Raw genomic sequence first — 140,515 nt, forward strand, 5'->3', positions numbered from 1 at the left:
TACAACGTGGTCCTGACAGAGTTCAGTCCATTGAAGCCTAGTTAAACTGTAAAATAGTATTTTCAGTCTAATGATGTTACACAATAAATCAGCCACAGGGGGACAGAAACAGGACTTTCACTTTTAATACTTTAAGTACATGGAGCTCATAATACTAAAGAAGGATTTCAATGAAAGGCTCAACCTGTATCGGAGGATCCAGAGTCCTTCAACCTCTGAGCACACGCACAGGCCTCCATTAAAGCCGACATTCTTGATAAATGTTTTGCTGTGAACATTGTAACATGACCTCATGTTGAACAAGAGTCACACTGTGTGCATTATTTTGCAGGGATCGTTTGATTGGCCCTTTTTAGACGCAGGCCCATTTCCTGTATCCTGTTTGTGCCAGGTCCCACCTCTTCTACCTGGAAACACCCCAGTGTGTGCGCGTGTTTCATATTCTCCGTGAGCTCTTTTACCCTCTCGATTTGTAAACAAGCTCTCATTGTATGATGTGAAACTTGTTGCAGGGCACACCAGCGCCCAGGCTCGGACTTTCTGCCGCTGCGAAACAAGCGCAGCTTTATTCCGACGGCTCCACCCAGAGTTTCCCCTTGAATGGCATCACACAGTCACAGCTGTTTCAGCTTCCACTCACCTGCCCGTCATAACGCATACGTCAGACTTGAGCTGTTCATTGACTTCTCGGCATCGCCGCAGTATGAACAGGGTGAGGCCAAATTTCCCTGCGCGCTGCTGAGTCTATGAAAGTCTGTGCAACATATGGGAAGCAGCATTTCTGTTTATCCCTTCCACATTTCTTTGTTTAGTTTTAACACCAGCGGTCCAAATTCTGAGCTGGCTTGTAAATCTCTTTGTGTGTGTCTTCTGCAAAGTGTGTGCGTTTCTGGACTGTGTGGCTTTGGCAGTGTGCTCCAAACACTACTGGCACATAATATTATGAAATCATTTCCAGCATTTCTTTTATCTGGCATTAAATAACGTAAATTGGAACAGGATCCAAAGACAGTTTTTTCTCTTTTTTTTAGCTTCTTCATGCACTGAAGTGAACTTTACCAACACTATGAGCCTGCTAAATCCTGATTGCAAACACTGCATGACCCACATCTAGTCACGTATTCCCTCTCAGCACACGTTTCTGAATGCTACATGTGTAAGGAAAAGTGTGTAAAGCATAATTGTGTGTTGGAGAGTTTAAGGGGAAATGCAGGTTTAGTTGCAGGACTGTCTGTTTGTTTTAGAGCCGCCTATATCCGCTCCAGTATGTTCACAGCCATGTTAAAGAACAAACACGTTTAATTGGTCGCCTTGTTTCCTGTGTTACACTTTTGTGCCTCTTTTTTAAGCCTCTCAATGAAAGATTGTTTTGTTTTAGTTTCATCTGGTTTAGGATGCTTTTAAATGAGTGTTTTTACCTTTTGGTTCTTGTGAAAATAGGATTCATTCTGAGCCGTCACAGTCTTGAGACTTCAGTCGTTAGATAAAACAAATGTTAGTCTGAACAAACCTAATTTGGTGGCCACATGTGGAGCCAGAGGTCGCAGCACACTTCACACCTCAGCCAAGAAGTTCAGTGTGTTTGCTGTTGCCAGACTCGGGGCAGTGTGTACACATCTGGAGACGGCTAACACGCGCACACACACACACACACACACACACACACACACACACACACACACACACACACACACACACACACACACACACACACACACGTCTGCACAAGAATAGCCCGCTTCCTTCTTGAGGTTTTCAATTTTTGTACCGTGATTGTTCCAGCTTTCTCTTTTGTTCCTGATGAATCCTCCTACGTCAGTATGCTCAGGGTTTCTGCAGTTGTCTGCACACATCTATCATATTCAGTTTACTGTTTCCAAACAATTTGGAAAAAGTCTATTCTGTATTATTTGTATTACTTTGTCACAAACATTCAATGTTCACATTTGTGAATGATTTAGATTTCTTTGATTTGCTAAACTAAATCATTTGTATTCTTTTTACAAACCCTTTTACAATTTGTCAGACTTCAAAAAATGACACATTAAACTGTGATGCCATATTGAAATCACAATATGCGCCATTTTTATAAGTCAAATTTCGCACAGTGTTAACAAAGCGGCAGTGAAGGGGCTAAATGGTTAAACTTTCTCCTTACATAAGATCCCTCCTCAAGATTACTTGAAAAAACTGGATGGAGACCAGAACTGGAGATCAGATCTGATACGATCAGAACTCCATTTAAATTCAAGTGTGTTTGGAGAACATACACAAATATATGTATAGTTAAACAGACAGATGGTTATAGTAGTGTAGCAAGTTTTGAAGTATATTTCAGCTTTTCTGATCCAACCTGTTTACTGTTGATTTATCTTTATGTGGAGTTGAAAGAAGTATTCTGATCTACTACTTATATAAAATGTGCAATGAAAAAATATTTTGCAAGTTCCTGCATTCAAAATCTAATTGTAGTAAAAAGTACAGAAAAATTGGGTTCAAGATATAATATCATCATAGTATCAAACATAGTATTAATAGTAATACTCTGTCACAGGGCAGAGGGTCGGAGTCGAGCCCAGGGGCTGCTGCGTTCAGGACTTTGTGTCTGTACATGTTCTTATTGCAGAATCATGTCTATTAGATTAGCTGAATAAAATGAGCAATGCAGTGATGTGTACATCACTGAAATGTTGCAGCAGGTAAAGGCGAGGGTTACTGCAAGTAGTTTATATAATACTGAGGTGGTTTAATGCTCCAATACTAAATCATAATTTATTAGTTTGTTTATATGAATTTATTTATATGAATCATCTGCTTTAATCTGAAAGCATTGAAGCATGAAGTGCAAGTATAAGTACTTCAAAATTGTAAATGTAACAAGTAAATGTACTTGTTAGTTTCCATCACAGGTTTACAGGCACAGGAATCTGGTATAATATCATGTGTGTACCAATGTGTGATAAGTCAATGTTTTAATATTTTTTATTATTGTAGCAAAACTACAAACATGTCTGCAGTTTTAAAATCCTTTATAATGCCAAAGTTAGTTTCTTTTAAGGATACATTACTTACCTTTCTTTTAAGGTATAGATTGTGTAAAGTAATTTTGGTTTGATGCTGATCATTGGCCACACATTACTGAGTACCAACAGAGCGCAGTGTCCCTCTGTAAACAGAATGAGGCTGCCCCCTTGTGTTGAGTGCTGGTGTCATGTTCAGAGGAGAGTCAGCCAGTTTCTTCCCTCATTCATCCAAATGTTCTGACTTCATCAGCAGCTCCTTAATGGGTGAAGTTACTGCTGAATAAGAACCATTAACTAATAGTGTTAGAGTGCAGTATGTTTGGGCTAACAGTATGAGACAGGGCAGGACTTCTTGGCTCTCTCCTGAATGACCATAAAAATAATTGATGAAGAGAATTCCTTTGTTCAGCGTTAAAACAAAAGCAGCTGCTCAGAGTTCCCTCAAATGTATACTATTAATATTTGAGGCTCTTTGATGTACTCTCCTGTGGAAACTATTAATTCAAGCGCTTCCTTTCATCTCTTAGCGCACTAACCAGGCCAAATGTGTCCGCGCTTAAAGTTTAAGAGGAGCCCCAGTGCTCCGGTCTCTGTTTCCTTAGAAACATCTGCAGAAAAACTCACACTCCCTCTTACACTCAAACTAGTGTGCTGGGTTTACGGTCCCATGAGCAGTTTGTGGTGCAGCTGGGATGTACTACAATGTAATTCAGTGACCACTGTCGGCTGGAGTCAATGAGGCAGTCACCACCGCTCGTGAATGGGAGAATAACTGGGAGTATTTCAGGCACAGATTGTGGGAGGATGGAGGAGAATGTCTGGCAGAGGTTGTTATCTAGTGTGGAGTCATTTTAAATAAACATCAATCACATGATGCAACATCAAACGCAGCAGGGAGCTCTGCCTTACATCCACTCTTGGCAGCTTTTGATTCTTATTCAACCAGAGAGAGAGTTAAATCAGGACATTTGAGGAAGGACTGACACAGCACCTCAAACTGTGAAACTATTGTGGGCAGCGGTGTAACGGTTCTTTTGGATTGAAGGCTATTCTGTACCCCACCCACCCTTTCATTATCCTCAGACTGCCTGTTGCCTGTGTGATGCAGAGATGGTGCAGATGCGCCATGTCAACGTATTACCTGGCTGTGGTGATTACTCAATTCTGATTGGCTAATTACAGCATTGTAGGGTCTTCTTTTTCTCTATAGCAGGCTGTGAAGAACACACTGTTGCTGGGGACACAGATCTGATCACAGACTCTGGAGGACAAACTCTATTCATGTCAGACCGCGGAAAGACGTCAGCTTAATTTGGCATCGGTCCGTTGACTATAGGGGAAGAAAGAGACTCGGTTATAAGACACAAAGAGCTGTAGGCTACAACAGAGGAATCTACGAAACTGAAGAAAGCATGAATTAAACACTAAAAGGAACATGGTATGGGATGCAAGACTGATTAAAGAGTGCTGAATAGAAAAGAAAATGTCATCAGGCTCTGACAGTGGTGAGACAGAAAACCTTGCTGCCGCTGTGATTCAGCAAGGTGACCCGTTCACCTCATCATACTTCACCATCAGTGTAAATGTTTGATGTAATGTGAGTAATAGTAGCTAGTAGACTGATCTTAACGACTTTACAGTTGCCATGAAAGCAGTTCCAACTGTCTTAGGAGCTAACTTTTTAGCGTAAGGAATGAAATCCTTTTTAAACCAATTATATTTATTCCAAGTGTCAAATGACCAGAATCAGTTCTATTGGCCAAGTATGTGGGCACATAGGGTGTGTCCGAAACCGCATACTATCATACTTATCATACTAACCGTGACGTCAAATCGAGTATGTCATGCGTTCCCATTTCATAGTATGCAATTTTGTGTATGCAAGAAATGCCCGGATGTATACTAGATCGGCCCGGATGTTTGAGTATGAGACGGGAGCTCACTGGTTGTACTCAACCGCCCCAAAATGCATTGCGGCTATTCAGCTTCTTCTATGGCGGAGATGGGCCGGAGATCAGACCGGACAAACGTAAACGATTAAGTCACGTGACACGGAGAAGACGGCTCTGAGTATGATGCGAACGGCATCCTAATAGGCAGGTTAGTAGGCAGTACATACTGTTTGAGTATGTAGTAGGCAGTATGTTAGTATGCGGTTTCAGACACAGCCATACCCTGTTTTTTTCTTTACTCACAATATGCAGACTCACAAATTGACATACTGCACTTAAAACAAGGACAGGTTGGACAAGATAACACAGACGCTTAGGCACTAAAAACTAAAGCTACTATATAAAGGCCTATGGATACATATATATATATATATATATAATTAAAAAAACAACAACACTTATAGACAGTAGACAATAGTGCAATGAACAGTGCAAAGGTGCAGAAGTAAATATTGATAAATTATTGATTTCTTTAGTAAGCAGTAGTGTAACAAGCAGGATGAAGTGCAGTCAGTGGGGTTGTTGTAGTGGAATGGAACATAAACAGGGTGATGCAAAACTCTGAGGTGAACTAAGGGGGTCTTTTCTCACCCTCTCATCCCAATGGACTAATCCTTTCCCTCTTTCATTCTGTTATCCGCTCGCCAGCAATATCTAATGCTTTATCTGTTATACTTATCACCATTTCTTTGAACTTTTAAAAGGGATATATTGACTCGAGTCTGAGGCAGGTTGTACAATAGCATACTGTCTATCTGTGAGAACATGTCTGCAGCTTTATTTGTGTGAGAATCAGACCAGACTCCATCAGAGGGCCGTACTCTGTTTGTGTGATCTGCATTTTAACTTGGATTGCTTAAACCTTTGTGTTTCTGTTGTGTGACTTTAACAGCATTTAATATCTTCGATTCTCAATGAAAACATTGGAAAACTTCTTTTACCTTTTACCTACACAGGCATTAATCCTGTACTCAGAAAGTATGCAGATATCATGGGATAAACATCTGTGTCTGTTCTGTCAGTGCACCACCTTCTGTCACTGACCAGGTGCCACACAGAACCTATTTCTGGTTTCATGTGCTGCCTTCATCTCACTAATCAGCTTTCATCATCACACTCTCACCTGCCAGAATCTGTCTCAGGAGGACTGTTGTGTTTCGTGTGCAGAGACAAATCACTTTTCTTCTGCTGGTTCCAGTTTGAGAATTCGAGCAGCTGCAGAGTCGGACTTCTTCTACGTTTCCTCCAGATTTCAGCTGTTTCAAACCTCGGCAGCCTGATGTAAAAGTGTGAGGTATTTATGAATATAACATGAGAACCACAACATTTACTTCAGTCCGGAAGCTTCAGGGCCGATATCTCAGCTGCTCCCTGAAGCTTTAGTAAGATTTGTAGCAGTGGAAAAACAAAATTCAGTGTGCCCTCCTTTTTTAAGGAATTTTAATATATTTATGTTTGCCTCATTTGTGCTGGGAGATCATATCCCACATGGACAGCTGCCTCCTGCTGATGATTGGAGGATTTAGACAGCATGGGTTATATAATTAATATATATAAAACTCCTTAACCACACTCTATGTGCTGTACTGCTTAGGTTGGACAAATAGCAGTTTAAAATATAATTTAAATAGAGGTTACACTAAAAAGTAAAAGCTGGTAATATTAATTCATATCAGATTAGAGGGAGAAACTTTGATCCCCTTTTTTAACCAACATTTTGTTCTCATCTTTTTCTGCAGTGATTAAAGTGTGTAAAGTTTTTGCTCTTTGTTTCCCTGTATTTAACAGTGTTTTTAATTAATTTCTTTACTTCTATTTCTTTAATTTCCCCTTTTGTTTCGCTGTAGTGGAATACATGAAAATGTTTAATCACAAGGAAAGAAAGTAAACCAGAGAAAGTTACAACATTTGGACAAAGTGCTGTTATACAGGATATCAGCACAGCTGTGATTCAGCGATAGTCTCGAGGTGCAGGACAAGTGCTGAAGATAATCAAAGCTGTGGTGATATTCTGTACAACTGCAGGACCTCGAGTGAGATATTGCTTTTATACAACATTCATACAAGCAGCATGTAAAAGTTAAAAGTAATCCTCAACAACAGATGATTTTTTTTTGTCTGTTAAATCTTTCATTTGGCTCTGCTCACACAACTAGTTCAGAAACAACAACATTTCCCTGCTACTTTGTGTACATGTTACCTCAGACCGGCTTTGTTTGTACATGCATCTGAATGTTTCCATTTATCATGCAACCAAGTGTGTGTCAACAGTTGCTTTAGTGGCCTGTGTGATTCAGAGGCGCCTGACATTTGCATTAACATTCAAAAACAGTATTAAGAACACCTGAGGCAGGGTGATACATATAGTTAACGAAGTCCCTGTGCTGTTATACTTTATATCAGCACCTTTGGAATACCTCTTGTCCCATCAGATTACTTGGTCAGAAGTAACTGTTTTATAAAATAAAATATTGCAAGTTGAATAGAACCATGGTTATGGTTGGCCCTGTGATTCTTATAAACCCTAAAAGGTCATTTAATCCGCTGCTATCCTTTACTGAAAAGCATGTTACCGTGGGCTGCTGGGAGCAGGCTCGGTGCTCTCTTATATCTGCTCTAACGATCCTGAAGCTCTTCTGGACAAAACCCCACATAGAGGGTCCATCACAGACAGGGCCCACTGCCCACAGGCGCGCACAGAGCTCCCTTTCTTTAGGAAAAGGCAAAGGGGAATTCCTTAACTTGGACGCTGCAGTGATGAGAAGCCTTTTCATCCGGCTGTTTTTCAGAGCCTTCACTAGCTGCGTTAATTACAGGGCCCGGGGCTGCACTTTGAGCTCGCTGCGCTCATGCAAGCTCTTGAGAAAAAGCCGCGCGTCTGATTCTCACGACACATAAAATAACCCACACACTCAAATACACAGCGCGCGCGCGCGCGCGCAAACTGCTCGCTCCCGCCTGAACCAGCTCAACCAGTCAGCCCGCTGCTGCTCGGGGACATTCCTGTCTTGTCTTCTGCAACTTCAGCCTGCAGACAGACAGCAGCTGTGAATGACACCGTTGGAAAACGTGGGCTGTTTTGTTTAAAGGAATTCTCCCCAACAAGACTTGAGAGGATGTGGAGCGCCGTTCCTGCTGCCAGACCTCACTGAAACTTTTGACGGTAAACACACCGCGGAGAGGTGGAAGCAGGACCCGCAGCCTGTGTGGCGGTCACCGGAGATGATGGGAGACTTTCACTAGATTCAAATCGGAACGGAAACATCATGGCTGTGGACGGTAGGACGCTTTTTGTTGGCTTTACTTCGAAGAAATGCTCATTGAACTAGCCTACATTCAGTGGAAACTTGAACCATGAATGGGGTTATTCGTCGTTTGTTTAAGACGCTACTTGCGAGACTGGTTTGCCAGGTATGTTGGTGGTCTTGTAACGAAACGCCTGCTGCACTCTCACTGTAGTACGAGGTGAAACAGTACATTAGCAGCTATAATATACGGAATAACACAGGGCATGGTAGATTACTTTAAAGTTAGTGCTGCTTGTAGAGACATTACGGCGATTTTACGACACGAAGGAGTCCAGGGTGGCTTTATGAAGGACAATGACCTGGTGCTGAAATGGACAGCGCACCAGAAGCGACCAGCGTCACCAGTATGGTGTGAGCATTGCTGTGGTGACTGGTTTCAAAGACTCACTTTTCTTTTAATTAGACAGCTTCACTTGAAAGCCCATGGGATTAGCATTTTAAATTTTTCAGAATTTATTAGTCTTAAAAAAACTCGACTAGCATATGTTTTTCTGTCAGTGCCAGAGTCAAATCCTTTAAAAAGCTTTAGTCATCAGTGAAATCTTCATGCAAAATACCACATCAAAGATACTACAAGCAGGCGAGACACTTAAGTGTGGTTAGTAAGATTCTGTTCATGAAAGTGTTTTCCCATCCGGTGCTGGCAGCTTATAAGTGTGTTAGTTAATGAGGACTTTTTCCTCTCATAAACAGGCAAAGCTAGGGGAAGAAAAAACTGACAAGTGGTCTTAATTATCCGTATTTAATCCAGGGAAAGGGGCATATTTGTGTTTACAGCTGCAGCCTTCGGGGGAGTAGTTCCACTGTGAAGGAGAGTTCATACACAGTCTTGGAGTTATACCTCAAAGACACGAAAAATGGCATCCAGAGTTTTATTCATAATATTCTGATGCTGCTGGTTTGCCTTGATGATTGCAGGACTCGTCTTTGCCGCGCTCTCAGCAGGGGAGACGCTGAATGACAGAAAAGGGAGGCACAAAGCTAGAAAACCAAAAAGGCGCTCTTTCATCTCCTCAAACTCCTCGACTCCCCTGATGGCTTCTCTCGTTCTGTCCTCTTTTCAAATTCTCTTAGTCAATTTAAGATATTGAAAACGAACTTCAGCGCACACACAAACAAACACAGCTGCACACATGGCTTCAAACACAGTAAGGGAAGTCTTCCAATCTGGCACATGAATCAGTAATGACCTGTGGCTTTCTGCCAGGATCTGTGTGCCAGAAACAGCGTGTTTACTGTAGTTCCACACTTTCTTTAATTACTGGATGTTGGGCAGCCACCTGCTGTTGACTGGGTTTGGATGTCTGCCTGCAGGCCACCTCGTAATGATGAGAAAGTGGATCGTCTCACAGCTTTGACATTCCCCTACAAGCTCCGCACAATGTGTCAGTTGTACCTGAACTGTGACTAACTGAAATTACAGAGTAGATGGTCCAGTCTCAGATAACTTGTTTCTTCAGTAAGAGAAGAGCAGGTATGAGCAGGCACTACGTGATGAGATCATCCCTGAATGACAGGGTGTCCAGGTGAGTTCAACACAGCCTTTGTTTTCAACTCACGTAGAGTGAAGGAGTTTTTTGCTGAGCGAGGCTCCTGCTGCTTTTAAATCATCAGTGGTTGCATGAAGATCCGGCTGTCTAAACGTTACACCTCCCTGCTTTTATCTCTGCAGCGGCTTCCAGTTTCAGTTTCTGCAGGCCGGCTGTGGAGTACAGAGCGCTGCCTGAAGACTTCAAGCACCAGCTGAGTCGACGGACAGGTGGGAATCTAACCTGGCATGACGGGCGTGGGCAGAAGACGGCAGGAGGCAGGAGAGTGAAGCTGCTGCAGCAGCCGGGCACCGAAGCCCTGCAGGTACTGAACACCTCCATGACCTCAACATGTCAAACAGAACACCTGAGTCATGAGCTGATTTTGTATGACACCCCCAGGTTTTTTTAATTCTCCAAGGTCAGGGAAGTATGTGCCTTTGTTTTGACTTGTGTACTTATATGGTAAAAAAAACAACAACCTTCGGACGTCATTTGATCTGTGAAATATCTATTGTCCGAAAATAATTGCAATAGCCCTATAACTTGAATTCAACAGCCACATTGGCAGTAAAAAAGCTGGGCAGCTAACATTGTTGCTTGCTCTTACTAGAATCTGTTATTTGGATGACTCCCAACGTTATATAAGCAGTACCACACAGGAGGAGTGCAGTTGTACTGAATATCAGCACCGCTGTGATTCAGTCATTGGTACAAGGCTTCAAGCAGAGTGCAGAAGATAATTACAGCCGTGCTGATTGGCTTATTTTAACAGATTATTACTTTGTGTTTATTTAATCATTTATTAGGAAGTGGACTGTATGTCCACACGTTGCAATTCATAATTAGAAAGTTATGTGGCAAAATATTTTAGTAAAAAGTTTGTTACAATTTATTGCTGTACACTAATATTGTATAATAGTAAATTGATAACACCTAAAGCGGAGGGATACATGCAGTTAAAGGCCCCAGTGCTGTTATACTTTATATCAGCACAGGAATCCTCTTGTCCAATCAGATGACTTGGTTGGATCTCGCTGTTGTTTAGTCTGTTTTGTAAGTCACATCAGTGCTGTAACGTACAAAGTTATCTAACAGAATCCGCTAACAATAGCGACTGACTCAGTGGGTTTTAAAATAACGTAAATGAATAGTTCCTTCTATAAGAAGGCTCGCTGGTTCCACTTTAAGAGTAGCATCCAAACTTAAGAGCACAACAGATATCTCAGATCACTCATGTCATATAACATGCTGTGTGGGCTTGTTGAAGAGCAGAAAAACACTTCAATCAATGCTTGTGGAATATACAAGGTTATGATGTGCTGCAGTCTGTAGGACGCAGAGGAAAGAGTCCCAGCCCTGTTTCTATGAATATACAAGCGCAGGGTTTCATTCTTCTTTTGAAAAATAAACACAGCAGCTGCTTTATCATTAATTAGATTACATTCAATCATTTCCTCACACAGAAGGTGTTCTGTTTGACTTTAAGTGGTAGAAGTAATACAAATTTATTCTTCATTTTTGTTTGAAAATCCTTATTGTGGTTCATATTAACTGTAGTGGCAGCATCATATGGAAGAAGAGGTAATTGTAGCCCCATGACAAGGAAGATGTAGCGATGTGTTATTCCCCACTACAGCTTATGCAGACACAAAGCAAATCGAATCTTTAAAAAAAAAATACTTGCTGTGTTTTCTTACCAACTTGTGTATTCATTGAAATGTTCCTCTGGTATTCAGAACCGTCTGATTTCTATGCAGAAAAGTCTGAAAAGAAAAATTCATAGTCTGGCAAATGTGGCCGGTCACCATCCATTGTTGCAAATGGGCACTTTGTTAGCAGAGAATGGAAGTTGCTCTCTCCCCAGCGGGTCTGTGGGCTCTAACAGCCTTTTAGCATGGCTTTAAATAGCACAGGTCCTCCACTACTGCTGCTGTGGAGCAGCACTACTGTGTCTGTTGATTGAGAGCAGAAAGAAACAGACTTGAGTTCCATGTTTGATGTATATGCAGTGTGTAGTTGTTGTTGCAGGGTAATAAACAGTAAGCAACGCCTTTTTTATAGATCTCTTAGTTTGAAATGTCCGGCAGCCTCTCTGTTACAGTTCATATTGATTTTTTTATGTGATATTCATTTTGTTATCTGATACAGCACAGTCGACAGAGACGATCCATTTGCTTTGTAAACTGGCCTCATTTAAAGCCCTCGGTTACCAGTGAGAAAGCGCCTGCCTTTGTCTTCACCCCATTGGAAGTCTCTCTTAAAAGACGGTAATGAGCTGGAGCCAAAGCTGCAAACATAGAACTGGGGCCCGGCTGATAACAGAGTTGTACACAGAGCATTGTCTGTTTGTTTCAATCCTCTTAGATGCACATAATGTAGCGGTTGGTTTATTTTGGTCCTGAGGAGCATAAACTTAATCAGGGTTGTGTGTTTGGAAGTGTTTCTGCACTGGAACATGTGAAGTGTGTTTTCACTTCTTTCACAGTCCAGCTTCTCATCCTTCAGTTGGTTTGATTTCCTCTGTATGTAGTGCTCTTATCCGCTCTCCAACCACCGACATCTCACAAGTGCGCTGAACATGTTAGTTCACTGAAAGGGAGAAAAAACAGTAAACACTCATTATAGTCTCTCTGTCAGAGCAGCACAATGCATTCAGTTATTCATAAAAGAAAATGTGGCAACTATTTTGATTATTAATTTATTGACATTTTTCAAGCAAGAGTGTTTAATTTTTTTATTCCAGTTTCTAATTAATGACGACTTTTATTGCTCTTATATGATTGAAAAACAAATTATACAACAGTTAAGACCAAGTAATCTGATTGGACAAGAGGCATTCCATGAGTGCTGATATAGAGAACAACATCACTGGGACTTTTCACTCTGTGTATCACTCCGCCTCAGCCAGGTGTTCTAAACCCTGTTAATTAACATCACAGCAGAGCGTGTATATCTACATTAATCAAGCTGGTGCCTCTTAATCACACGGCAGACTCTTCTTACACTGGTTGAATTAAAACATACAGATAAATGTACATGATAAAAAAAACAGCTGATCTGTGCTAACATGTAGAGACAGAGAGCAGGAGAATGTTTGGGTTGCTTGGCAACAGAAGTCCAGTTTCAGTTAAGCTGTGGAACTAGTCTAGCAAAAAGGAGCTACCTATTGTTGATTGTTACTTTTAACAACTATTTGCTGCTTGTGTAACGGTTGTATAAAAGCAATATCACACAGCTGTCATGATACTCAGTACAACATCACTCCCTCTTGTGTGATATTGCTTTTATTTCTTTTGGACAGATGGTTAGGAAAAGAGAAGATTAGTTTTACTAGCTTTTGCTTTTAGAAATTGTTCTGGACGTTATCATCTTTCTGACATGTTATTGGCCAAACAAATAGTTGGGAGTCACAGTAGTTACTAATGAAAATCATTACTTGCAGCCCTAGTAAACACGGCTAGATGGGATTTAATAAAATATTCAATCAGCTGAGGAAAATGTTTGCTTTCTACACTTATTTACCGAATGTATTTACTGCTACACGCTGTGAGATGAACCAGTCCTTTGTGTGATCATTTATAATACATGCATTCATAGAAAAGCCCAATTCGGAGTTTAAAATATTCACACACTGACCCACTAGCAGCAGTGAAGGATTTTAGGCAGCACCAATTTCCCGACAAGATAGCGCTGCTGTGCTGAGGTGAAAAGTGCAACTACAATTTAAAAAAGGAAACTGGTGCTCTTCAAGTGAAGAGTAGGCAGAATGAAGATAAAAGTGGATCATTGTGTAACGGAAAGTCAGTCAGGAGGCAGAAGCATGCTCGTTTCACACTTGCTACTCTGCATGTGTCTGTATGGGCAGTGAGGCTGCTTTCTTCTCTAACACTTGTAACCTATTTAAACCATTTCCTGCTGTGTCTGACCTTATTAAGGTGCTTCTTGACAGCAGGAACTTTCCCATTGAACTAGGAACCTTTTGAGGAACTGTGTGCGTTTCGATAGCAGGAACCAGAGTCTAACTGATTTACCCCCTGACAATAAGACTAATGCTTGACACTAGGGATGCACGATATTGGTTTTTTTGGCGATATCCGATATGCCGATATTTTACAACTCATTTAGCCGATTACCGATACCGATATTTTTTTCCCGCACACCTAATTGCAGAGATCATCAACTCTCTTCTGTATTGGAATTAGCGTACAGTATAATGGTGATACTTTTATCACATTTGTTACAACGGTCGGGGTGACGGGTCTTGAGATGGTTAATCAAGTTTGTAGTGTTTAAAGACTTTGCCTTGGCTCCTCCTCGATCACCGAAGCTGAGCAGTCATTGCAAATAGCAGTTTTGCTCTCTATTTCGGACACTTTGAAAAACTTCCACACCACGGACATTTTGGCTTCTAACTCTCTCATGCTGCAGGTAAACACATGTGACGTCATCACGCTGCACCGCGCAGGTCTTCTTTGCGCCGGGGACATTGCGCCGAGGTCGGGCATTTAAACAAGTATGCAGCAGCCCATTATTTTATCAGTTAATTATATCGGCGGATATCAGCGTGTTGGCCGATATCCAATAGTTCATTTTTAAGCCAATATCGGCCGATACCGATAACGTGCCGATAATATCGTGCATCCCTCCTTGACACACACTTTGATTAAATTGATAATTGTCCATGGGGAGTTTGTGTAACTTGTTCATTGATAGGTTTCTGTATTGAAGAGTGACTCATAATGTTAGCTTCATCAGCCATGTAAAGCTGTAGTATTAAGAGAAAAGTTTTGGGTTCTGAGTGTTTCATCAGATCGTGTAACAAGTTGTAGGTATAAAGATACAATTTACACTAAAGCAACTTATGATGTAAAATGCACAATACTGGAAGCCTCAGTGGATGAGTACTGTTATCTCTTTCAGCAGGAACTCCATATATTCTGTATTTTACATGTTGCTCTTTATCAGATGGACCCTCCAGCACAGATTATGCCCCACTGAGTCTTAGATGTGAGCCAGCTTTCCTTTTTTCTTTTTTTTGAAGAACTTCTCCTGCATCTGAGAAAAATCTTAGAGGCGCTGAACCTGCTGAATTTTTAAAAGCGAACGACGGATCAAAGGCCCAGTTTGGCTCGTCCTCCATAACTTTACATCCTGTACATCCTTAAGATTAAAGAGCCGGATCTCGTGATCACACTTGCCTGCGTGCTCCTCTCAATGTGTTGTGGCTGCTGATCTTTCAGACAACTTCACATCCATGCAGAGGGTTTTTGATCTGCTCGCACATATGGTCATGATCGTCCCCTGGGTGCTTGAATGAGATTGAAACCTGTTCTTGCTTTTACAGAGAGGGCCGATCATGTCAGCTCCTCATGTACAGACCAGCCATGTGCATCTGTGCCTCACATGTTTGTCTGTTTGATGCTGAACTTGTAAGGTTCACAGCTGGTTGTTTTAGCTGCATGGCGGGTCATGGATGTGGGATGTTCAGGATCAGGTTTGGGGTCAGACTGCAGATTGTGGAGTACTGGGAGGTCAGGAAGCAGCTGTAAAGGAATAGTTTGATAATAATCTGCTTTTGAACAGGCCCTGTATAACGTTTAAATCCATATCTAAATGAATAAATTAAGTTGCTATTTATTTATTTATTTGATATTTATTTATATAGGGACAGGTATGAAGCTTGTAAAACGGTACCACACACTATAGCATTTATAGCTTAAGCTAGTTTGCGATGTCTGCCTTTAGATGGGCCTTTAAAATATGTAAAAATCAACAACAACAACACAAATCAAAATGCAAGAGAAAGCATTGTTGCAGTAATCCACCGCAGAGAAGCTAATGGGCTCCTTGTTTACATTAGCCCATGTGTTAGAATGTTAGTGTTAGTTAGTGAAATGCTAATGCAAAGTAAACAAGTGTAACTATTCCTTTATACTGTGCTGAGCTTGAGCCGACAGCCACAAGCAAATTATATGATCCAGATATCCAGACAGGAAAGCACAGAATCCATCGTTCCTCCATCCAACACAACACAACACACAATCAAGAGGTTGATTAATTAAGTGACCTGTTCCTGTTGATGGCCCGATAAGAAGGTTTAATACCACTCTCATGTCTGCAACACTAGAAAGAGGTAGAAACAGATAGCCTGGTCTGTCTGCAGGTAACAAACCCCCATCAGTAGATAATCCAGGAAGTCAGTGAGCCGCTCTACAAAATAGGTCCTGTGCACAACTCCGAGTGAAACCACAATTTGTTGTTTGGTTTTTGTTTTTCATTCAACAAACAAGACATGATGTGTTGATTGGGGAGCTTTGGTGGTGCTGGTTGGAAGATGCTAATACTCTTGGACAGAGCCAGGCTAGCAGTATCCCCTTGATTACAGCATTTATGCTATGCTAAGCGAACCGTCTGAACAGCATACTTATCATACAAACTGAGGATGGGTTTAATCTTTTCATCTATCTAATTACAAATTGTTGGAATATGCTTTTGATACATGTTCTCTGTATTAATTTGAATGTCTGTCTGTTTGTTTGTCTTCAGTACCGCTCCAGTGACAATTATGGGATATATCACACAAGCCCGACGCAGCCCAGCCTGATCCGTCCCGTCGTGCTGTGGTCACAACAAGATGTTTGTAAATGGCTGAAGAAGCACTGTCCGCACAACTACCTAACCTACGTGGAGGCATTTTCACACCACGCCATCACAGGTGACACTTCCAAGAGCATCAGCAGAGATATCAATGGACGGTCAATTAATGGATTAAAAAATAAAACCCTGTACTTGACCTTGCAGGCCGTGCGTTGTTGCGTCTGAACGGGGAGAAGCTGGAGAGGATGGGACTTGTGCAAGAAACGCTGCGGCAGGAGTTGCTTCAGCAGGTGTTGCAGCTTCAGGTGCAGGAGGAGGGGCGCAACCTGCAGCTGCTCAGCAGAGGTGACGGTGTGTGTTTACCTCTCTATTCCCAAACTCTGAGTTTAAAGGGAAATATATACGTATTCCCTTTCTGGCAGGGAGTTAAGTGTGAAGCTTTAGCCAGCATTCTGTTAGCTTATCTTAGCATAAGGACTAGAAACAAGATAAAAAACAGTTTACCAGCACCTCTTAAGATGATGAATTAACATAATACACCTTTGTTTAATGACAAATATTATCTTATACTAAGCTAAGATAACTGGCTGGTGTTAGTAGCTATATATAAAATGTATAGACATCAGAGCATCAATCTTCTCATACTCTCAAAAAGAATATTGACCAAAATGCCAAACGTTTGCTTGCTGTGTTATCTGAAATGTATTCATCTTTCTGTCTTTCACAGGTTCCTTTGGAAAGATATCATAGCGACGTTGTTGGAACATGTGGACGTCGTGGAATTATGGGATATTTACTCAGATGAACTCAAATGTGAATCAGATCTGTGGGATAAATGTATCCAGCGAGCAGCGATATCCAGAATTACGTCTTCATGTGGAAGTCGGCAGCTTTTCATTCCTCATCAGCACGATGAACAGACATAATCTTTACGGACTGACTATGAACTGTGATGAAGAAGCTCCGTGACAATCTGTTTTGTTTTATTGTTATCACTCCATTCTGTGTTTAATTATTAAAACCTCTCTTTTTTCGTCTCTACCTCTGTCTCTCTCTGTGAAACTTTTTTAATGTCAGAAAACAAATAAAGAAAAATATCAAAATATCTTTTTTTTTATTGCAAATGAGTTCTTATAAGGTCAGGATGGTATGCATTACCCTTCTTGACAGAGCAGCCACGAGGAAGCACGTGATGATAAACTACATTACCCACAATTCCGCAGCACGGTTAAGAAGGAATCCATCCATGGCTTTAACCAGCCGATGCCGGCTCCGAGGTCGCAAGATCCCCATGGAGACGGAGTGCGGGAAAATAATGTCGTCCCGCTCGGACAGGTACATGATGTTATCAGTATTTTTCACCTGTGTTTGAATGATTAATGTGATATTTGATTTAATCTGCGGCTTTGTGCCGAATCATGTAACGTAACGCTAACCACACTGACTTCCCTTATCATCCTCCCCCAAACATGAAAAATATCAGACATGTTTCGTCTCTTATATCGACATTTTTAATAATAAACCCTCTCTGTAAGTATGTTGGTAATTAACGTTAAATATAGTGACAGATCAGGGCTGTAGGTTTATTAAATGCGTTAGACAAAACGGAGCTCGTCAGAAGTAGGTGAGCTGCATGTTGACACAGTTGTGCGTCACAGACTGCATAACGAGAAATCAGCAAGAAAATCTATAAATACCTTTAATAAAAAAGATTTAAATATGTATAGGTTTCAGCCTGTGGCACTATGTTCAGGTGAGTTTGACCTGTGGCGATAGTCGATATTATTCTGCCTTGTTTTTTTTGTTTTGTTTTGTTTTGACAGTTCTTTTAAAGAGATTAACCTTCAAGAATTAAATTTAAGAACTGTATTTTAAAAAACATAATTAATAATGATAAAACATACACATTAATTCACCCTTTTATCCCTTTGCTAAGGCTTATCGTGACCATAGAGTATGTTGCCTTGAATAGGAAGTATGTGGCATAACAACACAAGTACACTAACTTAGGTAAGAGTATAAAAACTACCCTATAAAAATATATGACGAGTAGAATTTTATTTAAGTGAGAGTACATGAGTTTATGCCACACAATTAATTAAAAGTATTTAAAAATATATATATATTAAAAGTTCTCATTTTGTAGCATAATGCCCCTCAGTGTAATATTATCATGTTACTGGATCATTAATATTAATGTATGCAACACATTGATATAGCATTTGTTCGTGGAGCTTATTTAAGTTTTGTAAGGGCTGCAGAATATGGGGGGGAGGGGGGAGAATCGTAGTGCTCTAATTTTTAGAAAGATATCGGGATTATGATATGATTCATTTCATTTTTGCATCACAGTTTTTATTTTTATTTTTACAGAAAATAACATTTGAAATCATGATAATGTAACATTTGTAGGAAAATATTGATGCTATTTGGATTCATTGAGCTTAACTGTTGGCTAGTTCAATCTTAAAGCTCCTGTGAGGAACTTTCGGTTTGTGTTGATTTTTGGCGCCCCCCGTGGACAAAGCCGTACCTCTTATCTCTTGGCTGATTTTGTCCTTTACATGCTTAAAGTGGTGGTTTTAATAAAAAATCTCATCCTGCTTTCTTTAACAGTCATATGTATCACTCACTTAAAATGTTTGCCCTGGAAAATGTGAACAAAGGCAGCGTGCGGTTAATCGCTTCGTCTGACACCCCCCCCCCCCCCCCCCCCCCCCCCCAGCAGTTTCAGCCATTAAAAATAACCATATAGAAAAAATCAATCTTGTTGCTGATTGTCTGGCTTGTTTTGTAGGTCATATAGAGTCATCAGAATTAATTTCAGTCTGTTTCATAACCAGTGAAAAACTCCTCACTGGAGCTTTAATGCACCTAATTCTGCAAGATGGTAATAACAAAGTAGACGTGTTGTACTATTTTTACACTGTAACACTAAGAGACAGACTTAAGTTTGGTTGTTGTTTTATTTTTTCTGTAACTCTGAGGATCAGATCAGTGAACTCAGAGGAAGGATCAGCAGAAGAAGTCCATCCTGTCCTGCATTTGCATGCAGGTACCTCTATTAATACCAGCCAAGCAGCTCTTTGCTGCCAGTGTTGCAGTGATCCTCTTAGTGTCTGTCACACTCTCACACACATTTAGAGCGAGGTGGACAGAGAGAAGGAGCACACATGGACAGTACCATGCAGAGATGAGAAGCAGACACATTTTATGCATGTGTGAATAGACGGAGTGAAAGAAACAAAGCTGTAATTTACGCAGGACTTCGGTCAGTGTTGTTGTTTTGGGTGGTTGACACAGAGGCAGGCGAGCTGGAGGGCAGCAGGCTGTCGGTTGAAGCAGACATGACTCTGCTGGACTGTGCAGGAGCCAGAATCTCAGGCTGCTGGTCTCTGAGGTCTGACCGCAGGTAAGATCTGGCTGTTGTTTTCTCTTTGTTTTCCCCCCCCTTTCACAAAGCTCTCAAACGCACGTCCAGGGTGTTTTTGAGAGCTATAAATAATCTCTAAACAGGGGTTGTTGCGAGGTCAGAGGAAGTGCAGGATGTAGGTTAGTTTGGCTTTTGATGTGCGTTATCACCGCTCGGTCACGGAGGGTCGTCTGAAGTGTGTCATTACTGAAAAAGCATTTGAAGCTTTCGCTGAAGTCTGAAAAACATTCATTAGCGCTCTCTTGGAATTAGGGTTTGTGTGCAGAGATGAAGTTGTGCATTATGTAAGAAACCAGAAAAGTTCTTCATTTGACTTCTAATTGCTGCCGGTGGGAACGCAGAGTCTCTAAATGTAGAATCAAAGTGTGACGTAGAAGCTAAGCTGACTTTTCTTTGGTCTGTAGTAAACGTAGGGTGTCAGATCTTAATGTAATTACAGTGATGTAAGCTGTGATGTGTCCGTTATCAAACAATACATTTAATACAATCCAGGCTGTGGTGGAAGAAGTATTCAGAACCTTTAGATAGTACAATAATACACTGCTGAAGTACTTTATCACCAGTAAAAGTACTGCATGTAGAGGCCTTGTGGGTGTTTGAAGTATTCATCTAATGATACTTTATCTGTACTGTTATATATTATTCTATTAGATTACTTATGTGTGATGTAAAAGCTTTACTCTGGTAGCTGGTTGTGATGGAGCAACTGTTTTTACTTATAAAGCTGCAGCTTGATTATTACTAATACTAATAATGGATTAAAGTGCTGATGGCTTCATGGTCAACCCAGTTCTTGTTTGGTTTGTAAAACAGGCGAGGAAAGCTACAAACTGTCACTTAATTAGAAGCTGACGCCATAAAAAAGGTTGATTACAAAATGGCTTTAATGATGAATCACTTGGATGGTTCAGTGCATCATATTTAAAAAGCTTTTCATCTGCAAAAACCTTCACTTGAGAACTAACTATAGCTGTCACATAAATGCAGTGACGTTAAACTTCAGATGTTTTCTTCTGAAATGTGGATTTGAAGAACAAAGTGTCATGAAATAACAACTATCCTGAATTTGTATTGAAGCTCACAGCAGGTGGATTTGACCTCACAGCCGTCTTACACAACGACACACTACAAAATGTGAAGATGTTTTCTTCTTGCACCGCAGGTTTTTTAGAATGTTTGAAATTGCATCTTAAAACTAGTTCAGTTCTTCACTGCAGAGCTGTTTGACATGTAAACTGTTTACATAAGAGATAGAATGTTTGTTCTTGTGTACTTCTTTCATAAGCAAACATGGCTCCTATTGTAGGGATGCACGATATTGGATTTTTTGCCGATATCCGATATGCCGATATTTTACAACTCATTTAGCCGATTACCGATACCAATATCTTTTTCCCGCACACCTAATTGCAGAGATCATCAACTCTCTTCTGTATTGGAATTAGCGTACAGTATAACGGTGATACTCTTATCACATTTGTTACAACGGTCGGGGTGACGGGTCTTGAGATGGTTAATCAAGTTTGTAGTGTTGAAAGACTTTGCCTTGGCTCCTCCTCGATCACCGAAGCTGAGCAGTCATTGCAAATAGAAATTTTGCTTTCTATTTCGGACACTTTGAAAAACTTCCACACCACGGACATTTTGGCTTCTAACTCTCTCATGCTGCAGGTAGACACACGTGACGTCATCACGCTGCGCCACGCAGGTCTTCTTCGCGCCGGGGACATTGCGCCGAGGTCGGGCATTTAATCAAGTATGCAGCAGCCCATTATTCTATCGGTTAATTATATCGGCGGATATTGGCGTGTTTGCCAATATCCGATAGTTCATTTTTAAGCCAATATTGACCGATACCAATAATGTGCCGATAATATCGTGCATCCCTATCCTATTGTGCAGATTTTATACAACACACCAAGTTCGATGCATCACTCTTGTCAGGTGGATATCCCACCTGCTCTGTTCACCTGTCATCATGCTCTTTTTATGAAGACTAAAAGATCTTTTACACGTGAAAAATTATGTGTAAAATCACTCTTTCCTGCTTAGGGGGCCCCTTTCTGTGTTTTTAACTTGTATGTATTCACATTGTGACTTTTTGTTTTGTTCTGAGACTGCAACTAACATTTATTTTCATAAACAAGTTATCTTTAATGTAATTGGCCTGTATGTAAAAGTAGTGAATAAAGCAGAATACTTGTGTCAGACGAACCATCCAAAACTTAAAGATAGAAAGTCTAAAGTTCAAACAAACTTAATAATCTTCAGCCCTGTCCTGTCTAAAGTTTTTAACCACATCTCACAACCTTCATCTTTGTTGGAATTGGCTCAGCATACTACACTGAGAAACTAGCAAAGCGAGTGACTTCCAGACCTGGTTAAAAGCAGCCTTGTGTAAGGATTACTTTGTGTAACTGTTCCCAAGGTCTGGTGCCTGACATGTTGCGTAACACCTGGATTTTATGTATAATATATAAAAAGATATGATATGATAATGTCATTATTACATCTAATATTGAAGTTGTTTTCTTGAGGTGGAATAGGGCAGCCCTTTGATGCAGGCAGACTGCTTAAGAGAAGACGTAATGCACCTGACTGTGTGTTCAGGCTGTAACCTGCCCTGCTGTTTGTGTTCTCTTTGCAGCGGGAGCGGGGAGGACTCGTTGGACCGGCTCCTGCCCCCCGCCGGGGCCCCTCGCAGGAAGAGCACTACCTCACTGAGCAAAACGGAGCCCCCTCTGCTCCGCACGGGCACTCGCACCATCTACACCGCCGGCCGACCTCCGTGGTATGACGAGCACGGAGCGCAGTCAAAGGAAGCCTTCGTCATCGGTATGACAGTCACTGATGATGTGTTTCCTCCTCCTCACTGTTTGCTTCCTTCGCCTCTTCAAACCAAATTGTACCCTAAAGCAGCAGAACCTGTTCTTCTGTCCTATTATAGCCATAAACACTGTAATGCAATCGCACATGCATACCTCCAGAGAACATTAGACACACTCTGAAAAACACACATAATGGGTCTCTGCTGTGTGCATGTGCAGGTTTGTGTGGGGGCAGCGCCTCAGGGAAGACCACCGTGGCCAATAAGATCATCGAGGCGCTGGATGTGCCGTGGGTGGTGCTGCTGTCTATGGATTCTTTCTACAAGGTGAGAGAGTCATGCCTTTTAGTGTTTCTGTGTCTGTTTGTGGACAAAGACATGATCTCCTTTTGTTTAAGTTCTCCATTATCATGCACCTAAAACGATCATTACACTGCTGACGGAGGTTTGAGTTAATCGCCTGTTGTTACATCGCTTTAGATTACAGCCGGCAAATTACAGTGCAGATATTTTGTACATAAATAAAAACATGCTACATTGACTGCACTGCCGGAATCAGCATTTCACAATGCATCCGACCCCTATGCCTGTGGGGCCAAGGTAGCGGCTCCATGTTTCTTCATCAGGCTGAGCCCATGGCTGAGAGCCCGACACCCAGATGCTCGCCGTAGGCTAGCCCCGGTCTCCTTAATCCGGGCGAGGTCGCTCTACACCGTTCTAGCCGGTTCATAGGAGTTTGTGAACCTGAAGGCAAAGCTTTCCATTTACCAGTCGATCTACGCTCCAACCCTCACCTATAGTCATGAGCTTTTGGTAGTGACCAAAAGATTGAGGTATCAGCGTTTGCTGCGTGAAGGGTGTCTGGGCTCAGCCTTAGCGATTGGGTTAGGAGCTTGAGGATATCCGGAGGAGGCTTGGAGTATAACCGCTACTCCTTCGCATCAATAGGAGCCAGTTGAGGTGGTTCGGGCATCTGATTAGGATGCCTCCTGTGCGCCTCCCTCTGGAGGTTTTCTGGGCTTGTCCACCTGGGAGTAGACCCGGGGCAGACCCAGAGCTCGCTGAAGGGATAATTATATCACGTCTGGCCTGGGAAGGCCTCGGGAACGCCTCGGGATCCCCCAGGAGGAGCTGGAAAACAATGCTGGGGAAAGGGATGTCTGGGTAACCTTGCTTAGGCTTCTGCGTCCGTACATACCTACAGATACGTCTAAGGAGTAACAGATCTGTATATAGGAATGGGACACTTTATCTCCTTTCACAAAGCTTCAGAACTTTAGTTCAACATTTAAGGAAATAAGCTTATTTGCTTCTTTCTGAGTGATGATTGATAGCTGTCCAGACAACCAGTGGAAGAAGCAGCTGCAGCACACAACTCTTGCAACCACAACTTTTTGTTTTTACATTTTGGTTCTTATGAAATGTGTTTTTTTTCTGACATAGCAGTGCTAGCTGTTTCCCCCTGTTTCCAGTCTTTATGCTAAGCTAAGCTACGTCCTAGTTTAAGCTCAATTTTTAGTTTACAGTCATGAGTATGAACTTGATATTCTTCTCTAACTTGAAAAAAAAAAGTCTTTTAATCTTTACACATGTATATCAGCCACATCGTGTTAAACATGTGATTATTAATGTGCTGTGTGTTACAGGATCTATCCCCTGAGGAGCAGGCTTTGGCGGCAAATAACGACTACAACTTCGACCATCCGGGGGCTTTCGACTTTGAGCTGCTGGTGTCCACTCTGAGGAAGCTGAAGCAGGGCAAGAGCGTGAAGATCCCTGTGTACGATTTCACCACACACAGACGGCAGAAGGACTGGGTGAGTCGTGTTTCTATGCTGGCAAGTTGTCTCTTGTTCTTCTTAAAGACTTTTAACTGTTTAAAGATTAAATATGCGTCAAGTAATTTTGAACAGAAGAAACAAGTCAAATGTATTCTAGACATGAATAAAATATTGCCATTCTGCAGCTTCAGTCTTATGAAGCTCGACTGACTGTTCATGAAGGCGCTTCCTGCTTTGAAGACTCTGTTTTCCTCTTCATGCAGAAAAACGTGTACGGTGCCAGCGTCATCATATTTGAAGGGATTATGTCTTTTGCAGACAAAGAGCTTCTCCAGGTGAGGCCATATGTTTTCTGTTCCTCCTCTCTTTAAGAAGAACTCTTGAGTGAAGGAAAGTAATCATCACCAGGTAGAGCTGTTTGAGCAGCTGCTCAGCTGAAGTGAATATTCTGGTGTTTGCTCTTCCCACCTGCAGCTCCTGGATATGAAAATCTTTGTGGACACAGATTCAGACATTCGGCTGGTCCGCCGGCTCCGCAGGGACATCACAGAGCGGGGACGGGACATCGAAGGCGTCATCAAGCAGTACAATAAGTTTGTGAAGCCGGCCTTTGAGCAGTACATCGAGCCGACCATGAGGCTGGCTGATATCGTCGTGCCGAGAGGTGAGGCGGTCGGACTTCTTCACTGCTTAACTTAAACTAGAAGATCTTCTCATATTGTTGACTGCAGAGAAAATTCCAACATCATCTCTAATCACACGTCTGTCTTCATGTTTTTCTCTCCCAAGGTGGTGGGAACATGGTGGCCATTGATCTGATAGTTCAGCATGTTCACAGCCAACTAGAGGAGGTAAAACACTGATTGTACACAAGAGAGTGGCGCCACCATGTGTCCAAAAGATGTAACATCTATACAGATAGATAGAGAGGCTCCCAGCTGTTTGCACGCTGTGCTTCAAGATAAAATAAACCATAACATAACAATGACAAACTTTCAGAATTGATCGCTCTCACTTTGAAGAGACAAGTCTGAGTTCTTCTTATTGTCAACAAATCCCACTGAATGACGTCTCTGTGCCACAGATCTCCATCTGTGCAAAGCTATAACAAACACATGTCCTGTATAAGGATGGTGTTTAAAGGGCCAGTTTGCAGATTTTCAACCTCAGTCCGATCATGCTATTATGGAGAGCTAATGCCGTCATGGTGGGGAAAATAATGCAATCCCGCTCTGTGACGCTATCCGCTTCTCCAACGGGCCCTGGAAAACCTCCGCCAGACTACGTAAAATCATCTGGCGGAGGCCCGGGAGCTTACTAAACTACACTTCCTCAATCTAGGACGCCCGCCTCCGATGTCGTGTCTCATTCAAAATCGTCAGGTTTGAATTGTAGACTGCAGACCTGAAGATTTTTTTCACGGTCCACCAGTATATATATACATATATAGCGTCGTATTTCAGATTCTGTACCGCCCTGAGCCATTGCCTGCAGCGATCAATGTCCTTGACTGGAAAGTGGTAGTATTTCACTCCAGCGTCTCTCGCTGGGCCGTTCCTTTCAGAGGGAGGGGCGCAATGCACGCTAGGTGTTGTAGGAATGTAGAATGGGCGAAACCACAAGCTGTTTGTACAACTTTCTCCACGGCTATGGCGCCAGTTTCAAATATTACTGCTTCTATCGATTACAGAGAACACGAGCTTTGACTGACCGTTTCCTTTAATATCATTTTTTCAAATCCAAACCATTTCAGATCTCTTACCTCGTCTTTTAAAGTTGTTTTCTTGGTCGTGACTGAAGACGTGTCAGTTATTTGCATCAGTATAATTTGCTCCTCGCTGCAGCTGTGTGGCTGAGTTAGCACATGTTTAAATACTTCACCAGTTTTTTAATGAATGCAGATTCCTGTAGTCAGAAAGAGGCAAACTGTCTAACAGAGATTTAGAGGAACAAATGACATTCACAATTTACTAAAACTAAAAGTGCCCTGCCGTTTAAAGTAATAGTTAGGCCTGTTTTAAAAATATAAAAATATGATTGTTTTTAAATATTTGCATCTCCAGCAGGGTCGTCTCACTAACTGTATGTTTTACTACATTTACATCTTCCTTCTCTCCTCATGCAGCGTGAGCTCAGTGTCAGGTATGCTGATCTTGACCGCCTCTGGTCTGACTATTGTTGTTGTAAAGTTTGTGTCGGTGCTGTGGACAGGGTTTCTATGTTTAGAGACTTGGTCTGACTGATAAATCTCTGACTCGTCCACGCCTCCTCAGCGTAGTACATTGAAACATGATAACTTGTGATTTAACAACCTCTCCCTGCTCTCAGGGCGCTCCTGGCCTCGGCTCAGCAGAACCAGCCGCTGCCTCAGACGCTCAGCGTGCTGGAGAGCACGCCGCAGGTCAGAGGCCTGCACACCATCATCAGGTACCGACCTGTGCTCCAGAAGGACTTGAAGTCCTTGTAACAGTCCATAAAATACAAACATAATATACTGTATATAAAACTTTTCCTCTTTCTCATGCAGGAATAAAGAAACCAGCCGAGATGAATTTATCTTCTACTCTAAGAGATTAATGCGGCTCCTCATAGAGCACGCGCTAACCTTTCTACCATCTCAGGTGGGTGGATTTTAACGCCTTAGTGAATATTCATGCTGCTATATTTAATATTTTAACATAAATAATGGATCACTTTTATGTGAAAGGGGTTGCTCCTAGTAAGAGTGAATCACCCGACCCTATAGCTCCCCTCAGGTGTTTTCGTTTTACAGCCAACTCTACTTTTACTATTTGTTTTGCTCTCTCCACTTTCATCACATCAGTCTCATATACAGCAGTCTAAAAAAATCCACTGCTGACGACTTTCTCACCAGCAAACAGCAGACAAAGTTAAAGACCAGCTGGTGAACAGAGTGGAGCGCTTAGCAGCTAAAAAGCTAGATATGTCCCTCAGGAGGGAATCACAAAAAGGGGTCAAAGAAAGTGAATGTTGGACTTGCATTAATCAGGTAGTAAGAAACACAACTCCACTTGAATAATAAGAAAGAAAAGATCGATGACTACAGATACAACTTCAAAAATACGTGAAAATCCAAATAAAAAGAAACAAACTCGACGCTCAGATGAAGGCAAACAGTCTATAAAGGAAAGCGACCGACAGCGAGGAAAATCAAGAGTTACAACCGGAGCCAACCGTGGATAAATGTGTATAAATATAATCTATGCTTTATCTTTACATCATCTCATTTTCATGCCTAATATATCTTGCATAACAAACTACTTCCAGGCAGCTTTTAACTCCAGTTTTTGCAAATTTACTTTGAAAATCAACTCGCAGAGACATGAAACCGGCTTGAGATAATTATAATAATCACACGATAATAACCACACGTTGACTGTTAAGGTAATTATGGTTTTGTCACAGTTATTGTCGCCTGGGAACAAAGGCTGAAAACAGGGACTTTTTGGAAAATGTCATTTTGGTGCTTTCAAGTGTCAAACAACTTCACAACATCTTTGTGCCTATAAATCCAAGATTGTTTATTGCAAGTGTTCTTAAAAAGAAAGCTTTTAAGGAGCCATCTCTTGAATATTACTTGTCATAGTTTAAATAAAAACCAACAAGAAAGAGTTTTTAAAACCGTTCTTAACGATGTTCCTGACAGGAAATAAAGGTGACTTAAAGCTCACATGGCTGTGGTGTCTTAGGCAAAGTTCAAGTCTCTGCAAGTCTGTTCCCATACCTTACTTTCCTCTATTAAAAATGTCTGATTGCTGGAGGGCTTCATACAGAAACTACTTTGGAAAGTTGTTTGTGTTGAAGTTAAGTTTATACCAATAGTGATGAATGTGCTAAAGGAAACAAACTGCCCTTTTTTATGTATATTCTTTTGCACTCACTGAGTGCATTTACGCTGCAAAAGGGGGTAAAAACAATAAATACAAAGATACATTTCTACTTTTCTTGTGCATCTATGGGAGAATTTTGTTCTTTTAATAAAATGATCTCTTTTTTAAAACCAGCTCTTTTCTGCTTCTTACAGTCGTGTGTAGTTCAGACTCCGCAGGGCAATGAGTACGAGGGCCGCAGTTACAACGGGAAAGGGGTGAGTGACGCTGTTTTACTCGTTGACTTAAACTCGAGAGCGTGTTCAGGGTTTCCTCCATCACTCTCGCTCCCCTGCCTCGTCTCCACAGATCACCGGTGTGTCGGTCTTACGGGCGGGAGAGACCATGGAGCCCGCCCTGAGGGCCGTGTGCAAAGACGTCCGCATCGGGAAGATCCTCATCCAGACCAACCTCGACTCAGGAGAACCAGAGGTCCTTAACATGACACGTTTAGTATAAAAAATGTCTTTCCCATCACATTAAAGATAAAAATGTTTTGACTGGCTTTTTTTTTCTTTCTTCCACATGATGTGTGTCTCCCTGGTAACTACCCTTCCTGCTTTTGTAACCATGGTAACCTGTCTCCTCCTCTCCGGCCTCGCCAGCTGCATTACCTGCGTCTGCCCAAAGACATCAGCGAAGATCATGTCATCCTAATGGACAGCACAGTCTCCACCGGCGCTGCTGCCATGATGGCAGTGCGAGTCCTATTGGTGGGTGCAGATTAACATCATTACTCCTCCGTTAGACGACAATAGGAACCTTTTCTTCTTGGTCTGTCACGTGTGTTTTATTAGTCCTCCGTGTGGTTATCGCAAGGAGGTTTTTTTATGGTCCTGATGAGGTCAAATTAGCTTTAATTCTGCACATAGAAATACCACACATTTTCTTCCCTTTCCGCTCACTGATCATGTTTTGATGACGATGAGGAAGGCATTGATTGTTGTTCCTGTCGTGTGTGTGGCTGAGCAGGATCACGAGGTGCAGGAGGACAGGATCGTGTTGGTGTCGCTGTTGATGGCGGAGCTCGGCGTGCACTCTGTGGCCTACGCCTTCCCGAAGGTCAAAATCATCACAACTGCTGTGGACAAGAGTCTGGACGATTTCTTACATGTAATCCCTGGTATCGGTAAGCCTCCACATGCACAATCTGTCTGTAACGGCGCTGTTAAATCAGAAACAAAGGGTCTATATCATAATGACAAGACGTTTTCAGCGTATAAACATGTCCTCAGTCTGCAGGATAAAATAAAAGTGTCCAAAGTCTCTGCAGGAGATAAAAAAATAGAAACATTTCTGTTTCAAGTTGACAGGTTTTCATTTCATGTCCCAACGGAGTCTAATTTTATGCTCATGTCACTTCCAATCTGAAGCAAGATCACCACTGTAACTAAACTACACAGCCCGCACCAGATGGACCAGTCTGTTGTCTGTAAATAATTACATACAATTACATAATTAAAGCTTACTTACAAACGTTAAGATTAATATAAGTGGTTAGTTACACCAATTTATGAGCATGTCTGATAATCATGTTACAAAACCCTCACGGAGCTCTTATTTCCAAGACTTCTAACCCACTCATGCACGTCAGATCTGAGTCCACTGTTCTGTGTTTCAGGGGACTTTGGGGACCGGTACTTTGGGACGGACGGCTCAGACGGCTGGAGCGATGAGGACCAGGACCAGCCGTCGTTCTGACACACACGTCTTGTGAGCCTGTGAAAGAAAAATACAAACACTACTTGAAACCTCCTGTTAATGTGCGTCCTCCTATTCAGGCATAGACCAGCAAAAACTGTAATATTACTTTTTTGTGTACGATACATGAAGTTTTTGTACTCTTATACATCAGAGAAGTTTCAGTCAGGGGGGATGTTTTGTTGCGTTTACGGCTGAGAGTTCATTTTGAGTATTTTCGTACAGAAGGGTCGCAGAGGGGAAACGGTGCCATTACCTTTGAGGTACAAATATGACAAATGAATATTATTATAAGGCCTACGATGTGTTTATACACGACTGCACCAGCTGTTCTCGAATCTTTCATGATTACTAAAGTAGGTTGCGCCTTAAAAATGTAACTCATGTCCTCACTAAGATGAACTCTTAATGTTTGAATCTGTTGCTAGTTATGCAAACATGAGGTCAATGCAGCAAGCTAACATCACAGCAGCTCTGTGAGGCTCTTTAAGCACTTAGAGCTATATGCTAATATTAACATGCTCACAATGACAATGCACACTGATATTTACCAGGTATTAAAGTAATAATCTCCAAAATTTTCATGTAAATAAATGTCTGTTAAGATTGAGCCTATGGCCCACTGATGAAAGCCTTTGCATTTGCAGTATTACAGACTGGGTGTCACAAGTGGTGCCCTGTTAGTGACGCGTTTTCCATCAGCCAGCAGTGGTTGGTCTGCCAGAGAGGGTAGGCGGAGCTAAGCGGCTGCTTTTCCGCTCTTTGCGAGTGTTGCGAGTAAACAGTAATCTACTATGGCTGAACAAACAAAGAAAAGATGGATGACTACAGAAACATCGCTACAGGTGCCGCCACAGAGTATCAAACTGAGATCTTCGAGATTACAACTTTAATCTATGTTTAGCATGTTTGCAAGCTAACATCTGCTAATTAAAACTGTACACAAGATGCAGCGAAGGATGATGGGAATGCCGTTAGTTTTGCAGATATTTAGCAGGTTTATAGTTATACCTTAAAGTATTCAAGACATTAGAGTTGGACCAAATGGTGGTGGAAAAAATGAAAGGATTAACAAAGCTGCTAAAATTCCTCCTCAGGGGGCAAAAAAAGACTTTACAAAACTTCTTCACAATCTATCTAATGTTTGTTATTTCCCTTAAAAAACACCGATCTCGGGGCTCAGTTGGTAGAGCAGGCGCCCCATGTACAGAGGCTACAGTCCTCATCGCACTGATCGCAGGTTCGACTCCCGGTCTGCCGATCATTTGGTGCATGTCATCCCCCACTCTCTACTCCCAACATGTCCTGTCTATCTTCAGCTGTCCTATAAATAAAGCCAAAGGTCAAAAAAATTATCTTTAAAAAAAAAGGCCGACCTCTTGATGGCACTAGAGAGGTGAGATTATTCCCAAATAAATATATCCTCTGTGCATCACAGATATCTGTTGCAGCCATTAGTTGAGATTTGGAGCAAATTCAGATATAATTCTGGATTAATTAAAAAGCTACACAACTTAAGAAACAAGATAAAAAAACTATTATTGTGCAACAATCTGAGTTTCTTTATCTTATTTTATCCCGACGGTTTAAAGAGTGTTTGAAGTTTGTGTAAAATACCTTCAGAGGGGAAAATTCTGACTCACAGCTGCGTGCACGAATGTAATGTTAATACATGAGAGGCACAAAAACTGCTGCTAATTATAGCTAACTTTGAACAGCTTTAGGAATAGCTGGTGCAACCAGCACAGGAATATGTACTGATGTGAATCCATTATTTTAATTCTCCATACTCTAAGCTGCTCTATAAAGACATTTTTATATGATATAATGTGATAATCTCGCATAGAAGTCGAGTGTTTGAAAGACATTTTGTATTAAACATGTAACACAAGGGGAATCTTAAAGGTGTACATGTTTATGATAGGAGTGAAATACCTGTGAGTGTTTGATTCATCTTTAATTCAGGGTATAAAATCCGTCTTCAGTTCTCACTGCCTCTCTCCTTCTGGAAGACATGACATGTTTTGATAAATGTGAGTGCTGATCCTCCAGGTGAGGATGTTGGGTGTGAGGTCACGGCCGGTCACAGTCTCACCTCTGAGTATTTTTTCTTCCACGCTCCTGTGACTCTCAGGGTTCAGACACAGGCCGTCTGACTCCCCTGTGATGCACTTTAAGGCCTGCAGGGGTCAGTATAGCTCACATTTAGCTTCCCTCTTAGTGTGATTTATAGTGTGTCCCTGTGAGAAATCACAGAACAGAAGAATGCACACAGACTCACCTGATCACTCCCATCGTATGAGTTAAACAGAATTACACTTGGTGTCATGAACGGCAGATTTGCAGCGATGAAAACAGGGGTTGTTCCTGATTGTGTTCTGTTGCAGGATGTCGTGTGTTAAAGCTCAGTTCTAAACATGTAAGATCATGATTTTTATGTGATTTCAGGTTTACAAAATGAGCAATAAAAAAACCTCGAGCCTCCTGCTTCTCCCTCCCTGTTGCGTTCACGGTGTTGACTCCAAAAGCAGACGCACCTCGCCCTCCTGGTTGGTAAAAATAACACGATTCCCACAGCCAGTTTGTGACCGTATGCTTATTTTATCCCTCCTCTGTGTCTCATTTATGCGTTTCATCACCGCCATGTGAATCTGGCGCTCTCATTCATGTGTTTATTCACTCATTCATGCCCCTCGCAGTGAGATTAATACATCACAGGAGCTGTGAACGTGGTATCATCTTCACACCTACAGCATCTCCGGCTCGCCGTTTGTTTTGTTTCCCTCCTTCGCCGAGCGACTGACACTGTGATCGCGGATGTCACACGACGCACGCTGTATCCTCCAAGACAGCAGAAGACTCGCTTCGCCCATGTGACTACTGCCTCAAGGTTAACCTGTTACCATGGAGACAAGCCGGCCAATGAAAATTCAGCAGACGGTTGCGATGTTGACTGCAAGCTTTTTGTTTTAAGGGGTGACCTATTTTTTTTTTTCCTTTCTCCCCCCTTTTCCTCCTCCTCTTCCTCTTCCCCTCCACAGCTACTCAGACCCCGCTACTCCGGTGCACGTGCACATTCACACGGATAAAAAGAAACATGGGAAGGCCACTCACGCACACACTCTCCATGTAATATACACAAAAGAAGCATGGTACAATTGGATTCAGATTATGTAAAAATAATATATTTCTCTTAATTTTGACCCTTTGATTATAAGTGCACAGGTTCGTTTAGATTTGATCTTTGTTAGGAGTGAAGAATCTACAGGCAGCGTTTAATATCATAAGAAAGTCTTGTATAGATGTAACGTGAACTCCTCCTGCAGTTTTAATAACTGACACTATGAGATAAAGCACATGTGTTTTTTTAAAGTGCCACTTTATTACAAAAGTATAAACTTGACTGACATTTCATGAATAGTAATCTTGATATAAAACATTACAATCTTTTGCACTTAGCACTTAATTACACGCTTCTGAGTACAAGACCCTGTAAGTCTGAATAGCAAACACACAACATTAGCTGCCACATTAAACTTAGCTGGGCTTTCCAAGAACACACCGTAGCTTCATGGCTTCAAAAAACAACAAACAGAATACACGGAAACTTTTTTTTTTTTTTTACATTGCAGCTGTTTTGCAGTTTGTGTCACAAGAGAAGTCATTCCAAAACACAATTAAACGTAATAGAAAAAGATAGATTTCTTGACACTGATGATATATTTATTATTCTTTCTCTTTTGTAATGTACATACACATTGCATCAACATACAGTATAATCACATTGTTTGCTGGGGATATTTGGTCAAATGAAAAATAGTCGTTACTGTCCGGGTTTGGGTGTAAGATTGAGTGTGTAATCCTCGAGGTGATGCTCTGCTGCTTAGCGAAACCACTTTGCTTCACATTTTTGTCATTTCTGCAATATTTTAAACACTGATAACAGAGAGAGAGAGAGGAGAGAGAGAGTGTTCATCGATGGAGTGATGATGAGACATGACGATTTGCTAATACACATCAGTTCTACCGAAGCTTTCCAAGCCGCACTATGGTGAAAACCCAAGCAGATTCATATGAGCACAAGGCAGGGACGATGTAGATGAACGCTCCACAGATATGAGTGAGGACTGAGCAGAGAGGTGTGTGTGTGAGGAGGAAGTGTGTGTGTGTGGTGGGGAGGGGGGGGTTGAGTGGTCTGTCTCCACCTTTAGGACTCGAGCAGTTCTCTTTAGTCTCGTTTCATCTGCTCTGTGTGTGGCAGGCAAACGGTGAGAGAAATTAACTCTCCTCTCTGCTGCACAGAGTCCCACCGAGCCAAAGACTTCCTCAATCTATCAGGCTTTGTGCTCTACAGAGAAATAAAGCAACACACTAAAAAAATAAATAAAAACAACCAACGACAATAAAATAAAAACATTCATATAGAGGTACCACATAACAGTGCTTGATTTTTTGTCTTTTTTTTTTCACTTTTTTAGCATGCAACTTGTAGCAGGCAAAGTGCAGAAACAGGATCAACAAAGTAAAACACTTCATTTACAGACGGCAGTGGAGACAGTGTTCAGTCCATGTCAGATGAAACAAAACGTGACGGAGGGAAGTATCCGGTCGCTTTTCAAACATGATTATGATCTAAATTAGTCGAAGCTTTTAGGAGGAATGCAAAATGTGTGCAATTTTCTTTATAATACTCTCATAATTGATTCTCTTGGTCCCTGAGCTTTCAAGTATTTTGATTAGTAATTCATTCCTTTTCTACCTTTAAATTCCGTCCTGAATCACATCTTGAACTACAGGGAAGGCCTGCTCACGACAGACTAAGTGCTACCAAAGATTTCACACAGATGCTGTGCCTTTTCCCCAAATAGGATTCCTGCCAGGACCAGGCAACAACTATTAGTACCCGCTAGAGATGAGGAAGAATTTAGGCCTTTACTTTATTGTGCTTTGCACATTTGTTTCAGTAAAATAGAAGTGCTACTGTTACCTACAGATTGCTCTGCTTGGTCTTGTGCTCATTAAATATTCACTACCTTTGGATTCCTTATAAGGTTGATAGATTGGACTTTGTATCAGCCCAGGTCATAACAGATCAACATTACAGCCCAGCATGTGGGAGGCCTGATGTTATGACTTGAATGTAAACAGTATGTATGGGGGAGCATGACAGGGGCTCAGCCGTCACTCCTCGCGGTGTTAGCTCAGCTCCTTGTGTTGGAAGGGTCAGGGGTCACAGTACAGCCGCCGCCTCAGAGCCCCGTCACGTACATCTCCATGCCGTCGTTGAAAGTAAAGATGGTGGTGGTGCTGGAGGTGGCGGAGCCCTGCTTCAGGTCGCCGATGCTCTCGTACAGGTTCTCCCCCGGCAGCAGCAGGGCTTTGGCGGGCAGGTGCTGTAACTTGGGGGTCTGCTGTGTCGGCGGCGGCGGAGGGGGCTGCTGCTGCTGCAAAGGCTGCTGGGCTTTCTTCCTCCTCGGCCGCAGGGTGGCACACGTGTTGGGGGGCCGCTCTCGCTTCCAGGCGCCTCCACCCTCCATGTTCTCATAGGACGGATCGCACTCCTCCGTCCCGATGGACTCGTAGCAGTGGTCATCCAGGGGCCCTCCGATTGCTTTGCCCTCCTGGAGGGCCCATGTCTGCGGTTTGACCACTACACTAAACCCCCCGTCCCGGTCTCGGTCCCGGTCGCCACGACCCAAGGTCCGGAAGCCAGGATTGGACGGGGGAGAGCCCGGCACGGCTCTCTTCTTCTTTCCAGGTTTACACACCTTTGAGTACATCTCAGCCACCTGCGGACAAACAACATTACTGATTTCATACACTGTTCATTTACTGTGATGTATGTAAGTTAAATATGAAGCTGGAGTCAGAAGCTAGTTAGCTTATCTTAGCATTAAGACTGGAAACGGGGAACAGATAGCTCAGCTCCATGCTAAGGCAAAGAAATCCACCTAGCAGTCACTGTGCCAAGAAATGCACTAAACAACCTACACTGTGTGTTGAAGAGGTGCTAATAGGCAGGTTTAGTTACCTTTGGGCGGGCTAGGTGTTTACGGTCTTTATGCTAAGCTATGCTAATTGGCTGCCGGCTCTAGCTTCATATTTAACCGACGGACATGCACTATTTAACTCAGCAGCAACATTTTGCAAGAATGAGTGTTTTTGTGATTTGGCACACGACAGCTTCAGAGTGGTGTTTGCTAACGATAAATTCAGTCTAACATTTGCTTTTTTTACGGCCTGTTGCTCACTCTGTTTTTTGCCCTATTCGCTCTCTTCAACTCAGCCATAATGTCACACTAATAATACTGTTTTTGCCTTCGGGGCTTTCTGCCCTACTTCCACAGAGAGGTTGTGCGCCAAAGTTACCAAGCTGTAGGGACACAGAGCGGGAACGAAGAGGCGCCATTCTCCCTCTTACAGGTAAGTTCAGTCAATGGTAACAGTTAGTTACATAATGTAGCTTTTAATTTAGCTTGTATGACAATTTATAAAATCAACATAGACCAGTGATGAATAATATAATGATGTTTTCATTGTGCAGCAGTCTCCTAGTATTCCAAAATAGCTTCAGGACAGTCGACATGTTAAGTGGCCTGACTGCTTTTTAAAAGATGGTGAGATATTTATTTATTTTAACAACGACACAGTACATGAGAGGCACAAACTGGTGCTGCATTAAACCATTTAAGGGAGATGTAACATGAATTAACTGCTGCAAACTGCTGCAGATTACAGAGACTATAAAACGATTTACCAAAAATAAACGTGTCTAATATTAAACCTACCTGCTGGTAGATTTAAATGTAACAAATAAACCTGAGGAGCGCTCTCTCACCACAGCAGCAGATGGTTGTATATTCTCCATCGTGTGAGCACCCAGAGATCCCAGGGCTTTATTTTGGTGCATGAGCATCTCCTCATCCTCCGGAGGCTTCCAGATGTACTGCTCCCCGTTGCCCATAAACATCACTTCCTGTCAAACCAACGAGATATCACATTTAGGGCAGAGCTGGTCACGTGTTCATGCATGCCTTCTTTGAGTATGTGTGAGTATAAAAACAGCCTTTTAAAAACACACCCAGTGGAGTTCATAAAAGACAAATTAACCTCTTTAAACATGCAGAGGAGTAGTAGCACAGAGCATTAGAGATGTATTGGAAGGATGTCATACAGTATTGAGAGATTTTCCCTGGAAGGCGGAGCTTGTAGCGAGAGGAACCATGTGCTTATATTCTGGATGACTCAATTTCAACATGTTGCGTCATCCACAAGAAAGTCAGTGGTGAACAGCCCTGCGAGCAGACTGCGTACACATGTAAGCCCGCAGACGGAGCGTGTTTCTGAACTCAGGTCACAGCCGAGAGCGCGACCTTGATGACCTCACACGGGGCAGCAAATGGTCTCCCACTGTCACCCGGAGGGGAGCACAAAGCTTCATATCCACAGAAAAGCAGACTACACTCCTGCTGCTGCAAACATATGGAGGAGGTGACACCGCTGAGAGGAGGAAAAACACCAATATCCCAAAGAAGTGTTCGACAAATAAACACAGCTCTCTGCCCAGAATTCAAAGATATTACTACAGAGGTGCCAACACATCACAACACCATGCATGATGCAGCCGAGAGCAGGGAAAACTCCAACACTGGCACAGTAACAAGCCTGTAGATCCTCTGCATCACCAGACAGCCTGACAGAAACACTATCCACATCCTGCTCGCTCTACCTGGACTGCAAACTGAATATTGTTTTACTGATGCTGACAAAGAACGACTGAATGAAATATTTATCAGAAATTTGTTGCACATGTCGATACAGCCAGCAGCAGAAGCCTGAGCCTGACAATCACAACAAAGACTTTCTTTGCACTACAGTATGTGTGCTTAAACAACACACCAACATTTTAAGATCTTCACTGACTTTTGGGTAAATCACACACATAAGAAGAAACTTCACAGATATTGTTACATCTTACCTTAAACATTCACACTCCAAGATATAAAAAGAAATGTGCGTCACACACAAAAGGATAGAAATAAGATTATAGTGTGCAAAGGGAGCAACATACCACCTCACGTGATCACGTATGATCTTGCGGGATCTCATAGGGAAGCAAATGTAAACAAAACAGTGACTAATACTCGATGTAGTCTTTCCTGGTTTTTATGTTATTCCCACTATTTTCTAGTTAACTTTATTTGTACTTACAAATAGATGCTGTCTGTTGTCATGTGAAAAGTTTAAATAAAGCTAAAAAAAACGTACCCAATGTAGTAATGTTTTGCAGTGAGGAAAAACAAAAGAAGCAGCCTTATTAAAGGGATAGTTCGGATTTTTAGACACTAAGTTGTATGAAATTCTTACTAGTGGTGTAGTGGATGCAAAGCTATTAGAGTACTCACCGAGTCTCGTGGTTTGAATTCTGGCCGGTTCAAAACGTAGAAAAAAGTAGTTCCGGCAAGATGCCAGGGTCATGACACCAAAAAGTTTTACCCTACTAAAACAACACGCAGGCGAAGGATTTCATATGCTGCGCCTTTTTTTGGCACTATTTTCTCTCTTGACAAATCCAGTATCACTACGACAGCAGCAGGCCGGTTTTCAGGTGACATGATCCATCAGCTGTTTCTAAGAGAACATGCTGGAATTGGTAACTTGTGATCGTGCCCTTAGAGGTCCCGTTGGATCCGCTGTGAAAGCTAAATCTTCCTCATCACTTTCATAGCCCAACATGTTTACTTCAACGATGACGCGAATCAGTCACAATCAACGTGAAACAGTTACTAGGTCGGCCTACCTGAGAAACCGAGCTGCTGCAGGCGTAGTGATACTGGATTTGTCAAGAGAGAAAATAGTGCCAAAAAAGTCGCAGTATATGAAATCCTGGGATTATTTTGTGTTGAAAATGGATCACCATTGCCTGCGTGTTGTTTCATGATCCTGGCATCTCAACTGAACTACTTATTCTACATTCGGAACTGGCCAGAACTCCGACCATGGGACTCGGTGAGTAAGCTAATAGCTTTGCATCCACTACACTACCAGCAAGTATTTCATACAACTTAGTGATCCGAACTATCCGAACTATCCCTTTATGTCTGGATGATAAAAATGTTTGGGCAGACGTTCTCCAGCAAGAACTGGAGGTTTAGATTCTTCCTGCTACATTTCTGGTAACAGTAGTTTGCCAGCTAGCGTTAGCCTTGTGTGCGTTCGTAGAAGCCCAATGACTGCCTTGGCTTACTCATGTACGTAGGTTTAATAAAAAAAACTTCAGCAGCACTCCGATGTAAAACTGGCAAACATATATTTTTATTCCACAGGTTATTTACAGGAGTATTCCACGTTAAGTTGAGCCTCTACTGAAATAAAACACACCCCCATGGAATGTCATGACATCAAAGGATAATTAGAGGACCCTTATCGCATTCTCATTAACAGACCTATTCTCATAGACGTCCACTGATATCCCTAAACAAAATACAGTCTGCTCACATTTATACAACTAAAACATATATGACATGTATGATACGTAAATTGGCCTCCACACCTTGTAAGATAGAATGTTTAGCGTTGCTTTGAACTCCATCATTACCATCTTTGTCTCCTTGTAAACTTCTCTCTTCTTGGCTATTATAGTCCCAAACACACAGACAAAAAACTCCCCATTTTATATCCTTAATATTCCAGCCCCGATGGATCCACAAGCTGTTTAGGAGGTTTAAGACTGGATCTGTAACTCCTTCACATTACCTGATAATCTTAGCTGAACATCTGCATCAATCAAAATTTCTCCTCTCATTGTAGGGTGGGGTGAATCAGGTATAAATCCTCCTAAACCTCCGGTTGTCTGAGCCCTGCCTGAGCCCGTCTTCAGACCAACTCTAACACCCAGCACACTGACATAAAGGGCTACAGCAAAAACACAGGGTCATTGAGCGAAAGAGACAAACCTGGGTTAGTTTGAGTAAAAGGGACATCATCCGACAAGGCATTGCAACATTTTTACTGCTTACTAGAAAATCGCTGAGACTGCGATAAAGAAAAACACCTGATACCGTGCTAACTGTCCAGAGAGGAGTTGTAAAATTATAAATAGCTGTGCTGTATTTAGGCATCTGATAAGCAAACTTACTGATCTAATACTCAAAGTGGACGTCCTGGATCGTATTTCATGTCCCACTTGTACCTGTAGCTTCACACCAAAAGCAGCTCTGTGGTTTTTTTTTTACTCTGAGCTATTTTCAGTCTGAACGGCTGCTAAAGCCTCGCTAGCAGCTCTGTGAGACAGTGGAGCTTTGAACTGAATGCTAATGAAAGTGTGCTCACAGTTACAATGCTAATGTGCTGATATTTAACAGGTAGTGTTCACCGGGGTCTTTTCTTTATTTCCAGGGTCTTATGTTCACTAACACTGTGAGAGAGAGGCTATCTTCACTGTTTAAACTGCAAAAGGACACAGAGAGATGGATGTTGTTTTGAATGCAGTTTGAATGGTCAACATTTTTTCAGTCACTCTGGAGATATCAATGTCAGGAAAACTGTCTTGCCTGCAAATTTGAGGGTGTGTGTTTTAAGGATTAATATCAGTGAGCTATACGTTCTAAGTGTGTGATTTAAACATATTGAACTTAGGAAACATCCACAGAACATTTGACCTTGGGGAAAACATCACTGAAAACAAAAAACCCTTTAAAAAGACACTTAAATGCATCATATGCAGAAGATATTGAGCAGGGTTTGATACTGTAAATAAGCTCCTTGTAGCATGTTAGCATGCTAACATTTGCTGACTAGCACTTATCACAAAATACAGCTAAGGCTGATAGGAACGTCATCTATTTTGCAGGTACTTCTTTCCAAATGAATGACCTGATGATACCACTTGAATAAAAGTCAGCGAGTCACCAAAGTTGTTAAAATTCATCCAGAGGGGAACAAGAATGTCTGTATTAAATCTCATGGCAATTGATGCCACGGTTGCGTAGATATTTCACTAAAAAACACACATTTCAAACTGATGGTGGCGCTAACAGGAAGAGTCAGGAGAACACATAAGTCAGTCGGATTAATCCACTGGGGAACAGGAATGTTAGTACTAAACAGACCAAAGAGTCTCACCAATAACCTGGATAATAAATTAACACTTCAAGGACCTTTCAGTGAAGTCACAGTACAAGACATGAGCTGGGTCTCAGTTCAGGGGCTGCATCCTTCAAAGGACGCGGTCCACAAAGGAGGAGTCATTCGTAGCCTGTGTAGACCACGAAGGCCGAAACTGAAATAAGACTCTCGGAGATTTACCTATTTGTGTCACCAGCTGTTCCCTCCCTTTACCTTTCATCACCAAATGGCGGATCCTGTCGCCCAGCAACAGGTAGCTAGCGAGCTAACTAGCTTTTGTAACTAACTTAACTTATTATTTTAAAAATATGTTTCAAGACCCCTTCCATTAACATTTGTATCACAAGCTATTCAACAGAGTTAAAACCAAAAACTTTTACATTTAAAAGTGTATTCATCGGCCGCGCCAGAGTCCGCCATCGTTTGAATTGGCGCGCTATGAATCTTGGGATACGTTGGTAGACTAAGGATGCACTTGATGGATCCTTCGTGGCCCGGGAAAAGGAGGACGCATTTGTCGGACGCATCTGAAGGAGCCTTCTGTACGGGACAGCCTTCGACACGCCGCTGACGCAATCAGCCTTCATATACGTCCTTTGAAGGATACAGCCCCTGAATGAGGACACAGCTATGGACTTGGTCTTAATCTGCTTCATACGATCTCATCTGCTGCTCCAGTCAAACCTCTGGAGAACCACCAGCAACCCGAATAAAAGTCCTTTCCCCACTCCAGTCATCACTTCCCTCGGCCCATAAAACTTTACTGAAGGTTTAAAGTGACTGTCACATAATTAAAACATATCTAAAAAACAAAGTTAAAATAAAATTCAGCCTGGACAAGAACTTTTAATCAAAAAGACGGATAAAAAAAAAAGTTCCTCCACTGACCTTTGGGAATGATGGGACGTTGAAGGCCTCCATGTTTCTTCGGGGCAGCTTTGTGCTGTGAGGGTGAGGCGGAGGAGGGGCGGGATGAGACGGCGGGGCGTGTCGAGGAGGCGGCACCGGCGGCTCCCCCATATCCGTCCCGCTGTCCCTCTTTTGCGGCGCCTTGTCGGCCTTCCTCAGCTTCCTGACGCAGGCGTACTCGGCCGTCTCCGGAGGGTGAGGGGGCGTCATGACCTGGGCCTCGGGTTCGGGCAGCCCTCCTTCCACGTCACCGTCTGGGTCTGGGGGCGCCGGGGTGTTGGCGGGGACTGCAGGAGGGGCCGGCGTGTCCGTCTGCCCGGCCCTGCCTACCATGGCGTACAGGGCATCATCAGTACGTGAGGTGGAGGCGCGTCGGCCCACCTCAGAGTAAGTGTGCTCCCCGTCCTCTCCAGTCCCAGATGGGATCTGGGGAAGCTGCCTGCCTTGAGAACGAAGGTCAGAGTTAGACCGGCGGCTGAGCAGCAGCAGAGGTCCATGCTGGCTGGACGTTTCCTTTCAGAAGCCTCTGCAGGGCGGATCAGGCCTCTGTTACTCTACACAGAGCCGGGGGCCACCGTAAAACAGGACTCACATTTTTCCTCCTCATTTGTGAACATTAAAATATCTCTCACTGATAATAATAAAGTCTGGAGCTGACAGGAAACCGGGAGCTGACGTAGACGTTTGAGAAAATGCATCCAAATTGACTTCATTCCACTGCAATGGAAGCGGGACAAGAATGAAGCAGGACATATGCTTCTATTTCTTCAAACCCTCTCAGGCTACTGTCACAGTGCCCACAAACACAGCTCCCTGTTGACTGTCAGTGATGGAGCTCCAGGACTTCTCTTGGCTCTCTCGTTTCTGTCTTTGAGCGAGAGAGAGAGATGCATGTTCACAAATGAACACTGAGCAGTCCAGCGGAATAAAGCTGAGCTTTAAATGTAATGTGAGTTCTGTTTTAGGGTGCGTTTTCCTTCTGAAGTGTCCTTAAATTTGAGCGCAGAGAGGTTTTGCATGAATTTAGGGCCGGATTAGATCCTGAGCACAGAGAAAATAATCTGTGCTAATGTTAAACATTAAAAAAGACATTTATTTGTACGTTTAGGGGCGTTTTTTGTTGCATAAATGAAAGATTTTGGCCGAATCAGAACATGTTACAGTTCATTTATTTGAGAATAATTGCTCCATTCATGTATTAACTGGTCATGGTTTTGAGCTGCAGCTAAATTTACCAATTGATTTTCCATTTCTGCCGTTTCATGGTTGATTCTGCTGCTGGAAACCTTCTTTCTCTACTGTTTGTCAATCCAAATGCTTTCAAACAAGCTGAACAAACACCGGCTGGTGTGCTTGAGACAAATTTTCAACTCCTGCGGCTCCGAAAATTCCCCAAAATCCCTTTTTGATGATGCCAAAAGTGCTTTGTCATGGAGCCCAAAGAAGACGAGGCTGTTCGAGTCCCGGAAAAGTTGACATATTGGAGATACAATTTTTCTCCAGACACAGGGGGGGATTTGTATGTGAAAGATTCACTCACTTTTGCCGTTGCAGTTCATCTTGTTCATCTCCGTGTCTGATTTACTGATGGACCGCAGCTTCGACTGCCTGAGTATACCCTGACAACACACACACACACACACACACACACACACACACAGAGACACCGGGCCGGTTAAACAGTAATTAAGACTGAGGAGGTGTCCTCTGAATGATATCGCTCCCCGGTGGGTCGAGTATCTTCAGCTTCCTCTGCAGCAGCACAAATAAAACATGGAGGAGTGTTTTCAGAAACCTACCATGTCCATGAGACGGTGTTTTCCACCCTCGCCGGGAACATTGTGTGTCTTCCCCTTCCTGTGGTAAACACAAGCACTCTGTCACACAGGTTGACACTTACTACACTGATGTAACTCTGCGCGTGCGTGTGTGTGTGCGTGCAGAGTTTGACTCATGGTCCATGTGTGTCTGAGTCAGCCTATGACTGTGTGTGCACGTGTGCGTGTGAGAGAGACTTAGGAGTGTATTTGCATGTGTGCGTGCCAGTGGTGGCAACTAAGTCCTTTTACTCAAGAACATAAGTAGACTTTTGTGGTACTCGTACTTTCATTGAGTTGATCCATTTAATGCTACTTTTAGTCCACTACATCTTAGAGGAAAATATTATAATTCATACTCCACAACAATTATTTTACAGCTGTAGTTACAGGTTACTTCTCAGATTGATATTGATATATAGATTGTAAAGGTGTACAGTTAATCATTAAAGGTTAAAACAGACACCTTTTTTGATTTGGTCTATTGGCTGACATGTTTAAGATATCTATAAGTTGTTAGCAATGAGGGATTACTTGTCTGGTCAATATGTCTAAGATATAGATCTAAAGAAAAGATCTAATATTTCACAACAGAGAAAAACAAACGTGTGTCAGAATTTTGCCTTTTATTCTTTCCTCTCTCTTTTATTGTCTGAAGACATCTCAGATTATCCTTTGTCTCCTGGGAGCAGATAGACGACACTATCTAACTGTAAAATTGGAGCCTGACCGATATACTTGTTGGCCAATATTTTCAGGCCGATATGGGCCTATCACAGATGTATTGCAATGACTGTATATAAAGATGAAAAACGCGTCTTTTTCTGCTCTCATTGAACAAAATTGAAGTCATTTGGAGCTAGAGCCACTTCCGCTAACCAAAACACACACCTAAAATCCCGGGCAAAAAAAACCCCTGCAAAGATTTGCACGTCAGCGTATTTAACAGCAGAGCAGCTTCTTGTGTTAGCCTGAAGCTAACGTTCCTCCTCTACTCCTTCTCCGCTAATCTTGAACAGATCGGCTGCAGGAGTCGTATTTGTCAGCAGAGCTGTCAATCATTCTTTCTACAGCATCAGATAACTAATTAAAACTGTCAGAAAAATAAACACTTGGACAAAAATCAGCATGATAAGAACTAACTATAATGACAGAAACCATGTTTGAGAAAAATGTATTTGGAGTGTATTTTGATTTTATAGTTTGATTCATGTCCCATCTGTTCACATGGAGGAGGCGGGCTTTATGACCTATACTGCAGCCAGTCAGCAGGGGGCGCCAGATATGTTTTGGCTTCACTTTTAGGGAGCTGTCAGGTCGGCCATCTTTTTATACAGTCTATGATATATTGGTATCATTGGCTCATCCAGCTCAGAAGTTCACTATATCAGCGACCATATCTTAAAGTCGAGCTGAAACGGCATTTCGAGAGTATCTAGCTTCCGTATCGTGACGTATTTCCGAGTGAAACAGGACGTGCAGGCGGGACATATCGTTAGAGGGATTTGATTTGATCGCTGAGAAGCGGGCGTAGACAGATGTTCTCCACAGCGCAGTAGCTAGCTAACTGACTGAGCGTTCTTGGTGCTCCGCGGCTAAATGTTGCAGATTGATTGGTTGAAATTGTTTGGTGCTAACTTACGTAAGCACGCGTGAAATTTAGTTTTACCGGAAGAAAAAATTATCGAATTTTGATATAAGAATATGAAGAAATTGATTTTCCGTATTTTTTTTGGCCTATTTTGTCAAATTGATGCACAATATTACCGAGGATGTGATGTAAAAGGATTAAAAGGACATTTTTCATTTCACCTCGACTTTAAATCAGTATCGCCGACATTCTAAAAAATCCTTTATCAGTCCAGCTGTCATTAAAACCAGCTCCACCCTGAGCAGCTTCAACAGCTCAACAATTGTTGTTAACACAATGTTCGATCAGTATTAACAGTCCAATGGTCATCTTTCATATCAGTCACAGGTGACGTTGTACGACATCACCTTTACTTTAGTCTGCTGATTATACTTCTGTATAATGTTGGGACAAAATATCGCTATGGTAATATACCGCCGTCCTGACTTCGCTAGGCTGGGCCCAAATATCACTATTTTAATTTACAAATATTTGGCGTTCTAAACAGTTTTGACTTGGCGTGTAACTACTTCATGACTGCTCGCGGTGGTGCTTATGACATGAATGAGGGTTAAATGAAATTAACTGGCCGAAAATGAAGATAATCAGATATCATGATGTATAATTATATGATTATCTTGCAAAATATAAATGATCACAGAATCGCTATATATCGTGATATTATCGCTATCGTGGGCCACGTATCGTATCGTTAGCTCGCCTGCGATTCCCACCCCTACTTCCGTACTTTCACTTAAGTAATTTAAAATGTAGAACGTTTACCTGATATGGAGTATTTTTATTTTAATACTTTAACTCAACACAAGTCAAAATATCTGAGTACTTCTTCCACATGTGTGTATCAGTGTGTCTGTGTGTGTTTGGTCATACGTGCACAGTGCCTGCGCTCACCTCTGGCAGCCCACGCAGAGCACCACGATGAGGATGGTGACGACGAAGGCTGAGGCAGCAGCGATAGCGCCCAGCAGCAGGACCTTGCCGTAGGGAGGAGCCGTGAAGTTCAGCCCGTCCTGCATGGAGGCCATGTGGGAGCGCTGACGCTCACTTGCTCTCACACACACTCACACACACACCCTTACAACTCATGCACGCAGGGAGGTGCCACGGTCGCACTGGGATCTGCAGGGAGAAGGCACAGAGTGAAGCTTAATTACAAAATTATCTAACCTTTACGAAACATTAAGTAGGTTAACAAAGCAGCGGAACCAGAAGTAAAATATTCACGGTGCAGAAGGCAGGAGGGAAGCAGCAGTTTGAAAGACGAGAGGCGAGAATTCCCATCCAGCTCTGAGGCAGTGAAGTGAACAGACATTACGCCTCAGGCATGTGCTTCTGCTTTACCTTGTTGGAGGGATTACCGAGCTTTGTGTGTCACACTTACATGGACATCAACAGCATACCTGCTCACCAACAAAGATTTCAGGTGTGTAGGTCTAAAAGTGAGCTCGCTCTGAGAGTAATCCAACAATTACACATTTATCAGCTGCTTTAAGACTGAGATAAAGCAGAAAATCCTCCATATTTGAACACAGTGTCATGAGAATCCTCATGTTTGTCAGGTAGCAGCGACAGTGCATATGGGTAAATACAAATTTCCTCTTGTTTAACCATTCAAACAAAAACAAACATACATATTGAGAAGGCACAGTGAGTCACAGAGAAGCCGAACATGCCAGCAGGCAGAGGAGCCTGAAACACTGAAGGAGACGAGTATGAAAGCAGAGCGAGCAGACAGAAAACATCTTTTTTTTGCTCCCTGTCTTCTCCTCTCTGCTCGCCAGACTATTTCACATTTGGCAGTGTAATATGTTTCAAATAAACAATAAAAACACAGAGCGGTAACAAAAAGACCAAACAACAAGCCGGTTCTAATCTCTGTCAAATCATGCCATCTGTCTGCCGAGACTGTGTGTTTTCATGTGTGTTTATGTGTGAATGTGACACGCTGAATGACAGACTGCAGGAAACAAACCGCCTGGTTTTACCAAAAATCTGAAGTTTGAGTTGATGATACTTAACTGTCTGTTTATGATCCAAATGTCTTTCATGTATTTACTTAGTTTAAAGCTACAGAAAGACGCTCTATGACGGATCTTAAAGGCAAACTTTTCCTCACTGATGATCAAGTCTGACGCCTCGAACAACGTGCTGATTCCACATAGATCCTTTCCTTCCAGACAGAATTTAATCTTCAAAGTCCAAATGACTTTAACAATCTGTCTGTCGTCTGGTGAACAATGTGCATGTTCCCTGAAAGTTTGCCAAAGCCTCGGACGCCCTCAGACTGCTGCCGCTGCTGCTTTAGGAGAAACCGGCGCATTAGTGAGCATTTCTGAAGCCAACATGTCAATCTAAAGCAGCTCAAATGATCTATCTTAAGCACTGCAGCAGAGATCTGTAAAGTTAGAGGCCTAATAAGGATTTAAGAAACCCGAGCATGAATTTCTGCTCCGCTCTTTCACACAAAAATCATCGGTTCATGACCCTGTAATTTGGTTAATTCCTAATTTCCTCCGGCATGGATTTTGTTGAATTTTGCCAGTCATGCAAAACCTACTTGTGCAATCGAGTCCATTCCTCCACACTGAGCTCACATGTGATCACACAACACTCATTGGAGTCTGATTAAAGAGAAAAGATGCAAGAGTCTATTTTTAAGTGCCCAGGTCTATATTTGTACACCATCTTTTATAGTAGTAAAATCCCTCTGTCTGTATTGCCAATGTATTCTCTAAATCTCGCCAAGACTGGTACCATGCCCAGTAGATTTGCCGTGCTAAATCAGGCACATATCAAACCAACTGTAGCGTAATTTTCCTGTATGTTACACTTAAACGTTGTTCCCATATCCTCCAAACGTGGCATGGATCGTCTCGGAGCTCCCGTGACTTCAGAAAAATTACGCAAAGCATTTGATAGGATTGCAACGTAGTTTCTAGTGTCTGCTGCAGCCATGCTAGCAGCTCTGTGAAGCTGCAGCTAAATGCTAACATCAACATGCTCACAATGACCTGGCTAGCTTGATAATGATTAGCAGGGATAATGTTCACAATCAGTTCAGCATGTTAATTTATAGTGAGTGCTAAACAAAAAGTAAAGCTAGTTTTGCAGGTGTTTTGTGAGTAACCAAAGTGTTGGACAGAAATGATAATTTAGGAGATCGCTTCATTCTCTGGGGGAACAGGAAGTTGTGTGGAAAAGTTATGAAGATATGACAGTCTGAAGTCTGAACCAAAGTGGTCGACGGACAGAGAAATATATAAGCACCTGTAGGTGCACGCTGCTAGCCTAGCTTAAAAGATGCGTGTTCACCGTAGCATTTGTGCATCATAGAAGTGCTCAAAGCGACATTGTAAAAAAAGCTTCAAAAAGTCGTGTTCTTGTGAAATTTGACACTAAACATTAGATCGTCACTCTGATCAGACTTTTTGCCAAATTTTATTTTACTATTTTGACCCCAGAAAGCTGCTGTAGCTGATAAAAGTCACACAGGTCTCACTTGTAGAATTGTTTAACTATGAAGCAGCTGCAGGAATTCTTCTGTTATTGTTAAAAGTAGTTACCATAAAATTCTGTGTATAAGACACTCTTTCAATACATTTTTGTCATCTAAAAAGTGGGCTCCATCCCATGTACCGATGCAACCAATATACCAGTTTTTTATGACCTAGCTAAAGCGTCGTCACAGACATGCACCAACATGATCGCCAGTGCAGCCGCCACCCTCACAACAATCAACGTTACCGTAGCTACCGAGCTTAACGACCGCACCGGTAGCTAGCAGGATTGCAAACTCAATATGGCGAAAACAGAAAAGGGTTATCTATTAAAATATTAGAAATGCTCCTTCTGTCTCAGCCGTCTGTGGGAGGCGTGTCTGTATTTGATTGACAGCTGCTGGCATGCTGAGCTCCGGCAGGGGAACAGGAGACAAAGAACACATGCGTATACAGTAGCCTACATGTGATGCTGACAGTGTATTGTTTTTTATAGTATTGTACAATAGCCTAGTGACCCTACCACTATCTAATACCTCTTTCCATTGGTTGGTACGGCTCCGATCGATTTTGTGTTATATTGGCAAAAGGTGTTGATATCAGTTCCAAACAAGCTGAGTAAATGGATTTTAACTCTGCAGTTCACTGACTGGTCGGAGAGATCTGTCACATGTGCCACTGAACATCCCCTCAATTTCCTACATTGTACCAATGTTTGTGTGTTTGTGTGAAAGTTTCATGCAGAGCTGCTATCGCGATCAGCTAAGAAATCCAACTTTGAGGCGACACTATCTGCTGCCGAGAATGAAACTGAGAGATGTCCCTGCTACCAGAAGTGAGGAGTGCCGAGACCATAGACTGGTGGAGACGTACCATGCAGTGGAAATGCACCCCAACTAAACCAAAGTGACACTCACAGGTATGTTTGCATGCTTCACCTGAGCTAACAAGCTTATCAGTTGGTAGCACTGAACTTTTCCATGGTGAATGATTGTTTGGTTTGCGTATTCAACAAGCTAACGTGCAACACAAGACGTGTTCATGTTTGTTAGTTAGATAAGAAGACTCAGGACAGAGGAAAGCTAATGTTGTTTGTTGTTCACAATGTGTTGTGTAGCCGGCTTCTGTCTGGCTCAGTGTGACATTTGCTCTGTCTCTGATGGACTACATACAGCTTTATGCAAGAACTGATGACAGTATGGATCGATGTTTTTACTTTTTATGTATCGATCATTGAACCGATAAATTGTTCCCTATCATAGACTGTATAAAAAGATGGACGACATAACAGCTCCCTAAAAGTGAAGCCAAACCCTCTCTATCGCCCCCTGCTGACTGGCTGCAGTATCGGTCATAAAGCCCGCCTCCTCCATGTGAACAGATGGGACATGAGTCAAACTATAATATCAAAATACATGTCAAATACATTTTTCTCAAACATGGTTTCTGTCATTATAGCTAGTTCTTATCATGCCGATTTACGTCCAAGTGTTAATTTTTCTGACAAGTTTATTTTTAATTATTTATTTGATGCTGTAAAAAGGATGATTGACAGCTCTGTTAACAAATACGGCTCCTGCAGCTGATCTGTTCCAGGTTAGCAGAGTAGAGGAGGAGCGGCGAGAGGAGACGTAACTAAAACAATCACTACAGTCACTGAAGTTTACATATCTGTGAACGTTAACTTCAGACCAACACAAGAAGCTGTTCTGCTGTTCTTCTTTGCTGAATTTTTTGGGTGAGTTAACTGTTTTGGTTAGCTGAAGTGGCAGCCGATCTCTACTGCGCAGCTCTGGCTCAAATGACGTCACCATCGCAAGATGGCAGCGCCGATCACGGGGGGCATTTTGGCTTCAATTTCGCACACTGAGAGTAGCTGGAGACGCATCGCCCATCTATATAGTCATTGTTATCTAATGTATCGTCACACCTTTAGTTGGTAACTGCTTTTCTATTAATACAGACAGACAAGAGACATGACAGAAGTTTATTGCGCTCTAAGTGGTCGAAGTTGGCAACTCTAACTGACTGATCCGACCACGAACACAACTGTTCTCAACATGAAATCCAATTTGCACCAAGTTTCCCACACGGACGTCTCTGCTGTTCTTTGCAGGCTATCTGTAGTTTTCCTCCTGCTGTCCTCACACCAACACAACTGTTTCCTTTCCTCATTTAAAGAACCTCATGTCAGATACTAATAATGTGTTCTGTGATCAATAAGTCACATTTCTTGTACTGGATTTCCCACATAATTGCAGAGGTCTTTGAACATGTCCTAATAAAGTGACTGCAGCAGGGAACATGTTTTCCCAGCATGTCTGTCAAAAGTGTTTTGGTGTAAATTTAACAGCAGCCAGCAAACATGTCAGAGATTTCACACGCTGTGACCTGCTTTTAATGCCACCGATTCATCTCGCAGAGCCTCACCTCCAACACAACAGCTCCTGAGTGAGTCTCAGATAGTACGCTGGATTTAAAGAAATATACACACCTATGACGAAACGAGCATTTAAATCACAGTTGCAACAGTGTCAGAGTAATTATATTTGTGCTGATTTGACAATAGAGCGGAGAAGAGAGGAGATGGAGAGGGTAATGAGAGAGAAGAAAGGGGAAAGGTGTAGGTGTGGAGGAGAAGAAAGGAGAGAGGACGGGAGGAAGACGAGCGTGGGAGTCCTGTGGCAGGTGTTTGAAGACGCTGAAAGCAGATGATGAGAAGAGGCTGTCACATTTCCTAAAAAGGATTCCTTCCTTTCCTTTTCCTTCCCCGTTTCAATCAGTGTGTCCACACGCCTCCCCACCCATCCCTCTCCCCCACCCCTCTCTCCCCCCTGCCTCCGCCTGCGGTGTTCAGCGAGAGTGACGCCTCAGCACTGCAGTGTAATCTCTGGCCCTCGAGCTGCCTCGTCAGAGCCAACCAATTGGACGTAGCGCTCAGAGGAAGAGAAAGGAACGGCCCTCCCCCCGGCAGCTTTCCCTGCTAAACAAAGCCCCCCCTCCCTCAGCCACAGAGACCCCCCCCCTGCCTGTGGAGCTCAGTGGGCCTGTTACAAACTACCAGTGAATACCTGCAGGAGAAGATTTGCCAGGTGTTGCCCTGAGCGTGTATCTCTGACCAGAGGGCCACTTACACCGAGGAGGGGCTACATGTCGGGGACGCTGGAGCTCCTCTGGTTTCTTTACTGATCGCACTGTTCGATAAGTTTAACAAAGTTCATTCTTTATCTTTGGGAACACGTATAAAGACGGTAAGATGTGTCTGAAAGCTCTAAAAGCCAGTAAGTTGAGTCAGAACACAGGTGACTCTAACGTCTGATGATTGGGTTGATTATTGATTCATCTGCCAACTTTTTTTTTTTGATAAATCGTTTGGTCTTTAAAACACCAAAGCCCGGAGCCACGTCTTCAGTCTGGCTGTCACAAAAGACAAAGCAACAGCAACAACTTTCAGGAACAAGAAGCTGGAACGGAGGAACTTCTGACTTGTTTTGATCGACTAATCGATGAATAAAACAACTGCTGCAGCGCCGTGAATGGATTAAAGTTTTGGTCAGAACAGCAGCAACGTTGTGATGAAGTCGGCAACTATTACGATAATCGGTAAATTGCTTAAAGACCCCCTGCAGTGAAAAATGTGTAACCTTGTAAACATCTCCATGTGGTGTTCTTCATGTGCTACAAGACATATCAGGGACAACATGAGCAGTCATCTCCATGGCTGGGCCTGTCTGCTTTTAAACTGCAGTGTACCAAGGACAGGCTGAACAACACGTTTTCAGATTGGCAGGGTTTGTGACATCACAAACCTAAGGAGCCAATCCCGTTAATGGACGGGGTGACGCTATGCATATCATTATGTGTAATATGGCAACCACTTTGGTGGTGCGCGAACCAGCTGTAACCGCCATCGTCATTTTTGCAAACTCACTACTGACTACTAACGTTAACATTACTGCTACTAATTACTACATTTCAAGCTAGCTAAGTTTCAACAAGTTGCCACTAAACGATGGCAGAGACGTGTTTTGTTTTCGCGACAGAGGGGGCGGTTGTAAATTCAGTCATAGTTTGCAGATTGAGGGATTTTTAATGAGGGAGAAGGAAGAGATGACTTGGGAGGATTTTTACAAGGTAATTAAATGTGTTTTGAAAAAACATATCAGACACAATTTATTATTTCAAGCAGAGCATTTTACATGTCTTAAAACATGACTGGAGCTGGTCGTTGAGTGATCTTTCCAGGTAAGTTGATACAAATCGATCTGACTGTCTGATCCTTTTTGATTTTAAGAATTGATCAAAGAATCACGTACACTATAAAACGTAGGCTAACGAAATAGTATCAAACTCATGTCACAATGTGAAATCTTCTTATTGCTCGATGCTTCCAATCAAACAGTCCAAACCCCAAAGGTATCTAGTTTACTTTGATATAAAGCAGGAAGAAAGAGCTCAAACTAGAGGACAGTCAGTGTTTTTGTTATGAATTTCTGTCTGATCGATTAACAGATTTACCGACTGATTGTTTCAGCTCTGAAGTCTTTTGAGAATCTGCGGTTTCCTTGTCTTACATTTGATCAAACCGTCTCTCTTTGGAGTTTAAACAGTTTGCCAGGCAATGCGTGATAAAGCTCTGATCTCTGATGTTTTGTACACAAAAAGATGAATCGGGTTCATAAAGAAAACAAGTGTCAGCTTTAGATGACTGAATAAGAGACAAAAACACGTCACCTGTTGACTTGGATCTCATCAATTACACGTCTGTAAAGGAAGTGTGCTCGGAAACCAACCAGCCAATCAGATCATGAAGCAACCAGAGAATAAAACATAATAAATAAAGCCAAACAAAGCTCTTCCTCTAACTCCGAACAATAAAGGAAATGTTCTGTTTTAAGGCTATAACATCAAACAAGAAATTATGTTGTAATCCTCATAAAAAAAAGCTATTTTCAGGAACACATTCAGCCCCACAGTGCTGAAACAAACACCAGCAGGCTTTTAATTTTCTAGGAACAGACTCTGCATTTACATTTGTGTTTATTATTAATAACACTGGACCTCGTTTCCACAAACCAGGCCGAACAGTCAGCCAGCAGCGGCCTCTGTGCCGAATCTGCCCAGGTTTTGATCAAACCACCTGGGAGTTCATGTGGAGCAGAAACCTCACCCTCTGTGTGACACAAATAACAGCGATGTGTGTGTGTGTGTGTGTGTGTGTGTGAGGGGGGAGAGACGGGGGGGAGAGAGAGGGAGGCTGCTATTGTGTGAGAATGTGAATTAGGTCAAATGTTTGCTTGCAACAACGATTAACCATGCCCCTGTGAGGAAGAAAGCTGGAGCCTGTGTGGAAGAGGAGGCTCTGTCTTTATCTGAGCCACGCCGCCTCTGATACAAACACCGCCTGACATTATTCACAGCAAATTAGTGGATAATTATAATTTCTTGTGATCACATTATTCACATCCTCTCCAGCAGCTTTGGCAGCGAGAGAGAGACCCTGAAACAGGCCGAAAACAACAACAGAGAAGCTGGAAGTTAACGGGAAATCGTCCCCTCTCTCATGTGTTTGCGCTCTGTTTGGAGCAATAAAGAAATCCTGCATGTGGTGCTCCGTGTCAGGGGAGGCTGTGTGAATGTGTGGCTCATGATGGCACCCACTCAGGAGGCATCAATCACCGCTGGGTGACGGTTCTCTGGGCGCTGACACCTCAAACTGCAGAGATGCTCGTGACAACAGGTTACAAATGAAGCCGGCTGAGACAGGAAGCCATGCAGGGTGTGAGCTGGGGTTAAAAAAATAAGATGCTCATGCAGGTGGAGGCTCAGAAAAGGAGGAATTTCAGGCTTTTAACAGGGTTTTGTTTCATTACGCCTGTAGCAACTGATTTTTTCCCCCCTTTCTCTAATCATCAAAGCGTTTCCGATTCATTTCCAGATCAAAGTGAGGCTGGTGGAGGATGTTGTGTCCCTGAGGTCAGCTGGCAACTTACACGACAAAGCCAGATCCCCACACCCCCCTATTTATGAGTAAGGGATGGAGGAGGAGGAGGGGGGAGGAAAGGGAGGGTGGAGGGGCTGCAAATGTTAACGGAAGGTCTAACGTTAATTATCTTTATGCCTCACAGTCGGCAGGGATGTTGCACATGCAGGGAAAACATGATTGGAGGCTGTGTGCGCCTTCCTCTCTGCAAATCACAATGACTTTCTCAGATGAATGCGTTAATTTGGGGGTTTAAATCGTAAAAAAAAGGGCAATGCAGTAACACTAAAGGTGGGTGCACACGTGTCTGTGTTAAATGTATGACCAGGGAGGAATAGGCACAAAGGAAAGACGCACAGCATACATGTTTCCGGGATGAATGAAGGATGCTGAGTGCTAAATGCGCGTGCAGCTTATCGACCTGAATCTATAGGCACATATGAATGATCCTCACCCCTCCTCCCCCTCCTCCCTCCAGCCTGTCACATAGCCACGGGCACAGAGCATTGCGCTATAGCATCCCCTGTACTCACTCAGATCAGGGATTTTGGGAGGCGCAGCGTCAACCCTGGTCGCTTCCCTCTTCTTCCTCTCGCAGCATAATCAATCACGGGCGATAACGCGGCTTTCTCGGGCTTCACAAAACACGAATGCAGCATATTTCGCATGTGACATCCTCCGAGCAGCCCGCTGACCCCCTCGTGCGCCCCTGTCCGCGCGCCTCTGCTCCCCCAGCCAGAAGGGAGGCTGGGAAGTGCCTGTCTGCCTCTGCTGCTGCTACCACCGCTGCTGTATCTCCAGTTTTATCTCCAATGCCAGGTTTTTCTCCTCCACAGTCCCTCAAGCCCCCTCCATCTGTACTCGCATCCCCTCGGCTCAGCTACTGTGCTTCCATGTGACAGGCAGAGCTGGAGACCCCCCAATTTTTGCGCTTCGTCTTTTGATTCTAGCGTCATCGCTCGGTAGGACGGGGAAGTGCGCGTGATAAATGGGCTGAATCCGGTTTGAGAGGATTTCTCAGTCAATGCAAAAGGTGCACGAGGATGTGATTAATTTCCCAGCCTGATATAAAGACCGTTTAGAGACTGTATGCCGCATTTTGGAGACCCAGCCTCGTCTAAATTACACTGTCCGGTGCCTTTTTTTGCACAAGCAATAAAATGATCATGACCTGTTGAAATTATTATTTATTTGTTTTTATTTTATTTCCTAAAAAAAAACATGGTTCATGTATGAAACAAGAACATGATATACCATAACTGTTTTTTATACCATAGAAGAAGAGTTCGTCAAGTAAAGCAACAACAGGTCAAACTGTTGATTGAAGTGAAACCCTCAAAGATCATAACCCTTATAAGATCACTAATAACCCAGTGTGACCTCTTTTAACACGTTTACATTTTTACTTTAATAAAAGTTGGACCAAATGTGAATTCAGAGACTTTAATATCATATTTTTTGTCTTATTTATAAGTTAAATGTATAAAAAACATCAAAGTAGGCCAGCTGTTCTTCGGTGTAGCTTGTTTTAACCTTGCCAATCTCACACACCTTTACCTCCACCTCTCTACCACCACCTACCGGCGACTTCTGAGCATCATAGAGGTGCAACCACCTATCAGGGTGCAGAGGACGGTGTTGCTGTATGACGGTCGATCCGTGCCACAGTGAGGGAGAAACAGAAGGATTATACAGTAGGAGAGGGGTCTTCTAAAGGGGTTCAAATGGAGACAGTTGTGCTGACAGATGAAAGCATCATTTGTTTCAGTTAAAGGCCGATAACACGAGTGTGGCGTTGTTATAGTGGGGGGTCAGGCTGTAAGATTTTGACACATGGGACTTTGTTGCTTTTAATACGATGTCACCTGACTTCCTCCTATGCTTCTCTCCTGTCATAAGCACTAAGGCCACTAGTAGTCGCCTCCTTAATGTGTGTGTCTCTCCTAAGTGGCAAACTCAGGGACGGAGAATTTAAGCCAGCATCAAAAACCAAAAACTGCAGTTCCTCAAATGGCCACTTGAGGCTGGCTCCAAAGGTGAGTCACTCGCTATCAGGCCCCATGTTGAACTGGCTTTAACATGTTTACAGCCTGGTATAAAAAGTGGTCATGGTCTCATTTGCTAACTTCTCTATTCATTAGCAAAAATACTTAGCTTATATATTTTTTTTATCTTACTCTGCCTTCAAATTAAAGTTAAGTGTAATTCGAGGAGTAGTCGCTTTGAGTGACAGGTGGATGCTGCTGGCTGTCAGCTAGGTGTCACATCAGCTAATTCACTTACTGAATTTAATCTCCCGGTTTGTAGCGTTGCGGGGTAGCTAGACGGACGGAAGGAGAACGAGGAAGAGCCGATGTGCTCAACAGAGCCCAGATTTATTTCCGTGCCGCAGCAACAGCTAACTCCAGATTGAGGTGTCTCCAGAAAAACAACAAACAGGTTGGCTAGCTGCTTTTCTCCTTAGCTCTCGCTCGCTCAACATGCGTCTTCTCCTCACAAACGCTTTCTCTGTACTTGTCTTTTCATCTTGTTCAGTTGTAAGCATACATTGTTATATTTGTGCCTGATAACAACTAAATTGTCTGTCCATAATGTTAAAGTGGATGGATATTAATATTTATCGGCATTTTCTTTTGCCAGTTGTCTGGAGAAACAATTAAAATTTGCTTAACTCTTAGATGGAACCTGGCTAAAATAGCTCCCACGGTTTCACCTAGCATCACAGACATGATTATCCATTAGCAAAAAGGCCACACAGCATCCTGAACCTGCTGTCCCTCGGGGTTTCCCCTCTTAAGCGTGTTGTGGCATGAATCGCCCCTCATACAGCCTCCCCTCCCCCTCCTCCGTAGTTTCCACAGCAGGGGCAGCCTACGTGTTTTCCTCATGAGGTGAAGTGCGCGGTGCGTTTCCTCTCACGTCTGGCAATGGAACCAAAGCTTCGCAGGTTTTTCCCCTGTGTCTGAGCAGTTTTTAAAATCCAGTCTCTTCACTGCTGTTATCTTCATCTTCATCATCTTCAGAGCCAGCGGGAGCAGAGAGGAGAAGATGGGCTGCTGCTCGGCACGATGCATGCTGATCCTCCTGTGCTGTGTGCAGTTGGTAAGATGTTTTTCTCTCTCATGATGCTTTGATTTACGCACATCAGGTCAGCTGCAACTTTAAACCTCTGGTGCTACTTGGAAAGCAGCTTTTGAAATTTTTTTGAAAACCACTAGAAATTACACACAAAATCACAACTTTTAAAGAACTAAATACCTGCAAAAACTTGTGATTGATTTCAAACTAAAGTTCCTTTGTTGGTGCCTTAAAGTATCATGATCTTTAGTATAAAACCATACATTTATACTTGGGCTTATAGTTCTTGAATTGTAATCAAAATCAAGTTGAGTACCTGTTAAACTTTGGTGTTTCATTTGATGACCTTTCATTCACATTGTTATGATAAACTTAGGTGTCTGTGATCATCTGCAAGCTGAAATAAAATCTAAGAAAGCTGATTAGTCTGTAAATTGATTTATTGAGAAACAGAAAGATAGTTGGCAACATTTTTGAGAAACTTAAGTGATTGTTTGAGTATTTTTTTAAAGCAAAAAACGCCAAATTTAACTTCTTTCAGTTTCTAAAATGTGATTTTTTGCTTGTTTTCTTGCAAATCTGATGCAGGAAACTGAATATCTTTAGGTCTGTTTTTCAAACAAAACAAGCCATTTGAAGACATAGGGATGTTATTCTGACATTTTCATAGTGAATGCACCAAACAGTTGGAGGATGCTGTATATTGATACTGATAATAGTCATAAGAAACAGATTTTTAATGAGCCGTGTTAATAGTTAGCTCGCTGTAGCCGGAGCTGTAATGAAAAGCAGTGACCGCCCACCACTACAACCTCCACAATGAAGGGCTGCACCCACTTTGTCCTCCTCTGTGTTTCCCACCCTGCCCTCCCCCCTTCATGACAGACTGGGGCTTCGACCTCAGAGGACACAACACCTCAGGCCTGCCTTTTTACCCAGCATGCTTTGTCCCCCTTGGCTCAGTTGCCTTGACAACTCCTACTAATGAAAAATACAACCGTGGGGGACGCAGAAAGAGATCACGTCTGACAAACAGGTGTTGATTTATAAGTCATGATTTGTGCTTGTGTTCCTGTCGACCCTCCAGATGACTGCGCTAGAGAGGCAGGTGTTCGACTTCCTGGGCTACCAGTGGGCTCCCATCATGATCAACTTCTTCCACATCATCGCGGTCATCCTCGGCCTGTTCGGTGTCATCCAGTGCAGAACGCGCTACATTGTAATGGTGAGGGAACTGTTCAAAAAGTGTGTTATAGCAGCACATACTGAATGATTGTTCCTGTTTCACTTATTTTGCATTTATTGGGAATAGTTTGACATTTTAGGAAACACGCCTATTCGATTTCTTCTTAAGAGTTAGATGAGAATAATCATCATATATCTGTTTGTTAGATTGAAGGCAACAGCCTGCATCTAAGCCGCATAGCTTAGCTTAGCATTGAGACTAGAAACAGCTGGTCAAATAGATACATAATCTGCTAATTTGTGTCTCTAACATCACTACTTAGGTTATATCTGATTTGTTTATTCTGGTAACAGTTGTTGACCAGCAAAGACTCCAGGAAGTTATTAAACCCCCCTAATTACCCCTCATAAAATGGCAATTAGAAGTTGTAACACTTTGTCTTTGGCTTGCACTATACAAACAAGATATAGTCAGTGTGTTAATCAAAGGAACTAATGTGTGCTTGCAGAAGAATTTGCTACTATTGTATCAAGAAGACCAGGCTAGCAGCGTCCCTTTTTTCAGTCTTAATGCTAAGCTAAGCTAACCATCTCCTCCTCCCTGGCTGCAGCTTCATATTTAGTCTACGTGCACAAGGGCGGTACCATCCTTCTCAGCTAACTCTCTGCAACAACATGAAAAGTGTATTTCCAAGAAGTCAAACTATTACAGCTTTTCAGCCCCCCATGATGATGCAGAGAGATTTTTTTTAAACTTTATTTAAACCTGACAAATGTGTAAGAAGGTCATGAACGAATGATGATAACAAAACACCAAGGAAAAGAAGAGATAAAACATGAAGTTCATGAGGTTATTAGATCAGATATCTGATATGTGTTTGTGTGAATGGAGGATTGTGTACTACAAGGATGAGAGCTGAGTTTTACTACATAAAGAAAAAAGACAATAACAACAAACGCCTCCTCTGTCAACACCTTTTTTTTTATAGTAATACTATAAAGCAGTGACAGACCAGATTGTTTCATTCAGATTGTTTCATTTGAAGAATTCCTGAGGCAAAAAAAGGAGTATTTAGATAGTTTGTCTTTCCTCTCTCTTTAATCTTTCTTTGACGTCTCACATTTATCTCGTGAACATTCAGAAAAAGAGGATTTGTTCAGCTAAAAAAAGAAGAGCTGATTGTGTTGAATAGTTTGATTTATTTCCCTTCTATCGTCGTGTCTTTGTTTCCTCAGTACCTGCTGTGGACGATGCTGTGGATTGGCTGGAATGTCTTTGTGAGCTGTCTGTACCTGGATTTGGGAGGGCTTTCAAAGGTGAGTCTAATGGTCACGTTTAGTGTCACATAATTAAAGGCCCCACGAGTCCTCAGCTCCTAAACACAGTGTTCAGCTCTGTTAATGTTTCAGACCTGCATCACATGAAAACACTTCTTTACTGTAAGTTTATGTTCTCAGATACAGAACGTTTAGTGACATTAAGTGACATATGGTTGTTTATGTCCCACATATGTTCACAGGAAAGCATATATATCTTAAGCTCTTTTGTCTTGATTGATAAAGACTTGTTTATACTAATGAACTAATTCTAACGTAGTTTTCTGAATTGACGAATGTCTTATAAACGGAGTATTAAATACAAAACATTTTCTGGTTTGAGCTTCACAAGAACAACATTTTTTAATAATTGGACTGTAACAGTTTTGTGACCAAGTCATCTTTGCTCAAGTCCCAAGTTAGTGTCAAGTCATTTGGTCCAAGTCTCAAGCAAGTCTCCAGTCATTTTTTCTTGGGCAAGTCAAGTCACAGCTTATGTTAAGTCAAGTCAAGTCAAGTCGAGTCCTTAGTAAGGCAAGTCAGGTCACTGTTTTTCCACCCAAGATCCAGCACTCTTACCTGTAGTATCCGGTCTTTATAAAGAGAAAAGACAAGGTGTTAGCAGCCTGTCTAATAATGATATTATTGGCCAATTTATATGACCTGTTCAAAAAGTATGACAGTGACTTGTATCTGTATTATCTTGGCACAGACGCAGCCATGATGATGGTCTGCTCTGAGACAGTATTGAGTAGTAATGAGTACAACTGATGAGGCTAATCTTTTTGACTGACAGCCAGTCCTCCAATCATGACAGTCACATACGGGGAGCTTTTTGAGTCGTCCAATCATGATTCCCAGTTTGCACTGCATACATGATAGTTAGACAGAAACATTGAATTTGATCATTTTATATTTAACAACTAACATTCAAACTTCTGAACGCACTCAAGTCATCCAAGTCATCACACCTCAAGTCCACGTCGAGTCTCAAGTCATTTATTTTTTGTTAAGTTGCAATTCATCGAAACAGTGACTCGAGTCCAAGTCACCAAGTCTCAAGTCCTCATCTCTGGACTGTAATTTAAAACCTTTTATTTTACTGATTATTAGCCTGAAGATGTAATTTTAAAACATCTAAGGGATCTAATAACTTCAGATGGTCATGTGTTATTTTTTTGTTAATATTAATACTTGTCTCGTAGGGCAGAACAATGAATCGAAATGTTATCTGAATCCCAGGAGGCGCAGTAATTTGTTAAAGGTGAAATGTGTGTCAAAATTCCTTTTTAACGTAAATATTGTGCTGCAGAGATGCTCTGGTCTACACATCATACACAGACGTATTCAGTGAAAATGAGAATAATGATCTAGAAATTATCCTTTTAATATCGCAAATCACATCAAAATTGTAATAAGTCAGAATAATCACAATTACATATTTTATATTTTACAGGCAGGATACTTTTGATTAGCCTTGCTAGAAGAAAGGGATGGATAGAAACCAGAATCTGCAACCTTTGCAATGTTTAAGAGAGGAGTGTTTTATTTAGTTAAGAAAGCAAGCATCATGAATTATAGAGAAATGTTTTTAAAAGTATTCTTTAAACCACTTGTCTTTATTTAGATCATTTTCTTATTATTTGCCAGAACTGACAAAGAGTTACGTGTAACAAGTTGCCTATTTTCGCTGCTTTTGTTAAAGAAGTGTTTGTTGTACTTTAGCACTGCTGTGCTGCTGTGCTCCATACCATGTGATCTGTGATGTATGATGTTAACAGTGGGTACATTAAGTGAAGAAATCATTCATTTCATGCTGTTATACTTTTTAATCGTAATTCCAGTTTGGTCTGTTTCTACAGAATGTATTAAACTAATAACTTGATTATATAACAGCAGTTTTAAAATTTCACCTTGGACTGATGACTGTGTAGTAAAGCTTAAATCTGTGCGGACAGTTTTACACACAAGGGTTTTTTTGCTCTTGCGTTGCCCCTGCTCAAAATACGACTAAAATTCAACTAAATTCTTCATCATAATAAAATCAGTGCCTGTAGTGGCCCCAGACAGGAAGTGAGGCACACGCTAACCATATCATGTTCACACTACAGCTGATCCTTGTTGCAGATCAGATTTCACTCTGATCTTTTTTTAGAAGTGATCTGATACTTTCTGCCTCTCACAGTGTGACAGAGCAGAAACATAACTAAGAACCCGAGAGCTAAAAAAACAGACGTCTCTTCTGCAGGACAGCGACATACTCTCCCTGGGAGTATCGTCCCATCGCTCGTGGTGGAGGGACAACGGGCCGGGCTGTGAGAGGGATGGTCTCACTTCTGCTGGGTGGCAGAACCAGCAGAACCAGCAGAACCCGGAGCTGAGCACCGTGCTGAGCTGCTGGTTAGAGTACCAGTACATCGAGGTCCTGCACTGCATCGTCCAGCTCCTCCTAGCTGTGAGTCTCTGCCACTGTTGGCTGTCACACTTTAATAACTAAAACTTTCTTAAGTCTTGTGTCGTACATGCAGTGGTAGTAAAAGTACTTATATTACACAGTAAGAATACTCTAGGACTCCTGCATTAGAAATGTTACTGCAGCTAAAGCATATAAATAGTTCAAAATCTTACTTAACTAAAAGTTTAAGTATTCTGTTCAGAATAATCTCCCCAAAACTCATATGGATGTTACATTTATAAATTAATTAAAATAATGTTCAGTAAATATAAAAAATGTTAAATATTGGCCTAAATTATAACTAAATTGGATCCAATTTATTAAAAGCTTCAACGTCTTATTTATTAGTCGAATTTTTTTCTTTTTAATTTTCTTTTATTGGAGTTGAAGAGCAACAAATACAAATCGACTGTTTCAGCTGCACTTATATATATATAGAGAGAGAGAGAGAGTTTGGCTTTTTAATTTACAACAAAACATCATATTTTATCATCTTTGCTTATATGTTGTATGTTAAAATCTTAATTTGTAAAGTAACTGAGATTTTCAGATAATTTATTTGTAGTAAAAGAATAATTTTTCCCTCTGAAATGTGAAGTAGTAGAAGAAGGAAGTAACATTAAAATAAAAAAAAAAAGACAGTAAGTTTTACTTAAGTACAGCACTTGAGTAAATGTACTTAGTTACTTTCAAGCACCGCATAGATTACTGTTTAAGTTTCATAACACAAAACAAGTCAAAATATCAACAGAATTAATCAATGATGCTTTAAAAACTTTGATTGAAAACCATTATAACCATTTAATATTGTTTTTTTTTTATTGCATCTGCACAAACAGGAATGTAGTACTGCCTAGCAACAGCGCCAGTCCTTGATCATTTAATAATGGCAAAACATTATTACACCAAAATGTGGTGGTGGAGAGCGTGTGTTGCTACATCTGTAGTTTCTAATATCATGTATGCATTTATTTATTGAGATACTATAACTTCTGTTTTTACACAAATCCACTTGTGAAATGTAGAATAGCTTCTGAAGTTGCATCAATACACCGAATCATTTAAAATATGCATCATTCATTTTTCTTTACTGGATGTGTACTCAGAGTTTTTTTTAAATTTTCAATTACATTTAAACAACTTTATGTATCACTGAAAGAGAAATCTTGTGCAGCAGCTCGCAGCCCAGATCAAACGATTCAAACACAGTAGATATTGCATAGAACAGTTCTGTTACTCACAAAACAAAGAGATTTAAAGCTAAAAGTTCGATCAGCCTGACGTAGTGACTCTGCTTTAGATCATTACACTTACTTTATGAAGGTAATAAACGGCTTAACATTATGACTCATCACAGATTTGACGAATAACATAAACAAAGCAGCTAAATGGAGCTAAGCAATCATTGTTTCTTTACACGTGCTTTTCCATGTCATGTAAATAATAACCTCTAAACTCATTTACCTTAAATGTGTTGATTAAATTTTTCCAAAGAATGCTTTGTGACCAAAAATGTGCTTTTAAACATAAAAAAATAACATTTAAAAATCTTTTTGTTACTGCATGTGATTTACTTTTACATGTTTATGTAAATGTTCACAGCTCATGGGATTTCTTTACGCCTGCTACATCGTCAGCACCGTCTCAGATGAGGAGGACAGCTGTAAGTATGCACCTGATGAATGACAGGAACTATTTTGTTTGACATATATCATTGATCTCACAGATACTCTCAATGTTTATTTTACATGTTATGTATTTCATTCATTCATTTAAAGATAAAATAATGCTTTCTACAACATTTTCCAATCAATTTTGTTTGACATTTTAAAATCAAGGTTGATTTGCATTGTATCATTTATTATTTATTTCCTTTCCCTGTTTATTTTAGTTAATTTCATTGGTGAATATCATCATCCATCCAAACCGTCTCAGTTGTTCTTCTAGGGTAAAGAACTGCAGGTAGGTTTACTGACATTATTCCCAATACCTATTTATTCCACCTACTGTTTTTGGATTTTCCCCCATCGTATTTGTGCAACATATGATGTATTTTATTGTTCTCTATTTTTTCTTAGATTATAAATGATCATAAAAATGAAGCGATGGAGAAAAAGCAGAGAAGGAGCCGCGCAGAAGTGGAGACAACTTTGAAGGGTCATTGTTGTTACAGCTTTGGCTGGGATGTCAATAAAACATCAGTCCCAGATGCTGAACCTCGCTGTGAACTGTACTGTACACGTCCGGAGTCAAGAAGGGAATTTCCAGAATATCACTGTGCAAGAAGTCTTTGCTTCTTTCAGGAAGTTTATTTCCACAGGCCTAAATTACTGTAAATCTACCTCTCTGTGAGTGTGTGCGCACACGTGTGTATGTGAGAAAGAAAAAGAAACCACTATACTAAGCACTCGTATATAAAGAAAAGTATGATTTGAAAGATGTAAATATGTAGCTTTCTATCTGATGTTTTGTGTATAAATTATTTGTGTCATTTCAGTTAAAATCCACCATGTGACCTCATTTCAGTTTGTGACCACCATGTGTTGTGTGTTATATAATTCACTTAAATAAACCACATCTAAAACAAAGCTTGTATTGGGGGAATTGAACACGTTTATTTATTTTTAAATATTTAGCTTTAAGCATTGACTGTCTATGGCTGCATTTCTCTGCTATTGATGTCTCTATTCTACTTCTGATATTTTTTCCTTCTTAGAAACAATTCTGCACTGCAACAATGTTTTAAAATTAAGTATTAGTCGACATTTTGAAAGCTTGAATATTGTTAAAATTGTGTTTTTTAATTCGTAATAGATATGTCAACACGGGCACTGAAAATGTACCGAATTGCTGCTGCTAGGTAGCCGCAGACGCGTCGTTTACGTCACCGACGTCATTTCCGGCCCTCAGAACCCGGATGAAGCTGCCATTGGGGCAAGTGAGCAGGGCCACCGAGGCTGGTTGGATTTTAATTTAACGGTGAGGGGGTCGGAGCGGATTGAAGCCCCGCTGGATTAATGTGGACAGGACAGTGCGGAGCGCTAGCAGGGCTACGACGAGCAAACTGTCTTTACCGAGCAGAGACCCCGGCTAACAGCCGCTGCTAACTGTGTTTAACTGTTAGCAAAGTAACGCGGAGCAGAGAAACAGCTTCTCCAGCTATTAGCCTTTCTACACAGCGGAGTTTGTGCTGCTCATCACACACTGTACGTCTTGACAGGGCTTCAGGCTAACACAACACCTGGTAGATGAATGATGTCTGCCGCTAGCATTGACCCTCAGGTAAGCAGCGAGGAGAAACGCTCGGTTTAGGTTTTTTATTTCTACAAAGAGGCGAGATGTGCGATGTGTGCATCCCACTCTGAAGACGATGCCACCAGCTAGTCAGCTAGTTAGCCAACTGAGAGGGGAGGTTAGCAAGAAAACTGGTCTCTGCTGGTAACCAAAGGCCTGGACCACAGCTTCCAGTAGGCACCTGTCTGGGAAATGTTTGCACAACACCATGCCCAGCGCCTTTTCCTGTATGTTCTGTATCATCTAGTATTTTAGAGGCGATGTCTTTATCAATGTGCAGCTAGGATGATGTGTGATGCTTAAGAAAAACAACAAGACCCATGCAAGCTGATTTTCATTTCTCCTTCCACATGCATTCTTCCTTTTATTGTGGCCACTAAGACATCGAAAGGACAAGATGCAAGCAAAGGTAAGAGAAAAATGTCACCTCTTGGACGACCAGATGTTCCTGTTTCTTAAGATGTAATATTAGCATACTACGTGTCTGACCCACTAAACCTACCCAAGTTCTGTTGTTGCCCTTATGTAATCACATAAACTATAATAACATCCCCATCGTTTCAAAATGTCTCAGGATCATTGCATATTTTATGTTTTATAGTTTTATGTAGTAATAAATATACATCATTGTTGAAAAACAGCATATCTATGGAAAACACCTCACATTGAAAAGGTCAGCAGCTCTAAAGGTTAAGTTAATTCAGCAGGCCATAACTGCAGACGCAGACAGGAAAAACGGTTTTGAATCGTGATACAACACTAAACAATAATCATGTTGACCAACCGTGAACCTTTTTGTTTAATTCTCCGTAAACTTGTGTCTTTTGAAAGGAGTTTGTGCACCTTCTGATGGTCTGTTTGCTTTAGCACCATTTCTATGGAATAGTCTATGATATTTTAATAAAAAGCTGTGCAGCACAGACATTAATTTGGAGGTATCTGTTTAAATTCCAATGTCCAGCTTATACAGCAGTTTCATTACATTGCAGCCTTTCCAGTCTCGGTGCAGAATGGCTCCCTCCACCAGAAGGATACTGTCCATGATAATGACTTTGAGCCTTATCTCACCGGACAGTCTAATCAGGTAGGAAACACCTTACTATCTCTCTTATTAAAAAATAATCACTTTTATTAATTAATGCTGCATTTTGTTGCCATAATAAACCATCCAACTCTGTTTCTGTTAATAGAATAACAGCTATCAGTCCATGACAGACCCGTACCTGTCCAGCTACTATGCTCCCTCCATTGGATTTCCTTACCCTCTCAGTGAGGCTCCATGGTCCACAGGAGGTGACCCACCGATTCCCTACCTGACACCCTACGCCCCCCTCAGCAATGGAGACCACCACTTCATGCACGACACGGTGTTCGGGCAGCCGGGGGGGCTCAGCAGCAGCATCTACCCTCACAGGTTTAACTTTTTCCCCGAGAACCCGGCCTTCTCCGCCTGGGGCACCAGCGGCTCTCAGGGCCAGCAGACTCAGAGCTCAGCTTACGGGGGGAGTTACAGCTACCCCCCCAGCTCTCTCGGAGGCACCCTGGTCCCTGATGGCCAGACTGGTTTCCATAGCGACACCCTGAGCAAGGCTCCAGGTATGAACAGCCTGGAGCAAGGCATGCTGGGCCTAAAAATAGGAGGGGATGTGACAGGAAGTGGCTCTGGTGTGAAGAGTGCAGGCTCTGTGATCGGTGGCGGTGGCAGTGTAGCTGCAGCTGTTGCCACGGGAAACGGCGGCACACCAATAGGAATGCCCCCTCCGAAACCGACATCGTGGGCTGCTATCGCTAGTAAACCTGCCAAGCTGCAGCAACAAAAGACCAAGAACAAACCTGGAACGCCCCTATCTGGAGGAGCTCTGCCTCCAGCCGCCATTAAACACAACATGGACATTGATACATGGGATAATAAAGGGACTCTAACCAAGATGGCCCCTCCTCTGCCCCCCCATCACCACCATCACCATCACCAGCACCAGCCCCAGATTCACTCCCACGCTGCCAGCCTCATACCCCCCCTCCAGCAGTCCATACAGTCTGCCCAGTCTCTGGTGCAGCAGATGACCATGCAGGGTCCTCCACCTCCTCCTCCTCAGTCCTATCAGAACCATAACTCCGCCCCGACACCTCAGACCCGCTGGGTGGCCCCACGCAACCGCAACTTGTGCTATGGCGGAGGAAGCTTGGACAGCAGCGGCTCCTCTAACGGCGGTGGTGTTGGTAACGGAGGTGGAGGGGGTGGGGGTGTTCCTTCAGAGCCCGGATCAGAGTCCCACCCCGTGCTGGAGAAGCTGCGAGCGGCGCACAGCTACAACCCGAAGGAGTTTGACTGGAACCTGAAAAACGGTCGCGTGTTCATCATCAAGAGCTACTCCGAGGACGACATCCACCGCTCCATCAAGTACTCCATCTGGTGCAGCACGGAGCACGGCAACAAACGTTTGGACTCGGCCTTCAGAGCCATGAACGCTAAAGGTCCCGTCTACTTGTTGTTCAGCGTCAACGGCAGCGGCCATTTCTGCGGAGTGGCCGAAATGCGCTCGCCGGTGGACTACGGCACGAGCGCGGGCGTTTGGGCGCAGGACAAGTGGAAGGGCAAGTTTGATGTGAACTGGTTGTTTGTTAAGGACGTGCCAAATAGTCAGCTGCGCCACATCCGCCTGGAGAACAATGACAACAAGCCAGTCACCAACTCACGTGACACTCAAGAGGTTCCTCTGGAGAAGGCCAAGCAGGTGCTCAAGATCATCGCCCAGTACAAACACACCACCTCCATCTTTGACGACTTCTCCCACTACGAGAAGAAGCAGGAGGAGGAGGAGGTGGTGAAAAAGGTAACGTCCAGAATAAATAAAATTAGAGATATTTAAGTGCTGTTTGGAAACTATTTTTGTTAAGGTTTCGCTTTAAAAAAAAACCAGATCTTCCCCCTTTGACTAAACTTATATTCTAAAATAGAATAATAGTATTGAGCCGGTGCAATTCCTTTTAATTTAAGATTATATCCTCCACTCAGATGCTGTGCAGTCCATCAGTGTGCTTATGTGGCATATTCAGCAGAACATATTAGATTATATAGATTATCATATTAAAGATTATAAGACAATAAAAATAAGGGGTGAAAATATATATAGAGAGCAGCCTTACCTGCTCTCCCAAAAAGTCAGAATCAAGTTAAGTGCCAAGAAGGTTTACAACATACAAGGAATTTGACTTGGTGTGTTAGAATGAAAATAAGTAAAAAGCTATTTAACAGTAGTACTCCGACTGTGAGGGAACTTGAATAGAATAAGATTTTAAAAAATGCAATTTAATACAAACTATTTACATCAGGGGTAAATAAAGAGCTGTACAGATGTGCAGGATGATGGAAATGCAAATACTGTATTTAATAGGGATAGACCGATTATCGGCGCCGATATTCGGCATTTTGACGCATATCAGCATCGGCCTTTTTTTTTTTTTTTAATCCGACGGCCGATAAGAGATCAATTTAAAACTGGTTACTGTTATTTTGGCTCTGATGCATATGCTTAAAGGCATTTAAACAAAGTTAAGTGTTGGAGTTTGTATTATTCAAAATTTTGACGCCAATATTTTCGCTTTTACTGCAAATGAATATCGGCTTCAAATATCAGTTATCAGCCTCCTTGACTACTAATAATCGGTATCGGCCCTGAAAAAACCATATCGGTCTATCTCTAGTATTTAACAGTATAAAATTAAAGACGGTGTGCAATGTAAACAGACAGTTTATAGTCCAGTGCGCGTTAATGTAACGCATAGTGTCTGAGTTAAAGACTTCACATTAATGTAATGTTAAGTGACGATGAGAGGCTGTGTTATGCGGGGGGGTGGGGTCGGGGTATTTTTAGTGCGGCTGGCAGCAGAGGGGAAACAAAACAAGACAAAACAACGCGCACCAGTACACAGAGGCAGCCATCCGCGGCGCCATCTTGGATCAGTCAGACCAGCCTCATAATATTTGTGCACTTATTTATTTTATTTAGATTAATTGATTGTAATCATCATTGATTTGAAACGTGAACTTTGCTCCTAACATCCCATTTATTTTTGTTTTAAATGTGTTGAGATGTGTTTGTCCGACGTGAGTTTAAATAAGGCTTTGCGTGCTTCTTTGACAGAGCTATGAACCTGCCTCGATACAGAGCCGATCAAGAATGGATCAGGTAAAGTGTGATTTTCATTCTCTCTCTCTGTTGGTTAGGGCTGATTGAGATGAAAATACTGAAAGGAGTTTTTTTTTTCCCAATTATAGATATCACTTTATGACGCATGCAAAATGACAAAGTAATTAAATTGGCCTTTAACTGTGTGTTCCTGAAAGTCTATGATAAGATAGAATCATCTGTCCCTGCTTCGGCTCTTTATTTGACGAATCTGACTTGTGTAAATTCCTGCTGTGAAAACTCGTCATCCCTGAAAAGTACAAATGTTAGTGATGCGATGTTAATTAATCTGTCGTACAGTTGCTCAATATATTTTTGTCCCCCCCTTTTTCAGGATCGTCAGAAGTAAACAGAAGACGGCTGTCGACCTAAATTTAGATTCAAAAGGAAAAAACACAAGGACATGAAGAAATTGAAACTAATATTTTTTTCTATTTAATTTGTTGACTTTGGCCCACGTCAAACTTTTGACCCTCATTGCTCCTGGTGCCCCTTTTTATTTCAAGATGCGTGCAGGGATGAAGCTCGTTCCACCGGTTGAATCGCTTCAATAATATATATTTTCTTGTTTTTTTTTCTGTATTTTTTAGCCTTATAAATCTTTATTGCTACCCCTGGAACTTGCATTGTTGACTAAATATAAGTAACAAATATCTGCACGTCTGTTTTTGAAAATCTCTTGACAACATGCTGCTGATATTCAGTGACTGTTCACTTTGTGGTTTGTGTGTTGGAGAAATGTTAAGTGCTTGTATCGGTTAATCTTAACGAGTGAACAACACTTTATTGACAAATGTCTGCTATCTGTGTGTGGCCAGTTGTATTTTACATTATGAGAAGAAAAAAGAGCTTCTATAATGCCCCTTTTTGTTTTTTATTTTAATGTTGAGGGGTGTCTTACTTTGGTGGAGGAATGTGTACACTGAAAGTTTCCGTTTGCATAGACATAATCGTGACGTTAGAGAGCGTAAATGTTAGAAAATACTTTGAGTAATGTATCACCTGGCTTACAACTGATTAAATTTAGATGGAGAAAATGAGTCTCTCCAGAGTGGAGCCTTAACGTTTCTTTTCAGCGCTAGTGTAAATGAAAATTGTGTTGTTTTTTTTTCAGAATGGTACCTCAAAATTTTCAGCTATCGAGATTCAGGGAAAAGACGTCTAGAGATCAAACGCTCTTAAAGGTGGTCCCTCTCTTTCTTCTTCAAAGGTGGCAATCTAATGTACGAGTTCAGATTTTTATCAACACAAAATTTCTGTCTATTCCCCCGTTAGAGCGACTTTTATTTCCCCTCTGACCCAACAGGGGTCTCTGTTTATGAAATTCTGGAGGAAATGTAGCATGTACTGCTTTTAAAAACTCTAGCCAGGCCTGTCACTTTGTTTTTCTTTCGTTTTCTTTTGTCCTTTCTTAACATAATTATAATCTCGGCATTCATCATTTTCATTGCTATAACCTGTCCACATCATCCTCAGACAATGTAAGCTTTAATGTACCGGCATTTCTAACTGAGATCGCCTCAAAATGTTTAACTGTAGCATTATACTTAACTGATTTATTGTCAAGTGTATGAAAAACCCAGAGACTAGCCTATATGGTATATGTTTGTGACTTTTTTTTTTCTAAAATACTTGCTTGCTGTATTGTGTGTATGCAGGAGTGAAAGCAAAGAGAGGGAGTATGATTGTGGAGCAATCAGAGTTATATTACTGGTATTGGAATATAGAAAATTTATGCAAAAAAAAAAAAAGTTTTAAGTCACCCCTGAATTAAATATCCATTGTATCAGAGGTCACCATCACATTCTTAGATTTAATCATGTTCATTATTAAAGATATACTTATCTGTAGTCTGTGGGCTTTCTTTTGTTACGACAGCTTCTACTTATATAGACAAAATCACAACATTGATTTTGAAAGGTTAAAAAAGTCTCTTGAAATGTGAATGTTATATTCATTCATTCAATCTGATAATAAGAATAATAGTTTTTTCCCTTAGAACATGTTCTTCATATCTACCGAGGGAGCAGGGCTTGTTGTTGCTACAGTCTGTTTCTACAGTAGCCTAGAATGGACAAACACAACACAGACTCTAGAGGGGGTCTTTGAGGTTTTCCTTGTTGCAGCTTCTCCGGTGTGAGGATTTATTTTCAGTTGGGTGGTTTGGACGGTCAGTCAGACAATTGAAGTCATCTTTAGGACTGTGGTAACTATTACTTTCACTATTAATAATCATATTTTAGGTTTGGAAATGTAAACAAAAGGAAAATAGTGCTCATTAAATTTTCCAGATTCCCAAGGTGGCACCTTTAAATTGCTTATTTTGTCTGACCAACAGGCAAAAGCCCAAAGAAACATTTTTTTTACTTAAGGTAACAATCGCCAACTTTTTCATGTAAATAAATGTCTGTTAAGTCTCTATCTATCACCAAATGAGGTAACACAACGGTGACTGAGCCTATGGCCCACTGATGAAAGCCTTTGCAGTATTACTGACTGGGTGTCTGTGGCAACATTTGCGGAAAAAATCACAAGCGGCGCCCAGTTAGTGACGCGTTTTCCATTAGCCAGCAGCGGTCGGTCTGCCAGAGAGGGTAGGCGGAGCTAAGCGGCTGCTTTTCCGCTCTCTGCAAGTGTTGCGAGTAAACAGTAATCTACTATGGCTGAACAAACAAAGAAAAGATGGATGACTACAGATACAACTTCAAAAATAAGTGAAAATCCAAAGAAAAAGAAACAAATTTGACGCTCAGATGAAGGCAAACAGGCTAAAAAGGGTTAGGCAAGCGTTAGAAGACAAAGGGAGCCAGTCATAGACGTCTGGTTAAATTGGGAAGCGAGCTCTCATAATTACCATTTGTCGCCAGTGGGAGGCGCTCAAGAGCACTAAAATTGAAATCTTAGAGATTGTATCTTTAAAGCTCCTGTGAGGAGTTTTTAGCTGGTTCAGAAACAGACTGAAATGAACACTGATGTCTCTTTATGAACTACAAAAGCAAACCAGACCATCAGCGACAAGATTGATTACATCTTTAGAGTTATTTAATGCCTGTAACCACTGGCAGTGGGTAGATGTCAGACGAGGAGATTCACTCTCAGCGAGTGATACGTTTGAATGTTAAAAGAAAGAAAGAAAGTTGAGATTTTATTGCAAAAAAAACTACATCACATGTACAGGACAAAGTAATCAAAGAGATAAGAGGTACCACTTTTTCCACAGGGGTCACCAAAATCAACGCAAACCCAAAGTTCCTCACAGGGAAAGAAAAACAAATCAGGAATATGGAAATATTTGCCTTTTTTGCTTAAAAAATTACTGACATAATATATCAATAATGTCTTATATTCTTTGAGTCAAAGGAAAAATGTAATTAATGGACCTCTAATTTGGACCCTGTGAAATAAATTCCACAGGCTTAATGTCTGACTTAGCTGCAGCTTTAATATATGTTTCTCAACAAAATAGGAATTCTAGTTTCTGTCCATGTATCAGAAGTACCTCTGGTAGAGAATGACTGATTTATGAGTCAGCTTTACTGCAGTCTGTGTGGAAACAGGACAAAATCTGCAAAACACCCCACAGAGTTTGGTCATATTTTGGTGATGAGCGCTCAGAAAACAGGCAGTCTTTGTTCCTGTGAGCTCAGGCAGGTGTTCTCTCTCGCTCTCGCTCTCTCTCTCTCTGCAGATGTTTTAAATCTCTCCATCTTCATAAATGATGCAGGACGTGTGTGAGAGTGTGATTCCGCTCTTGGCATTCACCGCGTGCCTTAATTGTATGGCTGATAAATCAAGGTCCGCCGTGAACACGAGGAGCGGAAACCCTGCTGTCTGATCGAGGAAAGTTGGAGCTTTGAGGGCATTTCAATAAAACACATACACACAAAAAAGTCCTTAAATGACACGCTAGGCCTGGGCGCCATTACCGCACTGCAAAGGTATTAAACATTCCTCTAAATTGGTCTGTATGTTACCCACATAAAATAATACTGTTAACATAAATGACACTTCAAACACACCAGCTCAGCCCTCGTCATAAAACGCCTTTTTTCTCCCTCCTGTCCTTTGTAATCATCCTCTGAATCTCTTCTTGTAACGCCATAAATAACTGTCCAATTCCTCCAGTCCAGCTCCGGCGCGTGCATCTGCGTGCCTTCACTCCGCAGCACAGCAGCTTCATTATCAGGTCAGACTCTCCTCCGGCGGAAACGTCTCTGCGTTATGTGATTAAAGAGATGGAGATGGAGGCAGAGGAGGCCTAACAATACCGTCCACAGAGCCCGGCATCATCGGTGGAGACAGGCGGACAGGCCCGGTGAAGATGTCCTGACACGGTTTGTAGCCAGGACAGGTAAAAACATGCTTCAGTCCACTCAGACCTTCAGATTAAAATGCAAAGCAGACTATTTATTTATCTTCTTTTTCTATAAGAGACATTTTTCCACATCAAAGCCCTCCCGTGCTGATTTGCGTGCGTCTCTCATACCACGGTGCTCATAGGCTACAGCAAAAACGTCATGACGTGGATCCGATATTTACGCTGAATGCTGCCTCCCATTAAAACAGACCAGGTTAATATGATTTAATGTTTCTGGGTGGCCTTTTTAAATCTTCACGGAGGGAAAATTCACTGTGGGCTGCGTGATGAGCTGACCGAGGTGCTGAAACCAGACCCTGCTGAAAAAAACTTCAAGAGCTCTCTTCTGTTGTTTTTGTGGTTTCCGTATATTTTATGCTTACCAATTAAACTATTTATGTTCAAATTTTTATTTAACCTTTAACCTACAAACATATTCTAGCTAATGTAGAGAAATATGCTCTAAAGGGAAACTCAAAGTTTGTTTTCAGGTGTTAAGGTGTAGGCTACTGTAAAGGTTAAAATATAAGGGGTATAAAGCCACTGTGAAGGCTCCAGAAGGAACTACAGCAGAACCTGAAAACTGATTTTAGTGCTTCTTGTATTTTTGTCTTTAATTATTTATTAATTATTTCAAATTTCAAGAAAGTCACATGACCTGGCTATTGAAAAAAGTCCATAAAAATATTAATAAAAAATAGAAAAAGCACAACAAATCCAATATAATGAGGTGTGTCTTGTTTGTCCAATTGAGTTTTAACATCTGACATTGATTTGAGGACACTAGGTCACATTCCATTGAAGCTATTGGGGGAAAAAAATGAAAAGAAATAAAAAAGGAATCCAATATGAGGTGTCACCTATTTGTCCAATTAAGTAATAACATCTGACCTTGATCTGAGGACACAAAAACCAGACAGAAAAATAAAGAGGGAAGGAAAGTGTCCCTCAATGCATTTTGCCTGAACCACAAGGGGGCGCCTTGTACCCCTCTTTTTATAATAAAATATTTTAGCTCCAAATGTTTTAATGACCCCTCACAAGAGTCTCTTGATTATTTATCATAATACATTTACCAAAACAGTTTATGAGGGCACGTTCTTGAGATCAAATTTAAACACAGACAGATCTGACAGAGGCAGTATAATCGTCAGAGCAGCTAGAATAACATCTGTATTTAAACATCTCCAGCCTGCAGCTTTAAATCTGTATTATGAGTTTGACCTCTGACCTTGATAATTACACATTTAGCAGTTTGAGCCTTCCTACTCCAATTGCCATCATGTAGGACAGACAGTTATGTATGTAAGAAATGGTTGAGGTTAATATTTGTTTGAAAAGAGGGACATTGCTTAGTCCAGATCTTACGGAGGTTAATTATTTTATTTAAGAGGTCAGGTGGAGGGCAGTATTTACATGGAATATTATATTTTAATAGTTTGATTAATTTTAAGAGAATTTCAATCATATGTCGGCCACTTGTGTGCCTCGAATTCACTCAAAAAGGGATGAGAATGTAATATCTTACAGTCTCAAATAATTGGCAGTGTGTAAGTGTATTTTTAAATCTGTAATAGTTTGTGCCATACATTCCCAGTGTTATCCAGTACTGATAAAACTCAATATGATAACGTTTGTTTTAAATAGAATTAAAGCAACACACATTAAATATCAAACAAGGTAATTTATTAACATTTTCATTGTAAAAAAACGGTAAACCACGTCCAAACACTGATACATGTACAGTTTTGTTATGTTTGTAAACTGTCACTCTTTTGCACAACACCATAGAAACCGTAACACTTTCTAAAACAATGCTTTGTTCAATAAATATTTATAACAAAATAATGACTTATTTAAAAACAGCTAATATATATTTAAGTGCCAAGTCCTTTAAAGCAAACTGCTCGTCAGGGCAGCCATGTCTCTCTACAGGATTTGATCATTTTGGCCACCAGGAGACCAAACACAGGTCCTTTAGTCAGTCTCTCACAAATACATACAGTATGTTGTTCTGCTGCCATAAATAGTCAAGCAACAGTAACCTGGCTGTAAACTTCAAGGTCGACACGACGAGCGTCTCCAAAAACAAGGAAAATCCCGAGGCCGGTGGCATTCACCAGAGTGATGAGGGAGAACACCCAGGCCCAGGACAGCGTCACCTCGATCAGGTAACCGGACATGGAGACCATCAGCAGCCCTGTGCAACACACACCAAAGGATCGTTAGTAAGTCCAAACCTTTTCTTTATACTGTTGAAAAACTAGAAACACAGTGGATACATACCCATGAAAGCACCCAACATGTTCATAAAACCTGTTGCAGAAAAAGAACAAGGATTAAAAGTCTATTAACAAGAACTTTTAGAAAATCAAATCTAGGCTGCTGAAAACTCACCGTAGAGGGCACCAGCACATGACGGGGTGAGATCCTGCACGTTCACACCCACGCCTCTGAAAACACATTCAGTCTCATTACAGAAACAGGAAGAGCAAATTCCATCGAGAAACTCTACATTACTGATTTAAAAAAGATGAAAAAATCTGACAGGATATAAAATATAATTCTGGTGATATTCCATATTTGTATTAATACCAGCAAATCCAATGAAAAGATATATATCTAACTTTCAAGTGTCATCTATCCAAACCATGATACATATTATTCCTCTGTGTTAAAAAAAAAAAAAAGCATGCATCACAATGATGTCATCGTAGTTTATTTTCAGTCAATCCCACATACACCATCCTGCTGATGCAAAAACCCATTAGGGCAGGGAATGTGTATCAATCCACTGCTGGAAATAGTCCCCAAAAACTGTGGCTTCAGTAATTAAAAAAATCGGAATAATTAACTTTAAATTTGTGACCATTTTTTTTTTTAAATCTTACATCTTTAACGGCGCCTCTATAGGTCTACAACGTTTTTTATTCTGTCCAACTGTTTCCCTCATTTATATCAGCTCACACAGAATAGACTGTGTGTGCAACAAGTAACAAGTTGTACTGACAAAGCTCAGCTATGCAGGGAATGTGTTAGAGTCACAATATTTACTTCCTTCAGACTAACAGCCGGCAGGAGGACACTGGGTTAGGGGGGAGACCTTGTTTAACTCTAAATTTAAGCAGCTGTTGTTTATGCTATGACAGTTTTACCATTATAAGATTAAAAAAATATTTAATTGCTTATAATACCTCAAGATATCATATCGGCAGAGCCTCACCCATCCACAGCCTCCCTGTTCACTGCTATGTCAACAACACCTCCCTTTGTTTGGTATTGTAGTAGTATTAGTATTATTAGAATTATTATTTGCACACCAAGTTATGTTTGTTGTTCTTAAACCTGTCTTTTAATTTTGATCTGACACAAAATAAAATGTTAGAAGAGTCCTGCAATGAAAATCTTACTCAACTTAAAGTACAAAAGTATAATTAAGAATATATTATAGTATAGTAGTATAGTATACTTAAAGACCAGCTCAAGTAATGTTTTAATACATATAAAAGGCTCTGCTTACAATAATAAATAGTGTTTCATGTATTTTTTCTGCAAAATACGTTTAATTACCTTGTGAAAATCCTCCCAAGGCATCGCCTCCTTCGCCCTCATTAAACATCCCTGAATCTGCATAGGCCCCGCCCACTGTGTACATTTCCAACCGCCCCCTCTGTCCCTAAACAAAACACGTCTCTGCCATCGTTTAGTGGCAACTTGTTGAAACTTAGCGAGCTTGAAATGTAGTAATTAGTAGGAGTAACGTTAGTAGTGAGTTCGCAAAAATTACGATGACGGTTAGAGCTGTCTCGCACATCGCCGGAGTGGTTGCCATCGGTGACACATAATGATATGCACAGCGTCACCCGTCCATTGACAGGATTGGCTCCTTAGGTCTGTGACGTCTCAAAGGTAATTAAACGCATTTTGCAGAAAAAAACATATCAGACACATTTTATTATTTCAAGCAGAACATTTTATATGACTGGAGCTGAACTTTAAATCACTTGAGGTTGAACAGTTTAAACACACAGACAGAGTCTCTTTAAATAATGTAACTTACCCGCTGGTGAAGGTGGATAGCCCCAAAGCAGCAGAGACAAAAATCACAGCGGAGGGAAATGTGACGCCTCCAGTCAGAGGCATAATAAACACACAGGATCCGCCCATGGCAATGAACTGAGGAGAGAGAAGCATGCAGATGAGATATTAAAACACAGTCTGTTAAATAAAAGTAAACAGAAGTGCAGTTCGAGATTGAAAACGGAGGCCTGGAACTTTTCACTACTCTCACTTTGGGTGAGATTAGCTTTCATTCAGACTTCTTAGAGTTCAAATGCAGTTTGCTTACACAGTTTAACCATGACTCAAGCTTTTCAATAATACAGGATGACTCTGTGCCTTAAATAGCAATTATTAGTTTCTTTTTTGCTTAGTTGGCATGCACTTGCATGGCACATAATGAAACAGTGACGTACTTTACTCCTCTGCCCTGGAGAAGCTTTGAGGCTCATAATTACACGTTTGAAACACACAACAAAAATTCCAAGATGAACACCTTAGCAGACAGACTACACACAGACACACTTCTTACCACATGAAAACAAAACTATGCTGTTGTCTTCCCACACTTACCTGCATTATCTTTCTCACAGCTACTACACCACATCCTGAAGAATAAACACAAGATGTTAATAGCTTTTAAGGAAACATTCAGTAACTAACATCACAACAATAAAAGAATAATGAGGGTTTAATACCTTCATTGATGAGGAAATCTGAAACATATCCTCCACAAAGTGCTGATGGAATTGCAACAAGCCATGGAACTACATTATACACCCATCCCTGCAAGAATAAACAGGTTGGGGGAATTAATTTCTTATGGAATTCAAACAACGTTACGATGAGGTCTAAAGCCTGTTATGTCAGCAGAGAACGGTCTAACTTTTGACAAAATAACAACAAATGGTGGTAAATAAATACCTTGGCGTGAGGAAATGATTCTTTGAAGTATGTTGGCAACCATGACACTAAAGTGAAGGAAGAGCTGCAAACGCACATGTGAGTAAACACCATGGCCCTTTGAAAGAAGAGAGGCAGGGTTAGACTGAATACCACTCGTGTTGGTTAACACTGAATGATGAAGAACATAAGATGTACCAGACGGGTGGCTCCTTTAAAAGACTAAGCCAACGCGTTCTTGACAAACTCCACTCTGAGTCACTACTGGATTCAATCTTCTTCAGAGGAATTTCACCTGAAACACACACATCACACATTGTATTAAACTGTCGTATGCCTTAAATGTTACTGTGACACTATTTATCATCAAGAAACATAATACGACCAAAGCAACACGAGCTGCTTGAGATGCAAAGGGTAAAATGCTAACTTTTGTTAGTTTGCTAAGCCTGTTAAGCCTGTTTTCACCTGTTTAATTTAGCTTTGCAGGTATTTGACCTGGGAAGCTGAGGTCACCAAAGTTATTATGAATGTGGCATGAATGTGTGGATATACTTTCATGCCACCCATCCAATAATTGTGACATTTTATCCAAGACCAAAAATTTCCACCTAGTGGTGTGATAAAGGAATAATCAGATAATCACTTAAGTAATAAAAGTATATTATTACACGACTGTGTTAAATCCTTGATTCTGATTGGTTAATTACAGCATTCCGAGGTCTGTTATTTCTCGATAGCAGACCGTTGCTATGAAGAACAGACCGTTGCTAGGGATACGGCTCTAATTACACAATCCGGAGAACTAACAGTAATCATATGAATCCACTGAAAGAATTCCGGTAAATTTGACGTCAGTTTGTTTATAGAGGGGAAAAAGAAAAAAGGACAAAAACAGCGAGAAAGCAACGAAGGTTAAACGACACAAAAACTGAAGGCTAGGGCAGAGAGATCTGCAACATTGAAGACGGCACATGACATAAACATTAAACAGAACACAGTACGGGATACGACGGTGTTTAAAGACGGTGAATGGAGAAGAAAATGTCAACAGACTCTGACAGTGACGAGACAGAAAACCTCAATCAGGTGCTGCGCTGATTCATGCGGCTTTACCTTGTCTTACTTCACCATCAGTGGAAATGTTTTGATTTAATGTGAGTAACAACAGCTAGCTTAGCTCATTCTAAGAAGGCTACTGAGTTAACCGTTGCTATGGACGCAGCTCTCACTATGAGTGTAACAGACTAGTTTAAAACAAAAAGATAATAATTTCCAAATCAATATTTTGTGTCAAATTATTAATATCGTAAGTAAATAGCCGCGTAATAAGCGGGATAATGTATAGTGAGCAGGTTGTTATCGCGACGCAACAACCTGCTCACTATACATTATCCCTTACATAGTTTCTTTTGCCTTTTGTCATCTGTCGCTTTTCAATCTGTGTTGAATTGCCTTGTTTCTGAAATGTGCTACAAATAGTCACAAGGATTCATCCTCTGGGAACCATAAACGTCTGTCCAAAGTTGCATCTAACTCTAATTGCAAATGTATCTTCTAGATGTTGAGATATTTTAACCACATGAAAAGTCAAGGAATCACTGAAGTCATAAGGGTTCATCCTCTGGGGACCATAAAACTGTACTATATATCCTGGTAATTCTTCTAATGTTGAGATATTTCAGTCTTAACTTTCAGACTGACAAACTGACATCGCCCTCTATAAAAACAAATGCAAAAGCTGAGAAACCTGCTTCATGACTGCTTTATGAGTGGAGTAACATGTTGGTAATGTACCTTTCAAGAAAAACTGCCAAACAATTAGTGCCCAGAGTCCAGACAGGAAACCAATAAGGTAGAATAAGCTCTCCCAGCCGTACCAGTCCAGCATCAGAGACCCCATCCCGCCAGCTAATAATGTTCTGAAAGACCAACAAAGGTTAAAAGAAAAATTGTCACAGGGCAAAGATGGTGTGTTCATACTGCATGTGGATTGTTGTTTGTGTATAACATACCCAAGAAAGCTACCACTGTTCATGGTGCTCATTAAAAACCCTCTTTCTCCTTCGACTACTCGCTGTGAGCAAAGACTGGCCAAAGACGGGTAAAAAACACCTGTAAGACAATAAAAGTAACTCAGGTAATATGTATTGATCATTGTTTATGAATGGACTGCACAGAGCCGAATAGACAGAGAGTCACGTCAGTGGAGGTCCAATGTGCTCCATGATCCATTGCGATGTACTCACTCACTCGGTCACATTCAGACCCCGGCGGTCAGCCAAAAGTTAGCCTTGCCAGAAACAGTGACTTCCTGTTGTCTCTGCTAGTTGTTTTGGCAACTTCTCAGGGCCATGAACTAAAACATGTTACCCCCATATGAAAATAATTTGCAGCTTTTATACTTGCAAAAATAAAATATGTTAAATAGAGGTTGATTTTGGACAGATCCAGACTAGCTGTTCCCCTTTGTTTCCAGTCTGTATGCTAAGCTACGCTAACCATCTACTGGCATTGCTTCCTTTTTATTGTACAGACATTTGTGGCATTGATCTTCTCATCCAACACTTGAACAAGTGAACAAGTTTATTGAACTTCTAACTTAAGTGCCTATTTCTATACATGATTAATAAACTTCTCACCCTGCAAGAGTCCCATTAGGAACCTGGCCATGGTCATGAGAGCGAGGGTGTGCGAGCCAAGTTTGGCCAGAAGAGGAGTAGCAGCTGTGATCAGACTCCACGAGGCTGCAGAGATGAACAGGACACGCTCTCCTCCCACTCTGTAATAAAAACATTACACAGTTAAATCCTGTGTACAGTATATCAATAGCAAATATTTGATGACCGTTATTATCTCATTATTCAAACAGAGTCATGAGCTACACCGCTTCAGCAGTGGATTTACTTACTTGTCACTGGCATGGCCCCCCAGGATCTGTGTGAAACAGTAACCCCAGAAGAATCCACCCAGAACCAGCCCAGAGTCGATCTTGCTCCACTTAAAAGAGGCCGCCATTGACACAGCACAGATTGGCATGGCCATCCGGGCACAGTAGAGGAGGCAGGTGCCCATAAACAGAATCAGGATCCACTTTCGAGCCAAATGTCTATGAACATTAAGATACACAGTGCTTTCAGTGACAGGGACTATGATTTACATCTGGGAATAACTGTTAGAAAAGTACTGCTACAGGCAATAAGGTGGTAGTGTTAATAGTTTGTATTGACCTGAGTCTGTCAACATATTATACCATCATGCCATCCTGTAGGACCAAAGTGTCAGTCTGACCAACTAACAAGCTGATGTGGCCATCCTTAAAACCATATTTATGCTGAGGAAACGTCATGGTTAGGTTTGTTTAGGCTTTTAGTCATGTTCTGACTTGACACTGGAGCAAAATGAAAAGTTAAGAGATCACAAAATTATTATAATTCGTTCTTGAGGGACGATAAATGTGTGTACCAAATGTTGGGATTCGTGGAGTTGTTTTAACAGAAGCCTAAAATGTCAAACGTGTTTAGACAAAGTAGCATGGCAGTCCATTCATAAGGCTACCTGTTGATATGTTTCATTCTCTGACAAATTTGTGGCAAAAAGAAGAATTATATTCTATTCAAGTAGAAGCAGTCTTAGTCCCTGAAGTGCTATTACATTCAGTCACAGTGCATATCAAGGTAGCCAAATAGATTACATCTGTTTTAGTCAAGTAACGTTGTTTACATTCTGTCCTTTTTAAGAAACCATGTACCACACACTATACACTGTAGTGATATGAAGTCATCCTGACGGTACACCGTTTTAAAACACGACACAACAATCAGATAGAAGAGTTTAACATGTAAGACACTTCTAAGGAAAAGAGGGACAGTGTATGAGCTACATTTTCACGTGATATTCTAGGTCTGATCTTAATCTCACCTGGGCCACAGGTTCTGGTCTTCTGGCTCCTCTTCTGAAGAATCATTGGCGGTATAAACCTCGCAGCCATTTTTACGCTCTCCTGATGTTTGCCTGTCAGCCATTCAGAGAACACTGGTGTCTTCCCTGTGGTCTCCCAGCTCTCCTGCACTGATAGGCATGCCGCTTCTATACCTCATGTCCTCAGGCAGACAGGCACAAACAGGTTTGACTTGTTGGAACAAAACTCAAAATGAACACCTGCCAGTGATTTGAAAGAATGACAGCAGAGGTCTGACCGGTGGTTTCACTACGGATAACATTTGCATGTGGCCTCTCGGGAAGTATTTGTTGTTTCAGGCTTTAGATTTTTAAAAGACTCATTTTTTTTATTAAAGTCTTTTTTGAGTAACCTACCTTAAAGACTGTCCCTCAAAATCTGCATACATGCACAATCGCCACTGAATGAAACAACACTGCTCTTGTATGGTTCACAAAAGTTTTGTTTATTTTAATAATTGCAAATCTGATCTTAAAAATGTTGAATAATAAAAGGGATGTGAGCTCTCTGGGTCTCAGTATTTGTCAAAGCAAATATCTAGAAAGACAATACAACCTTAAAAGAAATTAAGGATGGACAACTAGCAGCAAGTTTGTTTTTTTGTTTTTTATAAAAGTAAACAAATGAAACAAAATAAAACAAACACAAGTGAGTTTCCTCCCATTGAAAAAAAAAAAAAGGATACACTTACATGCAGTTTAAGTGAAAATACTAACGGCTTTAAAAGTGGCAAAATGGACATCAAGTTCTGTGACCCTTTTTCAAAATGCCTGTTTCGATTCAAAATGTCAAGGTGATTGCTCGTTCTTAATAAGTTACAAATAAAGTCCATGAAAAAGAGAATATGTTTCATTCTGAATAGATTATAAATATGAGAGTTTTAAACTAGTGAGTTGCTTTAACTGGCCCCGGCGTTCATTAGCATTTCTCGATCGGAGCAGCCCTTTCTCAGTGTTTAAATCCTCCCTCCATCAAAAGGAGTGGCAAAACATTATCCTCCTCGCCTTTTGTAACAGTAAACCAAGCATTAGCATTTGGAGCATGTTTGGGGCGGTGCTTTCTGTAGGCTCGCAAAAGACCTCGGGGGAGATAAACTCAGTCTCTGATTTCAACCCCTCAGTCAGGATATATTTCACCCTCTCAAACACACAAGGCAGTTTTAAGGTGTAGAAAGCAAGCTGTGGATTCTAAAGCAAAACATCATACTAAATAAAATCACAAAATATTAACTTAATTAACACTATATTACATTAATAAAGTGTATATTTCCATTTAATTGAAAAATACTCACATTTTGTGTATGAAATTTTAAACTTATTTCCCATTCTTGCAGAGTGTCATCTTATTCTAAACCTATCTTCACTTAAAGAAAAGGGAAATCGTGTGTTTGCTGTTTCAAATTGAAACCATTACAGTTGTTACCCCCTCCATCGCTGGGAGCCTCTTTTTGGCTCCATACACACCAAAGTATTAACATCGTTTATTTATACCATTTACTCTCTTTCTGGCAAAATAATTTCTTGGTAGGGAAAATGGTCACAATAAATAATTATCTTATGCTTTAGAAAGACAAAATATAAAACAGCAATTTGGATTTTGTTGTCTCCGAGAATAATCTAAAAATCCAGGATCAGTATTTAAACTAAATAGTTTCTGTCAATTTGCAAATACAGCAATTTACAGTTTGCACAATGAGTTAAGTCTTACCTCTCATGAATGAAACATGAAAAAACAATGTAGCATCTGTTTATACATATATGTTACCTGGTTGTCACACAGTCACTGACTGATCATAAATTAAGGGGGCGTGGAAGGTGGTTGTTCGTGTCTGTGTGTGTTCACTTTGGGTCCTCGATGGTGCCCGTGCTAAGGTCAGTCATTTTGGGATATTTCACCTTCTTCTGGTCCAGCTCGTTCTGTGCCCACAGCAGCAGCTTCAGTAGTTTAGCCAGCTTGGGCGTCGACTCTCTGTTTTCATAGTCCAGCACAGCTTGGTTGACCTCACTCCACACCTGTGCATCACAATATGAGTTGTAGTCAAATGATTCGAGCATATTTCTTAAACGATTATTAATGCCTGCTGCACAATAGAGCATTTGTAGCTTTAGCTAATTTGCATTGCCCCTCCCTGGATGGGCATTACAGCATGAGTGTTTTCCCTTATCAATTAGACAGTCAAATGCAGCTGTGTTGAGTGTATACTAGTGTGCCTACTGAGTGTACTTAGGCAGCTCATTAGAAAAAGCAATCCCACTATAACACACACCGTAATGCTGCTGTTAAACAAGCTTTTTTTCTGTCCTGTCTCTGTGTCAAAATGAAGAACATGCCGATGATTTGCAGTCTAATATAAACAATGTAAATGATCAGTTATTTTGTCATGACGTTTTTGTAACCAAGGGAACATAAATAATCATAGCAACCAGTAAAGTGTAGCATGAGTTGCTGTTGTCCCTGATTTTGATTTCCCCTGCTCCATGTTAGGGAGAGCAGGCAGGAAGAGTGTTGCAAAGCTGTCCAATCAGTAATTCACCTGTGAGTCTGTAAATCTTCATGCTAACAGCTTTTGGTTCATTAATAAAAAGGCACCATATCTCAGATATAAACAGGAATAAACAGAAGCATTTTGTTATGGAATATCATGTTAAAAAAAAGCATCAGTGTTTAAGTTTTTACTGAACTTGAAGTGTGAAGGCACCCAAAAATTGCTGGACACATGGCCGATTTTCCAGTTAAATAGAGACGTGAAAACAACACAACTCAGTTTGATCTTATCACTATAAACCAAGCCTACCTTTTGCCGCTGCATCATGTTGAGCAGGTCTCCAAAGGGCGAATCTTCTGGATTGTCAAATGCCAGAAGAGCTAGTGTTCTCTCCATCTCTGTAAGACACTCGCGGCTCTCCTCCCCCTGCTCGGCCAGTTGTGTCTGAGCAAACTCCAGCGCTGACTCAGTCTCCCTTAGCCTGATTAACTCAATCAAATGTTGCTGCTGCAAGAGGGGAAATACAACAGTGAATATTTAAGTTCAACCTTTATCCAAATGTTTTCATATTCAACAAGCAAAGAAAATAATCCCATCTTGTAGAATGGCAGACTGGCTTATAACCTACAGGATGGATGGAAGGAGAAAGGTTTGCCCAAACTCTAACTGTTCTCACGCTAATGTTGTTTTGCCTTACTCACACCATCCAAAGTCTGTAAAGTTTCTTTCCAGGTCACACATACAACAATCAGGACCACTGGTGGCCATTACATTACAGAGTCTGTGCAAATGTACCTGCAGATGAAAATACAAGTATCGATTGGTGTCAAGCAGCTCTGGGTGTAGGCTGTTGATCAGTGCAATAGCTTCCTGTATCTGTCCCTTCAGGATCATTTCTCGAATCTTTATCCTTTCATCCAAAGAGTCCAGGTCCACACTTGGCTCGATCCCAGACTCCATCCGAAACTTTTCAGCAGCCTCTTTGAATCCCTCTTGAGACAGATAAGAAACAGATACAAGAAAAGTTTAACATTAAAGAACATTAATGAATATAAATATATTCTGTTATTTGTACAATTTGTACATTCAACTCGCAGTCACTGTTGTCAATCTGCCTGCCTCACCAGTCACCAGGTAATTCATAATGAGTCGATTCATGTCCGCCCTCTGTATGTGCACGTTGTTCAGTTTGTCCATCCACTCTTCTTTTGTGATGTCTTCAGGCTTTTCAGCATAACTCATCATTGGGATCCTGGAAAGTGGAGAAGCCATTGGCAACACAGCGAAACGTGAGCAAGACTGACACAGCTTGGTCACAGTTTGTACCTACATGAACAGTAACGTTGCAGAGAAAGATATTGAGAATTTAGAAAAAAACAGGGTTAACATACGCTACGGATAAAAAATAACAAATTAATTAGTTAAAAGCTGACACGACGTTTCTGCTATTAAATTACAGCTGGGTGCTTGCTGGCATCGATAAAAAAATAATGTAGAAATTCTCCGAGGCTTCCAAAACAAACCCATTTCCTCCTGGGCAACAGCTCTAGCTAGTTAGCAGACTGCGTGCGTTTACACAACTTACCGTGCAACACACAAGGTCCGGCTTTTATCCCTTCTTGCAGATGTGAGAAGACAAATATAAAACAGCAATGCGCAGTCCTGTCAGTGCTTTAAGAGGGATAAAACTGTATACAGCGGGTACACAGTCAAGCTTTTCGCGGCTAGCTAACTAACCAAGCTAATGTGATAACCTCGCGATAGGAACGTCATTCCTGCGAGCTCTTGGATTGGTGAGGATAGTGACGTCACGGTTGCCGAGGAACAGTTACAGTCAGCCATAGACGGTCATTGCAGTCAGCTAACATGGATGTATTATATCGATGGCAGCAAAGTATAATCTGCTTTTTGAATGTGGTGTTTTCTTTTTATAGCCTATCTGTTTATCTATATCATGAATCCATCTCGTCCTTAACAAGTTAACAGAAGAAACCTAATAAATGAAGAAACCTTACAAATACAGATGCTTTTAGACAGGGGGGAGGGTTCATTCAATGGTCTGATGAGAATTAATGTGCTGTTAGGTAAATGACCCTAAAAAGGCCCTAAAAAGCCACCAGATATCAGGTAAACATCCCATGGGCAAAGCTGGATTCATAAATTGGGCAAATTGGGCAACTGCACAGGGCCCTAAAGCAAGCAGCCATACTTGCCATTATACACAGTTAGTCTACTGCATGCTTGTCTCTCCTAATCTACTGGCCTTTTTGTCTGTGTTTGTCCCTTTCTTTTACCTTTGTTCTCGGTAATATCATGAGAAATTGTGTTGTCATGCTTTACTGCATGCTAATTTGTGTGAATTTTACCTTACTCCTCTGAGGTTTTTATCCTGTTGAACTCTAATTCATTTTTTGCTCTTTCCTGTTTGAATTTTACTTGGTTGTGTGTGTTGTTTTAGTGTTTATTCATTTGCTAATTTAACATCTAGCCATCAGAACACCAAAATATATTTTGGAAGAATGTTGTCATCTCTCAGTTTAGTTTAGAGAACTGTAGAAGCTATATACCAACAAGCATTAAGACTGTTCTGGTAGCTCATGATGCACTTACACACTGTTCAGACACTTTCTTGTAGTATCAAAATTGCAACAAATTAAGAAAATATATATACTTCTTTTGTCACATCTGACCATATAAATTGAAATTAAAAGTGACAAGCATCAAAAGACTACAAGAACAAAATATGCCCTATTAAATTGGAGATTTTTTCACAGAGAAGGCATAAACACAAAATATAATACTATAATGTGTCAAGGAAGTAGTGTGGAGGTTTCTTGGCTATATGGGTCAGTGGAGTACTATCATGTCTAGAAGTGAGGGATTGCATCTCAATGTCCTATGAAACACTGATAGGAATTTTTCATGCCATTTATTTTGACATATCAGATTGACCACTGGTGGAACTAATTACATTAAGGAAACCCAAGGCTTTCCAATTTGAACACTTTTCTGTTTGTAGCCTTTTCAGCTCTAGGATCATAATCTGTGTAAATGAGAAATGTTTAGTGAAAGAAGTCAGTGTCTTTCAGGGGCCCCTTAATGCAGGGCCCTGAGGAGTCTGCCCTACTTTCCCTGTTGATTATCCATACGAGATACCGGCAGCTCTCACAAAGAGTGAGTCAGATGTTTGACAAGACTGCAAAGATTAGACAGACAAATTCGTATGGTTGAATATGTTGAAACATTATTTAAACGCCTATACACAAATAAAGTAGAGTTTGACGAGTAAACTCACACCGCTCTAATGTTTTTGGGAGCTGGAGCTAGCTTAGCTTAGCATAAAACACAGAAACAATGGGAAACAGCTAGCCTGGCTCTCTCAAATTGGGGCAAACGCTTTATTTGTTAATCTCAATAATTAATTATTGTATTTTAGTTTTAGTTAGTTTGTTTTAATATGTTCAAATGGAAAATCAAACTTTCAATTCGTCTCTTTTTTCAGGCATTAACTGGACTTATATCTGGGCCTCCACTTATTACTTCCTGGAGCCCCTCTGGTTGCCTGGCAACTGCAAAGGGCCAGGAAATAGTTTGACACATTCGACACAAAAACTGTCAATTTTATATATATATATATATATAGTAAGTAAGTAAGTAAGTATTCACAAATAAATAAAACTAAAATGTATGTAATTAGTTAGGCTAGCTGCATTTTAGGCTGGGTTTTGCTACGATTTTGCAGAGCAATCAAACTGTTTCCCCTTTTTTTAATGTAAACATAAGGAATTAACCGTATAATGACAGCTGTGTTGATTTTCCAACAAAAATCCATCAAAACAGGAATACGCATATTTCCTAAAATGTTTGCTTCAGCTCTATTTTATCAATGTTAAGTGTTTTTTGTCGTGTTTGAAATACTATTCCAGTTTCATGCATTGTGATTGTGTAAGCACGATTTAGCTTTCCTCCGACGGTGTGCGTAGCTCGAAAGACTGTACTTGCACGCCTTCGCATCCTGCATCCTTTCTCCCCATCATCCCAGTCCGTTTGTGCACGCGCACGTAGGGTCGCCATGGGGTGTTTGGGGGGCGGGGCCAGCGTACTGCTGCAGCTGTCCATGGTTGCGTAGTGGAAGCCAGAGAGGGTCCGGGTACGTGCGAGATGCAGCCATAGTCACGCTACACTGTCTAAAATTTCAACCTGCTGGGATCGTTAGTGTTGCAGCGCATCAGACCGACTGAAAGGTGAGACTGAAAGGTGCATTTCGATCATTTATTTTTCCTCGAGACGCTGCCCCCTGCCCTTGAAATTTAATGCTGACGATCCATCCCTATCTTGCATCAAGAACAGGCCAGGAAGCAAACCAACATGGATGCTGTGCGCTATAGCAGTGCTGCTGATGATGCTTGCATAGAGATTATGCTCCTAGCATCGTATCACAGTCTAATCCTTCGTATAGACAATTTACAACGAGATGCGATTCGAAACAAAGGCGAATTTGACGCACCCTGGTCAGACCGGACAGTTTTTGGTTAAAATGTTGAAATAAGGTACACAGGGCTTCAAATCGACCAGTGGCCATTCATTTGTGTCAAGATGACACCCATTTGGAAGCAGCTACATTGTCAGGAATGGCTACATCTTTTTTTTTTTACTTGCAGTATCATTTCAATTGGCTCTTTTTCTCTGGCAGCATGCATGGATGTCAGTTACTGATTTACTCACAGCAGCAGAGGCAGTCACTGGCCCTGCCAAGATGTTACATTTACAGTATAATCATGTAGAAAATATTTATGTCATTTGTGCAATTTCATTGAAAACTGTGAATATTAAATTACTGCAGGAAATTTATTATAAGGTTTGCATGTTTCTCTCACAGCTCCTTGACTTTTTATCCTTATATTTCAAACTGAGCTGAGTGCTTCCATATACAGCTTGCACTGGACAGATTTAATAGAGACCAGCTGTTGCCTGCAGTCATGAGGATTCAATCCCACAGGCCTCACTTTAGTCTTGATATTTTTTTTTTAACAAGTATATCGTGTTAAATAGGATATCTTTGATCTGGTCCCCCTGGTTTTCTTACAAAGCTCAACCCAAGCATTTATTTTTCTGTTTCTGTCCCCAGCTTGTGAACGTGAGGCATCATGGCTGAGCACCAGAGGCAGCGCTCTCTGTCCACCGCCGGCGAGTCTCTCTACCACGTGTTGGGAGTGGAGAAGGTGGCCACATCAGATGATATTAAGAGATCTTACAGGTGAGATTTGACGTCACCGACCTCACGTATTTACAACAGAGATATGTGCTATGATTAGTATTATTTAATTGGGTTTTTTTGCCCACTCTCTACATCAGGAAACTGGCGCTGAAGTTCCACCCTGACAAGAATCCTGACAATCCAGAGGCAGCTGATAAGTTCAAGGAGATAAACAACGCCCATGCAATCCTGAATGACCCCACGAAGCGTAACATTTATGACAAATATGGTTCTCTGGGACTGTATGTGGCCGAGCAGTTTGGAGAGGAGAATGTTAACACTTACTTTGTCCTTTCAAGCTGGTGGGCAAAGGTAAGACTACATTACTTTTTGCTTTGTGATTTCTTTTTCTGGTGACCCTTGTCTTTTTTTTCTGCTCACACATTGACACTTCATCTCATGATTGTGCTTGTCTGCAGGCTCTGTTTGTATTCTGCGGCCTGGCCACCGGCTGCTACTTCTGTTGCTGCCTATGTTGCTGCTGTAACTGCTGCTGTGGAAAATGTAAACCACGGCCTCGGGAAGGCCAGGACCAGGAGTTTTATGTGTCCCCTGAGGACCTGGAGGCTCAACTGCAGTCTGACGAGAGAGGTGAGACTGAATCGCCTGTGCCGCCACTCCGGTTTTGGATATATTCAAGGGTGATTAAAAGAAGGAGGCTGAATGCAAACACTGATTTGTTTATGTTGTTGAAGCAGAGGCAGGGGGAGACCCTATAATGCTGCAACCATCAGCCACAGAGACGACCCAGCTAACATCGGATGGGTACCACTCCTACCACACTGACACCGGCTTCAACTAACCCCCCGTCCCCTGTCGATCCTGGCCTGCGGCCCTGCCTGCTTCCCTTCTCCACCTCAGTGAGATGAAAGAAAGAGGGGCATCCATCTTTCCACTTCAGAAAGAGAGAGTCATGCGGAGGAGAGGGACTAGTAAGCATGGCCCATGAAAGGAACTAATGAAGTCACATCCCTTACACCCCTCCCTGATTGGTCCGCAAGTTATCCCCCCTCCCCCCCAGTACGAGAAGAAAAGAGAAACAGCTTAATTGTTTCCTTTTTATTTCTTCTTTTGTATTTCTTGGCCTTTAACCACACAGGTCGCCTACCCCCACTTCCCCTCTCCCACATTTTGCATCATGGTGTAGCATGCACTGTTTATAAAACATGGTCTCCAGACTTTCTTTCATCTTTAGCAACATTTTTACTTTGCAAGACTCATGATGTAGGTGCATACATACGTGCAATATGTTCAAATGAGTAAAAAGTTGGAGGAAGAGGGGGTGACTGTATTTTATGCTAAAGCTAAGGAGAGCCATGGCTCAGGGAGGTGCTGGTTAGAGAGATGTTTGCAGAGGTGGTCGGTGCCATCATTTAACCTTCAACAACAGAGTTGTCATATATTAGTGCAATTTTTACTTCATCAGTACTGTTTCAGTTAAAAACACCACCTGCAGTTGTCAGATCTACGGATCATCTTTGGCACTATGTTTGTGTCTTTAGTGTGCTCCCCTGAGTGTTTTTATTGTGAATCATGAGGATGTTAAGACAAAGAGCTTTATTTGCGGTCTTTCATAAACAGCAGCTGACGTAATATTTCTGCTCAAGTTATTAAACATTATTGGCTTTTCTGTCTTCGGCTTCAGCCCATTTCTGCAGGACTGAGACTACTTTAATATCATTCCTGCAGCACTGAACAGGTTTTCAATTTCAAGGTAACTTTTATGTCGGTTCATCATTTCTATCTTTTATAGCAGGTTTCAGCCCAGATGGATGAGCTAATGTGTCAAGGTTTTTCACGTTCTTATTTTCAGTTAAACCTTACAAGAATTTCTAGTAAATTCGTATTTGACTAAAGTTTAGCAAGGTGAGCTAAAGCATCCAGAATTTATTGAAATAATATGATGATAAATAATTGAATTGCTGCTGTCTCCTTTTTTCACACATATGATTTATGTCCCAACTTATAGAGGCCGAAAGATATTTATTTAATCTTGCTTCCTTCATGATCTGTAATGAAGCCAAGACGCTGCAGGTAATCCAGCTGTTAACATGTAGAAATAATGATCTCTAACAGCAGCAGTCGTGGTTCAGAGGGTGACATGTTTTTTAACTCTAAGCTGTCTTGAATATGTTAAGTGGTAAATGTGATGTGGAAAAAACATGTTACTCTCTTCATGGCTGGGAAATAAAGCTGACATGGGAGTGTGTTAGGTAGGGAGGAATATGATTTTCATCGCGTTTGTAGTCCTTGTGTTTTGAACTGAAGTCTGCTGACATTTTGTCCGATGCTGTGATCGTTTATCATTGTTGACTTTTTTGAATCCTTGTAGAGTAAGAAGCTCGTACGGCATATCATCTGTGAGCCAGTGCTACAGGCAGCTCCAAGTAAAAATGACATTAGATTTTTCATACTTCTGAATTTGCATATATTGCCACACGTTTGCAAATTTGCCATAAATTGCCATGAACATCTTTGCCACTTTGTCAGTTTTCATAACTGCTAATAATGTGTTTCAATGGTTTACAATTGGTGAGCTCCTGTCGCCCACCCTCTGCTATTAACGGTATGGATGTTGACCTCTGTGGCCCTTGTATGATGTTTCCTGTAACCCTTGATTAAACATAGATGTTCCTGTCATGGCTTTTTCATTGAGATACTGAAAAATGCTACTGTAAATGTTCTAAGTTGAATGCACTGTGTGTTTAAAAAAACTATAATAGATCAATGATCAGGAAACGACTCCATAAAAATACAACATAGTATATAGTGTAACTATAGTGAAATGGTTATATGATGCATTTTTGGAGTTTTATTTATTTCATACTTTGTCATGTTTCAAATGATGATTGGCTATAATTTCAACTGGTATGGTGTTGTAATGTGACCATGACATTTTGCAAGGAATGGTTTAATGGTTCAGGTCGCTTGTACATACACTTGGCCCATATAAAGTATAAACCTTAACGTTTCTGTTGTAGCATGGTAATTGTGTGTCTGGAAGAAAACAAGTGGATCATTGATCTGATTTGCTGTTGTTGAATAAATGTTCCTGAACATTGTGTCCTCATCAAATTCTTTCTCAGGGATGATAACAACATGGTGCAAGTTCTTGTTTGTATCGTTTGGAGAAGGTTCAAATCTAACTGGATTTATGAAGGCCACAATGACTGATCTTATGTATAACACAGAAACACATACAGATAAAACCACAAGACACTGGAAGCAGTCAGCATGGATTATAATGGAGCATTCACATATGCACTTATAAATACAACCCTGACCAATTACAGTATTAAAACATTAACATGTATGGATTTTACATAAATATAAAATAACATATTATCAGTCAAAATGTAGCACTACAGTGTGCAGCTGAATTCTTTATCAAATTCTTAACTATTGCCATATTATATGATACTAAAGATCAAAACTAATATGATATACTAATATGACAGATGTTTTTGAATCCAACCAATACTAATCCAATTTTCATGCTACAGAAGAGAGCAGTAAATCAATAGGCTTATTACAAACCAACCAATGCACAGATATTTATTTACATGCTCTTAAATTCAATTGATCTTTAAACTTCACAGACTGCACAAAAAGAGACTTCCTAACTGTGTTCAGAGGTTGTTTGAAATTAGAGAGAGTCAGTGTGGTTTGCTTTAAATCCTGTACAAAAAAATTCCTTTCATTCTCATTATTAGCGCTAATTAGGACTTTAGTGAGGGAAAAGTGTTAGTTAATGGCCTAGTTATTGTAGAACATGGTTATGAAGAAAAGCGCATTAATACATGCTTTATAATGACTAATAAAGAGCCAATATGCGACTAATTTTTATGTTAATAAGCAACTAGTTAATGGTGAATGTGAGTACCTTAATATGAAGTGTTCCCAAAATTCCAAACATTAAATCCTCATCCTAAAATGTTGTCTTTTTTATACAGCTGTTTATCTCACTGTAACATGATCTACTATCACTGTCTCTGGCTAATATGTATCAAAAAAGATGACTTAAATCTTTGTTTCATTACTTCTGCAGCAGACTGTGACACTCTGTGACGAGATGTTCTGCCAGGAGATGGAGACATGTCTTACTTTTACCACCTTGTCATGGGATCCTCATTATAGATGAGAATTTGTACACATAAAAAACTTTAATATTGTATCTAATTTCTTTTCAACACGTATAAGGCTGCTAGAGTTACTGTTAAAAGGAGAGGTTGTGTAACTGTCATCACAGATCCTTAAGCATTGCTTCTAGCAGTGGACTGATCCGAACTTACACAACACAGATTTTAAGTTTTATTGAATAAATTGTCACTACATACATTTGTCACTTTCACTTGTCTACACATGATATCTTAAAAGGATTGTGTTCTCAGCCTTTTCGCTTGCAGTCAAAATAAATATACATTTTGGCCTAAGTTATCTTACAATAATAGCACGACTGTCAAACATTTTAAGGCAGGTCTGATTACATAAATATTGTATGTATTTGTGTATGTTTTGGAACATGAAGTACACTTACTCAAGTACCGTTTGTCTGAAAAAACTTTTTAATTTTTTTAGTTTATATTAGATATACTTTCTAATCCCAGAGGCAACTTTGTGATTTTTCCCTACTTTTATTTGACAGCTGCAGTTAACATAGCCAAGATACCACTAATTTTACATATATAATCATAAGACACAATACATTGTTATAGATTAAATTGCCCAACAATATAGTACAGAAAAAAAATACTGTAGAAGACTATATGTATGGCGATGTCTTTTACCTATTGATAATTTACGTACATTTGTAGACTTCTTTTACAGTAAGTTTCTGAATCTATAACAGAAGTATCTTAAATCCTGAAATAACTACTTTTTGTTAAGTAAAGGATCTGAATACCTCTGCAGTACTTATTATTTTGTTGTACTTGGGGTCTCTGCCTGTGAATTCTTAACTCATAATTAGATGATAACATACAAAGAACCATCCACTAGGCCAGCCCCATGTTTTATGTCGTTTGAAGATGATACTATTTTTGTCATATCTTATCATACATTCTAAATAGAGACACAACAAAAATTGCCCTAACACTAGAAGAGAGAAAGGAATATATACATCCAGGAATTCTAACAGTTATTCCAACAATAATTAACTCAACTATATTCATCTAAAATATAAACTAACATATATCTGAAAAGTAAACCTACTTAAGTAAATCTCAAATATAAAACTGACATACTGTATATCTAAAATGTAAACAAATATTAAAGGGAGATAGAGGTGTTAATGTACCATACAGTCTTCACAATAGTAAATGTGCCATTACAGTGTACAGGGATGTTAATGTGCAATTACACTGATGAATTGGTACTGTTGGTTTGCAGGACAGCTTTTTAGCCTACATCTTAAAGAAAGAAAGTGTGATCCAATAAATGATGCACGTTTGGGTGAGTGTGTAAACGTGTGTGTGTGGGTGTGTAAACAGCCTCATTGATCCTGTTAGCTCCTGCCCTCCTCCTGCTAGTTGAGCTGAGTGGATGGGGGCGGAAGGCTGCTAAGTTAGCTAGCAAGTGTAAACACTCCGAGTTAAAAATGGCAGCGATGAACCGACCAGGTAAGACACCACATTGTTTCATATCAGACTTTTAAAGTTTTACGGTAACACATAATTATCTTTTACATGAATTTTGGTTAGGTTAAATCGGCATGTATCGTGTTTATTGCGTGTTTTGGCTGTTGTCGACGCTGGTTCACGGTAGCTACGTAAGCAACAGGTAGCTAACGTTAGCTGTTAGCCAGCTAGCTTCAGTTAGCTGGACAGAGACTGAAGTTCAGCACTGAGGACAGCTCCGACTGTGTATTTACTGTGTTTTAAAGTGTATCCTTTACTATCTAATATTTATGTCTGTCTAAATGTTTCCTTTTTAAAGGGTCGCGGTGATACTACCGCATTTAAGATTTTCTATAAAAAAAATTAAATTATATTGATATTAATATTTATACACTAACACATTGTAACATAACGGTCTCCTAAGTATGACTGACATATGTCTGTTTCTATTTACGTATTATGTATGTATCAATCTAAGTATCTGTCTATCTATTAGATATGTAATATTTATTGGCCCATTTTCTTTGTTAGGTTATGGTGCTGTTTCTTCAGCCATGAACTATCCTACAAGGATAACAGAAAATGGATTATCGCCCTCAGATCTAACCGAGGAGGACTTAGACAATTTACGGATTGAACTTTCAAAGGTGATGTAACTCAGTTTTTTTATGCTTTAAAATAAAAACATGTTGATAATAAAAAGTAATGTGTTCCGGTTACTGTTTTAGATGGAGGAGGAAATTCAGACCTTGCGGCAGGTGCTTTTTGCAAAAGAAAAATATGCCGCAGACATCAGGTGGCAGCTGGGAATGGGTCCTCTCAGTAACATCAAACAGAACCTGTCCAAAGGCTGGCAAGAAGTTCAGACCTCAGCCCCGTAAGTTGCATGTTTACACTGGCAGTGTAGCTTTTTATGTGACATTTTTATTGCATATAGAGGCAATAAGGTCTGTTGTATGATTAAAACAATAGCAATATGCACCTCCTCTGTCTTATCTGCTTTAAGACACCCTGCTGGCAGGACATTTGCCACGCATTGTCTTAGTGTGACACAGTTACATAACCATGGGAAGCACACTAATTACTTATGTGGTCTCTGTCTTAAGTCTGGGTCATAATCCGTAACTTGTGCATGCTCTGCTCTTGTTTCAGATATCTCACAGCCTCGGCCACTTTGGATGACATCAGCCACTCCAACGCGTGAGTGTTGGCCATCGTGTTTCTCTAGTTTTTGTACACTGCTCACATGTGAAGGAGGGATCTCTTCAGAGAAACAAGTGATGGGATTTTCCTGGTCAAATAGGATCTATGCCCTGTTAATAGCCTTACAACCTGACTTAGCACAGGGAGCTGTAGTATTAACAGGCAACAGCAGAGCTAGCCTGAAGCATTGGTTTGAAGCTTGATGGACCATTGCCATGGCGTAAATGTGCCTGGTTTTAACTGTTTAATTTCTGTTGTGAGTGCGTGTGACTGTATACTTTCGGGCTCTCTGTATGTAATCTCCTGTTTGTGTGATGAAAATGTGTTGTGGCTCTATTTGATTGTACTACTTCTTTCCTACCTGTAGATATGTGAGGACACGGGAGAGTCTCTCTCATGCAGGCCAGGTGACATCTTCTGCCTTGTCTAACATGGGCATGGTCATCACCAGGAGACTGACAGAGATGAGGTACACTCGAGAGTGGCAAAGCTCGTATTTCCTGAAAACATAAAGTTCAATAGTTTTCCAATTCTATTTGGCCAAAAAAAGGTTAGTCACAACAACCCGTAAGGAGCCATAGAAATTAGCTTGTGATTGTTGTTTCCAATTGGTATAAAAACGCAAAACTCTGCATGTTAATGGCCATAAAAATATGGAGACTGAATGGCAGGAGACGAGCTAAGAATCATGACAAATGGATGCTTAAAATTACTGTTACAGGTGTTCATCTGCCATATCTCAACTTATACAATAAACACTAATTATAAGACAGAATAATATTATAATACCATGTTTAGGCTTTGAGAAAATGCTATACCAGTAAATTTCAGAGCCATTTTAATGCCTACTAATGTTTTGTTAAGATAGTTGAACCTGAAAAGCAATGAGACTGCAAAAACAAATAGGACAGCATACAAAAAAGCCCTGGAACTGAAAACAAACCTCTTTTAAAAAACAAAAAATATCCCTGAAAAAAGAGTAACACGTAGGAAAAAGTAAGAAAAACTAATCTGAATGCAAAATAGTATCAATATTAATGATAAGAAACAATATATTTTCTGTTCAGTAAAACTTGTTTCAGTTGTCAATGCCAAATATTCTTTTCTTTACCAGGATTTTTTAAGGGCAAAATATTATTTTTAATGGCAAAGTTAAATGTGAGTGTCCTAGCTTCATTCTTATTTACTTCTCACCGTGAACTCTCTGTGAAGGAGGTCACAATAATCTTTTCACGATCCTTTTTAGAGGCTATAGAGGAAAAAGAATGTGTTGGGCTGAGAATCACTCTAACTTCGAAGGCCTCCTGTGTTACATTTTGTTTAGACCGTTAAGCGACCGTAATCCAATCACACTAGTACAGCTGGACGTCGGCAGCAGTATCTGATAAGTCTGTTGTTCTCTTCCATGTTGATGCACACGCCTGTGGGACGTCATCTGTGTGTCTGCCTTTATCTCAACAGAGCTCTGCCTCTCCCGGGCCCACCACGGTAAGATCTGTGAGCGTTGAGAATGAACTGAGGTCATGTAATAAAGCTGAATGATCTGAAGAGGAGTGCTGAATGAGCCTCAGTGTGTGTGTGTGCGTCTGTGTTTGTGTGTTTCCAGTGACGAGTAACTTAAGATTTTACTTCTAAAATCTCAAGTAAAATATAGAGATTTGAAAGGAAGCTTCATCTTTGTTCAGCTGTGGCTGTTTTCATATGAATATATTTTGTAGGGTATTAAATAAATTAGCTTTTTTTTTCATTGTGATTGACCAGTTAATCATTTTTAGCCAATTATTTTATCCAGGAAATATAATAGAGATTTGCTGTTACACTTTTTGGACTTGCTTACAGACAACACATTAACTTTGTACTTGTATAATAGTTATCAGTTTTACTTTTTATCTTTGTGTAGCTTTGTTGCCCATGTTTTTGCTGTATGTCTACTTTTATTTTTTCTGCAAATTGTTTGTATGTGTAAGTACATTTAGTAAATCTTAAAATGTCTTGTATGGTCTGATAATGACAATATTTTAAAGAATACTTAATGATTTTATTCACCATAAAGCAAGTGGCAAATTAACAATAGCAGTGATTAGTTACACATTTTTTAACCAAGAAGAAGTGTTATCTTTTGTGTGCTTTTTTATTTTCTTGTTGTTAAACCTCACTTGTCACATTCTGTCTCCTACCCAGCGCCCTCAGCCACACCATCAGTGTGCCGGCCATGAGGTAAAACACAAATACTCAGCCTATATTTACTGCTTACTCTTTTATTTGTGAGGTTAACACAAAACATGTTTTTGTAATTTCTGTACTCATTTCTCCACAGACATTCAAATACATTCAAGTCTTTCGAGGAAATGGTTGGCAATGTGAAGGTGAGTTTGCAGACACATCGAGCACACACTGTTCTGAACTTTGTGAGTACTGATTACTTGTTTCCTGTGTGGATCACAACAGGACAAAGTGACCGGCAATTCAACAAATAACGGAGACACCGCAGGGTTTGAAAGAAGATTCTCTCGCAACAGCACATGAGATGGTCCCTCTGAACAAATCTGGATGAATTCATACATTTACATTCATTTCTTCATGAATTGCAAAGCTATGAAAATAAGTTATTTTGTCCCTGTGTGAATTTGTCCACTGTTGTTTCTGACTATTGCATTTATTTGTTCTGACTTATAGAATGTATTCAGTTTGAAATATTGTCAACTTTAATGTTAAAATAGTATTTTAATGTGCAAATATTTTGTTGGATAAATGTAATTTAAGAGGTATTGATTTTGACATATCATTGCTGTCCTTTCTTCACACATGAGCCGAATTACCCACAGTATGCATTAATTGACATTAATTGTGACATTAACAAAAGAGAATATTACTAACATGAAGTATTTTTGTACTTTAAGATTTTTCAATTAAAGTCAATTGAATGGTGTGCGTGTGTATGTATGTTGTCATTGATAGTCACATAACTAAATTAAGTTAGTTAAGGAGGATGGTCGCAATTCAATTCGCTACTATTATTTCTAAGAAAATGTCTGTAAAGCCTTGGCTACTGTCAGGGGTAGTGTTGTTTAATATTGAGCCTTAGGGTGGCGCTAGAGGCTACAAAATTGACATGTCTGTTTTATTATGTAGAACCTAGATGCAGGTGTCCCTAATAACTAATAACATTGTTTATCCACCTTTAATGACATCAAAGCTCATTTTAATTTCAGCTATAGCGCCTTACGAGGGAGTATTACAATGGTTAACAACATTAACTTAAATGTTCAAGGTTCAGCTTTAAATTACTGGTAATTATATTGCACAATGAAATGCATCTGTAGCTTCATCTACAATACATTAACAGAACCAGTAAATATAGAAATAGAATAATAAAGTAGGAAATAAATAGAACGTTTTTTTATATATATATAAAGATAGCACAAAAAAGATATTCGGCAAGGAACAGTAACGTACATACATTATAAGACTATATACACATACACACTCAGTTAATATGTCCATAGTCTGTCATATCAGTTTATAAACCATCATTTTTAAACATACATTTTTTTTTCACATCTGATAACTTGCAAAACACCGTTTGCAGTGGCAGACATATTTACATCTGTAGTTTTTTAATTAAGTTTGTGGAAAAATGTCTCGATGAGCAGGTTCAGAAAAAACGTGTTCCCTGACCGGGAATCGAACCCGGGCCGCGGCGGTGAGAGCGCCGAATCCTAACCACTAGACCACCAGGGACAGTTATCTTTACAGATGGATGTAGAACCTTTAACGCCGCGGAAAAGGAATACTTGTACATGAATGTTTGTGTTGCTACTTTGACTTTGTGGTAAAATAACATCGATTTATATTTACATTAATTTATATTGATATCGACTTAACCAACTCACTCACGACTCACGAATAGTTTAATGTCCAAAGTCAACAGCTAACGTTACTCTTATAAACGTGCTTCTCTAAAAAAAATATATAAAGTTAAACCTTCTGTAAGATTGTTGAAAGACTAACGTTCGCTTAACCGTTCGGCTGAATCAAAGTTTCTGATTTAAATGTCACGTTAGATCAAATAGCATTATTTCAAACAGTTTGTGTCGAACTATCTGCTTGAAGCTAAAGTAGCATTCTAACATTCGCTTGCTAGCTAACATGGAGAAGTGGTTTTATCCGTTAGACTTTGACATCACCGGGTTAATTAAAGCCTCCGTTTGCCTGGTGTCACCGGGTTCCCGGCCAAACCGCCGAGCAGAACAACAGCACGTTCTGTAACTCGAGCTGCAACAGTCCCCGCCCCGTGCCATAGCAGCACGCGCCGAGGACAGACCCTATAAAACCACGCTCGTCTGATTGCCCTCACAATTCCAGCAGCAGAGCGACCGAGAGGGTCAACGCAAAGAGATCTTCCACAAATGGGCAATTTGTAACAACCAGCACCTCTTCTACTTCGAGCCATCCGCACCTTACAACCGCAACCGGTGCCAACTACAGCATCTCAATCTTCAAGGTAGGTAAAAAATAAAGATTAGAAAGATTAAAATCGCTTATTGATTAGATATAACCTCTATAATATGTTATAAACAGCGGCCATCCTTAAGGATTATAACTGATTAGTCCGTAAGTTTAAATACAAAAGTAGTTTTTGTATAAAATACACTTGAATACTTTTGTATTATATCCATATTTTTCTATTTGTTGAATATTTTCTCTGCAGTTCTACATTAATTTTTAAAAACACAAAAAGTTAGTATTGGTTTTCAGGTTAAATTGCCCTCTTGTCATTCTGTAAGTGGTGTGTTTATGCGTCAGCACTTTGTTTTTCTAGACGCAGATGCTTATTTGTCTGCTCCTTGAAATCCCCAAAGCCATCTGCTGCTCACCTGGTGTTAAGCTTTTCAGCCTCAGTCTGGTTCTCAGGCTCCAGGCAGAAAACATGTTCTACTTTTAAGTCCACAACATGTGCATGCTTATTTTGCTGCACTGCCAATACATTCTGATAAAGGTTAAGCTTAGTTCTAACTTTATTTTTGCCATTAAAAATGTGCTTTACAAATACGTCCTCTACGACACTGGCACAATCTTCCTTGGTCACGCAGCCAGCTCGTGTACTAAGATATCCAACTTCAGCAGGACATGTGGAGCGGACACGCTCTCTCACACACACTCTCTTGTTATTTGAGTCATGGGAAACCAGATTCTAGGAAGCAGCTGGCTTGAGATTTATCACTCTGCATAGAGGGTCTGTGGACAGGAATGGAGAGACACAGAGGGCATGAATGCACGCAGCAGAAGCTTCCCTGAAAGGGGTCGAGAGTGACATGTTTACTGTGCAGATGTCCTTATGGCTCCTCAAGTAGCTTTGTACTTTTGCACTAGCTGAAGTACTGTTAAAAGACGGAGTATAACAATATACAGAAAATGCAAGAGATATAAAAGGAAACATGATAAAAGGGAATGCAATTATATCATGCTGAAAACATTGTGGCATCCCTTTGTTCTATTTTACTCCAAGCCTAATAACACCTTTTATTTGTCTTTCCAGATTTCCATTTTCCATCTTTGAGTGGTTTTCCAGCTAAGGTCAGCAGAAAATGGCAGCAATTCCATCAAGTGGCTCCCTCATTGCCACCCATGATTACTACAGAAGTGAGTCACTCAGTGGTCTACACACATTTATTCATTTTAACCCTATTTTTGTATTTTTATAAGATATCTTTAGGCGTTTTAACTAAAAAAGTGTCTTTATATCTTTATTCCAGGGCGCCTTGGGTCCGCCTCCAGCAACAGCTCCTGTGGCAGTGCAGAGTACACAGGAGAGATCATTCCACACCACCCAGGTATTAAAAATATCAAGGTTTTTCTTTGAAAAGTCTCCTCGCACCAAATCGAGTTCCTTCCTGAAGTTTATGTTGTTCTTTGCAGGACTTCCAAGACAAGACTCTGGCCACTGGTGGACTTCATTTTTCTTTGCAAAACCGAACCAGCCCGGCCTGCAGAACGGATCTGAAAATCTAAAGTGAGGGTCGTGACATATGAACATAACATTTAAAATGATTGAATCCATGTTTGGTTAAACTAACTTTCCTTTGTGTGGCAGGAACAGAACCTACACAGTGGCCGACGGTCAGGTGACCTGCGTCGCCCGGGAAATGGTTTTAAAGAGACAACTCAGCGAAAGCAGTGAAAGTGGAAGGTCTGAATCTTCCACCCCGCCGTCAACTTCCCTTTAGACTCGTTTCCCTGCCACCATTCCCCTCGCCAACCCCCCACCCCCACCCTCAGGTTACCATCCATCTCATAGTCACTGAAGATGAAGGTGGTGGAGATGATGGTGTTTGATACCTTTAGTAAATAGAGCTTGCTTTTCCTACCTGCCTATGTAAAGTATCTTTTTATTATGTCCAAAAGTAAACAAAAAGTATGTACAAAGTTTTTTCATTTTATTGTTGTTACTTGAAACTGTTGATAATAAATAAAATACACTCAGAAAAACACACTTTGATTATTTTATTTTTTGCTTGATTGATTTATTTATCCCACATACAGGTAGTTATTAACCTGAGTGATTATAGACTGGGTCTTAATGGAAACAACCATGCTCAATACAATCCTGGATTTGAGCCTTATACTGGATTTGATGTCATTCAGAATGTTTACACAAATCATGAGAAACCTTTATATGCGATCACGACAGAGTCAATGTTTGTACGTCCATCATGAAAGTACACTGACATGCTTAATAGTATCCTGGATTTCAGGCTTATTAAGGATATGATGTTTATGCATGCACACTTTGTTAAGCAACCCGGATATTTAAATGGTCATACGGGGATTTGAATAACCTGGTTTCTAATATTCTGTGTCTCATATGCCCAAAACCAGGAAGAGACTCAAAACTGGTGATGAGCATGATGTTCACATGCACAAAACACAACTGGGATTCTTAAAAATCCAGATCTAACAGGGTTTCTACTGCGCATGAGAAAAACAGTATTAACATATGCACTAATTTGTCGTTCATCGTGTGCATGTAGACATCATATCCGGGTTTAACTGACCTAGAAAAGCCCTTAACCTGGTTTTGAGAATCCTGGACTGCTAGCATATCCATGTTTCCTACCAGGAAATGATGTTCACATGTATAACTCGTAGATTGGATTCCTAAAAAACTTGATCAAAACAAGAATACTAGTGCGCATGCAAACGCACTCGTTGTGTGAATGAACGTTAAATCTTCATCGTCAGCTCTGCTCAGGTGATTCACACAGCGGAGCAGCTGTTTTATAACTCTGCGAGGGGACACATGCAGCCTACTTACTAAACAAACCTAATCTGTTTAGCTTTGTTATGATTAGCAACAGGTTAGACAATACACTTTACATAATGCCTCACTGGGCTCGGTTGTGGGTCAACAGCTTCTAGAAACGTAACTGTTAAGACAATTAAATGTTTTTTGTAGAGCATTAAAATTGAAGCACATTTATTTTTATCCATTTAATTGGTTCTTCAAGTGTTAAAATGTTACAATTTCATTTCGTGTTCATCCAAAGTGACGTACGTCAGAGAGTTAAATGTTAAATGCAACCAGAGTTGGCTGACCTCAATATATTTCTGAAATCAGATCTCGAGTCAGTTACAGCTTATAACACGGACCTGCTGCAGACTTGTCACATGTGCTTCCATAATATATAATAAAGACGTCCACCTGCTGCCTTTAAAACTTACACATGCTGGAGGTGTTTTAAAAGACATTTTCAAAATAACTCAGCGCATTGTAAAAGATTCAATCTGGTCACGCTTCATGTGCTGCAATGGGAGACTAATGCTTCCCTGAAATGTTTTAGGGGTTTTTTTTTAACTTATGGAGAGTTTTGTGTTTTTTTCTTGCTTAACTTTTTTGCTGAAATTGATATAAGGTGCAAAAAAAAAATCTGAATTAACCAAATATTACTGCAGTAGCACTAGGTTTCCGAAGCCAGAGCCTTAAATCCTTTGTAGAACCAATCTATTGTGAAATTTTGTAATAATTTTGTACCTTTAAAAGGATTCTAATTACTGTGAACACATGGGTTACAGATACCTGTAAAGGATCAGTGAATGTGCTGGTTCTCTTGATCGATTTTTCGGAGAACTAATATGTAGGGACTATTTTGCAATGTGCACTCAGACAACTAAGAATAGACTGAACAAAGTCTGGCTACAGCCACGCTCCGTTGTAAGCTGATCCTTCTGTTCAAACAGGAAAGTCAGACAGTTCCATTACTGCATGTGGAGTATTTAGAGCAACATACTGGGGCAAATATTTTGGCATTTACTTGAGCAAAGACATAATTCTTTTTTTCAGACCTTCAAGCAATTAAAAAGGTACATGATCCGTCCCACTCGTCCTACAAAGCTGCACTATTCCTGGCAACGTATCAGAAAAGCACTTGAGTCTAAAATTGTCCTGTGATCCCGGCCAAGTAGCTGCAAACACCCTCGTGTCACTTAACTGACACGGGCTTCTCCCGTCCTGCAGGTCTTTTTATTTCTCTGGAGGGCACCCAGGGTGTCTCTGTGCAAAGTTTATAGAACAAGGTGAAGGAAGGACAAATATACAGAATATGTATGTAAACAGGCAAAGACCAAATAAGCACTAGAATGAAGCAGAAAAACAAACATACATGAATAAAGATATGTCTTGTTTAGCTGCAGAATCCTGTACAAAGAGCAAGATTTGTAGGTTTACATTTGAGCAAAACAAGCTTGTTTTATTGATGATTTCAGAGTTTTTCATAGAAAGTCAACACCAGTGCACTTACAACATGTAGCAGGAGTTTAAATGCTGAAATACAACAGATAAACCCTTATGACCTTTAACAGGGCGAGTTTTTCCAAGTCACTGTTCTATCTGTCCTACTTAAATGTGGGGCTGTGTTTTATTTAACTTATGACAGATTGTTTTGTGGGATATTGAAATCTTAAGCCTTAACAAGGATTCGGGCTGTCTGACTTGACATTTATTTAACCAGTAGGAAAAAGACAGTTTTAATGGATCCTTTTAAGTATTAAATCTAGTTGTGGTATACCTCAAGGAAGCTGTCTAGGACCACTACTTTTTGCTAGTATTTTCCATTTATCCTTGTTCCATTTATCTAACAAGATGCAAAATGTTGTATGTGTGCTGATGACTCAACTATATATAAGGTAAATGTATCCGTTTAATAATAACAATAATAATAATAATAACTTTATTTGTATATCACCTTTCATGCTAAGATGCAACCCGAAGTGCTTAACAAAACAGGATCAGAATCACATATTTACAATTAAAAAGAAAAATATTAATACATGACAAAAAGATTAAGATAGGTTTTCAATTTCTTTTTAAAAATTCCAATGGAGGGGCGCTGGTTTGGCTCAGTTGGTAGAGCAGGCGCCCCATATACAGAGGTTACAGTCCTCGACGCACTGATTGCATGTTTGACTCCCGGTCTGCCATCATTTGGTGCATGTCTTCCCCCACTCCCTCCTCCCCACATTTCCTGTCTCACCTCAGCTGTCCTATCAAATAAAGGCAAAAAGCAAAAAAAATCTTTTAAATAAAAATAAAATAAAATGCTGTCCTAAGATTCAGGGGGAGGGAGTTCCACAATTTAGGGCCATAAAAGCTTCCTCACCAGAATTCTTGTGGAGTACTCTAGGAACTTCTAAAAGCAAGGCAGTGTAACATCTAAGAGCACGGGTTGGGATATAAAATGAGAGGCAGTTGGTGATGTATGTAGGTGCTAAATTATGTAAGGCCTTGTAGATGAGTAGAAGTACTTTAAAATAAATTCTAAAAGAAACTGGTCGCCAGTGTAGAGACGAGAGCAGAGGGGTAATGTGGTCTCTTTTCTTTCTTTCTTTTCGTCCTTAACTGTAATTTTCTAAGAGACTTTTTGGGGTGACCAGTAAAGAGAGAGTTGCAATAATCTAAGCGGCTGGTAATAAAAACATGTATGAGCATTTCAGCATCTGTCTGGTTTAAAAACCAATATTAATGGCAATATTCCTCAGATGAAGAAATGCTTTTTGCAACCTTGTTAAAATGGCTAAAATAATAATAATAAAATTAAGATCACGGTCTAAAATCACTCCCAAATTTGTAACGTGTTTTAATTTGGTTGGAGAGGCTGGTAAAAACAGATTTTAGTCTCTGCCGCTTTGTTTTTTTGACGAAGAGAATTTCAGTTTTCTTCCCATTTATTCTTAAAAAGTTTTTACTCATCCAGAGGTCAATATCGTCGAGACAGTTAAGGAGAGAATTTAAAGCACTGTGGTCAGTATGGACAGAGATGCAACAATTTGACATTGTTGTGACTGATTAATTTACCCAGAGGAAGCATGTACAGGGAAAAGAGAATAGGACCTAAAATACTTCATTGAGGAACCCCATAATCAAAAATGTTGCTGAGACACAATGACCAAGACTGACAAAGGATTTTCTGTCTGACAAGTATGAGTGAAACCAGTCAAGTACTGTGCCGGAGAGACCCACCCATTTCTCCAGTCGATCAATTAATATGGAATGATCAATCGTATCAAATGCAGCGCTCAGGTCAAGCAAAAGGAGGACAGACGCATTATTTAAAACGGCTGAAATTCATTTACCACCTTTAACAAAGCAAATTTGTGTATTTGGCTCAAAATGTGTGTTCGTATATATTATATCTTGTATTATATTTCTCAGTGAGGATCGATGACACTCCTGGGTCAGTCTTTTTTTAAACTCTGATCTACTTTAATTGCTTATAGTCAGTGGAAAATGTTGGCACGGCCACACAGAGCGCTCGTGCACATCAATTGGCTGGAAGATAAACTGGGAATCTGGGGCAAAGGCATCTGTCCAGTGACTCAGACTCAGTGCTGCCAATGACTCCCACATAACCAACAAGTTCATACTACACAGCTCAGAGAGGAGAGATACGTGTGATTCTCAGTACAGGCAGGCACAGTGGTTGTACAATTTTTTATGTTTGTCTTTGCAGGTTCGGGGTTCAGACTGTCTGCAGGGTCTCAGGTGTCGTCCTGTTTTAGGTCTATATTTGATCAGCAGCACGAGCACACGGCATGAACAACTGAGCTTGTGCGAGTCCACGTGTCACTGAGGGACTTTCAATGTCAACATGAAAAGTTGCTCATTGACAAAATCCCCCAGTATCGATTTTTCTTTTTCAGGCCACAGTTGTTTATACGGGTTTCTTTTATGAATCAAGTTTGGGGTTTTTAGAAAAATATCCTGAAAAAACAGAATTTAAATGTATCAAAAGTCTTTGCTTGAGAGATTGTATGAAATGATGCAGTTCCTGTTTAAGTACTGCTTTATTCTAACACTCTAGATAATTATTTCTTACTACATATGAAACAATTGCGAGGAAAGCAATTATAAATTTAAATTGCATAAATATAGAAATTAGGGCATGGACAAAAGGCGGCATACATGCAGTCTGTCTATTTTTGTTTTGACCTACTAGTTTAAGAATGAAGGTTTTTGATTACAAAACACACGTAACAACTTATCAAAGATGATGTTTTATATTAATACCCACCCGAAAATAACAGTTACGATGTTATATTTTACACTTAAGTACATTTTGCTTTATTACCTCTGTACCTAGGCTATAGTTACAACATTTAGTTGGGAGATTTATACTTGTAGTTGAGTATTTCTGTGTTGTGGAACTAACCCTTCACACAAATAAATGGTTTAAAACATCTTTCAATACTTCTTTTGAAGTGATAAAATATGATGCATCATAATGAACTAAAGAATTAAAATCTAAAGTATAACAAAGTTAAATGATCTCCACCCTGAACAACATTAAAATACACTAACGTACCAATCTAGGGCAGAACTTTTATTTGTAACTGAGTATTTCTACAGACTTTTACCCAAGTAAACGACCTAAATACTTTCTCTGCAAGTGGTGATTAGGAAAGAAACTTTTAGAATGAAGGTCAATGAATAAGTACACAAAAAAGAAGAGTATTTAGTCAAAAATGGAGGAAATGACGCTCCGGCACTTTCGGTGTATTTTAAAGTCTGTGTGTAAAACCTATGTACGCATAAAAAATAATGAGGTCATTGTTGTTGTGTTTTCTCTGTGCAGAAATATTGACTTTGGTCTGGTGTAACATAGTGTCCATTTTCACATGAGACTTGGTGTTTGTGAAGCCAGCTGTACGTCTTCCCACAACTACACGGGTCGAAAGATCTGCCAACATCTCCACTTCACTTCCAGCCTGAAATCATAAACCAAGTGAAATATGGTCACTCTAGATCAGACTCGATGAGACGAGATCACTGTGTAGAATATCTGAGGTCACCCATCAGAACTTGAATGAGTATCAGGGTTTGTGTTTACCAAATGAATACCTTTAAACTAGAGCTAAACACAGGCTGAAAACATTTCACACAAACAGTGAACGTGGGGCAGAGAGAGATAAGCAAAAAAGGGCATTTATATAATTCTTCTCAGAACTTGTGCTGACATTTTGGTTTTCTATGTGGCTGGTCAGGTTGGTCCTCCACTTTGGCCAAAATACAATACAATAATAAAATAAATACAATATTTAGCTAGATTTCAGTAAAATGTTCAATATTGATGCTTCCAGACTTAATTACATTGTTGATTACCTGACTGCCCTTTGCATACGCTTCACATTCACGGTTTTAAGTTAATTGTCTCCTGAAATATTTCCAGGATTGCCACGAGTTTTTGTTCAGATACTCAGGTCAGGATGATTTATAACAACTTCAGTGATCGCATAACCTTTCCTCTAGCGCCACTATGAGGTCAAAATGGCGTAGTTCATGATAAAAACGTGCACAATGAATCACCTTCCCATAAACCTCAGCTTCTTTTACGTTGGATCGCATGTTGTTAACGTTAGCACACGTTACCATGCCAACACTCTCAACTAAGATGTCAAATAACATTGTAAACGTTACTCCTGCTAAACGTTAGCGTGTTAGCACTTGTATAAACTGGAATTAACAGGTGTGTTTCCAAAGAGATGGGGTTTGAATAGCCTACGTATATTGTACATACGTTTACTTCTGCATAGGCATGGACATTTTATTTATTATTACTCTTTTTATGTGTGTTTTGTAATTTGCTTGTGAACGTACCATCCCTACTTTTTTTTTTTAAGTGCGAGGCTGTTCTCGCAATTTATTGAGAAAAATGGCACAGAAAGGAGAAGACATTATCTAAAAACAGCTAATATTATTTACCCTCAGGACAATTTGTTACCGATTCAACAAACCGATTGATAAAACAAGTAAAAAAAGGTCACTACAAAGCGTGTTAGCATAAAACGCCCATCAGCTTCAACTGTATCAATTATTAGCATGCTAATGTGCTACACTAAGATAAATATGGTAAATATTATAACGTTTTTTCTTTTTTGTAATTCAGGGGAATAATTCAATAACGTAAATGAGTGTGTGTGTGTGTGTGTGTGTGTGTGTGTTTAGGCTACCATGGCCTATCTGTTCCGCAACATCGCTGTGGACGACTGAGGCAACACACACACACATTCACATTCCTGCTAACATTACCAAGCGCACACACCAATGACCAAGAATAAATAAATAAATAAATAAATAAAATCTGTTTTACACTCACACTGTGTATATTCACCTCCTATTGAGGACAAAAGTCCCCTGAGTAAATCATCACATTTTAGGGTGGAGACTTGGTGTAAGGTTACCATAAGTAGTGATTATGGTGAGGATAAGTTACTAGAAAATCAATGTTAGTCAAAGTTATCTCCTCTGACTAAAGACTATGTCTACCCCAACCTATGTATACGTGCATTATAGCTTGCTAGCTGCTGCCCTCTAGTGGACAAAGACATTAACTCCTAAAATACATAATATTAAACACTGTATGTGCTGAACCACCTGTTTGTTTTGTATTTTGGTGTTTGCAGAAACAAAAGGAAAAAATGAAACCACACGTAGTTAGATAGCTCATCGCACTATTTTATTCAATTACTGACATCTCAGGAGAAGAGGAGAGCTTTGCAACTCTGCTGTTGGTAAACCACTGTTGTTTTGTTTTTTGTTGATTTTTTTTTTCATAGCGTTGATGCAACACTGAAAAAGCGCTATTTTTCCAAACAAACACAGGTCCCTCATCAGTGATATGTAAGAGGCAGAGAGAATCTCACCTGGACAGTTTTGCATGAAACATACAAATGAAACAGGTTCAACCTTTTTCTTTTGTCTTTTTGTAGTTTCACATATAATAATAAATATCCATACCTATAAACACTCCAAAAAAGAAAATCAAAATATTAAGTCACAGGTACTGGAAAAAGCTCCACTTTTAAATCACAATGATAAATGTACAAAACAATAGACATCTCATATAAATGTTAATGGTTTTCGTTAGAGACTTAAATCTCATCTCAGAAGAAATCAGCGGATAAAAACTAAACTCGGAGATTCAGTATTTCCTGAGGTTTATGGGTTCCCCTTAAAAAGGCCAGGAGAGGGGAATGGCTTTTATGTTATACCGAGGAGATATTACAACAGGTCAAAGTGTACCTTTTCAGGGTACCAGTCGGGTTAAGGACGAGGAGTTTCCCTGACAAAACAGCCGGGAAATTAAAAGAATCTGAGCACTTAATGTAGAATAATAAATGTACCTACTCCGCACCAATCTCCGTTTAGGCCACGATAGTTTTCTAAAACAGCTGATTAAAGTCTTGATCCTTAATAAATCTTTGCTGGTCCACTTTGAGAAGTTGTGAAGCTCCCTTTTTTTTTTTTTCTTTTTACTTAAGATTACCTTTTTAAAAATGTTGGAAGCCACCACAACACCAAGCTGACCACGGCGCACTCTGACCCCGTGACCGAGAGGTCAAAGAGGTCACGTCCGATGCAATGAAACGAGGAAAAAAAAAAAAGGAAAAATATCTGGGCAAATGTACACAGATTGAGGGAAAAAACAGCCCGAATACAACAGAAAATTCTGTAAAACTGTACATGTAAACATCACACTTTCACTGAGTCCAAAACCAGAGGGGAAATACAAAGCTTCACACAGGTTTACAGTACGACCTCCTGCACAGAGCTACAGTCTCTTATCAGTGCAGGAGAGGCAACAATCGAAATAATATAAATAACAATAGAAGTAATACAGACCACCACCAAATGATAAGTTAAAACAGGCAAGGGCTAAAACCACTTTGATTTTTTTTAACAGTGCTGTACCCACAGAAAAAGAAAGGTTTAAAACATCTGTAATCACTCTTTGTACAGCTATACAGTACATTTATCTGACCACTTTAGCAATCCACAAGCTACCAGGGCATTTTTAATCAACACCAATAGATTACATTGTCCAGTCAATACAAAGAGAAAAATCCATTGGGCATCATTAGAAAAAAACAAAAACAACAACATGACGACACGTGGTCGTCGTTGATCACAGTTACTCCAGCAAACAGCTAAAAAATGTTGCTCAGCGTCGACTTAAGACAGTTTTACAAATCTGCAAGCTAAATGTGAGATCGACAAGGCGTCACTGAGTTAGACGTGAAGTGAGGAGGATCTGCTGTGGCTGCAGGAACAGAACAAGACGAGGAAGACATGTGTGAGGACTCGGGTCCCACCTACATCTATGATTACGCCTGTTTGAGCCCAGAGAGGAGCTTCATGGAGCAGGGTTAACAGTTTAAACCTGGATTATATCAGTGAGTCAGAATCTGTTTCATAAAGGAGGTTTGAAGAAGTCTGATCTGGTCATGTTAGTTTTAAGTCTGCAAGGCATCTGTAAGTCTGAAAGGTTCCTCTCTGAAGTTGCTCTTTACTGCTGAACTGTAGACATGAGTCTGTTTGCACTACATGTAAAATTATAGTATGTGCTTTTATATACTCGCCAACTTTAAGCTGATAATCTGACTTTGGCCCTCGGATGTAGCTTTGGAAATTACATTTTTCTTCTTTTAAATGTCATAAAATACAAGCCATCCACCTAGAAATCTATCTATTATACTGCAGAAAGTGACAATCTGAAGGTATTTGAACAGTATTTTCACTTTATGGACATTGCTGTGTCACTTTAAGACAAAGAAATACAACCACTGCAAAAACGGATTTCTTTTGGTCACTTGGGGGCAGCAGAAACAAGTTGTGAAAACAACAGTTGCTGTTGCTGGTCACCTGATGATAATAAGATTAAAACTCCCTCTCTTTTAGCTCTGTTTTGGTCTCTACCAACTCCTGAGAGAAACATCTGGCTCTTTGGGTGCTGGCTCTTTGCCCCAAAATGTTTTAACAGCTTGTTGCTTAATGAATGTGCCTGCTGTTTGGTGATGAACAGTTTAGAGATGTTTAGCTTAAAATAAGAGCGATAAGAGCAGCGAGCGTGAACTAAAACAGCAAAAAGATTAGCTAAAATTCACAATCCAAGCTCTGTAAATCAAAGAGCCAAAAGCCACACGTTCTTTAAAATGCTAAATTTCTTATTGTCTTTCTATGACATACTTACTTCGCCTGGGGTCCTATTTTACACATCAAGGCGGTTTAAGTGTTGCCTCTTTTGTTAAACACAGGATGAATTGAATTCGTTGGTGGTAGATTGTAAACATAGCACTCAAAGGTAGCTGCTCCTCCACGGCTCAATGACACCAACAGTTCTTCTCAGGTTCGCACTAATGATTTGACACCGTGTTGCCACATTTCTATATAGACACTTCCTCAAACACTGTGTGCTGTTACTGGCTGCGGGCTGCACACCCACTCACAGTCACCATCACACCTCTAGTGGGTCTACGTGATGATAAGACGTGTTCTGTCCTTTGTTAAGTAGCCTACATTTTAAACTGTTCAGTTCAGTTTTGGATACTGCCCCCTCCTGGTTATCGATTAGCATTAGCTTCTGAGGAGCCAAGTAAGTGTGGTCCAGGAGAGACTGCTTCTGCTTCTTCTGCTACACAATTATCTTATTTGTCGGTAAGCACTGTGTTTTGACTTGTTTGATATTAGAAGATGACTCCTTGACTTTTATTTGTATAAGAACATTTGAAATAAGTCGATTGGTAGCAGGTAGCGCTGTAAGCTAGCAGTATGACTCAGCATTTTCAGTTACATAGATTTGTGGCCTTACATTGTGCCGTATTGTTTCTATTTGTTATTTTCATATTAAGTATAATATTTGTGCTTTCTTTCAGTCTTAAAAGTGTGAAATTCTTTAATAAAGATTAAGAAAAGTCAGGCCTTGTGCTTATTGAACTGTTAGCTAACTGTCTCGCTAACTGTCTCACTTTGAATATCAGCAACTCATTGTAAGATCGTTTATGAGGGACTCATTTTGTAGGACTCTACATTAAAAAAATCTTAATCATTCTTTCTTTAATTTCTGATCATTTAACAAAGAAAGCTCATGTCACAATTACAATCAGAGCACAGCAACAAACAGAGGAGTACGAGCTGATTTGTGCTACATCATGATGAGGCATAAAGTTCTTTTTCTGTCTTTACTGCAGTGATTTGTCAGCTTTTGTTGCTATTTTTCCCCCTCCGTATTATGTTTAATCAGTGTTGATTCCATTGCAGTTTTAGTTTTACATGCCTGTTTTCTTGATGATTGAAGTCATGAAATAAAACAGACTACAGCCGCTCATACCAGCTTTAAGAAACAGATCAATCCTTCAGTTCAGGCTCTCTATAAGACACCCTGCTTTATGAAACACCACTCAGATGGACCTTACAAACCATTGAGTTCAAACTGAGCCCTAAACAGAAGCTGTTTGCTTTTTTTAATCATAAATAAAGCAGATTTAGCGCTGCTTCTTTAACTGTCCTTTGTTATATTCAGTTCTCAGTATGTCTGAACTGAACTGATAATCCAAATGAGGTAAAGACACACTCAAATCTCTGTGTTTTGTTACCTTAATCCTGAGCTATAAAGTGCTTCCAAACTTGCAATAGATCATTTAAATGTAAATGTGATGCAGCCCAATAATGACACGGGTAATAAAATGTAAAAATGGGTCTCTTAAAATGTAAAATCCAACTTTCAAGCCGGTCTGTTGGTGGTGAGGAGTTTGTAAATGACGCAGATTGATGATAGATAACTGATAGATTTGTGATAAATACAGAAATATATCTCTCATAAGGTGCGAGCCTCTTTTCTGGGCTGCTTGAAGAGTCATTGTTTGGAATGTTTCAGCCGACTGAATTCATAAATCTTCACAGATTGATGTTTTACAAACTGGGTCACTCCACTTTTACACACACAGAGAAAAAAAAAATCAACATACTGTCAATAACACTTACATCACCGAAAATAAATAAACACACACCACATACACACACTTACACGACTGTTTTTGTGCCGAGTGACTCACCGTTAAAAGTGTCTGTTGTGAGACTGTGCTCTAGATCTGCTTTGAGTACTCTTGTGTGCCCTCAGACCACGCACACACACACACACATTGACACACGCACACACACACACACACACCATAGCAGAAAGCTGGGAGAGTAAACTGTGATGCGATTACATCTTTTTCAAAGATTGTCTCTTGCTTCTTTTCAAACAGTTTGTTTTTCAGACGTGATATCGATGAGTGGAGATGAGAGAGCGGGTGCTGAGGTCAGAGGATGATACAGACAGATAGACAGACGGACGGATGGAGGAGTTTCTTTTATCTGAGTGGCGCATGCACACTCAGTGCATCCAGTAAAGCTGTATGGATGTAAGGGTGACACCGCTGCCTTCAGGTAACCGTCAGTAATGGATGCACGTGAGCTCAATGTGCCCGTTTTAACGCAAAAACACTCACAGAACTTCACAAAATGACCCCGAATTTAAACGTGCAACATTAAGTCTCATTTTTCTGCCAGGTCCTATTTTTCCTTCTATCTTTACAGATCCCGATACATGAAAGTGCCTCAGTTATGAGGTTATCGATAAAGATCACAACAAACGACAACATTGAAATTGGCTACAATGCTGCATGGGATATCCTTTCTTTTTTTAGAACTTGACGCCTACAGCAGGAGGAGATTGTGGTCGTCGACTCCTCCGTTTTGCCTCAAATTTGTTCAGCGAGTGAGACAAAGCCTTTTCAGTAAGCACCCCATTACTGATTATCTTTGATATTGCACCTTTCTCCACGTCTCAAGTAGCCCTGGTAATAAAATCCAAGAGTCTAAACAATATAGTAATCTCCTTTTTTTCCCTGACAGGTGTCTGCGACCTCAATTTGCATACCCATGCTTCTTAAAAGCCTCCTTCCTTTCTTTTTACGTCATGAGAAATTGCCTGTGATAGAAATATTCATAATAAATTAACTGAAAATAAAGTCACGCTGGGTAATGAGTCTTTGTCTCCTTGTCACCACATGCCAAAGATTTGGAAACCTCCCCAACAGAGCAGGGCCGAGGTGAAGTTTTAACCACGGGAGATGATTTGTGTTTCAGAATTTACAGGTGAAATCTGTCAAACGCTGTCCTGTTTTTCTTTTTCCTGTCTCTACAGTCTTTACTACGTCCTTCATTAGCTGTTGAGGTGAACAGGTCGGAGGATTTAGCAGCGATTCGTTATCGACTGTAGGAAAACATTGCTCCAGATTTTCCATGAAGCAGAATCAAATTTGGAAACAGTAACCTTTTTAAGACGACCCGATCAAATCATGCCACTGTACAGCGTATTTTACATGTTATATAAAGGTAGTTTATGACACTAAATCACTCCTATTAACTAGTAATTTGTCCAACAATCTGCACGAATGAGCCAAATCTGGCGTTATGTTCTCAGCTAACACCTCTGGTACTCCCCATGCTGATCGTTTTTTCACATAGATCATCGCTTCCTGAGACGAATGGAGGTTGAAGTGTTAAAATGAACTGAATGGTGGATGAATGGCTACAGATGACAGGGCACTAAGGTCAAAGTGAACCAAATGCATAAATTAACAGCCTGGGACACATTCTGTCCGAATACACAAACATGTGGGAATAAGTAAAGGTAGCATACCTACAGGACCCACTGTGCTCTGCAGTTTCACTCGTGTACTTTTGTGTCTTTGAATGTCCCAGTATGTGTTGACCGAGAGATGAAGGACAGGCTTTAGGCTCAGTTCTGCTGCAGGATCAGGTTTTCCAGCTCGTCTGCTGAGCGGAGCAGGAAGGCGGCGGACTCCCGGTATCCAGCGATGAGCTGCCTCACCGCTGTGACCTCCGGAGGGCTGAGCTGGGCCGAAGCTCCTCCGCCGCCGCCTCCCTGACCGTGGCTGTTGGAGCTGGAGGAGGTGGAGTTTGGGACGACTGACTTCATACTCAGATCTGTGGGACCTGCGGACACAAAGGTGATCATTAGTGGAGTCATAAATTAAAGAGGAATATAAAGAGAATTTTCTTGTAGCTATCAAACTATGAGTGACCCTGAAACTAGCAGAAAAACATTTAGAAACCAGTGCAGTATACAGATTTTACAGATAAGACATGCATCCAAAGGCAAAGCAATGCGTTGAGCTACATGCTGAGTTTAGCAATGCAAACATAGTGATGTATTAGCAGGTAATGTTAAAGAGCCAGTTCGCCAATGTTCAGCCTCAGTCCTATCATGCTATTATGAGGAGCTAATGCTAATGCTAATTATGGTGGGGAATAAAATGCAATTTGGCTCTGTGCCTTTGGAGGACGCTATCTGCTTCTCCAATGGGCCCTGGAAAACCTCAGCCAGACTACGTCAAACGTGTCATCTGGCGGAGGCCAGGGAGCTCGCTAAACTACGCTTCCTCAATCTAGGACGCCCGCCTCCGATGTCATGTCTCGTTCAAAATCGTCAGGTTTGAAATGCAGACTGCAGACCTGAAGATTGTTTAGATGATCCACCGGTATATTCTCATCGTATTTCAGATTCTGTACATCTCTGAGTCATTGCCTGCAGCGAAATGGTAGTATTTCACTCCAGTGTCGCTCGCCCATTCCATTCAGAGGGAGTGGTGCAATGCATGCTGGGTGTTGTAGGAATGTAGAATGGGCAAAAACACGAGCTGTTTGTACAACTTTCCCCACAGCTATGGCGCCAGTTTAAAATATTATTTCTTCTATCAATTACAGAGAACACCAGCTCTGACTGACAGCGGCCATTTGCTCCTTTAAGCACAAAAGACAGAGTGCAGCTGGGGCTGATGGGAATGTGATAAGTTGCAGGTATCTGGTTAAAATCGTTTAGCAGTATATTTGTCTAGAAACAATGTCCAGTTTATTTTGTATAATCCAACAACGTCAATGGAAACACTTTCTTCAGCCGCCTGTTGTTGGATTATCCAAACAGGGACATCATTTCTAAGAAGATATGTGGTAACGTTTAAATGTAAATCACCTAACAACAGAGAAACTCTAAGCCTTTAATCTAATGTCTTTTTTCTTGTTAATACACAGCATTAGCATTTATATTGTAAGCCACATTATCTGTGTTAAACTGGACTGATAAAAGCTCCTCACCGTTGGTTTGTGCAGCACCGGAGTTCTGCTGGTTGCTGCCGACCGTCCCGTATCCCCGCAGGTTGTAGTTGAGGCCTCCGTTGGTGTAGAGCTGGTCTTGGGCGAAAGCTGCGCTGGAGATGGAGAACCCTGACGGAGTCACGGACGCCGGGTCCCTCGAGTTGGTTTTGTCAACAGAGGCGGGTTCGTCCTGTGAGAAAATACCAGATTTCAGTTTGGGCAAACTCTGGTTCATGTTGTGCATTCCTGAATCCCTGCTGGGCAAATTCCAAAACATCAACAGCCAAATCATTTACCGCTGGGTAGACATCAAGCCGCATCCTCTTGGCAGCGTTTCTGGTTTCGCTCTCACAGGCGGCAGCGAGGATGTTCTCAGCCATGGCGGAGGTGAGGTGAGGAGGTGTGGGTCGAATCTGGCAGCAAGATGTTTGCATGTTACACACATGAATTATTACATTTTCCAATGTTATTGATTGTGTGTGTTATTGGGGGCACTTTGTACCTCTATACCGCCTTTTTTCATGCGGCGGCAGGATTTGAGGTAGGTGCGGATGCGCTTGCGGGAGCGCTCCTGGAACTCTGGGAACTGGCGGCTACAGGACTCGATGATGGCCTGGATCTTCTCCTTGGGCTGTTTGGAGATGGGCACCATGCGGTCCAGATTCTCATCCACGAACAGACGCACAAACATCTGACAGAGACAGGCAGAGGGGGGGAGGGGAGAGAGGGGATGTAGAGCAGAAAAATGGAGTGGGGGTGCGGTGTAGAGGGAGAGAGAGAGAGGGGTGTGAGAGGCGAAAACAAAAGAGAGGGAAGGGAAGGGACGGGGAGGCAGGGGATGGGGGAGCATTAGAGGTAGAGTGGAAGGAGAGAGGATAAAGAGGGAGGGGGAGGAGATGAAAACAGAAGCGAGAGAAATGGAGTCATTGCTGATAGTCAGGACAATATTTCTGTGTTTGCATTTTTGCAACTCAGCTGTTATATTTGTTTCAATTAGACTCAGAAGTGCACAGACAGAGGTTTCACAGAATAAACAGGGAGGGTAGTGAGAGTACCTGCCTATATTGGGTTGCTATATGAGAAGTTAAGTACAATATCTCTATATGACTTAATACTGTCCTCGTTAGGTAACTTACATTGAAGGCTTTAAGTCTCTCGGGGTCCATCCCCTCAGCATCATTGATCTTGTCGCTGTCATCATGGTCGTCATGATCATCATCGTCGTCGTCAATTATCTGTGCCCGAGCAGAGGTCAAGTCCTCCGCGCTCATGCTCAGTTCGGTTTTCACAGAGTCATAGCTTCCTGAGCTGTACGGAGGAGACTGAAAACACAGAGATAAGTCAGCGTTAAAGTTGTTACCACATGAGGAAGATGAAGTATTTGTATTTTAAGTTTTGTTTCTTACCTTGTTGGCGTACTCTGTTTTGACGGGGTACTTCCTGTTGGGCTCTGCGGGGTAAGAGTTTGATGGCGAGCTCCCCGCAGGAAGCAGTCTGTCGCTCAGATTGACCGGCTGCTGGTCCTCTGAGGAGGACGAGGGTGAGGTGGTGCTGAAGTCCAGGGGAGCGCTCAGCCCGTTCTCTGTCACCTCCCCGTAAGGGGCCCCACCATCTGGGGGGTTCCCACCCACAGCCAGCACCTCCGGGGAGGTCAGGGCCGGCAGCCCGTTGGCACTGCCGCTCTCCGAGGAGTCGTCATCTGGGAGGAGGGGAGGAGGAAGATACAGAGATGATCATTCTGCATTAATGTGGGTTTGTTTACGACAAAAGAGGGGCAGTGCGAGTACGGTGGGGGGGGACTTCCTGCCTCATGTTGTGCTCTCTGAAACAGTTGAGGAGGCGGGTATCCGGGTCAACTGTCAGGATAAATGAAAGTTAGGGCAGAAGGGGGAATCGCAGGAGTTTGAACAGCTAAGGGAGGAGGAGAAGAGAAGAGGAGGGGCTGCTGGGGGAGGGAGACAAATCAAGCTTTCTAACCCGGTTTTTGACCATGTGATGATGTCACTGTTTATATTTTTACATGTCTTCAGTGCACCAGAACAAAATGTTTCTCTCTCTACGATATATTCTGTTGTTCTAATCTATGAAGGTTACCATCGGCCTTTGTCCTACTTCTGTAAGCCCTGAACCCTGAGAGAGAGAGAGAGGGGTGCACTGTGGATTGGGGCTGCGGTGGTGCGTCCCACCCCCTGTAAGAGTGGATTTATTTGGATTAGTACACTAAGAACGAGGCAAGCTGTTTCCTGTGTAACACCGAGCCGCTGTTGTTCAGTGCAGTGAGTGCACCTTAAAGACAAATAAAACCAACAGCAACGATATAAACAAGATGGCAGTCGGTGACGTCTTACCGTCCTCTTCTTTCACGGCCGCCGTCGGGTTGCTGACTCTCTCTCCGTTAGGCGGGCTGGGCTCAGGCACTGGGGGCTGCTCAGCTGCGACCCATGTGGGCTCAGCGCTGTTCATGTCCTCGCTGCTCATCGAACTGTCATCCTGCGGGGAGACAGCGGGGGGGAAGAAAGAGAAAGACCCTCAATAACAACATATTTGTTGTGTAGAGAAAAAGAAAAGGAGACTATCTTTATGTTGGTTCACATTTTAAAGTTTTAAAGCGATGCTGAGAAGCCTTGATGTTCATCGAAAGCACTGTTATTGTTAAGTTTTTCAGCTCAAAATTCCCTGTTTGTGTACACGCAGTATTTCCTTGTTATGCTACAGCAGAGGTGTCGTAATGGCATTAGCTGAATGTAAAGTTCTGAAATGACTTTGGGAACGAGCCTCTTTGAAGCAGGTTTGGACATGACACAGCAAAAATAACGCTTTGTGCATCTGTGGCTTTCATAAATGTGAACCTGAACGTTTTCTCGATTTAACTCTTCTGAAATATGACAGTGAAAGAAAAAAGAAATACAGGAGCCTCCCCGCTAACTGATATGTTTCTTGGAGCGCTGCTATTTTTAGCTGCGTTAAGTCGGGACCCTAAAGATGCTTGTTGTAGCGTAACACAAGTATGAGTAAACCACGGGGGTAAGGATTAGACACAGAGAGCAGAATAATCTCACAAACTATTCACAGCGTTGGCTTCAAACTACAGAAATTACATCATCTGCTGGACGACGCAGGGCCAGCTTAAATTATGCTAACATACACGATGGCGTCTCTTTAGTGCACGCCGTCATGTGTCAGCTGGCAGAAAAGGGGGCAAAAGTATGAGTGTGTGATGGAAACAGAGCAGAAATACATCCAGTCATCTCATCATTCCCCCCACACGAGCACACAAATAGGCCGAAACTCCTGGGAGTACGCAGCCGTCCCTCTGTGAGAGGGGTTTGAGGAGGACCAAAATGCTCAGTGACAGCTCCATTAGGTAGCAAGTGAGCGATGGAGCATTAAAGAAAGAGAGAGAGTGAGAGAGAGTCCCTAATTACAGTTTCAAAGTACTTTGAATATAGCATCATTAACGCTTCAGGTAAGTATGTAATTGATAAAATAGGGGGCATGACTGAGACCAGGTAAAGCAGCAGTTCTCCCCTGGAAAAAGCCTCTGTCAGTTGAAGCTAGTGTTCCACAGCCGTGGAGAAAGTTGTACAAACAGCTCATGGTTTCGCCCATTCTACATTCCTACAACACCCAGAGTGCATTGCGCCTCTCCCTCTGAATGGAACAGCCCAGCGAGAGACGCTGGAACGAAATACTGTTTTCCAGTCAAGGACATTGATCGCTGATCGAGAATATACCGGTGGATTTTGAACGAGACATGACATCTGAGGCGGGCGTCCTAGATTAAGGAAGTGTAGTTTAGTGAGCTCCCTGGCCTCCGCCAGATGATGCGTTTGACATAGTCTGTTAGAGGTTTTCCAGGGCCCATTGGAGAAGCGGATGGCGTCCTCCAAAGGCACAGAGCCAAATTGCGTTATTTTTCTACCATAACGTCATTAGCTCCCCATAATATCATGATAGGACTGAGGGTAAAAATCGGTGAACTGGCCCTTTAAGAAGCCTACACAACTTGTAGAATTATTAAAACTCCTGAGAAATCGCTGCTGTTTCAGTCACTTTTCAAGAAAAAATTCTTCATATTTATACTTTTGTTTGTCATATTGATGATGGAAAACTAAAGGTACTTATTTCTTGGACTGTTATACAGACAACACAAGCAATCTGCATCCATCACTTTAAGCTTTAATGGGCATTTTTACAACATTCTGGTAATTTAAGAAGCTAAAATCAGTAACTGCAGCCCTGTTTAAGTGGTGTTGTTTATAACTAGGCCTGTGTCCATTCCAAATGGCCAACCTCAGGTGCTTTACAGCGAGATGTTTTATAAAATAAGGACAGAGAACTAATCTGAGGCATGTTTTTATCACCCCTATTTGCACAGAATGTATTTAGTTTGTTTCATCACTACAGGCCAAACAGAAAGGTAGAAAGAAGCATCAAACTTCTGCAGAGCAAAATGTAAACAGTTGCTGCAGCAGACCAGATACATGACCAACCAACAGAACAAACCTGCTGCTTTCTGTCGTCCTCTAAAGCCGCACAGAAGAGATACTTTATGGAACAAATGACTACAAGCCTCCTGCAGCAGTGAACTGACCCTCTGTGATGGTTCATTATTAAATTACTGCTCCTGCTCATTCTCAGTCTGCGCACAGATGCGGCCGACACTCTGAGCATTTGTTAATTTGTACTCACCCGCAAATCACAGTCTGGGTCATTGTTCCGGATAATCCTAATTATGCGCGAGTGGGGTCGACATTATCATCATCAAGGAGCGCTCCCTGCACTTTAGTGACAGTGCTTCCTGAGTGTTTCTGTCACAGGCACACATGGGAGTGGTCTCACGTGTGACGTCACCGTGCACAGAGGATTTACTAATCCCTGTTTCACACACAGCCCCTCCTCCCCACAGGACTCTGACTGTTTCATATTGAATCAAAAGTTACAGAAGGGATGTTTTATTCTGCCTGCACGTAGAGTTTCTACCAACAGCCTCCATGAGAGAGAAAAGAGAATAACCAGAGGGTGTGTGTGCAGCATAAACAATTATAATTATAGTATTAAAGGAGATTTTAACAGCTGCTGATTTTCCGTTTAATCCATCCGAACACTTTGTATCTTTCAGCGCTCTGGCTTCACAAATACATCCATGGTGCACTGACTGAAAAGAGACGTACTCACCCTCTCTGTGGCCGTCATGCACTGCAGTTTCATTTGCTTCAGGTAGGTGGCAGTAAGAGGCATGTTGTAATCAATGAGGTCCGGGACCAGAGAGGTGGGCCTGTCATTTTCTGACAAAGGAAGACAACAAAAAAAACACCAGTCACAAAACAAATACAAAGACGTATGAATGATGAGGATTTCAGGAGTGGTGAAATACAAGCAAGAAAGAATGGACATGTATATTTCATCTAAGTACATCCTCTGAAGTACTTACACACAGATTTAAGGAAGTATTACTGAGAATGTCCTTCTCTTCAACATCTTACCGACTAAACATCAGACAGAATGATTGTACTTTTTACTTCTTTACATTTATTTGACAGATAGTATTATTAGAATTCAAATGTAAAACATGATCAGTTTATAAAATATGATGTGTTAGTACAGATTGAAGTACAGCATATACAGCTATACAGCAGAGCAGTGCTAGGAATGTATCATTTAAATCATGTTGTCCCTTTTTGTACTCTATCTGTAACTAGGTGTTTTATTATGCTGCTGCCTGTCTTGGCCAGGACTCCCTTAAAAAAGAGAGTTTTAATCTCACTGGGACTTTTCCAGGTTAAATAAAGGTTAAAGTTATATTATACAACTGCTTGTAAAAAATAATACATACGAGGGTCATTCTAGATATATAACTTGTCTTGCAGAACTTTAAGATGATAGTATTTCTACTTTTACTTCACTAAATTATTTGAATACTATCAGTGCAGACCTGTCGACCAAAACCTAGCTGGACTATTGTTTTTGCAGACATGTATTAAATAGACTGTGATAACTGGGGCGCTGGTTCAGCTCAGTTGGTCGCGCCTCATGTGCAGAGGCTGCAGTCTTTGACACACTGATCGCAGGTTCGTCTCCCGGGCTGTGATCATTTGGTGCATGTCATCCCCTGCTCTCTCCCTCCCCACATTTCCTGTCTCCTTTCAGCTATTCTATATAATAAAGGCAAAAGCCAAAAACATAACCTTTAAAAAAAACTATATATAAAAATATGTAATGTTTAAATATGTATTTAGCTCACACTGGGTCAGGTAAGATTGTTAAGGGATTTAATCGCTGCATTTATTGAGTCCTGAGATCTAAATGTCAAGACATCAAAATATGTGGGACAAAAATCAAAACATCTGCTTTTGAAAGTTTGCTGAATAAGCTATTAGCAGTTCATGTTTAAAATGTAGCCATGGATAAACATACAACTATCACAACATCACTTTTATTCTGAAGAAAACCTAAAAACGTGAATATTTCAGGCTGGTTTTGGAGGAATATGAAGTATTTTTCTTTGATTTCTGAGCAGATTTTGAGGTTTTTTATTTGAGAATGTCATCAGAGGAATTAATACCCTTAAAGAGTGTAAATCAAACTGAATTAAAAACATGTGTATCATGTTTAAAGATAAGAATTCAGACTGTACAGTCCCCAAACAAATGCAGCACCAACATAACTGATTTGAGAGGCTTTTCCTCGCTCAATGCCTCTGTGAAGCTGTTCTGTACGTTAAGAAGAATTGGTGCTACTTCCTTCCAGAGGTTGAAATCCAAGCTGTATGTAACACCCAAAATTAAACAATGTGAATGAGTGTTGTCTGCAGTATCCAAACCGGCCACAAGAGGGCGTCTGTGATCATTTCAGTGGGTCCATACAATCCCAGAGATGTGGTCCTCTTGAGCCTTTGTTACATCATGTCGGTGATGGATACGTACAATATGTTTTATTCATGAGGCTTCGATTCAAAACTCTTCAAAGTACAAACACCTGAGTTCATGTGAGCTCAGATTAAATCTTACACACAAACTGAACACCTTTGATATATATGAACAAGTAAACATTTCTACACATCTTATGATGAAATTATTCCTGTTAAGGTTTTTATCTACCGTCTAAGCAGCTTTGCAGCACAGTAATTAACCCTTTTCCAAGCCTGTGTATCGAAGGATCCGAGCTCTCTTAAAGGTTAATCTCAAAAATAGCAGAGCAGTTAATTATGCCTCCAGAATTAGCGAGACATCCACAGGTCGTACGCGCGGCGTTACCTTTGAACTCGGCCGTGCTGGGGTTGATGTGCATCCTCTTCTGACACTCTCCACAGCTCATTAGGAAGCGAGTCACCGCCTCTCTGGGCAGGAAGGCGTAGGTCTCTGCTATCTGTGCCGAGGGAGTAGAGGAGACCGGGTTACGACAACACAACAAAAAAAGAAAAAGAAAGAAAGAAGCAGCAGATTTCGCTCAGGATGTGGCTGGAGTCAAACTGTGTGCAGGTGTTTTTGTACTGTGTGTGTGTGTGTGTGTGTGTGTGAGAAAGTTTGGGGTCAGTGATTGTGTTATCTCGATGTGGCACGAGGAGGAATCCTCCCTGCAGGCGCTCCTCGTGCCTCGGATGGCCTAATTCCAGCTGCACATATTACTGCTTTGATACCCTAAAACCTGAGCAGTGTTTGTCATGTTTTCCCTCCTCTCTCTCAGGTGCATTCGACTTATATCTCCACCTCTCTCACATTCCTCCTCCTCTGTTTGCCTCCGCTGCGATGCCACCATCCCCTCTTTGCTCCCTCTGGCGTTTCCCTGTAAAATGCGACCTTCACGTGACCATGGAGAGGCAGCAGGGGTGCCTACCCCCATCGGCCCCACAAACATCCCCACCATCACCATCCCCACTGCCAGAACCCCCCATCCCCTTTGCCCTCTACCCCCCTCCCACCTCCACCCTTCATGCCCCCTTGAGGCAGCTGAGAGGGAAAGGCCACCCAGAGGAGCGTGCACCTCCCAGAAGGCCACAGTGACAGTTCCATATTATGCCCTGCCCCGCTGATGCTGCCTCCTCAAAAGGGTACACTCTATGAGACGTGACAGGACCTCTCTACAGGGCAGGAGGAACTGGATCTATTTTTTTTTTTTTTCAATCCTGGAGGGAGGAGGGGAGGAGGTGCCAAAGTCCTGCCAACCCCCCCACAACACTGCACTGAAGCTGCATACAAAGACCCTCGTTTTGTCAGGACACCACACCCGACTGAGACCAAAGACCACACCTCATAGAAGCCTTTGTTTATCAGAAAAAAAGACTCAAGTACACTCTGTTTCCTGCTAAAGGTGGATAGTTGTTCCCTAGGTAACTCCTGATGCTAAAAATGAAACATTATGTTGCCAGAGCTAAGAGGTAAAGCCCATTATCTTTCTCAGGAAGACAACTCATGGTTAAACGTGCCTTTAGTCGAGGGTACTTTGAGGTTTTGGTCCGCTGAAAGACCTCACTTTGGGCTCGTTTGATACATAAAATGATCTGACAAGGCATTTTAAAGCTAATTTCAACTGCAGGACACATTTTTACATAGGATGTTTACTGCAAGCTGTTTTTTGCAGGCTTTAAAACTGGTTTTAATGATGGAAAATCTTTGTGAGGCAGGAATCCATGTAACAAAACTATATTGAATTATTTATCTTATTTAAAAGGGACGACGATGCAATTTAACATAGTTACAGCACAGAGCACAAACTGATGTGGTGCAGAGACTTTATAGCTTTTGCTCATTTTCAATTCTTTTCTTTTATAGGCCTACATTAAGTCCAGATAATTACAGCTCCACTAAGAATTAGTTGATACATGACAGGTGATGAGATGACATGTCTACATTATTCACATTTGAACTCTTTGTAAAAATAAATGTTAAAGTTATATTCTCGAAGATCTCAGTTTCGTTCTAGTGGCGGCACCTGTGGCGATAAGTAATTGCGGGAGCACACTTCCCAGATTTCCAGACAGTGTTGCATGTGTGACGTCCACGGTTGGCTCCAGTTGTAACTCTTGATTTTCCTGGCTGACGGTCGCTTTCCTTTTTAGACTGTTTGCCTTCATCTGAGCGTCCAATTTGTTTCTTTTCTTTGGATTTTCACTTATTGTTGAAGTTGTATCTGTAGTCATCCATCTTTTCTTTGTTTGTTCAGCCATAGTAGATTACTGTTTACTCGCAACACTTGCAGAGAGCGGAAAAGCAGCCGCTTAGCTCCGCCTACCCTCTCTGGCAGACCAACCACTGCTGGCTGATGGAAAACGCGTCACTAACTGGGCGCAGCTTGTGATTTTTTCCATGAAAGTCACCACAGACACCCAGTCTGTGATACTGCAAATGCAAAGGCTTTCATCAGTGGGCCATCGGCTCAATCACCATTGTGTTACCTCATTCAGCGATAGATAGAGACTTAACTGACATTCATTTACATGATCTTCAGGATTATATCTTTAAATGTTGAAACATTGGTTGAAACCACTCTAAATGCTCTGTGGGGATGTACATAGGAACAGCAATGCTTTGTGCTAAATGCTAAAGTTAGCTTGCTCACAGTGACAATGTTTTGTTAGCATGTTCACCACCTTAATTCTCGTGTTCGCCGTAGTGAACTATCTCACACCAACATCAGGTTGAAGTTTGAATTTGTCTCATGACTAAAAACGTACTAAACTAACAATAGGCTAAACCCATCAGCCTTATCTGCACTTTCTTATTTTGCTAGTTAGCACATTCATGCTAACGCTCAAAATTCTGGCTAATCCGCAAAGAAAACATACCCAACATGCTAAACACTTTAGGCCTACCTGCTCACTGAGCTGAACACCAGCATGTGAGCTATTGTTGTTTTGAGCATTTCCCATGCTTATGTTATTAACATTTTAGCAACCTCACAGAGATGCTAGCTTGGCTCTAGACTTCTGTTTGTCTGTGAAGTACAATCTGTTCATTGTTTAGATGGATTCATCTCTGACAAAGACTTTGTAAGTCAGAAAAATGAGTTGTTTTTTGGAACTGGGGAACAAATTTTAGTGTGGAAAACATTTCCTTTTTCTTTGTCTGTCATGTTTTGTCCTGCAACACGAGCAACAGCCCAGCCTTTAGCACAGATATGGATTAAACAGCAGAAACGAGAGGGTAATGTTGACTTTTTACTGTTAACACACTCAGTAAAGAGTCTGACAGCAGAGCAAGCAATGTTTGTTGCACCTCCAGGTATGTGTTGGTTTTACCCACCGCTTTGTAGGTCTTCTTCTGGCCTGCATGTTTGGGTGCTCTGCCCGGGTCGGCCCCCATCTCCACATGCATGGCATAGATGATGTCAAAGAAGTCTTCCACCACAGCGACGCGCTTCAGGGAGGAGTTGTCTTGGGCCGAATTCCCATCTGAACACTGAAACACAGACAGAAACATGAGTTTAGTTTGACGTCCCGCCTCAGGATCACAGAGAAAGCATGTCTGTATCATCTACAGCCGAGGATCTCTTTATGATCTGCATCCATGTGAGGTAAACTGATGGTTTAGGCACATGAGTCATGTTGTCACAGACGGTCACACACACTGCAGAAGGTGTCCCGACCGTCACCGCACAAAAAAAACTCCTTTGTTTTGTCCTCCATCTTTAGATTCCTCTCTCAGGTGTCTCGGCCACCATCGCCTCACATCTGCACTGTTTAAAAATAACCCCACAGACACGGCACAGGCCCGACACTCCCTCCTACCCCCACCTCCAGATACCGCTGACCCTGTCTCCATAGAAACTGCCACTGATTTCTCCCGGGCAGGTGTGCTGGGCAAAGGGTCGTGTGACACAACGTACAAGTGGGATCGCCAGGACAACGGCCTCCATCCGCAGCACCACATGGGGCTTTCCTCCTCTTTCTGCCTCCATCTTTTCTCACAGTGACTCCCTCCTTATAAACACATCAACTCTTTGGGCTCTGACATTTTCAGGAGAGTGTTCGGGGAGGGTCCCGAGTTTAAAAAGTCCTCCCCCTGGCATTGAGGAATCACACTTTCTCCCCCCCTCCTCCTCTTCCTGACATTTCTGCACTCCTCCTGATCTGACATTTCATTTTCCCTCTCCCGCTTCATCAACGTCTTCATCCCGCACCTCCGTCCCGTCTTCCTTCCTTTCTTTCCTTCACTCCCCCCTACTCCCCCCTCCTGCTCCTCTCTCCTCGCTCCTGCTCTCCCAAGTGCGAGGTAATGATCGTTGCCATGGCAACTAAAACCAGCTCACAGAGCGGGTTTGTTTTAATCCGGCCCTCTCTCTCTCTCTGTCTCGCTCCTACTCTCTCCCCCTCTCCTCTCTTTCTCCTTCTCACTCTCTCCCTCTCTCTCCTCATCTCCCTCGCTCCCTTTCTCTCTCTCTCTCTCTCTTTTTTGCTCCCTACCTCTCCTTCTCCCTCTCTCTCCACCCCCCCTGTCAGCCGGGTCTAAATGTAATGATAATAAATGAAATAATAGCGCTCCTCCACCTCATCATCACAGCTGTAATCTATCGCACTTGGAGGTATCATCATCATCATTCCCCCGGTGACATCATCACCACCACCGACCGCCGTCGCCACCGCCGCCGCTGCTGCTGCTGTTGGGACAATGGTGTCAGGTCCATTCATGCTGGATTTAGATAATCTCATACAACTGTGGGGTTTGCAGTGCACCCACACCGCTGCTGCATCCACCACTGAATTCAACCCCAACAAAATATCCAAACACACACACACACTGGTTTCTGCTGGGAGTGTGTTCTCAGACACACATGATGATACTGCAACCCAGCATGTTGGACCTTTTGGTAATCTGAGCACCATGATGAATGTTTCTGTGTAGAGCTGCAAATATTATTCTCATTATAGATTCCTTTCCAGATTCATGCCCCTCACCTTCTCCTACAGCCCGCTGTGACGTCTTATGATCTCTTTTTTTTGGTCCCCAACAACCTGAAACCTAAAGAGATTTAGGTTCTAATCATTCACGACTCCCTACTCTATCTAAGGCAGACATGTTCAGCCGGCCGCCCATGGGCCAAATCAGGCCCTATAACAATCTCAATCTGGCCCTTTGATCAATTAGACTCGTTTACAAAGCTTTAACGTAACATGAAAGAAAGCAGAGAGAGTTTAAATGAAACACTTCTCTTCTAGGATTAAAAAGGTGCATTATTAGCACATTTAAATTCCTAGGTTTACAGATCAGACCTTCATTTGGCCTAAACAGCACTTTCTGGCTCATTTTCTCTGCACCGTTAATAACCTTTTTTGTTTTTCAGGGCATGATGGTCACAGGTTCGACTCCCGGTCTGCTGATCATTAGCTGCATGTCATCCCCCACTCTCTCTTCCTCTCTCTCTTCAGCTGTCCTATAATTAAAGGCCAAAGCCAAACAAAAAAATCTTAGATGAATGAGTTGTTCCGATAACGATATTCGGCCTCCAATAAAGCCTTAGATGCTGTATTGCATGCCAGTTTGAGCACCACAGCCAATTAGTCCCAAAACTGGTTTCAGGTAAATAATCATGTGATAACGTGTGTAACGTTGGTCAAAGCTAGTAAAATGTCTGTCAGCAATCATTACTTTTCCACCAACATTATGTATATATGTTTTAATATTGCACAGGCATGGTTCTGGTTTAGCTCAGAGGCTAAAGCGAGCGCCCCATGTACAGCCCCAGGCTCAACGCCGACCTTCGGCCCTTTGATGCATGTCATCCCCTCTATCTCCTGCCTTATTTACAACTCTACTCAATAAATGCAAACAATATTACACAAGTATCAGAAGGGCACATCCATCCATCCATCCATCCATCCATCCATCCATCCATCCATCCATCCATCATCTACACCACTTCTCCTGTTCAGGGTCACAGAGGGGCTGGAGCCTATCCCGGCTGTCATTGGGCGAGAGGCGGGGTACACCCTGGACTGGTCGCCAGTCAATCACAGGGCATTCTCACTAAACACTTAGGATATAATGTTCTTTATATATATATATAAATATATACATCCTAAATATTTAATATTAGATTTCCACCTGAATGATTGTTGTAAGGCCGGTGTATGTGTTTGAGTTTCCCTACTGACATTAATTCTCCCATTGAATGATTAGAAGGAATTGGGCACAAAGGCTGCAGACGTCAAAAGATCGTCTGCACAAAGATTTAGTTTTCATTGTTGTTTACCTGTAACGACACCACAGAGAAGAGAGAAAGACATGTGCAGCACTAAGACGCTGGAACAGAAAGTTTCAACAAACAACAAAAGATGAATCCATAATAAAATAGTTGCTGATTAATCTACAAATCGCTCGCTCTAAATTTGTGTTGCACTTCTTCTATAAACTTCCAGCCATGACTGCACGTCTCTCTGCATCAGTCCTGCTACCTGAAGGCCCTCCTGAGCTCCTCTGCTCCGATAAGCTCTCTACTTTCCAAACACAAGTCAACAGGGAGTTAAACATTCACCTCCAAACACGACATGCTTTTGAGCGTGTGTGTGTTTGTGAGTGCCGTGTGTGTTTAAGTGCACTACATGTCTACCGGGCAGAGCTTGTAGCTGAAGCATCTCAGAGGAGAACAGCTGTTGAACTGCGCCGTGGATATTTGGTCTCATCAGCAGCAGCAGCGGCGGCGGCAGTGGCAGCGTGTCGTTTTAAAGAGCAAAAGGAGACATGTCAGCATCCCTAATCGCCAACAACACCGCAAAACTCTCGCCCTCCTTCTCCTCCTCTTCCTCCTTCTCTCTATCTTTTATAATCCCGGAGGACTTTGCTCTCCCCTGCCACTGTACAACCAGCCCCCATCCCCGCCGCGCTCTCCCTGTCCCGCACCAAACCGCTCTGTTGCTAGGAGACTGGAGGGGTTGAGTCGGCTGCCCCCACCCCCGCTGGCACTCACACACACACACACACACAGAGATAGAGAGAGACTGGAGCAGGGAGTCGCTGAGGGGAGAGAGGAGCAGTCCTGCACACAGGCAGGTCAGGAGGAGGAGGAGGGAGGAGGGGGGAGGAGGGGGGGTTCATGGGGAAGCAGCTGGGTCACAAAGACAGGCCGGAGAAGATAGAAAAAGATGCATCTCGAACACTCACGCGAAAAATCCTTAAAAGTCAAAGGTGCAACTCACATGAAGTCTTTGTGCTTTTATTTTGAAAGGCGGCTGCACATAAGTAGCTTAAAGTGAGCTCAGGTACTTTGTATTTGTGCGTGCGTGTGCGTGTGTGCGTGTGCGCCCGGCAAGTACGGCTGTGTCAACACTACTCATGACTCAGATTATCTCACTGCAGATGTGACAACAGGTCATCTTTTAAAGCCCCGTCTCCCCTCTGTAAATCTATCAACGGGCTAATGGACACATAAATGGAGCAAATCCTTGTGTCTTGTGTGTGTGTGTGTGTGTGTGTGTGCGTGTCTTATGTGTGTGTGTGTGCTCCAAGGAGAAGATAGTGATAAAAACTGGGCTGAAACAGACTATTACCTCCACAGTGCCCCCATTCTTTAAAATAAATCCATCCCCTTCCATTTCTTGTCCTTTTACAATCATCCTCCTCTCTGCCTCAATTATAAAGCCGTCATTAAATCCACATTAGGTGCTCTGAGCTCTCCCCCTCTGTCCGACGTCCCTCAGTGTGTGTGTGTGTGTGTGTGTGCCTTCTCTCGGCTGCTCCCATGACGAGCAGTATTTGATAGAGTGTGTGACATCCCCGATATCCCACCGAGCCGGAGACACAGACGGTCCCAGCGGCCCGGCGGCCTGGCACTGTTGACGTTCCAGTCACTGAGTCAAAAATGTGTGTAAATGACACGCACACACACACACACACAATGACTTGTACATCATAACGTCCCAGAGTCCATTTCACCATTTTCAAGCTATTATCATACTGTCCCAGTTCGTTAAACGTCGGCCTCAGAAAGGTATTAAAAAACGGTGTGGTAGGAAGATTATTACCGTCTTAAAGACTCTTTCTGTGTGTGTGCGTGCGCGCGTGTGTGTGTGTGTGTGTGCGCAGCAGAACTCAGACTATCTCCCACACAGGGGGGAGGCCCCCGGGCCAGTTAAAAATGGTGTTAATTTCTCCTCCTATGGGAAAGCAAAGAACGGTCTCTCCATGGCAACAGAGAGGGTGCTGAAGGGAGGAAACATGGAGCATGCGATCAGCGACCCCCTCTTTCAACGAGCACACACACACACACACACACAGAAATGCACAAAACTACCACAGACGTGCAGCTGGGCGGATTTCATCACCTGTTTGTAAGAAAACGGCTGAAATGAACACATATTGACACAAACTAATTTCTTTATGAGTCTTGTTCATAAAAGACGTGTGCTCGAGCATCAAACACACACACATCTACACTTCCAATCGCACACACACACACACACACAGGTAGATCCTTGGTTAGCATCTCCTGTTTGGACCCACGAGTGCTGCCCCCTAATAAACGCAGCCAGAGAGGTTTGAAACTAATTCAAACACACCTGACAAAAGCAGAGATCCTCTATGCAAAAACAGCATTAATGCAAATGCTGCTGAATAATGGGGCCGTATTCTTTTGACTCCGTGGCCCCGCCACAAAAGAGGAGCTCTCAGGGGAAATGTGGACTAATTAATCAGATAATAATGATGATGTTCCTCTTCCCGTCTGACCGCCAGGCACAAACATTTAGGGCCCGTTTTTTCCAGGACGCAAATCATGAATGGTGGTTTCTGATTTCTGAAGCGAGGACGTCCCGAGACAAAAAACCTTTATTTTGAAAAATTGATGGCGCAATTAAATTAAGCAAACCTCTTTCTGTGGCGGCCATGTTTGATTTGATCCTGTCCTGTTACTTTAAAGCTGCACCTGACTTTGCGTTTTTGATGAATTGGAGTGATCTTTTTAAAATCGCTTATTCGATACGTTTAAAACACGTCAAAATACACTGAAAAATAACAAAGTTAGCATCTTCAAATCTCTGATCTGTCGTCCAAAACTAAAAGATTCCAGTTTTCTACCATATAAGACAAAGAAAAGCAGCAAATTCTAACATTTAATAGTTGGAACCAGAAAATGTTTGGATTTTTGGATGTCAGAAAGGCTAAAATGATCATTTCATTATCACATTAGTTGCCAACAGAGCTGCAAAAATTGGTCAATGAATCAAATAGTTGTCAGTAAGTAAGCTGCAACTATGTTGAGAGAAAACCAATTTACCAAATTTCTTTGGTTACGGCTTCGTAGAAGGTCAATATTTCCTGGTACCTTTATTCTTCAGTGGTAGAAAATGTAATATCTCTGGACTTTCCACTGTTGGCCGGACAAAATTTTGAAAACATCATCTTGAGTTTTAAAGACCCCTTCCTGTGTAAATCAACCTTGTAAACATTTCCATGTGGTGTTCTTCATGTGCTACAAGACATATCAGGGACAACATCAGCAGTCATCTCCATGGCTGGGCCTGTCAGCTTTTAAACTGCAGTGTACCAAGGACAGGCTGAACAACACGTTTTCACATTGGCAGGGTTTGTGACGTCACAAACCTAAGGAGCCAATCCTGTTAATGGAAGGGGTGACGCTATGCATATCATTATGTGTAACCTATGGCAACCACTTCAGCGATGTGCGAGCCAGCTGTAACCGTCATTGTAATGTTTTGCAAACTCACTACTAACTACTAACGTTAACGTTACTACTACTAATTACTACATTTCAAGCTAGCTAAGTTTCAACAAGTTGCCACTAAACGATGGCAGAGACATGTTTGGTTTTCGCGACAGAGGGGGCGGTTGGAAATGTGCATGGTGGGCGGGGACTATGCAGATTTGTGAATTTTTAATGAGGGAGAAGGAGGAGATGCCTCGGGAGGATTTTTACGAGGTAATTAAACGTTTTTTGGAGAAAAAACACATCAGACACAATTTATTATTTCAAGCAGAGCATTATATGTGTCTTAAATCATGACTGGAGCTGCTCTTTAATAATCAAATGGTGTTAAAAATAACTGTAAGATACAGCACTACAGTAGCTGCCAGTTCATTTTCTGCAGACTTCGGCTGTCATCCGACGAGGATTCAGCCTCTAGGGGCGACCAATGATATTTCAGGGCCTCCAGTGTATCAAGAATTGCATGCAAACTGTCGCACGAATGTACATTTATTGGCAACGTTTTGGTACTAGACCTTCATCAGGCAAACAGACCTGTGGATATCTGGGTATTTAGATAACTAATAACGGATTTAAGGGCCAAGACTTCCTTTTCCGTTCACTGTTCTTTCCTGAAAGTTCGACTAGCAACGTAAGACTGGAGAGGAGTTGAGAACAGGATTATAATCTGCATTTATCTGCAGATATCTGTTTATAGAGATCAATACAAAGCTAAACCATAATGAGATGATGGCTGAGGGGTTTTCAGATTGCATTTCGGGAATTGCATTGGGCCTCTTCTGGTCTGCACAACGGCTGTTTTCCTACAACAAGCTTGTGAAACCAGAACGCCTAAATCTTCCCTCGCCTGCATTCTGCATTCATGTGTAAATATCTGCTTATAGAGGTTCAATTTCAGCCGCTCGACTGTGAATTGTTTCAGATTTACGACACATATCTATTTATGAACTGATAATAATAGTTTTGCACTCATCAGTGGAGTTAAAATGTTGCACTTATAAAGAAAGATGTTGACTGTGGCAGCACGAGCAGCCAGCACAATCCAACTTTCACTTTCAGCACCATGACTGTTACACGTATATGTGTATCTATATGTGTATGTGAGAGCACGTCCACCAAACTCCAATGTGAGAGACGAACAGAGATATTTACAGATTTCAGTTGGCATGGCAACAAAAAGCAACAGCTCGCACTACTTCATTTTTTTTTTCAGTACAATGCTCATGTCAGCCGAGGGGAAACGCACGGGGCGTTTAAGCGTCTCTTTTTCCGTCTCGGGGAAGACTTGGTGTGCGACGCCGCGGTGCGTCTGTGTGTCTGTCTCTGGTCCTGCTCCCCTCCTCCTCTGTGGCGTCCTCTAATCAGGACATAATGAGAGCTAAACCAGGCTGCATCTCCAACACTGAGGGAGGCTGGATCCTCGGAGCAGCAGAAAGAGGGAGGACAGAGACGGACAGAAAACACAGACAGGAAATAATCTGTGTCCTGCTTGAAAAGATCCACACTGAGTCTGTGCTTCTGCGCCCTGCCCGTCTGTCCCGTCACACACTGAAGCCGCCTTGTGTGCTTCACTGACACATAGAAGAGACCTTCATCCTCCATCCATCCCTCCCCCACCCAGCCGCCCGTCACTTAGCCCCCTGCCTGCCCCCGTACACAAACTTGGCACACCCTGGGAGCAGCTGCAGCGGGGATCCGATGCTCGAGCTCGAGAGACACGCCCCCGGCCCTGCAGCCGCACGAGGAGCCGCTGACCATTATGTGTGTGTGTGTACGTCTGCTCGTGTGTGTGTCACTTCTCCACTGGCCCAGGACGGCCTATTTATAAAACCTGTGATACTGAATCAAACAATCCTGCTTTCTAATAGTCACTTGCATCTAAATTGTTTGATTTGTTGCCTCTGACTCATCATTAGGAGCTGCTTGTGTTGGCTGATGTTTTGTTTGTTGTTTAAATTTCCCAAGTGGAGCTGAGTCAGGGGGAGGTTTCCCCCCGCTTTATATTAGCTACAAAGCCTGTGCACTCCTCTGCAATAAACAGTGAGACTTCCTCAGCCTCTCAAATGCTTTAATCAGACTTCAGAGAATTATTTTAAGTTGTTTCTCACGGATAAATCCAGCTGAACCGGACAGGAGAACTTTAACTCAACTATAAATAACAACAGCTACAGACAGACGCTCATCAACAACACGTCTCAGGCACCATCTGCACCTGCAGAGACACATCACACCTGCCCTCCTGCCGGAGGGAAACATAATATTGAGGGGAGATTAGAGGAGTTTTGTAAAGGCAGTGGGCCTAAGTCTAAATTGCACATTCACACAGGTAAAGCACCTGTAGAGGGATCAGCGCTATTCAACCAAAATCAAAGGAGTCAGCCTGCAGTTGCTGCCAAAATCTCCTCCAGTTTGTTAACAGAAAATGTGTTTCTGCTCTTTAAGGGTCCAGAGAGACTCTGTCCCAGCAGGGCGGGGGGAGGAGGAGGGGGGGGGGATTATTCCCTGAAGGCGCTTATTTAAAATGGTGGTTTTCTCCTCGCTGGCACAGCAGGCCCCAAACACCAACACACAGAGAGCTTCTGGGGGCTCTGCTGACAGTTCATGTACATGTTTATGCTGTCAGACCGTAAAAAAAAGCAGAATGTGTGGTTTAACCCTTAACGCACCTGCAGCCTGAGTGACGTGCATGTGGTGTCCTGACTTCCATCACCCCTCACCCACCCTGAGACATGCAGAAGTGAAGTCTGAGCTCTGACTGTGGGCGTATGTCGCTATCAGTCCCGAGCAGACCCTTTTGTTTCCGCCACAGCCCCTCACGTGGTCACCAATTACGCACAGCTGCTTCCTCGCTCCATCAAATGTACACATTCATTTTTAGATGTTTCTCGTGCAGAGGCAGAATGTAACGGGGCTTAATGTGTGAAGATGCACAATAAAATGCGGCAGAGGCAGACTATCCTGGACCACACAGGTGTTGCCAGAGCAACCAACGAGTGCCCGCGAGCCGATCCGCATCCCGCCCAGGACAATGAAAAGTGGGGAGCAAACACTGAGACTCACTGTCTGACACACAATCATATTATTATTAAAAAAGATATATTTGAGTATTTTCGCAGCCCCCTTTTTCTCTCTCAGAGGAAGACAAATGAATGTTGTCGACGCGCGGACACGCTCCGTTTGTCTCGGTTCAGATGGGACAGTGAGGGCGCGTGCCCTTTGACAAATCGCTGACAATCAAACCTGCTGATCCAACAGCAGAGAGGGGGATCTGACACCGTCTAAGTTATCGTTAATAGTCTGTGGTCCCTCAATGAGCACGCGGGAGTACCCTGCCATACCCGACCCACCACGAACATGCCGTTGCATCCACGTGCGCGCGCACAGCATCACCATATCGGGCTGCACGAGACCTGAACCGCACGGCTAAAACTAAATGTTGTCAATAGTCAATTATCTCGTGCTTTGCGGCCGGCCGCGTGCCGCTGACAGGACTTCACCCTCGCTGGAGAGATGCTCTGCATGATAGCCACCTTTTACAATCGCGACTGCCAGGAGGCACCGGCGTTGCTATGGCAGCAAGGGATGAGAGTAGGGCTGCTCTGGACAAAGTGAAGCTTTATGAGCAAAGACTAGCGCGAGCCGGGACGAGAAAACATTCATAAGTTATCATTTAATTCACGTGACGGATGCATGTGTGCAGCGTAAATAATGACAACTTACAAGCGGTAACGGGACATCTCATGCGCGTGTACTTACGCACATTTTGTCTCTGTCACACATACACATACACACACATGCACGCACACACTTTACCGTTGACTTGACCGGGACATATAGCACGGGTTTCCCTGGAGCTCCCTTCTTGTTGTGCTCTCCCAGCACGTTGGTCCCGACCTGAAATCCTTTAGACTTCACCCAGAATTTGAATTTGGCGTTGATGTGGCTGTTGTCGATATAAACGCCGTCCGTCTCGTCGTTC

General features: G+C 41.4%; 11 protein-coding genes and 1 non-coding gene across 20 annotated transcripts in view; 7 read left to right on the plus strand and 5 right to left on the minus strand.

Moving 5' to 3' along the window:
* The first annotated feature begins 7,986 nt into the window (after positions 1–7,986).
* Positions 7,987–17,483, plus strand: samd10a (sterile alpha motif domain containing 10a). Of its 4 annotated transcripts, none has more exons than XM_069659845.1 (5): positions 7,987–8,254; positions 9,956–10,137; positions 16,362–16,530; positions 16,617–16,763; positions 17,140–17,483. In XM_069659845.1, the coding sequence occupies exons 1-5, from the start codon at positions 8,242–8,244 to the stop codon at positions 17,160–17,162; spliced, it is 534 nt and encodes a 177-aa protein (XP_069515946.1). In that variant the 5' UTR covers positions 7,987–8,241; the 3' UTR covers positions 17,163–17,483. The 4 variants fall into 4 exon arrangements, with proteins under 4 accessions (XP_069515946.1, XP_069515948.1, XP_069515945.1 ...); XM_069659847.1 differs by having other exon boundaries at positions 16,617–16,757; XM_069659844.1 differs by lacking the exon at positions 7,987–8,254 and adding an exon at positions 9,755–9,809.
* Positions 17,484–17,658: 175 nt separating this feature from the next.
* Positions 17,659–30,415, plus strand: uckl1a (uridine-cytidine kinase 1-like 1a). The gene is made up of 15 exons (XM_069659843.1): positions 17,659–17,747; positions 22,493–22,680; positions 22,893–22,999; positions 24,319–24,489; positions 24,717–24,788; positions 24,928–25,117; positions 25,243–25,304; positions 26,579–26,595; positions 26,782–26,880; positions 26,981–27,074; positions 28,499–28,561; positions 28,653–28,775; positions 28,949–29,056; positions 29,316–29,472; positions 29,965–30,415. The coding sequence occupies exons 1-15, from the start codon at positions 17,659–17,661 to the stop codon at positions 30,042–30,044; spliced, it is 1,620 nt and encodes a 539-aa protein (XP_069515944.1). The 3' UTR covers positions 30,045–30,415.
* Positions 30,416–33,426: 3,011 nt separating this feature from the next.
* Positions 33,427–55,878, minus strand: LOC138590004 (uncharacterized). 2 transcript variants are annotated; one of them, XM_069660525.1, is made up of 7 exons: positions 55,562–55,878; positions 46,440–46,667; positions 43,880–43,937; positions 43,621–43,699; positions 42,060–42,406; positions 36,883–37,020; positions 33,427–35,833 (listed from the first exon to the last, which is right to left on the minus strand). In XM_069660525.1, exons 2-7 carry the CDS (start codon positions 46,571–46,573, stop codon positions 35,294–35,296), a joined length of 1,296 nt encoding a protein of 431 aa, XP_069516626.1. In that variant the 5' UTR covers positions 46,574–46,667; positions 55,562–55,878; the 3' UTR covers positions 33,427–35,293. The 2 variants fall into 2 exon arrangements, with proteins under 2 accessions (XP_069516626.1, XP_069516624.1); XM_069660523.1 differs by having other exon boundaries at positions 42,060–42,523.
* A 2,198-nt stretch (positions 55,879–58,076) lies between these two features.
* LOC138589647 (sodium/potassium-transporting ATPase subunit beta-1-interacting protein 3-like) lies at positions 58,077–65,589 on the plus strand. Its single transcript, XM_069660041.1, has 7 exons — positions 58,077–58,130; positions 59,194–59,331; positions 60,528–60,608; positions 62,857–63,063; positions 64,666–64,726; positions 64,955–65,025; positions 65,142–65,589. The coding sequence occupies exons 1-6, from the start codon at positions 58,077–58,079 to the stop codon at positions 65,008–65,010; spliced, it is 597 nt and encodes a 198-aa protein (XP_069516142.1). The 3' UTR covers positions 65,011–65,025; positions 65,142–65,589.
* A 411-nt stretch (positions 65,590–66,000) lies between these two features.
* Positions 66,001–72,389, plus strand: ythdf1 (YTH N6-methyladenosine RNA binding protein F1). Its single transcript, XM_069660040.1, has 6 exons — positions 66,001–66,345; positions 66,739–66,766; positions 67,347–67,441; positions 67,548–69,191; positions 70,503–70,547; positions 70,882–72,389. The coding sequence occupies exons 1-6, from the start codon at positions 66,316–66,318 to the stop codon at positions 70,894–70,896; spliced, it is 1,857 nt and encodes a 618-aa protein (XP_069516141.1). The 5' UTR covers positions 66,001–66,315; the 3' UTR covers positions 70,897–72,389.
* A 4,239-nt stretch (positions 72,390–76,628) lies between these two features.
* LOC138590109 (voltage-gated purine nucleotide uniporter SLC17A9-like) lies at positions 76,629–83,948 on the minus strand. The gene is made up of 13 exons (XM_069660667.1): positions 83,788–83,948; positions 82,778–82,975; positions 82,509–82,648; positions 81,882–81,981; positions 81,664–81,788; positions 80,065–80,161; positions 79,888–79,984; positions 79,662–79,749; positions 79,537–79,571; positions 78,965–79,080; positions 77,302–77,357; positions 77,191–77,220; positions 76,629–77,104 (listed from the first exon to the last, which is right to left on the minus strand). The coding sequence occupies exons 1-13, from the start codon at positions 83,889–83,891 to the stop codon at positions 76,935–76,937; spliced, it is 1,356 nt and encodes a 451-aa protein (XP_069516768.1). The 5' UTR covers positions 83,892–83,948; the 3' UTR covers positions 76,629–76,934.
* Positions 83,949–84,258: 310 nt separating this feature from the next.
* LOC138589886 (glucose-induced degradation protein 8-B homolog) lies at positions 84,259–88,028 on the minus strand. 2 transcript variants are annotated; one of them, XM_069660363.1, is made up of 5 exons: positions 87,898–88,028; positions 87,437–87,564; positions 87,108–87,304; positions 86,622–86,819; positions 84,259–85,839 (listed from the first exon to the last, which is right to left on the minus strand). In XM_069660363.1, the coding sequence occupies exons 2-5, from the start codon at positions 87,555–87,557 to the stop codon at positions 85,666–85,668; spliced, it is 690 nt and encodes a 229-aa protein (XP_069516464.1). In that variant the 5' UTR covers positions 87,558–87,564; positions 87,898–88,028; the 3' UTR covers positions 84,259–85,665. The 2 variants fall into 2 exon arrangements, with proteins under 2 accessions (XP_069516464.1, XP_069516463.1); XM_069660362.1 differs by having other exon boundaries at positions 87,437–87,638.
* A 2,418-nt stretch (positions 88,029–90,446) lies between these two features.
* Positions 90,447–94,631, plus strand: dnajc5aa (DnaJ (Hsp40) homolog, subfamily C, member 5aa). Of its 3 annotated transcripts, none has more exons than XM_069660822.1 (5): positions 90,447–90,569; positions 91,441–91,569; positions 91,668–91,881; positions 91,989–92,160; positions 92,265–94,631. In XM_069660822.1, the coding sequence occupies exons 2-5, from the start codon at positions 91,460–91,462 to the stop codon at positions 92,369–92,371; spliced, it is 603 nt and encodes a 200-aa protein (XP_069516923.1). In that variant the 5' UTR covers positions 90,447–90,569; positions 91,441–91,459; the 3' UTR covers positions 92,372–94,631. The 3 variants fall into 3 exon arrangements, with proteins under 3 accessions (XP_069516923.1, XP_069516922.1, XP_069516924.1); XM_069660821.1 differs by having other exon boundaries at positions 90,447–90,556; XM_069660823.1 differs by having other exon boundaries at positions 90,447–90,556; positions 92,268–94,631.
* A 2,487-nt stretch (positions 94,632–97,118) lies between these two features.
* Positions 97,119–101,298, plus strand: LOC138589875 (tumor protein D54-like). Its single transcript, XM_069660350.1, has 9 exons — positions 97,119–97,187; positions 97,716–97,831; positions 97,913–98,061; positions 98,337–98,384; positions 98,755–98,856; positions 99,849–99,875; positions 100,569–100,604; positions 100,705–100,753; positions 100,836–101,298. The coding sequence occupies exons 1-9, from the start codon at positions 97,166–97,168 to the stop codon at positions 100,911–100,913; spliced, it is 627 nt and encodes a 208-aa protein (XP_069516451.1). The 5' UTR covers positions 97,119–97,165; the 3' UTR covers positions 100,914–101,298.
* A 758-nt stretch (positions 101,299–102,056) lies between these two features.
* Positions 102,057–102,128, minus strand: trnae-cuc (transfer RNA glutamic acid (anticodon CUC)). The gene has a single exon. It is a non-coding gene; the product is annotated as a tRNA-Glu (tRNA).
* A 629-nt stretch (positions 102,129–102,757) lies between these two features.
* Positions 102,758–104,871, plus strand: ppdpfa (pancreatic progenitor cell differentiation and proliferation factor a). 2 transcript variants are annotated; one of them, XM_069660476.1, is made up of 5 exons: positions 102,758–102,891; positions 103,927–104,030; positions 104,144–104,221; positions 104,307–104,400; positions 104,482–104,871. In XM_069660476.1, exons 2-5 carry the CDS (start codon positions 103,976–103,978, stop codon positions 104,612–104,614), a joined length of 360 nt encoding a protein of 119 aa, XP_069516577.1. In that variant the 5' UTR covers positions 102,758–102,891; positions 103,927–103,975; the 3' UTR covers positions 104,615–104,871. The 2 variants fall into 2 exon arrangements, with proteins under 2 accessions (XP_069516577.1, XP_069516578.1); XM_069660477.1 differs by having other exon boundaries at positions 104,488–104,871.
* Positions 104,872–118,504: 13,633 nt separating this feature from the next.
* nol4la (nucleolar protein 4-like a) overlaps positions 118,505–140,515 on the minus strand; it is a 22,354-nt gene continuing 343 nt past the window's right edge. The window contains exons 1-11 of the mRNA XM_069660408.1: positions 140,350–140,515; positions 130,122–130,277; positions 127,137–127,248; positions 125,059–125,168; positions 122,229–122,370; positions 121,287–121,579; positions 121,017–121,202; positions 120,383–120,571; positions 120,177–120,293; positions 119,881–120,070; positions 118,505–118,722 (exon numbers count right to left, since the gene is read on the minus strand). The exon at positions 140,350–140,515 is cut by the window's right edge and continues 343 nt beyond it. Coding sequence (XP_069516509.1) covers positions 118,505–118,722; positions 119,881–120,070; positions 120,177–120,293; positions 120,383–120,571; positions 121,017–121,202; positions 121,287–121,579; positions 122,229–122,370; positions 125,059–125,168; positions 127,137–127,248; positions 130,122–130,277; positions 140,350–140,515 — 1,879 coding nt within the window. The remainder of the gene's footprint in view (positions 118,723–119,880; positions 120,071–120,176; positions 120,294–120,382; positions 120,572–121,016; positions 121,203–121,286; positions 121,580–122,228; positions 122,371–125,058; positions 125,169–127,136; positions 127,249–130,121; positions 130,278–140,349) is intronic.

The sequence above is a fragment of the Semicossyphus pulcher genome, unplaced genomic scaffold, assembly GCF_022749685.1.
Source record: "Semicossyphus pulcher isolate SPU_LCO1_2020_fin unplaced genomic scaffold, fSemPul1.0.p SCAF_13, whole genome shotgun sequence".
NCBI classification, from domain to species: domain Eukaryota; kingdom Metazoa; phylum Chordata; class Actinopteri; order Labriformes; family Labridae; genus Semicossyphus; species Semicossyphus pulcher.

What these genes read in the sequence shown, in the direction of transcription:
- samd10a (XM_069659844.1), top strand. An exon ending in CGGGCACCGAAGCCCTGCAG is followed by an intron (nt 10,138 to 16,361) that starts GTACTGAACACC and finishes GTTTGTCTTCAG; the next exon opens with TACCGCTCCAGTGACAATTA. An exon ending in TTCACACCACGCCATCACAG is followed by an intron (nt 16,531 to 16,616) that starts GTGACACTTCCA and finishes TTGACCTTGCAG; the next exon opens with GCCGTGCGTTGTTGCGTCTG.
- uckl1a (XM_069659843.1), top strand. Translation starts at nt 17,659, where the DNA reads ATGGCTTTAACCAGCCGATGCCGGCTCCGAGGTCGCAAGATCCCCATG. An exon ending in ACAGACGGCAGAAGGACTGG is followed by an intron (nt 24,490 to 24,716) that starts GTGAGTCGTGTT and finishes CTCTTCATGCAG; the next exon opens with AAAAACGTGTACGGTGCCAG. An exon ending in TCGACTCAGGAGAACCAGAG is followed by an intron (nt 28,776 to 28,948) that starts GTCCTTAACATG and finishes CGGCCTCGCCAG; the next exon opens with CTGCATTACCTGCGTCTGCC.
- LOC138590004 (XM_069660523.1), bottom strand. Translation starts at nt 46,573, where the DNA reads ATGGCCTCCATGCAGGACGGGCTGAACTTCACGGCTCCTCCCTACGGC. An exon ending in GATGAACTGCAACGGCAAAA is followed by an intron (nt 42,524 to 43,620) that starts GTGAGTGAATCT and finishes TTCGTTCTCAAG; the next exon opens with GCAGGCAGCTTCCCCAGATC. An exon ending in TACAACCATCTGCTGCTGTG is followed by an intron (nt 35,834 to 36,882) that starts GTGAGAGAGCGC and finishes GTTTGTCCGCAG; the next exon opens with GTGGCTGAGATGTACTCAAA.
- LOC138589647 (XM_069660041.1), top strand. Translation starts at nt 58,077, where the DNA reads ATGGGCTGCTGCTCGGCACGATGCATGCTGATCCTCCTGTGCTGTGTG. An exon ending in ATTTGGGAGGGCTTTCAAAG is followed by an intron (nt 60,609 to 62,856) that starts GTGAGTCTAATG and finishes TCTCTTCTGCAG; the next exon opens with GACAGCGACATACTCTCCCT. An exon ending in TCGTCCAGCTCCTCCTAGCT is followed by an intron (nt 63,064 to 64,665) that starts GTGAGTCTCTGC and finishes AAATGTTCACAG; the next exon opens with CTCATGGGATTTCTTTACGC.
- ythdf1 (XM_069660040.1), top strand. Translation starts at nt 66,316, where the DNA reads ATGATGTCTGCCGCTAGCATTGACCCTCAG. An exon ending in AGGACAAGATGCAAGCAAAG is followed by an intron (nt 66,767 to 67,346) that starts GTAAGAGAAAAA and finishes ATTACATTGCAG; the next exon opens with CCTTTCCAGTCTCGGTGCAG. An exon ending in AGGAGGAGGTGGTGAAAAAG is followed by an intron (nt 69,192 to 70,502) that starts GTAACGTCCAGA and finishes CTTCTTTGACAG; the next exon opens with AGCTATGAACCTGCCTCGAT.
- LOC138590109 (XM_069660667.1), bottom strand. Translation starts at nt 83,891, where the DNA reads ATGGCTGACAGGCAAACATCAGGAGAGCGTAAAAATGGCTGCGAGGTT. An exon ending in GACCAGAACCTGTGGCCCAG is followed by an intron (nt 82,976 to 83,787) that starts GTGAGATTAAGA and finishes TAATGTTCATAG; the next exon opens with ACATTTGGCTCGAAAGTGGA. An exon ending in CTATCCACCTTCACCAGCGG is followed by an intron (nt 77,358 to 78,964) that starts GTAAGTTACATT and finishes ATGTGTTTTCAG; the next exon opens with AGGCGTGGGTGTGAACGTGC.
- LOC138589886 (XM_069660362.1), bottom strand. Translation starts at nt 87,584, where the DNA reads ATGGCTTCTCCACTTTCCAGGATCCCAATGATGAGTTATGCTGAAAAG. An exon ending in TATGAATTACCTGGTGACTG is followed by an intron (nt 87,305 to 87,436) that starts GTGAGGCAGGCA and finishes ATCTGTCTCAAG; the next exon opens with AGGGATTCAAAGAGGCTGCT. An exon ending in ACATGATGCAGCGGCAAAAG is followed by an intron (nt 85,840 to 86,621) that starts GTAGGCTTGGTT and finishes TGTGATGCACAG; the next exon opens with GTGTGGAGTGAGGTCAACCA.
- dnajc5aa (XM_069660822.1), top strand. Translation starts at nt 91,460, where the DNA reads ATGGCTGAGCACCAGAGGCAGCGCTCTCTGTCCACCGCCGGCGAGTCT. An exon ending in GATATTAAGAGATCTTACAG is followed by an intron (nt 91,570 to 91,667) that starts GTGAGATTTGAC and finishes TCTCTACATCAG; the next exon opens with GAAACTGGCGCTGAAGTTCC. An exon ending in TTTCAAGCTGGTGGGCAAAG is followed by an intron (nt 91,882 to 91,988) that starts GTAAGACTACAT and finishes GCTTGTCTGCAG; the next exon opens with GCTCTGTTTGTATTCTGCGG.
- LOC138589875 (XM_069660350.1), top strand. Translation starts at nt 97,166, where the DNA reads ATGGCAGCGATGAACCGACCAG. An exon ending in CCTCTCCCGGGCCCACCACG is followed by an intron (nt 99,876 to 100,568) that starts GTAAGATCTGTG and finishes TCTCCTACCCAG; the next exon opens with CGCCCTCAGCCACACCATCA. An exon ending in ATCAGTGTGCCGGCCATGAG is followed by an intron (nt 100,605 to 100,704) that starts GTAAAACACAAA and finishes ATTTCTCCACAG; the next exon opens with ACATTCAAATACATTCAAGT.
- ppdpfa (XM_069660476.1), top strand. Translation starts at nt 103,976, where the DNA reads ATGGCAGCAATTCCATCAAGTGGCTCCCTCATTGCCACCCATGATTAC. An exon ending in CACCCATGATTACTACAGAA is followed by an intron (nt 104,031 to 104,143) that starts GTGAGTCACTCA and finishes TCTTTATTCCAG; the next exon opens with GGCGCCTTGGGTCCGCCTCC. An exon ending in AACGGATCTGAAAATCTAAA is followed by an intron (nt 104,401 to 104,481) that starts GTGAGGGTCGTG and finishes TTTGTGTGGCAG; the next exon opens with GAACAGAACCTACACAGTGG.